The sequence below is a fragment of the Rana temporaria genome, chromosome 2, assembly GCF_905171775.1.
Source record: "Rana temporaria chromosome 2, aRanTem1.1, whole genome shotgun sequence".
In the NCBI taxonomy this organism is placed as follows: Eukaryota; Metazoa; Chordata; class Amphibia; order Anura; family Ranidae; genus Rana; species Rana temporaria.
Window position 1 is genome coordinate 74486904 of NC_053490.1, and position 134126 is coordinate 74621029.

Consider the following 134126-nt stretch of genomic DNA (forward strand, 5'->3'; position numbering starts at 1 on the left):
AGCGCCGGCCATCTGAATAACAGCAGTTGGTTGGTTTTTGGAAGTGTCTATCAGAGCCTGTTGGCTCTAATTGGCTTCCAAATAGTCAACCAAGGGATGCACGGGGTGTGCGTTCCCTGGTTAACACTGACAAGCGTCTCAACCAATCAGGTTCACCGGGTCTGGTTACCGGTAACCTGATTGACTGAAGCGACATCGAGGGCGGGAGAAGACATCGAGGGATCGTGGAGGGAAAATGGCTGACCCGAGAAAGGTAAGCGCTGGGCAGGGGAGGGGGGCAGTCTGGTGGTATTTGAGGGGGCAATCTGGCAGCATTTTACGGGACAAACTGGCGGTTTTTGAGGGGGCAAACTGGCAGCAATTGATGGGCACAGTGGCGACAATTAATGGCATGGCACAGTGTAGACAATTGATGGGCACAGTGGTGACAATTGATGGCACAGTGGCTGCGTTTTATGGCATGGCACAGTGGCGACAATTGATGGGCACAGTGGCGACAATTGATGGCATGGCACAGTGACGACAATTGATGGGCACAGTGGCGACAATTTCTGACACAGTGGCTGCGTTTGATGGCATGGCACAGTGGCGACAATTGATGGGCACAGTGGTGACAATTGATGGGCACAGTGGCTGCGTTTGATGGCATGGCACAGTGGCGACAATTGGTGGGCACAGTAGCTGTGTTTAATGGCATGACACAGTGGTGACAATTGATGGCATATTGGCAACAATTGATGGCATGACACAGTGGTGACAATTGATGGCATAGTGGCAACAATTGATGGCATGACACAGTGGTGACAATTGATGGCATAGTGGCAACAATTGATGGCATGACACAGTGGTGACAATTGATGGCATAGTGGCAACAATTGATGGCATGACACAGTGGTGACAATTGATGGCATAGTGGAAACACTTGATGGCATGGCACAGTGGTGACAATTGATGGCATAGTGGCAACAATTGATGGCATGACACAGTGGTGACAATTGATGGCATAGTGGCAACAATTGATGGCATGGCACAGTGGTGACAATTGATGGCATAGTGGCAACAATTGATGGCATGACACAGTGGTGACAATTGATGGCATAGTGGCAACAATTGATGGCATGACACAGTGGTGACAATTGATGGCATAGTGGCAACAATGGATGGCATGACAGTGGTGACAATTGATGGCATAGTGGCAACAATTGATGGCATGACACAGTGGTGACAATTGATGGCATAGTGGAAACAATTGATGGCATGGCACAGTGGCGACAATTGATGGCATAGTGGCAACAATTGATGGCATGACACAGTGGTGAGAATTGATGGCATAGTGGAAACAATTGATGGCACAGTGGCTGCGTTTTATGGGCACAGTGAGGCTGCAATTGATGTGTTATTTTTTTTCGTTTATTTGCGCCCCCCCCCCAAAAAAAAAATGTTGAGCACCAGCCGCCACTGGTGACAACTGTGCATAAAAACAATTTATTCTGTAGGCGATTATTTTAGACTCTGAGATGAAGAATTGCCCTTTTCCCCCTGGTCTTAGGCTGGCCATAGCGGCATAGACGGATTAAAATTTGACCAAACATCCTCTGGATGCAGAGAACTTGGTGTTTGACGGAGTGGCCTGGGATTATATCAGCGTGGTTCTTGCAGCTATTGAAATACCAAAAGTAATGCACTTTTCTTCACCCACTGCGAGGGTCCGCGCCAACGGCCACCTGTCAGGTGCCTTCTATCTTCACAATGGTACTAGACAGCTCTATTTGTGGGCGAAAAAGGACGTCAATTTTATTTGGGTACAGCGTCGCACGACCGCGCAGTTGTCGGTTAAAGCGACAAAGTGCCGTATGGCAAAAAATGTCCTGGTCATTAGGGGAGGGGGGGGGGACCTTCCAGTCCTTAAGAGGTTAAAACTGCCTTGTATTGATGTACAATGTACCTGAACTGTCTCCCTGTGTTTTGTAAAGTGCTATGCAGACTGTTGGCACGATACAAATCCAATTTAATGATAGAAACTGGCACACAGTGCCTGGCATAAGAAGGTTCTATGGTTTTGGTATCAGGATGAGAAGTCCTTGTAGTTCTGTCCTCATCCAGGACAGGGAAGGTGCCCACACTCTGTCCTCCTCCTATGATAATGACACCCTGCTGTGCCATCCTCCCATTCCTAGACTGTGTGACCTCCATCACCTCCAACCTCTGCCCCCCCACCCATCATTCTCTACCCCCCCCTCCCCTCCCCCCTCCTGTCCAGGACTGGCTGGCTGGGAGAGGAGGAAGACGTGTCCTGGGTCAGTTCCAGCTCTGCGCAGTAATACTCAGTGACAGAGCAGCCGGAGAGGCTCCAGCCTGACTGACGCCTGACTGTGTGCCTCCTCCTCCTCCTCCTCCTCCTCCTCCAGACACAGCCGCCTCACTCCTCCGTACCCCACCGGACACCACACACAGGTAAGGGGACACCTTCTATTCCATCATAGCGCTGCCCTGGGTGAGGGCGGTGTACACCGGGCAACGGGACACTCTCCTTCCATCACACTGCATTGGATTCCTCATTCTACATCGCTTTATACATCGCAACATGGATCGCCTTTCATTCATTATTACATTACGGGACCGCTCTCCTCAATAGTATACATCCACACCGCACTCCTCCTCTGTCACCTCTATACCACGCACTTTACTCCATACTATCACTATGATACACCCCTCTTTATTATACTATACACCCCACAATTTATTATTATACTATACATCCACACCGCACTCCTCCTCTGTCACCTCTATACCACGCACTTTACTCCTCTTATACTATCACTATGATACACCCCACTTTATTATTATACTATACACCCCCCTCTTTATTATTATACTATACACCCCACTCTTTATTATTATACTATACACCCCGCTCTTTATTATTATACTATACACCCCTCTTTATTATTATACTATACACCCCACTCTTTATTATTATACTATACACCCCTCTTTATTATTATACTATACACCCCACTCTTTATTATACTATACACCCCACTCTTTATTATTATACTATACACCCCACTCTTTATTATTATACTATACACCCCACTCTTTATTATTATACTATACACCCCTCTTTATTATTATACTATACACCCCACTCTTTATTATTATACTATACACCCCTCTTTATTATTATACTATACACCCCACTCTTTATTATACTATACACCCCACTCTTTATTATTATACTATACACCCCACTCTTTATTATTATACTATACACCCCACTCTTTATTATTATACTATACACCCCACTCTTTATTATACTATACACCCCACTCTTTATTATTATACTATACACCCCACTCTTTATTATTATACTATACACCCCACTCTTTATTATTATACTATACACCCCACTCTTTATTATACTATACACCCCACTCTTTATTATACTATACACCCCACTCTTTATTATACTACACACCCCACTCTTTATTATACTACACACCCCACTCTTTATTATTATACTATACACCCACTCTTTATTATTATTATACTATACACCCCACTCTTTATTATACTATACACCCCACTCTTTATTATACTATACACCCCACTCTTTATTATTATACTATACACCCCACTCTTTATTATTATACTATACACCCCACTCTTTATTATTATACTATACACCCCACTCTTTATTATACTATACACCCCACTCTTTATTATACTATACACCCCACTCTTTATTATTATACTATACACCCCACTCTTTATTATTATACTATACACCCCACTCTTTATTATTATACTATACACCCCACTCTTTATTATTATTCTATACACCCCACTCTTTATTATTATACTATACACCCCACTATTTATTATACTACACACACCACTCGTTATTATACTATACACCCCACTATTTATTATACTATACACCCAACACTTTATTATTATACTACACACCCCACTCTTTATTATTATACTCTATAGGGCACTCTTTATTATACTATACACCCCACTCTTTATTATTATACTATATACCCCACTCTTTATTATTATACTATACACCCCACTCTTTATTATTATACTCTATACGGCACTCTTTATTAAACTATACACCCACTATTTATTATTATACTATACACCCCACTATTTATTATTATACTCTAGTCTATAGGACACTCTTTATAGTCTTTACTCCTCTTATAGTCTATATGACTGTTTATTATATAGTCTATATGATGCCTTTTACTCTTCTTATACTCTGTAAGAGTATATAGCACTTTTTACTTCTCTTATAGGACGCTCATTATTTTATAGCTGTATAATATTTGTCACTCCTCTTATAGTCTATAGGACACTCGTTTTTTATAGATACAATATTTGTTACTCCTTTCATAGTCTATAGGATTATCTTTCCTTTTTTCATAGTCTGTAGGACAGTCATTACTCTTCTTATAATCTATAAGGTAATGGGACACTCTCATTACTCTAATCCAGGGGTCTCCAAACTTTTTACTTCGAGGGCCACATTCTATATTATACACATATTCGCGGGCCGGAAAAATCATTCATAAATAAATCCACAGTAAAAGAGTGAAATATAATTTGACTTACTGCTGACAGCAGGACTGCATGGTGCTCCTGTATCCTTTGCTGGCACCTAAACGCTGGAGCATCATGCAGTGGGGCTAAACTTCCAGTGTGCATGAGGCTTTACATGCGTTTCCCCATCGTGTTCCCCTTACATCTGTGTCGCCATCATTTTCTCCAAACATCCATGTCCCCATCATGTTCCCCTTTAAATCCGTGTCCCCATCATGTTCCCCCTAAATCCGTGTCCCCATCATGTTCCCCCTAAATCCGTGTCCCCATCATGTTCCCCCTAAATCCGTGTCCCCATCATGTTCCCCCTAAATCCGTGTCCCCATCATGTTCCCCCTAAATCCGTGACCCCATCATGTTCCCCCTAAATCCGTGTCCCCATCATGTTCCCCCTAAATCCGTGTCCCCATCATGTTCCCCTTAAATCCGTGTCCCCATCATGTTCCCCTTAAATCCGTGTCCCCATCATGTTCCCCTTAAATCCGTGTCCCCATCATGTTCCCCAAACATCTGTGTCCCCATCATGTTCCCCAAACATCTGTGTCCCCATCATGTTTCCCAAACATCTGTGTCCCCATCATGTTTCCCAAACATCTGTGTCCCCATCATGTTTCCCAAACATCTGTGTCCCCATCATGTTTCCCAAACATCTGTGTCCCCATCATGTTTCCCAAACATCTGTGTCCCCATCATGTTTCCCAAACATCTGTGTCCCCATCATGTTCCCCAAACATCTGTGTCCCCATCATGTTCCCCTTAAATCCGTGTCCCCATCATGTTCCCCAAACATCTGTGTCCCCATCATGTTCCCCAAACATCTGTGTCCCCATCATGTTCCCCAAACATCTGTGTCCCCATCATGTTCCCCAAACATCTGTGTCCCCATCATGTTCCCCAAACATCTGTGTCCCCATCATGTTTCCCAAACATCTGTGTCCCCATCATGTTCCCCTTAAATCCGTGTCCCCATCATGTTCCCCAAACATCTGTGTCCCCATCATGTTTCCCAAACATCTGTGTCCCCATCATGTTCCCCAAAAATCCGTGTCCCCATCATGTTCCCCTTAAATCCGTGTCCCCATCATGTTTCCCAAACATCTGTGTCCCCATCATGTTCCCCAAACATCTGTGTCCCCATCATGTTCCCCAAACATCTGTGTCCCCATCATGTTCCCCAAACATCTGTGTCCCCATCATGTTCCCCAAACATCTGTGTCCCCATCATGTTCCCCAAACATCTGTGTCCCCATCATGTTTCCCAAACATCTGTGTCCCCATCATGTTCCCCAAACATCTGTGTCCCCATCATGTTCCCCTTAAATCCGTGTCCCCATCATGTTGCCCAAACATCTGTGTCCCCATCATGTTCCCCAAACATCTGTGTCCCCATCATGTTCCCCAAACATCTGTGTCCCCATCATGTTCCCCAAACATCTGTGTCCCCATCATGTTCCCCAAACATCTGTGTCCCCATCATGTTTCCCAAACATCTGTGTCCCCATCATGTTCCCCTTAAATCCGTGTCCCCATCATGTTCCCCAAACATCTGTGTCCCCATCATGTTTCCCAAACATCTGTGTCCCCATCATGTTCCCCAAAAATCCGTGTCCCCATCATGTTCCCCTTAAATCCGTGTCCCCATCATGTTTCCCAAACATCTGTGTCCCCATCATGTTCCCCAAACATCTGTGTCCCCATCATGTTCCCCAAACATCTGTGTCCCCATCATGTTCCCCAAACATCTGTGTCCCCATCATGTTCCCCAAACATCTGTGTCCCCATCATGTTTCCCAAACATCTGTGTCCCCATCATGTTCCCCAAACATCTGTGTCCCCATCATGTTCCCCAAACATCTGTGTCCCCATCATGTTCCCCTTTAATCCGTGTCCCCATCATGTTCCCCTTTAATCTGTGTCCCCATCATGTTCCCCTTAAATCCGTGTCCCCATCATGTTCCCCTTAAATCCGTGTCCCCATCATGTTCCCCTTAAATCCGTGTCCCCATCATGTTCCCCTTAAATCCGTGTCCCCATCATGTTCCCCAAACATCTGTGTCCCCATCATTTTCCCCAAACATCCGTGTTCCCCTTACATCAGTATCCCCAACATTTTCCCCATCATTTTGTGTTCCCATCATTCATCAGTCTCCCTGCATCCCCCATCAGCCCCCACATTTGAGTCTCCATCAGAGCCATCAGGCCCCCCCCCCCCCCCTCACCACACACACGTTTGTCTCCCAATCAGCCCTCCCCCAGATGTCTGTGTCCTCATAAGAGCCATTAGCTCCCCCCTTCCAATTTCTGTGTCCCCATCCAGAGCCATTCAACTCACCCCCCACATGTGTAACCATCACAGCCCCCCTCCTTGCATGTGTACTTGATTCATACCAGCGCGTCTCGGACGTTACACTGGCTGTGCTGACCTGCTGCACCTCCCGACCCCCACCCCTCTGGTATTACACGCTGGTTAACAGCGAGGCAGGAGGCGGGACCCGGGAGGTGGCAACAGGTCTGCATTAAAGCACCTCATTGGCTGCTAGGATGCCGGGGTCCCAGCAGCCAAGACAGAGAGACGCCGGGAGAGATTGCGGGACCTGCGCTGCATATTGCCGGGGTGAATATGCAGCGCAGGTTCCACAACTGACAGGAGGACTAAGGACTCCAGCTGCGGGCCGTAATAAATGGCCTGGCGGGCCGGATGTGGCCCGCGGGCCGTACTTTGGAGACCCCTGCTCTAATCTATAGAGCAGTCTTTACTCTTCTTATAGTCCATAGGGCAGTCTTTACTTCTCTTCTAGTCTATAGGATGCTCTTTACTCTTCTTATAGCTTATAAGATAGCCTGTATGCTTTATTTTTAGTATATAGGATAGTCTATATTCTTTTTATAGTTTATACGACAACCTTTATGCTTTTTATAATCAATAGGATAGTATTTACTCTTTCTATAGTCTAGAATAGTCTTTACACTTTTTATAGTCTATTGGACAATCTTTATTATTTTTAAAGTTGCGCATGAAACCATATCTGCTGCTGAACTCTAATTATTGAGATCTAATTCCTCTATTGATATTAGATCAATTATACACCAAACTCTTCTAGTGGTTATAATGATATTACAGTCTATAGCTCTGTGTGACTTTTATTCTAAGATCCAAATTACACCAAACTCTTCTATAGTATATAAGATAATCTTTGACCTTTGTATAGTCTATAGGACAATATTTATCCTTTTTATTTATTTTACACGTGACATTACAGCTGCTGCTGAACTGTAATTATAGAGATCTGATCCCCTCTTTAGGTATTGGATCCATATTACACGAAGCTGGTATATAGGTTACTGCTGTCTATAGCTACATGTGTTTATAGGCATAGGGGCAGATCCACAGAGATCTGCACCGGCGCAGCGTATGGGAGATACGCTACGCCGCTGTAACTTACTTTTTTAAACTTCGAATCCTCAATTCGCGCCGTAAGTTAACCTCCCTGGCGGTCTTCCCGAGACTGACTCGGGGTTTGATTTTCCTGCTACGATCGGTAACCCCGAGTCAGTCTCGGGCTCGCCTCGCTGAATCCACAGGCACTTTTTACTTACCTTGTCCCTGGATCCAGCGATGCCACCGCGCTGTGTGAGCGAGCGGGACCTCGCTCGATTCACATAGTGCTTCCGTGTGACGCCGATCTCCGTTCCCTGCGACGTTACGACGCACGGGGACGGAGAACGGCGCCAAATTTAAAAACGTAAACAAACACTTTACATACAGTATACTGTAATCTTATAGATTACAGTACTGTATGTAAAAAAAACACACACCCCCTGTCCCTAGTGGTCTGTCCTGTGTCATGCATGTCATTTTATATAATAAAAACGTTTCTTTCTCCCTGCAAACTGTAGATTGTCCATAGCAACCAAAAGTGTCCCTTTATGTCAAAAATAGTTTTAGATCAGCTAAAAAACAGCGATAATAAATTATAATCACTTGCAGAATTGTGCGATAGCGATTTGTGGGGAAATTCGTCATAAAAAAAAAAAAATAATGACAGCAACAATTCTGCAACTGCAAATTTCAGTGATTTTAATTTGATTACATTATTGAATAATTTTTATTATAATTATATTATTATTTGTTATAATTATTTATAATTATTTATTATATTATAATTTATAATTTTGTTTTTAAAAAAATGTCATACCCGGGATGCCTATTAGAATCTTGTTTGGTCAGATTTAAGTGAGTTATTTCTAAAAATTACAGGCCTACAATATAAAACACCAAATTTCCTTGCAAATAATGGTACCGCTTTCAGCACCTTTTTTCTGACAGAATCATACCGCCAGGGAGGTTAAGGCGGCGTTGTCTATCTCTCGCGCCGTAAGGGAGCCTAATTCAAATCGGCGAGTAGGGGGCGTGTTTCAATTAAATGAAGCGCGTCCCCGCGCCCAATGAACTGCGCATGCGCCGTCCCTAAATTTCCCGCCGTGCATTTCGCTAAATGACGTCGCAAGGACGCCATATTTTTTAACATAGACGTGAATTACATCCATCCCGATTCACGGACGACTTACGCAAAAAAAAAAAAAATTCTAAATAAACGCGGGAACGACGACCATACTTAACATGGCAAGTCTAACTATATGCCGCAAAACACCAGCTTTAACTATACGCCGGAAAAAGTCGACTAGAGACGACGTAAGAGAATGCGACGGCCGCGCGTACATTCGTGGATCGTCGGAAATAGTAGATACGCCGGCGTAGTCGCTCTGTGGATCTGCCCCATTAGATCCGCACTACACCAAACTCTTCTATAGGTCATAATACTGCATATTTATATTATCTATATTGTATATCAATGGAAATTAGATACAAACTCTTCTATAGGTCATAATACTGCATATTTATGTATTCTATATCAATAGAAATTAGATCCAAACTACAACAAACTCTTCTATAGGCAGGGGTCAAGTCCTGGGGAAAAAGTGTGGAAACTCCCACCCAAGATCCCCCACCAAAAAAAAAAATGATACGCTCATTAGCATAATTACTAAACCACATGTTTTTTTTTTTCACTGTACCTTAGTAAACCTTTATGTTACTGCCCGCTTCCTGTATATGGATTCATCGGGTAGTGTGCGGGTATTCCGTCACTTCCTCAATGCCGCAATGATTTTCTAAATCCTGCGATAACTCGCGGCAGACCTCCGCAATGTCTCCTGGGAACAATAACAAAAGCTCCCAGGAGACATTGCCGCATCGAGGAAATGACGGAATACCCGCACACTACCTGATGAATCCATATACAGGAAGCAGCCAGTAACATAAAGGATTACTAAGGTTCGCCTGTTCCTGACAGTGACTCGAGCTGGGCATCGCCGCTTAGTGAAGGATTGGCTCGGGCGGCTCGGCTGCTCTAGTCCTGCAAAGGGAACTGAGTTCCTGCTGTGAAAAAAGTGCAGGGACTCCGTTCCCACGCGTTCCCGCAGGACTTGAGCCCTGGTTATAGGTCATAATACTTTAGCTGTGACTTTCCCTTTATAGGTATTAGGTCTATACTACACCAAACTCTTTCTCTAGGTCTTTTCATATCTATCTATCTATCTATCTATCTATCTATCTATCTATCTGTCTATCTGTCTGTCTGTCTGTCTGTCTGTCTGTCTGTCTGTCTGTCTGTCTATCTATCTATTTCTTTGTGTGACTTTCTAGCAACTGTTGAGTTCTCTTTCTAGGTAGTAGATCCATAACACACCAGACTCTTCTATAGGTTGAAGTACTGCAGTCTATAGCTACATGTGACTTTCCAGCTAGAGCTGAACTGTGATTGTTTATAAATATTACATCCAAAATAAGCAAAACATACAAACATGCCTTTCTTATGCTGGCCACACACAGAATTTCTGCCGTTTGTAGACTCACCGATTATTCGCCGGTCGAAAGTGAACTGGCCACTAACTGACAGAACAAACTCGTTTACATGATCGTTTCCGTGATCGTTGGATAACAATAAAAACATAGATAAATTATACAAAAAATTATATTCTTTTTGTTTCGATTACAACATACACGTGTACACTTTCGTTGACACAGTAAAAGTTTTCGCTTCGGATCCATCGACATTAGCCGGACCCACGGTTGAAATCGTTGGTAAAGTTGGGTCTACTAATGGAACGATTGTTGAATGATCTTTCAAGAAACTCGGCTGAAAGCCTGTGCGCGAATGGATAGCATTAGGCTATAACCAGTGGCGGCCGGTGTTTTTTATTGTGGGGGGCGGCAAACAACCCCTCTGCATTGATTGGTGGCATCTCAGTTAGCAAAGACCCCCCTCCCCCCCCGAACTTACTCAAGCAGACCCTGACGGGCAGGTTGTGGGCTCTGGCAGGCAGCGGCGGGCAACGGGCTCCAGTGGCAGCGGCGGGCTTCGGCAGCAGCTGTGTCTTCTGTGTGGCTCCTCCCTTCTTCTCCTAGGCATCCAATAGGATTGCCTGTCCTTTCAGCCAACCAGGTGACGTGTATCAGACGTGCTTCCCGATTGGCCGGGAGGAGGATTGGTGTTGCAACAGCGAATATTCATTTGCTATTGCAACACAACTGGGTGGGCTCCAGACGCAGTTCTCTGAGTCCCAAGCCCACCCTATTTTGAAGCCTATTAGAGCCTCTGGCTCTAATCAGGTGCTTCTAAAAACACCCCCCCCCCCCTCCACCCTGCGATAGGATTTCATGCTCCTGGCATCCTGAAAGAGTCTGGGAGGATAGGGAGGGCAGCGGGGCATGGATAGGGGGCAGCGCCCAAAGTGAACCGCACCACCCCTAGCTATAACATTGGTTATAACATTGGTAGGTGAGGGGCACTTCTCAGTATACAAGTTGTATTATACACTTTATCTTAACTTAGTAAATAATGAATCTTTACCTTGAACTGGTTATTTTAAAAGACATTGGGGGAGATTTACTAATATTGGAGCCTGCAAAATCTAGTGCAGCTTTGCATAGAAACCAATCAGCTTCCAGGTTCTATCATCAAAGCTTTATTGAACAAGCTGAAGTTAGAAGCTGATTGGCTACCATGGATAGCTGCACCGGATTCTGCTCCAGTTTTAGAAAAATCTCCCCCATTATTTGAAAAGCACAGATACACATTTGGAGGGAACATGTCCGAGCTGTGTATGATTACTTGAGATAAAAATGCTTAAAGCGGATTTCCACCCACTTTTACAAAGGTGGTCTTAAACTAAAGACCACCCCTCCACCCCTTGTTTTTGCATATCAATTTTTTTCCTTTTCTTTTTTTTCTTTCTTACCTTTTTAGAAGTACATAGTACATAGTGTACTTCCGTCCTAGCCTGGCTGTGGCACAGTATGTCATGTCCTCTTCTACGGCGAGCCCTCCTCCTTCTCCCCATGCCTTGTGGGACCTGTGTGTGTCCCCGAAGACAACAAGGCCATTCAGAAAGTGCTGCGCGACTCGCGCATGCGCAGTAGGAAACCAGCTGTAAAGCCTGAAGGCTCCACTGCCGGTTTCCCTTAGTTACAATGGCGATAGAAGGATCGGTCGGGGGGGGGGGGGGGGCACATCGCGGGCTTCCTGGACAGGTAAGTGTCCTTATTAAAAGTCAGCAGCTATGGTGTTTTTAGCTGCGGCCTTTAAAAAAAAAACTTTTTTGAGGGTGGAACTCCGCTTTAAAGCGCTGCATAAACCGGCGGCACTATATAAATCCTGTAGAATAATAATAAATAAATGTGTACACACCAGGGGTGTCATAACACAGGGGTATGTAATAAAATAAAGACATTGGCCCGGATTCAGATACAATGGTGTATCTATCGGCGGGCGTAACGTATCTCAGATACGTTACGCCGCCGTAAATTAGGGCGCAAGTTCCGCATTCAGAAAGAACTTGCGCCCTAAGTTAAGGCAGGGTAGCGTATGTGGTCCGGCGTAAGCCTGCCTAATTCAAATGTGGATGATGTGGGCGTGTTTTATTTAAATTACATGTGACCCTACGTATTTGACGTTTTTTACGAACGGCGCATGCGCCGTCCATGAACGTATGCCAGTGCGCATGCTCCAAATTAACCCGAAAAAAAGCCAATGCTTTCGACGTGAACGTAAATTACGCCCAGCCTATTCGCGAACGACTTACGCAAACGGCGTAATCAACGGAAAATACGACGCTGGCCCGACGTCCATACTTAACATAGGATACCCCTTATATAGCAGGGGTAACTTTACGCCGGAAAAAGCCTAACGTAAACGACGTAAAAAAAAGGGGCCGGGCGGACGTACGTTTCTGAATCGGCGTATCTACCTAATTTGCATATTCCTTGCGTAAATCTACGGAAGCGCCACCTAGCGGCCAGCGTAAATATGCAGCCTAAGATACGACGGTGTAAGAGACTTACGCCGGTCGGATCTTAGGGAAATCAATGCGTAACTGATTCTATGAATCAGGCGCATAGATACGACCCCGCAACTCAGAGTTACGACGGCGTATCCGTATGTCTTATCTCATATAATAAAGTATATATATATATATATATAAAAAAAAGACTCCGTCTGATCTCATATAATGAAGTACAGTAAAACCTTGGTTTGAGAGTAACTTGGTTTGAGAGCGTTTTGCAAGACAAGCAAAATGTTTTAATAAATGTTGCCTTGATATACAAGCAATGTCTTGATAAAAGAGTAGCGTCACGTCCCAACTGAGTATAAAAAAGAGAGGAGCCTCTAAGTGTAGCAATATGGTTACATTTAGAGCCCATTCACACAGAGGAGACTCGTCAGGGGCGACAGTCGCCTGACAAGTTGCGTCCTGCTCTGTTCAATAGAACTGTTCTAATAGGAGCGACGCAAGTCGCTCCAACTTAGAAAAAGGTTCTTGTATGACTTTGGGGGCGACTTGCATTGACTTCTATACAGAAGTCATTTTGCAAGTCGCCTCTGAAGTCGCCTTGCCGAGTCACCCCCAAAGTCGTGCCGCCCCTGTGTGAATGGGCTCTAAATGAAGGTACAACATTTAGCAACTTATTGCTACACTTAGAGGTGCCTCTCTTCTCTTTTATACCCTGTAAAAAAAATGCTTTGATATACAAGTGCTTTGGATTACAAGCATGTTTCTGGAACGAACCAAGGTTTTACTGTATATATATATATATATATATATATATATATATATATATATATAATAAAGTCTCCGTCTGATCTGGGCATCCTGGAGATTATGGTGCCACCAGCGATGATGAGTTTGCTTTGATCACCCTGACATTATACAGCCATTCCCACAAGCATGCAGATCCCTGTATTTTCCCCGTGCGTGAGATGAAACCTTTGTTTCACTTTTCTTTCCTGCAGTCTTCATACTTCAGTTCCTGTTGTGTATACACTAAAGCCAACCCAGAGCAAAATAAAAAAAAAAGACGTTGCCGTTACCCATAGCAGATTCTGTGTTTTTAAAAAGTGACAGTTACATCTGATTATTTGGACAAACATCCTGTTTTCTGTTATTTTTTCCTAAATAAAAAAAAAAATTTAAAATTGTAAAAAAAAAAAATGTAAATCATCCTTTTTTTTCAGTTTATTAAAGTTATGAGAAGAGTATATATGATGATGGCGGGGCGGGTGGTGGCGGTGAGTGCATGCCCATAGTGATCCATGGGATGAATCCAGCCATGTATGTATCTTGGAGATGCCATGACATATTGGCAGTGTTATAGTGTGATCAGGGGAGGAGGGAGAGACAGGAGAGAGAGAGGAGACACACTGACGCCAGTATTGTGATCAGGAGAGAGAAGGGAAGGAGGAGTTTTCTCTCCCAAGACTGCATCATTTCTCCCTATACAAATAACACCATGGATGACGCAGGAGGTGAGACTGTTCTTTGCTCTGGTGACAAGTCCCCCCCCCACCCCCCTAATGTTATATGGAAAGTGTGTTAACCCCTCCTATCCCAACGGAAAGATAACGAACACACGTGTGCTCTCTGCGACGAGATCGATACACTTATCCACTGAGCACACATGTAATATTGTTGCAAACATTTTACTTCTAACTTCCAAAAAAGAAAAAAAAACTTGCATACAATAAAGCCGCGTACACACGACCATTTTTAATGTCCTAGAAAAAAACAATGGGCTAGATTCACGTAGAATCGCGGCAGCGTAACGTATCTTAGATACGTTACACCGCCGCAAGTTTTCATCGCAAGTGCCTGATTCACAAAGCACTTGCGATGAAAACTACGCCCGCGGCCTCCGGCGCAAGGCAGGCCAATTCAAATGGGCGTGAGCCATTTAAATTAGGCGCGCTCCCGCGCCGGACCAACTGCGCGTGCTCCGTTTCCTAATTCCCGTTGTGCTTTGCGCGCCGTGACGTCATTTTTTCGAACGGCGACGCGCATATCGTAATTCCGTATTCCCGGACGGCCTACGCAAACGACGTTAATTTTAAAATTTCGACGCGGGAACGACGCCCATACTTTAGACAGCAATACGCTTGCTGACTAAAGTTAGGGCACCTAAAACGATGACTAACTTTGCGATGGGAAACTAGACTAGCGGCGACGTAGCGAACGCGAAAATCCGTCGTGGATCGCCGTAACTCCGAATTTGCATACCCGACGCTGGTTTACGACGCAAACTCCCCCCAGCGGCGGCCGCGGTATTGCATCCTAAGATCCTACAGTGTAAAACAATTACACCTGTCGGATCTTCTGGCTATCTATGCGTAACTGATTCTATGAATCAGTCGCATAGATAGAAACAGAGATACGACGGCGTATCAGCAGATACGCCGTTGTATCTCTTTTGTGAATCTGGCCCCATGTTTTTTTCGACGTGATTGTCAAGCCTGCCTTGCCTACACACGATCGTGAAAAAAAAAATGCTCTAGCAAAGCGCGGTGACGTACAACACATACAACGACACTATAAAGGGGAAGTTCCATTCGGATGGCGCCACCCTTTGGGCTGCTTTTGCTGATTTTGTGTTAGTAAAAGTTTGGTGAGAGACGATTCGCGCATTTCAGTCTTCGTGCTTTTCAGTCTGTTACAGCGTGACAAATGTGCTATCTCCATTACAAATGCTAGTTTTACCAGAACAAGCGCTCCAGTCTCATAACTTGCTTCTGAGCATGCACGTTTTTTTCACGTTGTTAAAGCCTACACACGACGTTTTTCACGACGTGAAAAACGACGAGAAAAATGAAAGCATGTTCTAAATTTTTAATGCCCATTTTTCACGTCGCGAAAAATGCTCTGGAGCCTACACACGATCGTTTTTAATGACCATTTTAAAAAATTCAATTTTTCACGTCATGAAAAACGGTTGTGTGTACGCGGCTTAATAGCACAAAGATAAAATCATTAGGGCTTATGCATACAGGCGTAATGAAATAGTGACATCTACACAGCGTAGAATGATTCTGCATGAAAAACGCACGTATTGGTCGATAAAGTGCGTCATAAAATGTTCACCCCCGTATCATTTTTCTTCCATTGCTTTGGCACATGTTCAATCCCAGCATTTACATGTATTTATATGTGTACTGATGAAGAAATTTGTTGTTTTTATTTTTTTTTATTTTATTATAGCAAAAAGTAAAAGATTTTGGGGCAGATAAACATACATCTGCGCTGGGCGCAGCGTATCTAAGATACGCTACGCCGCTGTAACTTACTTTTAGTTGGTTTGAATCCTCAACGAATCCGCGCCATAAGTTACGGCGGTGTAGCGTATCTCTCGCTGCGTAAGGGCACGGAATTCAAATTCGGCAGTGTAGGGGGCGTGTTTCATTTAAATGAAGCGCGTCCCCGCGCCGAACGAACTGCGCATGCGCCGTCCGTAAAAACTCCCAGGGTGCATTGCTCCAAATGACGTCGCAAGAACGTAAATGGCGTCCAGCCCCATTCACGGACTACTTACGCAAACGACGTAAAATTTTCAAAATTATACGCGGGAACGACGGCCATACTTAACATTGAGTACGCCACCATGTAGCAGCTTTAACTATACGCCGGAAAAAGCCGAACGGAAACGACGTAAAAAAATGCGACGGCCGGTCATACATTCGTGGATAGTTGGAAATAGCTAATTTACATACTCGACGCTGATTATGACGGGAACGCCACCTAGCGAACGCCGAAAAATTGCATCTTAGATCCGACGGCGTAGGAAGACGTACGCCTGTCGGATCTAGCTGAGATGCCGTCGTATCTTGTTTTGAGGATTCAAAGCAGGAATTTTGATACGATACGACGCAGGAATTTTGAAATTACGCCAGCGTATCAGTAGATACGCCGGCGTAATTTCTTTGTGGATCTACCCCTTTGTGTTTTTTTCAAAATTGTCACTATTCTTTTGTTTATAGCGCAAAAAGTAAACACCGTAGAGGTGATCAAATACCACCAAAAGAAAGCTCTATTTGTGGGGGAAAAAAATACATCAATTTTGTCTGGGTACATTTGTCAGGTAAAGCAACGCAGTGCCGTATCGCAAAAAATGGCTTGGTCGGGAAGGGGGGTAAATCTATTCGGGGCTGAAGTGGTTAAAGAAAAAAAAAACAGACTTTAGTATCACTTTAAGGGCTGGGTTCACACTAGTGCGATGCGGGAACCCTGCAAATCCCGCATCGCACCCGACTCGCACGGCAGTTCACACTGCCATATGCACGCAGAATCACGCAGAAATACTGATCGCGGCCGCAGAATTTTCTACTTTCGTTTTACGCATTGGTGTGTATGGATCTATAAAGTACAATACTGCTGTGTTCCGACTTGTAAAAAAAAATATACATTGTATGGATCTGAAGGCATCATTTTTTATGCCTGTGTGTAAGAGCCATTACAGACAATATGCAGCGCCTTACATATATACTGTGCGTTCACATCAAAAGCTTACAATCAATGATACTACATACCAAAATAATTGTACAGCCCACATACTGTCAGTCACCCCATGTGACAGTGGGGGAGATTTACTAAAACTGATGCACTTAGAATCTGGTGAAGCGGTGCATGAAAGCCAATCAGCTTCTAACTTCAGTTTGTTCAGTTCAGGCCGGTTCACACTGCCGCGTGGTGCAAAATCGCATGTGATTCACACCGCACTGCAGAGCAAATCACATGCGATGTCCGTCGGATGCGATTTCAGCTATACAGATAGTATGGCTGGAATCGCATTTGGACTAAACTCGCACAGGGCCTTTTTTTTGGTTCGGTTTGGTTGTTTCTGCGATCCGATTCATGTCCGAACTAACAGTTTGCAGTGCGATATGCAGGCTGAAATGGGGGTGTCATTAACAATGTATTGACACTCCCAGCAGTTCGCATATGGCAGTGTGAACTGCTGTGCGAGTCGGGTGCGATGCGGGAAGCCGCAGTGGATTTGAAGGGTTCCCTCATCGCACCAGTGTGAACCCAGCCTTAGGCCCCTTTCACACGTGTACGACTTGTCCCACGATTTAGGACTGCAAAGTAGCATTACAAGTCATTCCCCATGATTTCCAATGGCAACCATTCATATTAGTACGACTTCAAGTCGTGCCGACTTCAAAGTAGTCCCTGCACTACTTTGGCCCGACTTTGATGCGAGTTACACAGACATTCCCTGAAATCACATCAAAATCTCGTCGAAATCGCGGCCCAGAAATCGTGCTAAAATCGCACAACTTTGAAGTCGCAGTAGTGTGAAAGGGGCCTTAAAGTGATACTAAAGTCTGTTTTTTTTTTCTTTAACCACTTCAGCCCCGAAAGGATTTACCCCCTTCCTGACTAAGCCATTGTTTGCGACACAGCACTGCATCGCTTTACCTGACAATTACGCGGTCGCGCCACATTATACCCACACGAAATTGTCATCCTTTTTTCCCCACAAATAGATTGTTCTTTTGGTAGTATTCGATCACCTCTGAGGTTTTTACTTTCTGCGCTATAAACAAAAAAAAGCAATAATTTTGAAAAAAACACAATGGGCCAGATTCAGATAGATCAGCGGATCTTTTGATCCGGGTAATCTATCTGATTTAAGATCCGCCGCCGCAAGTTTTAGAGGCAAGTGGGTAATTCACAAAACACTTACCTCCAAACTTGCGGCGGCGGATCGTAATTCCTCCGGCGGAATTCAAATTCCGCGGCTAGGGAGAGTGTGCTATTCAAATCAGGCGCGTCCCCGCGCCGATCGAATAATGCATGCGCCGTCCGGAAATTTTCCCAGAGTGCATTGCTCCAAATGACGTCGCAACGACATCATTGGTTTCGCCGCTTACGTAAATGACGTCCATCCGTATTCGCGAACGACTTACGCAAACAACGTAAAAAATTCAAATTTCGTCATGGGAACGACGGCCATACTTAAAGCGGGGGTTCACCCTTAGAGGGCACTTTTTCCCCTTAGCTTCATGCTCGTTTTCTCTAGGGGAATCGGCTATTTGTTTTAAAATATGTGCAGTACTTATCCGTTTACGAGATGCATCTTCTCCGCCGCTTCCGGGTATGGGCTGCGGGAATGGGCGTTCCTTCTTGATTGACAGTCTTCCGAGAGGCTTCCGACGGTCGCATCCATCGCGTCACGATTTTCCGAAAGAAGCCGAACGTTGGTGCGCAGACGCAGTATAGAGCCGCACCGACGTTCGGCTTCTTTCGGCTACGAGTGACGCGATGGATGCGACCGTCGGAAGCCTCTCGGAAGACTGTCAATCAAGAAGGAACGCCCGCTCCCGAAGACCCATACCCGGAAGCGACGGAAGAAGATGCATCTCGAAAACGGGTAAGTACTGCTCATATTTTAATACAAATAGCCGATTCCCTTAGACCGAACGAGCAGGAATCTAAGGGGAGAAAAAAAAAAATTTAATAAATGGGTGAACTCCCGCTTTAACATTGGTTGCGCCTCATAGAAGCAGGGGTAACTATGCGCCAGGAAAACCCTTATGTAAACGTCATAAAAACACTTCGTCGGGCCCGCGTACGTTCGTGAATTGGCATATCTCGCTGATTTACATATTCTCTGCGTAAATCAGCGAGAACGCCCCCAGCAGCCATTTTTAAATTGCAGTTAAGATCTGACGGTGTAACACAGTTACACCTGTCGGATCTTAGGCATATCTATGCGTAACTGATTCTATGAATCAGTCGCATAGATACGACCGGCCTAACTCTGAGATACGACGGTGTATCAGGAGATACACCGTCGTATCTCTTTGAGAATCTGGCCCAATATTTTTTACTTTATGCTATAATAAATATCCCTAATTTTTCAAAAAAAATAAAACAATTCTTCATCAGTTGAGGCTGATATGTATTCTTCCACATAGTTTTGGTAAAAATAAATCGCAATAAGCGTATATTGATTGGTTTGCGCAAAAGTTGTAGCGTTTACAAAATAGGGGATATATTTATAGCATTTTTATTATTATAATTTTTTTTACTAGTAATGGCGGTTCCCACATCGCATGTAACTCGCAGGCAGTTCACACCGCCCTATGCAAACCGCTGCGGGTATCAATAGAAAGTTAATAAAGCCCCCAGATATCCCAGTGCAAACTGTATAATCAGACAGGAATCGGATCGTGTGGGTGCGATTCTGGAGTGGTCCAAAAAAAGGGTCCTGCACGATTTTGGTTGGAGTATGATGCAAATTCAGCCATTCAATCTGTATGGCTGAATTCGCATTGCACAGACATCGCATGTGATCTGCACAGCAATGCGGTGCGACTCACATGCGATGTCTGACATTGCACAAGTGTGAACCGGCACTCAGCAAATCTGTCAGTGCTGCTGCTGGGGTGTTATGCTTAAAGTGGTAATAAAGCTTTGTTTTTGTTTTGTTTTTTAAATAACAAACATGTTATACTTACCTTCTCTGTGCAGTGGTTTTGAAAAGAGCAGCTACAATTCTTCTGTTTTTGGGTCCCCCGCAAACGCTTCAGGCTCCTCCCCCTTGAGCAGTGCCCCCAGAGAAAGCTGCTTGCCCTGGGGGCACTTCTGCCTGCTCACACCTGAGCTGTTGCTCTATGCATCCATAAGATATAGAGCCGTGCCTCGGCCCTGCCCCCCACTCTCTCCTTATTGGCTCACTGGCTGTGAATGACAGCAGTGGGAGCCAATGGGCTCCTGCTGCTGCTATCTCAGCCAATGGAGAGCAAGAGTCCCAGGACAGCCGAGGCTATCTTGAACATTGCTTGATCGGAGGGAGCCCAGGTGGGGGGTTCAAGGGGAATGAGGGGGCGATACACGGACTCAAAAAATGTTTCCCCTTATGGATAGAATGCATGAAGGTAAAAAAAAACTTCAGCCCTAAGAACCACTTTTTTACCTTAAAGTGGAGGTCCACCCTAAAAAAAATACACCAATATCCTGCAAAAAAAGTTTTACTTACCAGAAATGGCAGTTGCTATGCATATCTTCCTAATCTGCCTCTTCCCATACCGCACAGGTCTTCTTCCTCTTCCTCCTCGTGTTGTCTTCTGGGGAATGGTGTGCGCTGCCTTCTGGGAACTGTGTGTATCCCAGAAAGCAGCCGCCCATTCATACGGCGCCACGAGATTCACGCATACGCAGTAGGAAATGGGCAATGAAGCTGCAAGGCTCCACTGCCTGTTTCCCTTAGTGAGGATGGCGGCGCCGGAGGCTGCCAGGATCGAGGGATCGGCCTCGGGGGCCAACATCGCGGGCGCCTAGGACAGGTAAGTGACCTTATTAAAAGTCAGCAGCTACAGTGTTTGTAGCTGCTGACTTAAAAAAAAAAAATCGCAGGTGGAACACTGCTTTAATGCATTTAATGTTTCAGTCGGTGTATCGCCCCCTCATACTTACCTGAGTCAGGCCTCAATCCAGAGTTGTTCCTGTCTGTATCAGCTCTCTCCTCTTCTCCCTGCTCTTATAGGCTTTGTGGAGTTCAGGTGGGGCTGAGCCTCTCTGTCTGTGTCTATAGAAGCAGGCAGCACAGCTTTGGGTCAAGCCCTCAGGTATGTCACAATAGGAAGCAGCGCCAAAAAGAGGAGCCAGGAGCCCTGGCGGGGACCCCAGAAGAGGAGTATTGGGACCACTCTGTGTAAAACAATTACACAGAGCAAGTATAACATGTTTATTATTTTAAAAGGAAAAAGAAAAGACTTTAGAAATGCTTTAATCAATGCTTTTAGACGGAGGTAGCAGGAGAAGTTGATTTACTAAAGGAAAATAGGTTGTGCGTCTTATTATAGGCTTACCTGTATTTAAACTATTTTTTCTGTAATGCCTTGTACACACGATCGGAATTTCCGATGGAAAAAGTCAGACGGAATTTTTTCATGGGATATTCCTATCGTGTGTGGGCCCCATCAGCCTTTTTTTCCGTTGAAGTTTAGAAATAGAACATGTTTTATTTTTTTCCGATGGAAAAAAATCCTATCAGGAAATTCCGATCGTCTGTGTGGAACTCAGACGGAGAAAAAATACGCAAGTCGACGCATGCTTGGAAGCATTGAACTTAATTTTTCTTGGCTGGTCGTAGTGTTTTACGTCACCGCGTTTTGGATGGTCTGAATTTGGTCTGACAGTGTGTATGCAAGGCATCTTGGATGTAAATCCGACGTAAAATTCCATCGGATTTTATCCCATCTGAAATTCCGATCGTGTGTACAGGGCATTAGGGTTTACAACCACTTTAAGATCAGTAGAGGTTTTCTAACCCGCTTGATTACCATATTTATCGCGGTATAACGCGCTCCCGCGTATACCGTGCACCCCTAAAGTTGCCCCGAATCCTGTGGAAAAAAAGTTTTTTTTTGTACTTACAGTTTTGGTGTCTTGCGCGGCGTCCATCGGCGGCCTCGTCGGGTCCGGCGTCCGTCTGCGGCTTCGGGTGTCCTCTTCGTCGGGTCCGGCGTCCGTCTGCGGCTTTCGAGTGTCCTCTTCGTCGGGTCCGGCGTCCTTCTGCGGCTTCTGGTGTCCTCTTCGTCGGGTCCGTCTGCGTCTTCGGGTGTCCTCTTCGTCGGGTCCGGCGTCCTTCTGTGGCGTCCTCGTGTCCTCCCCGCTCGTTTCCCGTGCAGAGTTTGAATACTGCACCGACATATACAGAGCGCAGTACACTCGTGTATTGTCGGCAATGCTCGGCAACTCTCGCTCTGACATCCTGTACGTCCAGGACGTGAGCGCGGAAGGAGCCGAGACTGCCCGACTATACCCGAGTGTACTGCGCTCGGTATATGTCGGCGCAGTATTCAAAACTCGGCGCGGGAAAGCGGGTATCGGCGTATACCGCGCACCCACGATTTTGCCCTTTTCAGGGCAAAAAAGTGCGCGGTATACGCCGATAAATACGGTACATGTCCTCTGAGAGAGAGTGGTTGGCTGGTGGTCATGTGTGGGGTCCATAGGCATAATGAAGTTGTCATTATCTGGGTAAGGACAGCTGGATCAAGCAACTGTCATTTCATGTCTGGGCCTAGTCTTAGAACAGTTTTTTTTTCCTTTCTAAAGTAATTTTAATTTTTTTATTTTATTTATATGTTTAAAGTTTATAGGTCACCAGACAAATGGTGACATATAAACAAGCCTCTGACCCTGATCACTTTTTCCAGACTGAACTCTTCTAGCGCAAAGCCTCATACACACGATCAGATTTCCATTGGATAACACGTAGGACTTTTGTCTGAAGGGCGTTGGACGTGAACTTGTATTGCATATAAACGGCAAAGAATTGTCGGCCAACAAACACGAAACTACATGTTTTTTCAGCTCTTTAGCCTCACCCTTTGACCAACTTCTGCTAATGTTGTGTTATGGTGAGCATTGCTTCTGAGCATGCGTGTTTGTACTTTGGATTTTTTTCCGATGGACTTGTGCACACGCATTTGTTGTCGGAAATTCCAATCTGGTGTACTTGGCAATAGTTGGCTAAGGCCCTGGCCCGGGTGTTCCTGTATGTTTTTTTAATGCTTACTAAAAGAAGAGTTTTTTTTTGTGTGTCCCTCTCTGAATAACACCGCACCACGTGTAATGATACGTCGCCATAGCAGAGAGGACCTTTCTTTAGCACCAGCTACCAAATCCAAGCCCACACACCAGGCAGGGACCTGTTATATCAGTGCATAGTTTTTTTTTAAGACTCCTTGCGGCATTTTTGCATGGGGTTGGGTGGTGGTAGGAAATGGTGCTTTAAAGGAATCCGTCACATACAAGCAGACATTTTATTAGCTTCAGTATTCTAAAGGTCTGACTACTGCCTATTGTTGACTATCACTGCTGGACTCTTTTATGCTTCATCAGTGCTTGGTTGCCCTCAGATCTAGGTCAATGATATATAAATGATTGATTTCAGATATGATCACTCTATACCAGTGGTGGTGCGTCCACAAAGGGCGCATGGGCGCCGCCGCCTCTCTGTCACCATACATAGATTCATGCGGCAGTTGATGGGCACACTGGCGGCAGTTGATGGGCACACTGGCAGCAATTGATGGGCACACTAGCAGCAGTTGATGGGCACACTGGCAGCAATTGATGGGCACAGTGTCAGCAATTGATGGGCACAGTGTCAGCAATTGATGGGTAAAGTAGCTGCGTTTGATGCCACAGTGACAGCAATTTATGGGTACAGTGGCTGCGTTTGATAAAAACAGTTTCTGCATTTGATGGCACAGTGGCGGCAATTGATGGCACAGTGGCTGCGTTTGATAGCACGATGGCTGCGTTTGATGGGCACAGGCGGCAATTGATGGGCACAGTAGCTGCGTTTGATGGGCACAGTGACGGCAATTGATGGGCACAATAGCTGCGTTTGATGGGCACAGTGGCTGCAATTGATGTTTTTTTTTCAGTTTGTGCATGGGCACATAGGCTAAAGCCTCATACACATGATCGGATTTTCTGCGGACAAAACGTAGGACTTTTGTCAGAAGGGCTTTGGTCAGGAACTTGTATTGCATACAAACGGCAAAAAAGTGTCAGCCAACAATCACAAAACTACGTGGTTTTTCAGCTCTTTAGCGCCACCTTTTGGGCAACTTCTGCTAACGTTGTGTTATGGTGAGCATTGCTTCTGAGCATGCGTGTTTGTACTTGTGTACACACGATCGGATAATCCGACAACACACATTTGTTGACAATTTTGAAGTATGCCATCCAACATTTGTCCGTGGAAAATCCGACAACAATTGTAAACATATAAACGTTTGGATTTTCCTGCCATCACACAATTACCATCGGATAATCCGATCGTGTGTACGAGGCTTTAACATGCAGGGGAGTTTAGAGGCAGGAAAAAAGCCAGATGCCCCTAGGAGCAGCTGTAAAAATGTCCGGTGTGCATGAGGCCTTACTTGATGACAAAGCAGTGTCTGAAGCTTTTTGAGATTTCGATAAGTAAAAGATCAATGTGATAACTGTATTTTCCCGCCAGGAGTGAGTTTACTTCTTCACCGAAATGGATCATTTGTTTCTCTAATGACTCGTACACACGGCTGGACTTTTGACCGTGCAAAAGTCCGCCGTGAGCCGGTCGTAAGTCCGACGGACAAAAAGAAAACAGATAGGTAGATTCAGAGAGAGTTACGCCGGCGTATCAGTAGATACGCCGTCGTAACTCTGAATCTGCGCCGTCGTAAATTTAAGTGTATTCTCAAATTGATATACACTTAAATCTAGCTAAGATACGACCACGTGCGCGGTCGTATCTTAGCTGTCTATTTAGGCCGGCCGCTAGGGGCGTTTACGCTGATTTACGCCTAGAATGAGTAAATCAGCGAGATACGCCTATTCACGAACGTACGCCCGGCCGTCGCAGTAAAGATACACCATTTACGTAAGGCGTTTTCAGGCCTAAAGTTATTCCACCAAAAAGATGGAGCAGCCAATGTTAAGTATGGACGTCGGACCCGCGTCAAATTTTTTTTTTTTTTACGTCGTTTGCGTAAGTCATCCGTGAATGGGGCTGGGCGTAATTTACGTTCACGTCGAAACCAATAAGTCTTTGCGGCGTAATTTGGAGCCTGCGCACTGGGATATGTCCACGGATGGTGCATGCGCCATTCGTAAAAAACGTCAATCACGTCGGGTCACGATTCATTAGCATAAAACACTCCCACCTCTTCACAATTTGAATTAGACGCGCTTAGGCCGGCACATTTACGATACGCCGCCGTAACTTAGGACGCAAGTGCTTTGTGAATACAGCACTTGCCTCTCTAACTTACGGTGGCATAGCGTATATGCGATACGCTACGCCTGCCTAACGTTAGGCCCATCTACATGAATCCAGCTAAGAATCTCTATCTAAGGTCCGTCGGACTTCCGTCCAAAAAAGTCTGATGGAGGCTACACATGGTTGGACTTTCTGAGAAAAAGATGCCGTCTGACTTTTTTCTTAGGAAAGTGCGGCCGTGTGTACGTGGCATTACCACCCATTTATTGCATGTTTACTTCCTTACCATTACACAGTGACGGCAAACATGTAATCAATGCACAACTTCAGAAATTACCTAGAAAATTCATATTCTCAATATAGGGCAACCTTTGTTCCAGGAATCCACGGCCATTAAAATATATGACAGTTTAACTGGTGTAATCACACAGCTCCCGCTTTGAAGATGGCTGCTCTGCGCATTATTATCATTATTATTATTCAGGATTCAGCGCCAACAGTTTATGCAGCACTTTACAATATAAAAGGGAGACAATACAGTTATAATACAATAAAATACAAGAGGATTAAAGGGGTTGTAAACCTTCATGTTTATTGGGTCACTAAAGGATTTTTTTTTACCTTACTGCAGTCCTGTTTTCATGTCCTCATTGTTCGTTTTTGCTATGATATTGCTGTAATCCTTCTCTGTTCTGAACACTTCCTGGTTGTCTGTTTCCTGATGAAAAAAGTCATGGGAGCTTTCTCTCTGTGGCCACTAATCAAGGAGGTGTGATTACTGTGTGTCTTAAACCCCTCAGAACCAATCACTTTCGTTTTACGAACCATCACTGCCCTCTATTGGCTCTGTGGCTCTGTACTTCACAGAAGCATGAAACTAGATGCATAAACAAAACTGAAACTACAGGTACATTATATGATTGATTTTTATCTATTTTTAATCATTTTAAAAAGGAATCAGTTAACTATTATGTCTCTATACCCTGTAAACAGTCATTTCAGCGAAAAATGTATTTTCTCCTTTAATGCATCCTCACCTGTCTCGCAGCGGGTAAGCAGCAGTCTCCCGCACGTCCTCCATGTCTTCTTCCTTTTTTTTTTTTGAAATGGGGATGTTTATTATAGCAAAATGTTCAAAATATTGTGGGCTAGATTCAGGTAGGGGCGCGCAATCTAACGGCGGCGCAGCGTATCGTATTTACGCTACGCCGCCGCAACTTACAGGAGCAAGTGCAGTATTCACAAAGCACTTGCTCCGTAAGTTGCGGCGGCATAGCGTAAATGGGGCCGGCGGAAGCGCGCGTAATTCAAATGTGTAAGGGGGGGGGCGTGTTTTATGTTAATGTGTGTTGACCTGACGTGATTGACGTTTTGTACGAATGGCGCATGCACCGTCCGTGTACATATCCCAGTGTGCATTGCTCCAAATGACGTCGCAAGGACGTCATTGGTTTCGACTTGAACGTAAATTACGTCCAGCCCTATTCGCGAACGACTTACGCAAACGACGTAAAAAATAAAAAAATTGAAGCGGGAACGACGTCCATAGTTAACATTGAGTGCGCCTCATAGAAGCAGACACAACGTTACGCCAAAAAAGCATTACGCAAACGACGTAAAAAACGAACGCCGGGCGCACGTATGTTTGTGAATCGATGTAACTAGGTAATTTGCATATTCTACGCCGAAAACAACGGAAGCGCCACCTAGCGGCCAGCGTGAGAATGCACCCTAAGATACGACGGCATAATAGAATTACGCCAGTCGGATCTTATGCCGCGTACACACGGTCGTTTTCTGCGATGTAAAAAAACGACGTTTTTAAAAACGTCAATTTAATTGATCGTGTGTGGGAGAAAACGACGTTTTATGTCTTCTGAAAAACGACCAAAAAAAATTGAAGCATGCTTCAATTTTATGTGTCGTTTTTCAAAACGTCGTTTTTTACTTCACAGAAATTGACCGTGTGTAGCAAAAACGACGTTTCAAACGAAGTTTTTACACCCGCGCATGCCCAGAAGCTAGTTGTGAAGCGAGCTTCAATGGAAAAACGTGGTGAACGTAACCTCGCTTTGCTAGAGCACTGTGAAAAAACGATGGTGTGTAGGCAACATCGTTTTTGAAAAGTGTCGTTTTAAAAACGTCGTTTTTTACTTCACAGAAAACGTCGTTTTTTTACATTGCAGAAAACGACCGTGTGTACGCGGCATTAGGCTAATGTCGGCGTATCTAGCTTTCTGAATACAGAAAGTAGATACGCCGGCGCAGCTTTGAATTTACGCGGCGTATCTATGGATACGCCGGCGTAATTCTTTGCTGAATCTAGCCCTGTGTTTTTTTTGGTTTTTTTTAATTGTTGCTATTTTTTTGTTTATAGCACAAAAAATAAAAATCGCAGAGATGATCAAATACCACCAAATGAAAGCTCTATTTGTGGGGAAAAAAGGATAGCAATTTTGTTTGGGTACAGCGTCGCACGACTGCGCAATTGTCAGTTAAAGCGACGCAAAAAATGGCCTGGTCATTGGGCAGCCAATTTTGGAGTGGTTAAAGGCATTTAAAGGCAAAAAAAACACCAAACACCTAAAAAAGCGGCATTTGTGAGGCCCAGAATGCATGCACCCTAAATGAAAGCTCCACAAATATAATAATTTCCCAATCAATCCCATGCACATCTGACCAGCCTTAGCTTACTAAATGTGGTATTTAACGTAATGTTTTATTTGGTGGAACGAGTCAGTTTCGGGATATTCTGCCACCTGACAGTTGCAGCCAGTTAGAATATCTCAATAACACCTAAGAGTCTTTTCCAGCAAGTGTTGCATTTTGCCATGTCTGTGCAAACACACATAATCCTATAGTATTTAAAGCGATTTATTTTGTCTTCAATGAACCTGCCCTCGATCAGTCAGCAGAACATGACGTATTCGCAACAGTCTGCTGCACAGATTTGTTTCCAAACATAAAATAGAACATGCGCTGTAAGGTGTGGGATAGGGAGTATGTAATGGACGGTAATATTTATGAGTGACTGGTGAAAATATTATTTAGTGAGAACAATATGATAAAACATATAACAGTGAGACCAATACAAGGACAGTCCTTAATGAACAAGTCTGCACTCCAAGAAGGTCCAGATCCAGTGCAGTCCTGCCGTGCATTAATGTGCTCCAAACGGAGATAAATCCTAATCTCCAGCGGTGCAGGTATTGTGTAAAAATAAAAATGCAATCAAAAAATGAAAATACGAAAAGTACACGGAAAACAGTCCTGAAGGAAATATATATGAGACCCTTAGATCCGTAATATAGGTGAAAATAGGATAGTTGAGCCAACACCAAAGTTATATGTAAACACCTTCGGTGAACCCAGCTGCTCACCTCGAGTTGACCACAATATGTCCAGGTCAAACTGGTCTAGATGGTTACAATCCACAAATAACACATGTAAATCTCCATCCGATGTTTAACATGAAAAAACAAAGTAAAAAGACAAAAAGAGGCTGATGGTGAAATACCGTCACAAAAGAGATATTAGCAAATGGGATCTTGGCGAATGGGAATGCACTCACATGTGAGTGAGAGATCTCAGACTCATATCCACGAGTACCGCACTCGTCGGTCCCTCTATCTTTCCTCTGCTTCTTTCCACTAGTTCTCAGGGTTCAAATGCTGGCTGTTTTGATCTCCCCAGGGTTTCTCAGTGTGTGACACATGTTTCTTTCACCCCTTTTCACACTGCAAACGCCACCTGAGCGCTCCATCTGAGCTAATGAGAGAGGGATAGGAGTTACCATAAGCCCACAGCAGCTGAGACAGTGTCACACACTGAGAAACCCTGGGGAGATCAAAACAGCCAGCATTTGAACCCTGAGAACTAGTGGAAAGAAGCAGAGGAAAGATAGAGGGACCGACGAGTGCGGTACTCGTGGATATGAGTCTGAGATCTCTCACTCACATGTGAGTGCATTCCCATTCGCCAAGATCCCATTTGCTAATATCTCTTTTGTGACGGTATTTCACCATCAGCCTCTTTTTGTCTTTTTACTTTGTTTTTTCATGTTAAACATCGGATGGAGATTTACATGTGTTATTTGTGGATTGTAACCATCTAGACCAGTTTGACCTGGACATATTGTGGTCAACTCGAGGTGAGCAGCTGGGTTCACCGAAGGTGTTTACATATAACTTTGGTGTTGGCTCAACTATCCTATTTTCACCTATATTACGGATCTAAGGGTCTCATATATATTTCCTTCAGGACTGTTTTCCGTGTACTTTTCGTATTTTCATTTTTTGATTGCATTTTTATTTTTACACAATACCTGCACCGCTGGAGATTAGGATTTATCTCCGTTTGGAGCACATTAATGCACGGCAGGACTGCACTGGATCTGGACCTTCTTGGAGTGCAGACTTGTTCATTAAGGACTGTCCTTGTATTGGTCTCACTGTTATATGTTTTATCATATTGTTCTCACTAAATAATATTTTCACCAGTCACTCATAAATATTACCGTCCATTACATACTCCCTATCCCACACCTTACAGCGCAAGTATTGCAATTTAATTTTTCTGTTTCACTTTAGTCTATCGAGGTAGACTTTTATATTTGCAGCAGTATTTTTAGTTTGTCCCCCTCCTTTCACTTTTCAGACAGCGCAGGAGTTTACTCTATCTACATAAAATAGAACATAGCAAGCATTCTTTTCTATGTACATCATTATCACTCACCCTACAACTCGTCACCAAATGCTCACTTTTCTGTGCCAGATTAAAGATAAGATGTCTGAATGTAAACTGCTCATCTTTACAAGTGAACAGAACATTTTGGAGCCTAATTATAGAGATAGCGTATACTTTTCCTTCTGCGTTTCTCTCAACTAAGCTCACTTCCAGCTTTTGTCTGCTAAATATAATGAATTACGCTTGGCTGAAGCTGTCCATACACCTAGCAATGGGAATGTCAGTCTTCTTTAGATCCTCCAAAGCTGTGTAGTAGAAGGCGGTTCACACTGCCGCGACTTGTCATGCGTCTTGAGAGTTTAACCACCCGGACCATTATGCAGGTTAAGGACCTTGCCCCTTTTTACGATTCGGCACTGCGTCGCTTTAACTGAAAATTGCGCGGTCGTGCAACATGGCTCCCAAACAAAATTGGCGTCCTTTTTTCCCCACAAATAGAGCTTTCTTTTGGTGGTATTTTATCACCTCTGCGGTTTTTATTTTTTGCGTTATAAACGAAAATAGAGCGACAATTTTGAAAAAAAATGCAATATTTTTTACTTTTTGCTATAATAAATATCCCCCAAAAATATCTAAAAAAACGTTTTTTTTCCTCAGTTTAGGCCGATACGTATTCTTCTACCTATTTTTGGTAAAAAAAATCGCAATAAGCGTTTATCGATTGGTTTGCGCAAAATTTATAGCGTTTACAAAATAGGGGATAGTTTTATTGCATTTTTATTAATATTTTTTTTTGTTTACTACTAATGGCGGCGATCAGCGTTTTTTCCATGACTGCGACATTATGGCGGACACATCGGACAATTTTGACACATTTTTGGGACATTTTCACAGCAAAAAGTGCATTGTTTACTGTAAAAATACAATTGCAGTTTATGAGTTAACCACTAGGGGGCACTGTAGGGGTTAAGTGTGACCTCATGTGTGTTTCTAACTGTAGGGGGGTGGGGCTGGACGTGTGACGTCATTGATCGTCTTTCCCTATATCAGGGAACAGACGATTAATGACACTGCCACAACGAAGAACAGGGAAGGTGTGTTTACACACACCTCTCCCCGTTCTTCAGCTCCGGTGACCGTTCGCGGGACACCGGCGGCAATTGGGTCCTGCGGGTGCGGTCACAGAGCTTCGGACTGGGTCGCGAGCACGCCGCCGGCTGTGCGCTCGCAACATCACGGCTGGGCTTAAGGAATCACGTACAGGTACGTGATTGTACCCAGCCGTGCCATTCTGCTGACGTATATCGGGGTGAAGGGGTCCTTAAGTGACGCATGACAAGTTGCACCTCAATTTCTTCTGAGAAATCCTCACTTCCTGTTCTTCTGTCTGTAACTACACACCGTAATGCAAGGCTTTCTTCCTGGTGTGGAGAAAGCCTCTTGAGGGGGGAGGGAGCGAGCAGGAGTGTCAGGACGCCCACTAACACACAGCTCCTTTCTCTATCTGCAAAGTAGAGAGTGTCCTGACACTCCTGCTCGCCCCCTCTCCCCATAAGAGGCTTTCTCCACACCAGGGAGAAAGCCTTGCATTACTGTGTGGAGTTACAGACAGAAGAACAGGAAGTGAGGATTTCTCAGAAGAAATAAGGAGATTTAAAAGCTAAATGGAAGGATGAGGTTAGTGAAGGAGGACTGCACTAAGGTAAAGGAAGCTATTTTGGGGAAAAAAAATACCTTTACAACCCCTTCAAGTCGCATCGACTAGTGTATTGTCAGTGTGTTTTTTTATTTTATTATTATTATTTACATTTTATTTTTTAAATTATTTATTGCAATTTTTTTTCTTTTTTTTAATCAGCCCTGTTAGGGGGGCTTTGGTGAGATATCAGGGGTCTTAACAGACCTCTGACATCTCCCCTCTGAGACAGGGAAAGGGACTAGGGACACAGATTCCCCAGTCCCTTTCTCAGCAGCCTCAGCTGCGCTGAAAATGAATGGACAGAAGACAGCCGCTTCTCTTCATTCATTAACTGAAACATTGTAAACACAGTTTATGATGTTTCAGTTATGTGAATGGACAGAGTCAGTTATCACTGACTCTGTCCATTCGGAACAGTAAGAAACCGGATTTACTAACTCCTACCCCGCTCTCCATCCTGACAGTTCCAGGGGGTGGAGGAGGAGTACAGAGGGAGAGAGAAACACGAAGGGGGACACGGAGGAGAAGGAAACACAGAGGGGGACACGGAGGAGAAGGAAACACAGAGGGGCACACAGAGGAGAAGGAAACACGGAGGGAGAAGGAAACACCGAGGGGGACACGGAGGGAGAAGGAAACACCGAGGGGGACACGGAGGGAGAAGGAAACACCAAGGGGGACACGGAGGGAGAAGGAAACACAGAGGGGGACACGGAGGGAGAAGGAAACACTGCGGGGGACACGGAGGGAGAAGGAAACACAGAGGGGGACACAGAGGGAGAAGGAAACACAGAGGGGGACATGGAGGGAGAAGGAAACACCGAGGGGGACACAGAGGGAAAAGGAAACACCGAGGGGGACACAGAGGGAGAAGGAAACACTGAGGGGGACACGGAGGGAGAAGGAAACACCGAGGGGGACACGGAGGGAGAAGGAAACACCGAGGGGGACACGGAGGGAGAAGGAAACACTGAGGGGGACTGTCATGGTCTTACCTCTCTCCTGTCTCCTTCGTTTGACATGTGCTGGCGGCCATCTTGGTTTCCAGGTCTCTTGTAGCCTCCCACCCTGCGGCTCCTCCTTCCCACTGGGAGGAGCTGGATGCCTGGCTCATATATATAGGAGTTCTGTGGCTTCAGTTCCTTGCTTGGTCCTCCTGTGTTCACATGCTTCTAAGACTGCTGCTGGTTCCTGATCCTGGCTTCGTCTGACTTCCCTGCTGGTTCCTGATCCTGGCTTCGTCTGACTTCCCTGCTGGTTCCTGATCCTGGCTTCGTCTGACATCCCTGCTGGTTCCTGATCCTGGCTTCGTCTGACTACCCTTCTGGTTCCTGACCTCTGGCTTCGCAAGACTCTGATTCGGGTTCACCATCTGTTTTGGACTTTTGCTTTAATGCTTAATATTCAATAAAGCCTTCTTATTTTTCACTTATCTCTTGTTGTACGTCTGGTTCATGGTTCCGTAACATTAGGACCAAGCCATGAATTTTGACGGTACAGAGCCATCCTTGCTACCCACGCTGGTTGCCAGACTTGATCAGCTGGAGTCCCTGATGGGTCAGTTCGCCGTGGCGTTGCAAACCCTGCTTGAACGCATGGCTCATTTCGCTCCCGTTGCCGATGGGTCGGTCGTCGCTCCTGGGCCCGCTCCTACGGCCGATCCGACTGTTGCGCCAGAGTCTACCTCGACACCTGTTGTTGCGCCTGCGGTGTTTCGGGGTATGTCCGGTTCTGCCCCCCTTCCACAGCGATTTGGGGGAGAGCCAACTCAGTGCCGAGGTTTCCTTAACCAAGTGGGCATTTATTTCGAGTTGCTGCCACATGCCTTTCCCACTGAGAGATCAAAGGTGGGGTTCTTGATCTCGCTGCTCTCGGACAAGGCCTTGGCCTGGGCCAGTCCTTTATGGGAGAACAACAATCCGGTGGTTGCCGAGTTTTCCGGTTTTGTTGCTTCTCTTCGGAAGGTATTCGATGTGCCGGCTCGCGCCGCCTCTGCTGCGAAGCTCCTTATGTCCGTCAGACAGGGTTCACGATCCGTAGCCGAATACGCCATTGAGTTTCGTACCCTGGCAGCAGAGGTAGGTTGGAATAATGAGGCCCTGGTCGCTGCTTTCTCTCATGGTCTCTCGGATGCCTTGAAGGATGAGGTTGCAGCTAAGGACCTACCAGTGGAGCTTGAGGCTCTTATTTCTTTCCTGATTTTGATTGACACCAGACTCAGGGAGAGACCTTCCTTTAAGGTGAGCCTGCGGAGGCCTCCTAACAGTTTGGCGCCTACGTTTGCTGTCCCACCCGTGCCTCCCTCTCCTCCCACGCCTCCTGGTGTTGACTTGTCTGGGGGTGAACCCTCGCAGCTGGGGTTTGCTCGCCTGTCCGAGGGGGAGAGGGTACTCCGGAGACGCGAGGGCCGATGCATGTACTGTGGTCTCGATGGGCATTTTCGGTTGGCATGTCCGAACCGTCCGGGAAACGCTCGCACCTGAGATCCTGTCGGGGGCAGATCTTGGGTGGAGTCTCCTCGTCCCCGGTTTCCCGTGTTGATAAACCACTGATCACTGTTTTCCTCTCCTGGGTCGGGGGCTCGGTGACGACCCAGGCGTTGGTGGACTCTGGTGCTGGTGGTTTTTTCATTGATAGTGAGTTCGCTGCCGCCAATTCCATTCCTCTACAGGCTCGAGGTTCCCCGCTGGCTCTAGAGGCGATAGACGGCAGACCCCTCCAACCGTCACACGTGACTCATGAGACCCTTCCAGTGGGGGTAGCCATTGGTGCCGCTCACAGAGAGTCGGTCTGCTTCCAAGTTATTTCGTCTCCACACTACTCGGTGGTCTTGGGGTACCCCTGGCTCCAGAAGCATAATCCGACTTTTGACTGGAGATCGGCCGAGATCCTCTCATGGTCACCACAGTGTGGGGCTAAGTGCATCCATGGGCCTGTCAAGTTGCTGTGTACTTCCTCGGACTCTCTGCTGCCTCCTGAATACGAGGAGTACCGGGATGTATTCGATAAGGTACGCGCAGTTGCCCTACCTCCGCACCGCCCATATGATTGTGCCATTGAGTTACAACCTGGTGCTGTTCCTCCTCGCGGCAAGGTCTATCCACTGTCGGTTGCGGAGAATGAGGCCATGGAGGAGTACGTGATGGAGGCGCTGTCCCGTGGTCACATTCGCAAATCCTTGTCCCCGGCAGGGGCTGGATTTTTCTTTGTGAAAAAGAAGGGCGGTGAGTTGAGGCCTTGCATCGATTACAGGGGTCTCAATCGCATCACGATCAAGAACGCTTACCCGATACCCTTGATTTCCGAGCTGTTCGATCGCCTTAAAGGGGCCACGGTCTTTACCAAACTCGACCTGAGGGCGGCATATAACCTGGTAAGGATCAAGGCGGGCGATGAGTGGAAGACCGCCTTTAACACCAGGACCGGTCATTATGAATCCTTGGTTATGCCCTTTGGGTTGTGCAATGCGCCCGCAGTCTTTCAGGAATTCATCAACGATGTTTTCCGTGACCTGTTGCAGCAGTGTGTGGTGGTCTATTTGGATGACATCTTGGTATATTCTGAATCCAGGGAGGCCCACATTCTGGATGTCAAACGAGTGTTGCAACGGTTACGAGAGAACAAGCTGTTCGGTAAGCTTGAGAAATGCGAATTTCACCGATCCCAGGTAACCTTCCTAGGTTACATCATTTCCGCTGAGGGGTTCTCCATGGATCCTGAGAAGGTTTCGGCTGTCTTACAGTGGCCTCAGCCCAGTGGTCTTCGTTCCTTGCAGCGTTTTTTGGGCTTCGCCAATTATTATCGGAAGTTCATCAGGGACTTCTCCATGCTGGCCAAGCCTCTCACGGATCTGACCAGGAAGGGCAGTAATTCCCAGGTCTGGCCGCTCGAGGCCATCCGGGCTTTTGAGGCCCTAAAATCCGCCTTTGTGTCAGCTCCGATTCTGTCTCATCCCAACCCTGGGTTGCCCTTTGTCCTCGAGGTGGACGCGTCCGAGACGGGAGTAGGCGCCCTTCTGTCTCAGCGTAGGACACCAGAGGGTCCGCTGCTTCCTTGTGGGTTTTACTCCCGGAAACTGTCACCCGCGGAGTGCAACTATCAGATTGGTGACAGGGAGTTATTGGCCATAGTGCAGGCTCTCAAAGAGTGGAGGCACTTGCTCGAGGGCTCGGTGGTTCCGGTTCTCATCCTGACGGACCACAAGAATCTGACCTACCTTTCTGAGGCCAAGAGATTGACACCACGTCAGGCCAGATGGGCTCTGTTCTTGTCACGTTTTAATTACGTGGTCTCCTACCTACCTGGTTCCAAGAACATCAGGGCGGATGCCTTATCACGGCAGTACTCCGAGCTGTCCAGGGAGGAATCTATACCGACTTCGGTCATACCTCCGAATCAGATCCTGGCCGCCATTCGCACCAGCCTGACCTCTCCCCTTGGTGAGCAGATTTTGGCGGCTCAGTCTGGTGCTCCCTCTGGGACACCCAACGGCAGATGTTTTGTGCCTGAGGAGTTGCGCACTCGGTTGTTGCGAACCTACCATAACTCCAAGACCGCGGGGCATCCTGGTAAGAATCAGCTGTCCTGGGCTGTTTCACGTCTGTTCTGGTGGCCTTCCCTACGTTCCGACATCGCCGCATATGTAGCGGCATGCTCCGTTTGTGCCCAAAGTAAGTCCCCTCGGCACCTTCCGTTGGGTCTGCTGCAACCCATAGCCACCGGGGAGCGCCCATGGTCACACCTGGGGATGGATTTCATTGTGGACCTCCCTGCATCCCGTGGCCATACGGTCATTCTCATGATTGTGGATCGGTTTTCCAAAATGTGCCACTGTGTTCCTCTCAAGAAGTTACCCTCTGCACAAGAGTTGGCCACGATTTTTGCCCGGGAGGTCTTCCGGTTGCACGGTTTGCCCAAAGAGATAGTGTCGGATCGGGGGAGTCAGTTTGTGTCCAGGTTCTGGCGCGCCTTTTGCTCCCAGTTGGGGATTCATCTCTCCTTCTCCTCGGCCTACCACCCTCAGTCCAATGGGGCCGCAGAACGATCCAATCAGGCCTTGGAGCAATTCCTTCGTTGCTATGTCTCCGATCACCAGGACAATTGGGTTGACCTCCTGCCTTGGGCCGAGTTTGCCAGGAACACGGCTGTGAACTCTTCCTCTGGGACGTCTCCCTTCATGGCCAATTATGGGTTCCAACCTGCCGTGTTACCGGAGGCATTCTCTCCCCAGGATATTCCGGCTGTGGAGGATCACCTTTCTGCTCTACGTGCTTCTTGGGTACAGATCCAGAGGTCCCTTGAGGTCTCTGCGCAGCGCCAGAAACTCCAGGCTGATCGCAGACGAGCGCCTGCTCCTTCCTACCAGGTCGGAGATCGTGTATGGTTGTCCACTCGCAACCTCAACCTTCGAGTGCCCACTCCCAAGCTGGCTCCTCGCTTTGTTGGTCCCTTCCGAGTTCTTCGCAGGGTAAACCCGGTAGCCTATGCCCTTGCGCTTCCTCCTGGCATGCGGATCTCCAACGTATTTCATGTCTCCCTGTTGAAGCCACTGGTGTGCAATCGCTTCACTTCCTCGGTTCCTCGGCCTCGTCCGGTCCAAGTGGGCAATCATGAGGAGTATGAAGTGAGCAATATCCTGGACTCACGCCTGGTCCACGGTCGGGTGCAGTTTTTGGTCCACTGGCGTGGTTATGGTCCAGAGGAGCGTTCCTGGGTTCCCTCCGCAGATGTCCATGCTCCTGCCTTGCTCCGAGCCTTCCACGCACGCTTCCCTCAGAAACCGTTTTTTGCACCGCGGAGGAGGGGCCCTTGAGGGGGAGGTACTGTCATGGTCTTACCTCTCTCCTGTCTCCTTCGTTTGACATGTGCTGGCGGCCATCTTGGTTTCCAGGTCTCTTGTAGCCTCCCACCCTGCGGCTCCTCCTTCCCACTGGGAGGAGCTGGATGCCTGGCTCATATATATAGGAGTTCTGTGGCTTCAGTTCCTTGCTTGGTCCTCCTGTGTTCACATGCTTCTAAGACTGCTGCTGGTTCCTGATCCTGGCTTCGTCTGACTTCCCTGCTGGTTCCTGATCCTGGCTTCGTCTGACTTCCCTGCTGGTTCCTGATCCTGGCTTCGTCTGACATCCCTGCTGGTTCCTGATCCTGGCTTCGTCTGACTACCCTTCTGGTTCCTGACCTCTGGCTTCGCAAGACTCTGATTCGGGTTCACCATCTGTTTTGGACTTTTGCTTTAATGCTTAATATTCAATAAAGCCTTCTTATTTTTCACTTATCTCTTGTTGTACGTCTGGTTCATGGTTCCGTAACAGGGACACGGAGGGAGAAGGAAACACCGAGGGGGACACGGAGGGAGAAGGAAACACAGAGGGGGACACGGAGGGAGAAGGAAACACCGAGGGGGACACAGAGGGAGAAGGAAACACAGAGGGGGACACGGAGGGAGAAGGAAACACCGAGGGGGACACAGAGGGAGAAGGAAACACTGAGGGGGACACAATACAAAAGAAACAAAAAAACTGCGCTGCAACACAATAGTATCAGGGCAGCAGCTATCGTGCGAAGTACACAATCAACATAAATAAACAAAAAACCGCGCCCAATAGGTGGAAATAAAAAACTTTTTCTAAAGGAGAAAAGTTAGCAAAAAGTCCAATAAAGAGTCCTTATATTGATAAGCAAAGCTCCCAATATGACAATCAATGGGTGTATTCTTGAAATATTGCTTGTATTATATTTGGATCTTTCAATCACCCAGTGACATATCATACAAATCGTGAGATCCCTCCACCGAGAGTAATGAGCCTCTTACCAGATGGCAAGTAATCAGAGCAGTTGGCTATAGACCCGCCACGGCCTTTAGATTCCCAGACGCCCCAGGACAGGACCAATAGTAACCCGACTTTGGCTAAATCATTCGCTCCAATAACGGGAGTATAAAAAAGAAAAGACGCATATAGCGTAATTCCGCTGGGTAACAAAATATTTATTTAAAAAGTAATGTACTTACTACAATCAGTAGTAAAAACAGCGTGTGTTTTAAAATGCCGGCCGGCATGCAGGAGCCCTCCTCCCGAGCGTGGTGACGTCACTGGCGTAGCCTCCCAAACGCGTTTCGTCACAAGGGGACGTTCTCAATGGGGGTGGGGCTTTCGGCAGTGAGACACCTTTATATACCTGCCACTCAATATGAAAAGCAGCTCAGTGGATGCAGAAAACGCCATTTGCAATGTGGGTATTTGCCCAAACCGGGAAGCGCGGCGCAACGCTTCCGGTAAACTTTATTAATAACAATAGAAAAGGAAAACAAAGAGGCCAATGGTATTAAAAACTTGGCAGTTAGAGTCCATTGGTTATCCATTTATCTGCCGATCGGAATCATCAGATTCGATCAAGGCAGGAAAAGCTTAAATTATTAGAGGGGAGGGAATATCTCTGGCACTAGACATCTCCTCACCCTCCTTAGGACATGTAATCAGCTATAACGATAGACAATCGCGGTAAGCTGATATGTCCCCATGGGTAATAGTCTGTCCTGCAAAAATGTGTCGAAGGTGCAAAGGGACAATAGATTAACCAATCGTAATTGGCAATCTGTCCTGCAAAAATGTGTCGAAGGTGCAAAGGGACAATAGATTAACCAATCGTAATTGGCAATCCTCTCAAAGAACGATAAATTAATATGTGCAGTGAAAAAATAAGTGAATAATATGACCCAATGTGTAACTATAATACTAGTCACACAATTCTAAGGTCTCCCTAATCTGAGTGTGGTGCATAGAGAACCAGTGGGACCCTGTTTAAGAGCCACTGTGCTTAAATATAAGAAATAATAAAAATTATGTTTTCATAAACTTTACGTAAAAATAACCATACTACGTGACGGGAGAAAAAGACTTCTCTTATAAAAATTATACATATAATAATTAACCCCATAATGGGTGTGAACACACCAATAAATTTACCTTTAATGTAAAAAGGTGTAAATAGGTGAAATGACCACTTAGGTCTTGTATAAAAGAACCCTAAACAGTGATAGAGGGGATTGCTCAACTATACTGACCATTTCCCCTCAATTCAAAATAATTTTTAAAAAAATATATTTTTATGTTATTTATAAAATATTTAGGTAATAAATTTACCCATATGTGAATTGTACCCATGTGTTTATTCTTCAGTGAAATTTTTTTTTTTAAATTAAATATGAAAAGAACAAAACGAAAAAAAGGAGGATATGCCTCTACCTCCAGTGGTGCCTTTCACAGAGAGTACACATTTATGCATTATTAATAAAAGCGTTGACATCCGTGTCAATATTTAAACCAAAGGGGGTGTATGTCTTCAACCGATGTATCCATCCCATCTCCATCTGGGATATATCCCTCACTAGGTTACTTCCCCTCCAGTGGGGTTTAAATTTATCAATTCCCAGAAATAGAGTATTGGCAGGATCTCGGTTGTGTTTAAGTCTATAGTGGTTCGACACCGAATGGTCTTTAAAACCAGCCAGTATGTTTGTAATATGCTCGTTTACTCTAATCTGAAAGGACCTTTTAGTCCGGCCCACATATTGTAGGCCGCACGGGCATTGAACTAAATAGACCACTCCTGTTGACGCACAGGTTATACATGGAACAATTTTGTATTCCCTGTTCGTAACAGTAGAGGTGAACGTAGTAACACACCTCCTCTTGTTAGTGCTCAAAGAACAGACTCTACATCTCTTACATTTGTAGTACCCCTTCAATTGGTCAAAAAAACCTCTAGCACCCATAGGGGGATCAATCACATTGAGGGAGATTTTATTCCTCAAGGACTGAACACCCCTAAAAATTACTTTTGGCCTAACGGGCAAGATATCCTTTAATACAGGGTCATTGGTTGCTATGTGCCAGTGTTTATGGATTAATTGGGAGATGGACCTGTGCTGAACAGAGTATGATGTGATGAAGGGTGCGCAATTTAAAAATTCACCACCCTCATCTTTCTTTGTGTCAACTAACAGGTCCTTCCTGTCCATAGCAGAGACCTGACCCAAGCATTGTTCCAATTCTTCCTGACCATAGCCCTTCTCTAGAAATCTATCAGTAAGTGTCCCTGCTTGGATTACAAAATCCTCAGGGTTGGGACACGGAGGGAGAAGGAAACACCGAGGGGGACACGGAGGGAGAGAGACTGCAGCAAAATGGAGGGGGGCTGGAGGAGGACAAGGGACAGTCAGCGGTGATCGTGTGTGGGGGAGTTACAAGCACCGATCACCGCTGATTTTAAAGCAGCTGAAAACCGCGAGGGGGGGGGGGGGCGAAGAGAGAAGCAGAAATGAATGGACAGAAGACAGCCGCTTCTCTTCATTCATAAACTGAAACATTGTAAACACAGTTTATGATGTTTCAGTTATGTGAATGAACAGAGTCAGTAATCACTGACTCTGTCCATTTGGAACAGTAAGAAACCGAAGTATCGGTATTGGGACAACCCTAGTTATAGCCAGACATTTAGCATTTTCAGAATGAGATTAGCAATGGCAGCCCTTTCCTGACATGTTTACTTGAAAGTATTTAACGAACACTTCGGGGGAAAATTAATTATGGGTGGCTCTAGGTATCTTACAGATAAAGGAATCCGTTGATTGCTGAGATTTGTTTTCTGCTGGAATAAAAGGGCAGAAATGTTGGTACATGTGCAGTGAACTGTACATATAAATCTAATGTAGAAAACGTCTTCCCATAATGCAGAATTGTTCTAGACAAAACAGGATTGGTTTTGATTCATCCTTCAGGAATGTTCACTCTTCAAAGATCCATCTCTGTGCCCCAACCCATAAAACAACACTTTTATTAAGCTCCTCCATATCTGTAGGAACAGTCCAAGGCTCTTTCCAATCTATATACAGTATTTTATTATTAGAGAGTGGATGGCCTATAAGCACAAAGCCAAATGTGCAGAAAAGATTAAAGGTAAAAATAATTCAATCCAGAGATCATGTTGAAGTCAAACGAGTTTTGCAACATTTTGTACATTGTTATTTTTTCATCCAATCACGTTCTTTGTGACGTAAGTGTAGAAATATTTGTCTGGTATTGTAAACTGTCCAGATTTAAGCAATAATGTGGTGTAATATTCTGTATGGATCGTAATACAACGCTATTTTTTTTTATTGATAAGGTTATAGATACATACAAGGGCCCTAATTCAGATACAATTGTGTATCTATCCGCGGGCGTAGCGTATCTCAGATACGTTGCACCGCCGTAACTTAGGGCGCAAGTTCCGTATTCATAAAGAACTTGCGCCCGAAGTTACGGCGGTGTAGCGTATGTGGTCCGGCCTAAGCCCGCCTAATTCAAATGTGGATGATGTGGGCGTGTTTTATTCAAATTTATTGTGACCCCACGTATTTGACGTTTTTTTTACGAACGACGCATGCGCCGTTCGTGAACGTTTCCAAGTGCGCATGCTCCAAATTACGCTGCAAACTGTCAATGCTTTCGACGTGAACGTAACTTACGTACAGCCGTATTCGCGAACGACTTACGTAAACGACGTAAAATACGATGCTGTTCGGTCGTTTTCGACGTCCATACTTAACATGACTTACCCCTGCTTTATGAGGGGTAACTTTACGCCGGAAAAAGCGTTACGCAAACGACGTAAAAAAATTATTATTATTTTTTTTTTTCTTTACTCACCAACACAATGCACATCACAGGGACTTATACTGCTGCTCAGTGGTTTTACACATTAAGGGATTGATTTCCTAGACAAACACACTGCTTCAGGATTTACTTTTTTACCCATGGTCTCTATGTCTGCTCCATTATTGGATCAGCTGATATCTATCAAGTCGCATACTGAGACAATTAGGACCATTCACCTTTACCCATGCCATGTCTGCCGCTTGACGTCCTCCCTGGGGGTATCTGTGTCTGCTTTCTCCCCCTCAGCTCCCGTGCCACACTTTGGCTGCTGCCGTCCATTTGGGGGTTCAGCAATGGAGACACTGGCTTCGTTCATTGATACATTCAATCTGCATCCACCCCTGAGGAGCGAGCAATGATCTCGCGAAACGTGCGTCGGGTTCTCTGATGCGTGCATTTGTATATACTGCATTGTATAACGTTTGTATCAATTTTAATTACCTTTTATTATGTGCAAATCCATTGGCTGAGCTACCATGCTGTATTATTCATGTATGTACATCTATTTTAATAAAAAATGTATACTGTTACCATTTTTGTTACTCAGTGGCAAACTGTGACCACCTCATTTAAAGTCCCAAGGGCGACTCTTTTTCTGCATTGATGGCACAGTGGCTGCGTTTGATGGCATGGCACAGTGGTGAAAATTGATGGCACATTGGCTGCATTTGATGGCATGGCACAGTGACTGCATTTGATGGCATGGCACAGTGGTGACAATTGATGGCACAGTGGCTGCGTTTGATGGCATGGCACAGTGACTGCATTTGATGGCATGGCACAGTGGTGACAATTGATGGCACAGTGGCTGCATTTGATGGCATGGCACAGTGACTGCATTTGATGGCATGGCACAGTGGTGACAATTGATGGCACAGTGGCTTTGTTTGATGGCATGGCACAGTGGCTGCGTTTAATGGCATGGCACAGTGGTGACAGTTGATGGCACAGTGGCTGCATTTGATGGGCCCAGTGAGGCTGCAATTGTTTTTTTGTTTTTTTCGTTTGCGCCCCCCAAAAATTTTGAGCACCAGCTGCCACTGCCCCCATAGATCCCTCCCAGCAGCAACTGCCCCTCAGCAGCATAAGACCCACCTCCAGCAACAGTATATTCCCCACCAGTAATAATAGCGCTCCTTAGCAATAACAGACCCCCCTGTAAAAATAGTTCCCCTCCAGTAATAATAAATCCCCCCAGCAGCTAGCATCAATAAACCCGGAACCTCTTGCCATTACATACATTCAGTGCTGGAGGTGCTGAAAGTGCCAGAACTGCTTTCCCACTGAAAAATAGCGCTGCAGATAGCTAACAAATCAATGGTGTCAGTGGGAACGTATATGAACGGCCGGCATTGCTCATTGCTCAAGTATTCCATAGAACTGTTGTTGAGAAATCAACATTTGTTTTTGAACTGATTCAGTCAATGAAATATTTTTTATTTGTTTTGTCTTGATGCTGGTTTTGATCTGTGGTGTATGCATATGAGGTCTAGAACGCTTCATGCGACTTTATATATATTTATATATTGTGTGCAGCTTTATCACACCTGTATCACCTGTATGCCTTCATGCTGACAGTTCTCCTTTTTTTCTTGTTACTTTAGTATATATTTGGATTGTGTTGCTAATGTTTTGATACTTTGACCAAACAAACAGTTGGCAAAAGAAAATTGTCAGTTTTCCATCAAGGTTGTATTTCATGGAATACGTGTTTTGTGTTCATCCCTATTGTGCCTATATTACTATATAGCAATACTGGATAATCACAAAATAGCACTGAGCAGAATTACTTGGCATTAAAAAGGTCAGCAGTGATATGACATAGTGTGCGTACTATGGCTCTGTCTTTAATTGACAATCTTGGCTTGGCTCCCATTGACAAGAATGGTGTTCTAGTTCACGCTGATGTCACCGGCTAGTAATTTCATTTGACTCAAAAGGGATCAGTGTTCTTCTCCAAGCCCTCTATAAAGAAAAACATTTGTACAATATAAACAGCAATGCTCACTGATCTGCTGTCACATCTTCTCTTTTTCGCAAGGCTAAACAAATAAAGCTTATAGAGCTGCCATTAATGCCTACTATAACATGGCTCATGTGGCTGGCTGCGGGTGGAGACGGGTGAAGAGCAAACAGTTGTTGATATTCTGTAAATGCTTCTTGGATTTGGAAGGCAATCACAGACTTGTACATTTATTTTAAAGACTACAAAGTATCTTCTATAACACTACATTTATTTTTATAAGATTTACAGTCACCTGTTTGAAATTGTTAGGAGCTTAGTTGAGCTGAATATCCAAAATCAAATTAATAAAGAGAAGCACAATACAGTAAAACCTTGGATTGAGAGTAACTTGGTTTGAGAGCGTTTTGCAAGACAAGCAACATTTTTTAATACATTTTGACTTGATATACAAGCGATGTCTTGATATACAAGTAGCGTAATTTCACAACTGAGTTTAACCACTTCACTTCCCGCCCATAGACATATGACATCCACAGATGGGATCTCCCATCCTGGGTGGACGTCATATGACGTCCTGGGCTTCCCGGCCGTCTAGGGGGGCACTCACGCGCGGCTGCGGCATCGCGCGGGACCCGGTGCGCATGCCTGGCGGCCGTGATGTCCGCCGGGCACCCGCAATTGCCCGCAATCACGGCAGGACTGTGGATCTGTGTGTGTAAACACACAGGGCCAGATTCACAAAAGAGATACGACGGCGTATCTCCTGATACGCCGTCCTATCTCTGAGATACGAAGGTCGTATCTATGCGCCTGATTCATAGAATCAGGTTACGCATAGATAGCCCTAAGATCCGACAGGTGTAACTGTGTTACACCGTCGGATCTTAGGCTGCAATTCTAGGCCGGCCGCTAGGTGGCGATTCCATTGCGGCCGGCGTAGAATATGCAAATGACTAGTTATGGCGATTCACGAACGTCCGCTTTGCCCGTCGATCTAAATTTACGTCGTTTCCGTAGAGATGCGTCGCGTAAATCTAAGCATGCCCTCTAGGTGGTCTAAGCAATGTTAAGTATGGCTGTCGTTCCCACGTCGAAATTTTTAATTTCACGTCGTTTGCGTAAGTCGTCCGTGAATGGCGCTGGACGCCATTTACGTTAACGTTGAAACCAATGACGTCCTTGCGACGTCATTTAGCGCAATGCACGTTGGGTAATTTGACGGACGGTGCATGCGCAGTACGCTCGGCGCGGGAACGCGCCTAATTTAAATGGTGCCCGCCCCATTTGAATAAGGCGGGCTTGCACCGAGCGGATTTACGTTACACCGCCGCAAGTTTACAGGTAAGTGCTTTGTGAATCAGGCACTTACGCTGTAAACTTGCGGCGGTGTAACGTAAATGGGATTTGACTGTGAATCTGGCCCACAGATCCACGGTCCTGTCAGGTGAGGAGACTGATGTGTGTTCCAAGTACAGAGGAACACAGATTGGTCTCCTCCCCTTGTGAGTCCCCACCCACTACAGTTAGAATCACACATTAGGGAACATATTAACTCTTTCAGCGCCCCCTAGTGTTAACCCCTTCCCTGCCAGTCACATTTACACAGTAATCAGTGCAGTTTTATAGCACTAATCGCTGTATAAATGTGAATGGTCCCAAAAATGTGTCGAAAGTGTCCGATATGTCCGTCGCAATTTCTCGGTCACAATAAAAATCGAAGATCACGGCCAGTAAAAAATTTAAATAAATAAAAATGCAATAAAACTATCCCCTATTTTGTAGACGCTATAACTTTTGTACAAACCAATCAATATACGCTTATTGCGATTTTTTGCCCCAAAATATGTAGAAGAATACATATCGGTCTAAACGGAGGAAAAAAATTGTTTTTTAATAGATTTTTTGGGGGATATTTTTTATAGCAAAAAGTAAAAAATATTGAATTTTTTCAAAATTGTCGCTCTATTTTTGTTTATAGCGCAAAAAATAAAAACCGCAGAGGTGATCAAATACCACCAAAAGAAAGCTCTATTTGTGGGAAAAAAAGAACGTACATTTTTTTACGGAGCCACGTCGCACGACCGCGCAATTGTCAGTTAAAGCGACGCAGTGCCGAATCACAAAAAGTGCTCTGGTAAGGAAGGGGGTAAATTCTTCCGGGGATGAAGTGGTTAAATAACCCCCATTGTGTTGCTTTAAACATTCTTATTTGTTGCATGTGGCTACTTTAAAGCAAACCCTATCAAAAGAGATTTCTTACTTTTGGATGTAATGGGTATTGTTCAAGTATCAAGTGAGTTATTATAGTGATCGGCTACAAGTTGGATGAAAGAAGAGCTATTGTCTTTGGCATGACCAAGTTCTCCTTGTATGCCTGTGGAGAATTCACAACATAGGGCAGGGTAAAGAAATGTTACCTATTACGTTTTTTCATAGGGATTCATAAAAGACTCACACATAGGTGACAGCTGTACTTCGAGGTTGCCATGTCCATGTGGGGTGGATGACGGCATTGGGAAACCAGTGGGAGACTGAACATTGCCTACTCACTCTAAAATAGAGAAGTACATTTTGGGTGTAGTTACATTATTTATCTGTTGGTATAGGCAGAATGTTTTTTTTTAAATCCCCTCCACATTATTTTTTCAATAATTTCTCCTTTGCTTCGGTTCTCATGGCCATTCACGCAACACCCTATGACAGGAGTATCCAAACTATGGCCCTCCAGTTGTTCAGGAACTACAATTCCCATCATGCCTAGTCATGTCAGGCCCCGTACACACCATAGAATCCATCCGCAGATAAATCCCAGCAAATGGGTTTCAGCGGATAGATCCTATGGTGTGTACACGCCAGCGGATCTGTTTCCGCGGATATATCTCCCCTGGGATGGATCCCAGCAGATGGAATATTCGCTGACATGCAGAACATATCCATCTGCCGGAGTCCATCCCAACGGATGGATCCGCTCGTCTGTATAGACTCACCGGATCCATCCGTCCGAAGGGATCCCCCGCATGCGTCGTAATGATTCGACGCATGCGTGGAATTGCTTATATGACAGCGTCGCGCACGTCGCCGCGTCATAATCGCGGCGACGGCGCGACACGTCATCGCCAGAGGATTTTGGCGCGGATTTCAATGCGATGGTGTGTACACGCCATCGCATAGAAATCCGCGGAAATCCTCGAGAGGATTTATCCGTGGAAACGGTCCGCTGGACCGTATCCGCGGATAAATTCTATCGTGTGTATGGGGCCTCAGAGTTTTACAATGCCTCATGGGATGTGTAGTTCTGCAACAGCTGGAGTGCCATCGTTTGGAGATCCCTGCCCTATGAGTTTTCTACCTTGGGCAGCATTGAGCAGTCCTCAAGCATGCCGTAATGTACTGTGAGTCCCTGTGAATATTGTGACACCACTAGGGGTTATGCCCATGACTGCCTGGGTTTACATGAAGTGGGTTGAAGGACAGTGGCTTCCACGGGGAAGACTGGCAGCTGGAGTGGTTTTTTTTAGATACGAAAAAGTGAATTTTATAGCGAGAGCTTCTTTTAAAATGACTAGGCAAGCTATTTAGGAAATAATAGAAACTTTTAAATAATATTTGAAGTCGTTACAATTAACTTATTTTTACAAAACTTTGACTGCAACTATTGTTTCTTTCTCAGAATACTTGAATCTGATGTTGAACAACCGGGTTTGAAAGAGTCATTTCAAAAAGAAAAATCAGAAGGTTAAGCCGCCTGGTCTTTTCAGAAGTCTACCAAGTGACCCCCAACAAGTCTTATGCACACCAGCACTCCTATCAGTTCCTTGTTCTCCTTCACAAGCCCGGCAGTAAAACGGCTGCTGGGCTGGAAGCAAGGAGACGAAGAGGAAAAATGGGCAGAGAAGGCTGTGGATTCTCTGGTGAAGAAGCTAAAGAAAAAGAAGGGTGCCATGGAGGAGCTGGAGAGGGCACTCAGTACACCGGGACAGTCCAGTAAATGTGTCACCATCCCAAGGTCACTGGATGGGAGGCTACAAGTGTCACATCGTAAGGGTCTGCCACATGTCATCTATTGTAGGGTCTGGAGGTGGCCAGATCTGCAGTCACATCATGAGTTGAAACCACTTGAATGCTGCGAGTTCCCATTTGGATCAAAGCAGAAAGATGTGTGCATCAATCCTTATCATTACCGCCGGGTAGAAACGCCAGGTAACTATTACTTCCACAGCAAGGTTTCAACAACTTTTGTCAGAAGGTCTTAAGAACCAATAAGATAAAATGTATTCTGATAACGGAATTCAGATAATACCAGTGATGATAATATTCGGTATATAATTTGCTTTTGTATTGCACATACCTGTATTTATATTTCTAATACATTTATATGAAGGCCAAGCTTTCCACCACATGTGAATGACGGTGACAGTGATGTGTTGGGATGATACATAAAACACTGCCAGAGGGGTCCTTACAACCCTTACACATTAGTCCTAGTATTTCTAGTTGTCCCAACCCTGCAACTGTCAGTTTTTCTGGACATATTGATCTGCAAGCAAATCTCGAAAAAAAATATAAATTAAAGTGGTAGTAAAATCTGTTACATCACTTATACCTACAGGAAAGCCTTTTAGACTTTAAGATGGCCATAGAGATGGTTTGAATCTCGGCCGGTTCAGCAGGGACTGGCCAAGATTCGATCCATGCATAGGCAGGCTGATTGTACCCAACTCGATCAACTTGATTACAACAAGCATGTCAGATTTCTAGCTCGCAATTAGAGCCAGCGGCTACAGCCACTAGCAATAATCACTGGCCCAGATTCAGCATAGCTTGCGCTATATTTGCGCGGGCACAGGGCAACGATTTTGCCCTGCGCCCACGCAAATATTTTGCGCTGCCCTCGATTCACGGAGCAGTAGCTCCGTAAATTGCGAGGGCGTGCCGGCAAACTTGCCCGGCGTATGCGCGCGCAATTTAAATGATCCCGCGGGGGGCGGGAATCATTTAAATTAGGCGCGCTCCCGCGCCGAGCGTAGAGCGCATGCTCCGTCGGGAAACTTTCCCGACGTGCATTGCGGCAAATGACGTCGCAAGGACGTCATTTGCTTCTAAGTGAACGTGAATGGCGTCCAGCGCCATTCACGTTTCACTTACGCAAACGCCGTGAAATTCAAATTTCACGGCGCGGGAAGGCCGGCTATACTTTAGCATTGGCTGCCCCTACTATTAGAAGGGGCAGCCTTGCGCTAAAGTAGCCGTAAGGAAACTCCGTACCTGGCTTGCGCGGGGCCCGCGCAAGCTTGTGAATCAGTGGTAGTATGCAATTTGCATACTACACGCTGATACACAATGGGAGCGGCCCCCACAAGAATGCAGCCTAAAATCTGCGAGGCATAAGAGCCTTATGCCGCGCAGATTTTAGGCTGCAGCCGGTGTAACGAGGTTCCTGAATCAGGAGCACTCGTTACACCGGAGCAAGTCAGCAATTGCGCTGTGTAACCTATGGTTACACGGGCGCAATTGGTTTCTGAATCTGGGCCACTGTGTTCTTCACAAAGTTTTTCTCAATGTGATTTGTCCTGATTCTTCTCAAGAATGCCTTGCATACACACGTTCGTGAAAAAAAATGCTTGAGCAAAGCGCGGTGACGTACAACGCGTACGACGGCACTATAAAGGGGGAGTTCCATTTGAATGGCACCACCCTTTGGGCTGCTTTTGCTAATTTCCTGTTACCGCGTGTTAGTAAAAGTTTGGTGAGAGATGATTAGCTTTTCAGTCTTTGTGCTTTTCAGTCTATCACAGCGTGACGAATGTGATATCTCCATTACAAACGCTAGTTTTACCAGAACAAGCGCTCCCGTCTCATAACTTGCTTCTGAGCATGCGTGTTTTTTTCCCCCTCGTAAAAGCGTACACACGACCATTTGACCGAATAGAGCGGGTTCTAAAAAAAAATCGGGCATTTTTCTCGTTGAGAAATATGCTCTGGAGCATACACACGACCGTTTTTCACGACCAATTTAAAAAAAAAAAATTCTCGTCATGAAAAATGGTCGTGTGTACGCTGCATTATAGTTGCTCTCCTACTACCCCAGATGAGCACATCTTACAGATAAACTTCAGACTCGAATGTTTAAGAGAATTCGGAAGGACCTGCATGGTATAAAACATTTTTTGGAAAGCTACCATTTAATTAAAGGGGTTGTAAAAGTATTTATTAATTTTTTTTAAAATAACAAACATACCATACTTACCTCCACTGTGCAGTTAGTTTTGCACAGAGTGGCCCCGGTCCTCGTCTTATATCCCGGATCCTCCCCGCAACAGCTAACCCCCTTCTGGGAAGCGCCATAGCCACATCATTGATTTGATTGACAGCAGCAGGAGCCAATGGCTGTGCTGCTATCAATCTCAAATGAAGATCCACCTCAAGCTGGGGGAAACCATTGCGGGATCGCGCCCACGGAGATCCGTGGCTCAGGTCAGTAAAACGGGAGGGCTGGGGGGCCTGACAGTGCAAGGTGTTTTTTTGCCCTAATGCATATGATGCATTAAGGTAAAAAAACACAAAGCTTTACCACCCCTTTAAGCTGACCCTACCCATTTAGGAGATGTGACCAAATAGTGAGAGTAGTTTTAGGTGAGCAAAATAGAGGAGAGATATTGGTACTGTATAGAATGGGCCAGATTCTTGTAGACCGGCGTATCTTTGTTCCAGCGTAGCGTATCCTATTTACGCTACGCCTCCGCAACTTAGACGGGCAAGTGCTGTATTGTCAAAGCATTTGTTCCGTAAGTTGCGGTGGCGTAGTGTAAATAGGCCGGCGTAAGCCCGCCTAATTCAAATGTGGAACAGGGGGGCGTGTTTTATGTAAATGTTATGTGACCCGACGTGATTGACGTTTTTCACAAACGGCGCATGCGCCGTCCATGGAATATCCCAGTGTGCATTGCTCCAAAGTACGCCGCAAGGACGTATTGGTTTCGACGTGAACGTAAATGACGTCCAGCCTCATTCACGGACGACTTACGCAAACAACGTAAAATATTCAAAACGACGGGAACGACGTCTATACTTAACATTGGTGTACGCCGCATGTACGCCACCATATAGCAGGGGTAACTTTACGCCGGGAAAAGCCTAACATAAACGGCGTATCTGTACTGCGTCGGCCGGGGCTTACGTTCGTGAATTCGCGTATCCAGCTGATTTACATATTTCTAGGCGTAAATCAGCGTACACGCCCCTAGCGGCCAGCGGAAATATGCAGTTAAGATCCGACGGTGTAAGAGACTTACGCCGGTCGGATCTAATAGGAATCTATGCAAAACTGATTCTATGAATTAGGCGCATAGATACGACCACGCAACTCAGAGTTACGACGATGTATCCGAAGATACGTCGTCGTAACTCCGTTGTGAATCCGGGCCAATATGTTTATTTTAGGAATTGACACCCCACTATAAGATATTATGTCTTTACACCCAGTGCCGGCCCAAGAAATTGTGCTGCCTGGGACCAAGAATGAAATGCTGCCCCCCCCCCCCCCCAGAAAAAAAATCATGCCAACCAAAAGGCCCCCACATTCATTATTTTATATCATGATAACTAACGGGGAACCTGTCATGTATAAAGGAGTATAAAGAGGACCTGTCATTGCTCTATACATGTATAGGCGTATAAAGAGGACCTGTCATGGCTCTATACATGTATATAGAGGACCTGTCATTACTCTTTAAATGTAAAGGAATATCAAGAGGACTTGTCATGGCTCTATAAATGTATATAGGACTATAAAGAGTACTTAACATGGCTCTATACATGTATAAAGGAGTATAACGTTGGCCTGTCATGGCTCTATAGATGTATAAAGAGAACCTGTCATGGCTCTATACATGTATAAAGAAGTATAAAGAGGACCTGTCATGGCTCTATACATGTATATAGAGGACCTGTAGAGACTCTTTACATGTAAAGGAATATAAAGAGGACCTGCCATGGCTCTATAAATGTATATAGGACTATAAAGAGGACCTGTCATGGCTCTATACATGTATAAAGGAGTATAATGAGGGCCTGTCATGGCTCTATAGATGTATAAAGAGGGCCTATCATGGCTCTATACATGCATATAGGCGTATAAAAGGACCTGCCATGGCTCTATACATGTATCCAGGAGTATAAAGGGACCTGTGAATTGCCGGCGGCCACAATGTCTTTTGCGCAAACTAACCAATGTACGCTAATTGTGTTTTTTTTTGGTACAAAAAATATGTAGAAGAATACATATTGACCTAAACTGAAGAAAATAGTTTATTTTTCTAAATTTTGGGGATATTTATTATAGCAAAAAGTTAAAAAATATATATATTTATAGCACAAAAAATAAAAACCGCAGAGGTGATCAAATATCACCAAAAGAAAGCTCTATTTGTGGGAAAAAAAGGACATCAATTTTATTTGGGTAGCGGAGCTGGCGGAACGGGCTGGGGGGCATCAGTATGCTGCCCCCCTAAAAGTGCTGCCTGGTACCCATGGTACCACCCGGTCCCATCATAGGGCCTGCCCTGTTTACACCAGATAAAATGATAGAGCTACCTACAGGGATATTTGGGATATTTGGTAAGGTAAAGTGCCTTTTATTTGTTATAATTAATAGCGTAACCAGAAATCTGACCAAATGTGGTAATAAGAAACAGTATGTGAGGGAGGCATGACTGTATAAAAGAAGGTTATCTGCAACAGCAGTAAGTTTAATGGTTTTGTGACTTGTAGGTATGGCCTGAAAAGTGGTTTGTAATTTTAAGAGTCGAAAAAGGGGGTCCAGTGCAAAGTTAAAGAGCATGGGAGGAAGGGGGCATCCTTGTCTGGTGCCTCGAAATATTGGTATGGAATAGGCGAGATATTAGCAGCCTTTTGTGGGGATTATGATAGATATATTTGCTATAGGAGGAAAATACAGGGACAAGTATTTAATTGTATTCATTTATTTATTTCTAGTCCTTCCACCGGTCCTAGTTCCAAGACACAGCGAGTTTAATCCACAGCTCAGCCTGCTTGCCAAGTTTCGTAACACCTCTCTCAATAATGACCCACTAATGCCACACAATGCAACCTTCCCCGAGTCCTTCCAGCAACCATCCTGTACTCCATTCTCTACTTCACCCAGCAACATCTACCACCATTCTCCAAACACTATAGGCTACCCTGATTCCCCCAGAAGTTCTTCTGATCCAGGAAGCCCATATCAAATCACAGGTAAACTATACTGATTACTTCTGAGACCGCTTTCTGTCTTAATTGTGTATACTCACACAGTAACTTTCTTCCTTATGCCCTCAGATACCCCTCCACCACCATACAACCCACCAGAAATACTTGGGAACCAAAACAGACATTCTGGTGACGCCAATGATTGCCAGTTTATTTTGTCAGCATCAAACAGAGGTATGTATTTGTCTTAATCAATAAATGCCATGTTGGTAGGATATAATATGAAAATGAAAGAACAAATTTGTCTCAGAGCTGTCTGTAAAAGGAGATCGACACCCCTCAAAATGTCGATTTCTGAAGACTCTTTAGGCAGCAACTTCTCTTCATTGAAGTGACATTGGCGGCAGTGGAAACAAGAAATATTAGCAGTTACTGTGTTCTTTGCAGAAAACTCTCGTTTATAGTTTTGTTCCATCTGAATTTGAAAAAGTGGGGCCACCAACCTAGCTATGTCACTTTAACTGCAGAGTTGCTTTAAGCAGTGCAGCTTATTCAAGGACCCTCCGCAGGTTGTGGCCGGACAGTCAAAGCAGCCAATCATGTCAGCAAGCTTCCAGGGTCAGATTGACACCACTGTGTAATGTATTAATACTTGATTGGTTGTTCAATTGACAACTGTCTGAACCACCAATCCTTAAATTTAGAGAATCCCTTTTAAGCCTACAGGGCAAGAAGTGAAGAGAAACCTCCCCAAAGGGGTAGAGAAGGCAAAAACTCTGTATCCAAACTAAAAAGAAGTATTGGTTTCATATATATATATATATTTTTTTTTTTTCAAAAATATTTTTTTTAAGCTATCTTAAAAAAAAATTCTAAGTTTTAAGAGGCATTGGTGACAAAGTCAGTGCCTCCCGGCTGCCCCTCGGGAAGGCTGAGTCATCAGTGCCTTCAAAAGAGCTTGCATCTGTAAAGAATTCAGAAAAAAAAAAAAAAATGTCTGCACAGAACAAACAAAACACACTCAATATCTCAAAAACAGCATACTTTACTTCACATATGTCAAACACAAGGCCCACGGGCTGAATCTGGCCTTCCAGACCTTGTCATGTTGCCCTTGCACCCGGTTTTGCAGCTGTAAAGTGGCGGAACTCCATTCTGCCAGCTCTGTCTCTCACCCTCCGCTCCCGTTGTCACTTATAAACAAAGAAGTCATTTGTTTTTACAAGGGACAGCTTTCCTTTCATTGGCTCCCAAATCTATCAGATCCCTGCACACAGTCTTGGTGGGACACGGTGGGGACAGACCTCCAGAATCACAGAAAGAGAGTGATCTCCCTGCAAGGTGAGGCAAAACCGATTACACGGGCAGCAGAGCCACCTACATAAGGAGGTACTAGAGTTGATTACATGGGTAAAAAAACACCTACACAGGGGGGTACTAGAGCCGATTACACGGGGAGCATAGTCACCTACATAAGGAGTTACTAGAGCTGCCTACACAGGGAGATACTAAAACCAAGCTTGGTAGGAGTGAGTAGAGATGCAAGGACTTTTTGGGGCTTGGGTTGGGGTTGGGCTTGCACACTGAGCATAGTGCACCGATGAACTCTGTACATAGCATACCTCTGAACCCTGCACACTTTACATAGCACTCCCCAGACACAAGTAGCCTTTTGAAGGCAACGATACTGCCGATGCAACAAGCGATAAATTTGCGTTTTACACCCCTGCTTTATTTGGTGCAGATGTCATCAATGGGCCAGCTCAGAGAATGAGGAAGAAGAAGCCAGCTGCAGCTGACATAAATATTTAAAATGGCGGCATGAGTTTTACAGCATGAGATGGACAGAGCCATGGAAATGTGAAATTCATACCTAACTGAGACAAGTAACCATCCAAGCTTGTGTGTGTTTGCTCGAGAGAGTTTATGGATGGTTAAAAATAATGACAGGGATGCGGAGGGGGAGTCTACGTTCAATTGAATACTATCAATATACAGTAAAACCTTGGATTGCGAGCATACTTCGTTCCGGAAACATGCTTGTAATCCAAAGCACTCGTATATCAAAGCAAATTTCCCCATAAGAAATAATGGAAACTCAGATGATTCATTCCACAACCATTTATCCATATAACAATGATCTAACAGGGGTTGTTTCTGTTGAAAAGTACTAATCAGGTGACCCAAAGAACAAAAAGAGCTGCGCCATCTAAGTGTACTGTAGTATGATTACAGTTTTAATGTAAAAAAAATTAAATGACACAACGTTAAAAACAAAATTCCAGCATTAAGGAGTCTGGTGCTCATGGGCGTAAATCTGCTGGTGTATACAGTACGTGGCCTGAGGTCCAGGGGCCCTGGTGGCTCCCAGTGCTTCCGGGTGAACTTGGACACACTAGGGAACTGTTGACGTCACTTCTGGATGCTCCGAACGCGCATTACGACCGCCCTACCCAGCTTGGAGTGTCTCCGAGTTCTCCAGGAAGCACTGGGAGCCACCAGCACCCCTGGACCTCAGGCCGCGTACTGTATACACCAGCGGCTTTACACGGATGAGCACCAGACTCCTTAACACTGGATATTATTTTTAACCTTGTGATTGTAATTCCACTTTCTTTACATTAAAACGGTGATACTACTCAGCGCTACTCGTTTTGCTCATCTTGCAAAAACTCGTAGACAACGTTACTCGCAATCCATGGTTTTACTGTATGTTAAAGATCTTTGTATTATCTTAGTACCAATATTAACTTGTCAGAATACATTTATTCTGCTTTTTCACAGATTTCCGCCCAGTTTGTTACGAGGAACCATTACACTGGTGTTCGGTTGCTTATTATGAACTGAACAATCGGGTGGGAGAAACATTTCAGGCATCGTCTCGCAGTATTCTCATTGACGGTTTTACGGATCCCACCAACAACAAGAACAGATTCTGCTTAGGCCTTCTCTCTAATGTCAATCGTAACTCAACTATTGAAAACACCCGTCGGCACATTGGGAAAGGTAATTTAATACGGTTCCTTCATCAACAGTTCATTCTAGAATGGTTTTCTAATGCGTAAACATCAAACGGCGAGTATATTGGTATCAAACTAATCTGCAGTTGAATGGAAGAGAGAAGGGATACACAAGTAATATTCATCAATCTAAGGGCTCATTTACATGGACACTGTATAAGGGCCCTTTGTTGAGGCATCTTCCTGGCATTTAGAACCTCTTAAAGGGTCGGGAGGTGGAGGTGGGCATTCCGATCATGTGACTGCTGTAATTGTCTGTCACATGATCGGAAAGCTCCCAATTGGAAGTAGCATCAGGAGCTTTGTGGTATCCACCGATTACTGTGCTGGGAACGCACAGAAATGTTTACATTTGTGACGCATATATACGGCTGGAAAAGGTTAAAGTATATCCAAACCCACCCAAGAACCAAAAATGTAATATATTGTAACTTACTAGTCCTTAGATGTGGTGACAGAATTAGATTTTCATCTGGTGATCCTACTAATAACAATTCCTGTCCTAGGGTGACATTGCTCACTGTATCGTGGAGGAGTGTTTTGTCAACCTAGGACAGGACTTTAGAACTGCTTCCCATCTCATCATCCCCATAACATTGGGTGAGGGGTCTGTAGTCCTGAGCAATAGCTGGGAATAGTGTGAGACTGGGTATACATGGTCCAAATATTGGCCAGTTAAGTAGTACAAGTACCGATACTTTTTTCCAAGTACTCGCCGATACCGAATACCAATACTTTTTTTTCAATGTCATGTGGCAGTTTGACAGATGGGAACTGATAGGTGGCACTGACAGGTGGCTGGCACTGATAGGCGGCACTTATGGGCACTGACTGGTGACTGGCGCTGATGGGCACTAATAGGTGGCACTGACAGGTGGCTGGCACTGATAGGTGGCAATTGTGGGCACTGATTGCACTGATAGATGGCACCGATTGCACTGATAGGTGGCACTTGTGGGCACTGATAGATGGCACTTATGAGCACTGATAGGTGGCACTTGTGGGCACTGATAGATGGCACTGATTGCACTGATAGGTGGCACTTGTGCGCACTGATAGATGGCACTGATTGCACTGATAGGTGGCACTTGTGGGCACTGACAGGTGGCTGCCACTGAAATGCTGCAAAAAATGACACTGAATTTATAAAAAAAAAAAAATATGCTGCAACGCCCATCTTGGTACACCCTGCACTCGGCTGCAGTAAGAAGCAGCAGACATCTTGTTACACCCAGCCCATATAGCTCAGGCTGGGTGTAACAAGATGTCTGCTGCTGCTTACTGCAGCCGAGTGCAGGGTGTACCAAGATGAGTGTAGGGACGTTCAGACGCTAACGGCGACCGAATGTGCCAGCACCGGTCACCGATCCTGATGCGGCTGCGCCCTACACCCCTGCCAGCTTACCAAGTTTAACTGCAGGTGAGGACTCGCTCTCCTTCCGCCGACTCCGTCCACCAACTGTGACCGCCCTCTCCAGCCAGACTCCGCCCGCATTTCCTTCCACAGACTCTGTCTGCCCCCTCCCCAGCCACTGACTCCTCCCGACCACTCTACAATAAAAAAAAAAAGTATCAGGTGAAGCATCGGGAGTATTTGCGAGTACAATTACTTGCGCAAATGCTCGGTCCCGATACTAATACTAGTATCGGTATCGGGACAACCCTAATGTGTACCACTGACTGTTCAACAGAAGCTTGCTTTTGTCTAACGACCCTGCTGGAAAGCCATCTATTGATCAGCTCTTTTAGCCAATGACTGCAGCACTGATCACTATATTCATGGCGGGTTGGAGTCCCCCCTGTTAGAATACAATGACTCCGCAGGAGAATAAAATATGTGTGATGCAGGGATCTGTCAGGAAATGCTGCTCAATCACGTGTTTTTATTGCCCACCAACTGCAAATGTAAACAAGCATGGGATGTAGGGAAGTGTTATGTATGCATCGCTGGGTGCATCACTCACTGTGCACTCCCACCACAGAGACCGAGCTGTGGCATCAGTGAAGCCAGAGGTGCAGGAGCATTTTCCCAGAAAGTCTGAAAAAAGCCCAGTAAATGGAAAGTGCCCCAATATGCAGTAATATTATGATAGCTTTAATGAGCAGATTTGATAAAAATAGTCCACTTACAAGGAAGAATACACTCCAGAAACCACCGGTGCTGCTTGTGATGTCATAGTGTGAATTCAATATCCACACTTGTGGCCAATTAAAATAGAATAAATTGTGGACCGTCAGATTGAGAAAGGGGGCTGCCGCTGTAAGCCGGTCAAAACGTGTGCACTGACAGCGCTGGAAGTGGCTTCAATCCGCTTCTCTTAGATCTCCCGCTTCCCCAGTCGCATCAGCTTCAGGATTGGCGGCATCTGAGATGACGGATGATGTCACCAGGGGGTCCCGCTCTTGCTCATCTTCTTCTCTTCTCCGGCAGTAATGTGTTTTTCTCAGTGGGTGCCCATCTGCCCCACAAAAGTGCTGCTCGAGGGAGGTGAGAGTAGAATACTCCCTCCAGCAGCTGTTGCAGTTCCTGCTGAGTTCCCGCAGCATCGCTCCTGTCATTTAGGCAGATGGAGTATTGACATTCTCCCAGAGGCCCTTCCTCTGCAGGACAACACTGTGCCCAGGGCAGTTTCCCCTTCTCCCCCCGTCTCCGGGGGTCTCCCTTGCCCCAGCCCTAGTTGTCACCCTAGGACAGGAACTATTACTGGCAAGATCACCAGGTGTAAATAAAGGACAAGAAGCCTGAGAAAAGAAAACAAATGCAGCCACCACAGTTAAGGAAGGTGCAGTCTATTAAAAAAATGTCTTCGGTTTATATACATTTTAACCAATCAAAACAGGTGAAAATGATCAGATACCTATCTTATGCCATGTTACCAGTGTTTACAAAGTGTCATGTTAAGACAGTGGCCACTTAAAGTGTTACTAAACCCAGGACTCTGCATTCACTATATCTGAACTGCCACAGTACACAGAACATGAAAATGCAATTGTTTTAGTAAATAATGCTAAATACCTTTTCTCATCAGCAGTTAGAGCAGTCTTGTGACTTCTATCAGTGTCTGGTTAAAGCTTGTAGAAGGAATTTTCATTCTCTCCTGATTGTCCTATGAGTCTGCAGGACTTCTGACCCTATGTCTGGACAGTGTTGATTGGCCCTGTGCTGATCACACGCACCCTCCCAAGAAAAAAAACAACTCTATAGCAATACACACCAAACTGAGCATGTGCAGCTTGCCCCCAAGGCTCTGTTCGATCAGGAGATGGTTTGGGGACTGTGGAAGAAGGGGAGGATCAAAGAAGGCAGGATAAAACTGCCTTTTTGCACAATGCAAATGATTAACCCCCTAGGTTCCACAGTGAGTATAACAAGCATGTTTTACTGCATATTATTATTATTATACAGGATTTATATAGCGCCAGCAGTTTGCGCAGCACATATACAGACTGATTTTACTGTTGTGGGTTTAGTAACACTATAAGACCAGAGCTGGGTACCCATACAGAGCAGATGGCATGCTGGCCAGCTATTGGCAAGAGTAACTAGATGTAATATTTATTGAACAAACCTGTTCGTTCTCTTTCCTTGGAAATGTTTGCAAAGAATTTATGACACTGTAAAGATGGTACTATGTGATATTTTTTTAATAGAGGAAAGCTGGACGGGAACTGTTTATCAAGAGGGTTTTATTTGCTGTATATTTTCAGTTTTTCTTCCTTTTCAGTAGAAAATCTATTTTTAACGATATATCTGTACACCACTTTGGCTTCACAACTTTCCATGTAAATTTTTTTTAAAACTGGGAGGACCGTGAGCCTGCAGACAGAAATGCAAGGCTACACACCACTGCCAACCACATCTCTTTTGGCCATGCTTCTTTTGTGGGTCACAGGAGTGCCCTTACTTGAGCTCTCCTGTGACCCAGAATGAGCCACTCCAGGCCCCAGAGGGGACGGGATCCACCCACTTGCCTGATTGACAGCTTTCTTAGCCTCTCACCTTGCTGCTAAAAGCATGAACCAGCCTTCTGCCCCTCCCTAGCTTGGCGCTCCAGTGAGTGCTGGAGGGGCAGAGCAGAGAGAGGTGACTGACAGGCACCGCTCTCTGCTCAGAGCGGACCAAGACCTGAGCAATCAGCGGTCATGTGATCACTCAGTTCTCAGGCTTAGAGCTAGTGGGGGGAGCTCATCAAACGCTCCCCATGCATCTCAATGAACCCTTTCACACTGAGTACTGCAGGCAGCATCTTTCGAGCAGCTTTTGGGCGCTGAAAAAAAAACACTCCAAAAACGCCCCTCTCCATTGAAATGAATTGAAAGCGCTGTAAAAACGGCTTGCCCTTTCACACTGAGGCACTGCAAAAACGCCCTAAAACGTTAGGGTCTTAGCGGTGCTTTACCAGCATTTTTCGGGCGCTGGCAGTGTGAAAGGGCTCTGAAAGCACTCGTCTTTCACATTGGGATTGCAGATGAGGCTTCTTTCAGGCTCCTTACAGTTTTTTTTTTAACGCCAAAGCGCCTGAAAAATGCTTGAATAACGCCCGAAAAACGTTTCCAGTGTGAAAGGGGCCTTAGTGATCTGGCCAGTAAAGCTCATATTTTTTAACTTCCTAAACCAGACCAACCTGTCCACAAAAGGAAATTATGTTTCTGGGGGGCGTTCTGTATACATTCTGTGCACAGAACACCTCCGGGTAGCCATATTGCATTTTTTTTATGTCACAATGTAGAGAATACGATTTCCTATCATCTGTGCCCAGTCTTGCCACACAGAGTTAATCCAGCTCTGAGCAATCCTCTTTTTATTGTTCAGTGAAATAAAACAGACTTCCAGATAAAGACCAAAGTCCTTGCTTGAGTGACAGGTTATTTACATATGTCGTGCACTAGCTTGCAGACAAGCACAGCTTCTGTAAAGTGCACAATTCACACCCCCCTCCCCTCTCCTCTCCCGTCCAGCTCTCCCAGGATTGGCTGTCTTTCCTGTGTTTTCATTAAATGTTTTCAAAATATGGGGTGATCCACAGTTCAGTGTAAACAGCCATCAGAATATACATTGACAAGAAGATGTGCTTGTCTGCAAGCTAGTGCACGAGATATGTAAATAACCTGTCACTCAAGCAAGGACTTCACTGAACAATAAAAAGATGATTTCTCAGCACTGGATTAACTCTGTGTGGCAAGACTGGGCACAGATAATAGGAAATCTTATTCTTTACATTGTGACATTGGGAAAAAATGCAATATGGCTACCTGGAGGTGTTCTGTGCACAGAATGTATACATAACGCCCCCCAGAAACATAATTTCCTGCTGGTGTGATTGGCTCACCCATTTTCCCAGAAGTCTACACTAAGATACAACTCAGATTTCAGGCATCCCCTGCCACAAAAATGTCATTTTTGGTGCGATACTCCCAAAAGAAAATCACATCTAAAGGGATGCAGACCTAGCAATTTTCCTCATTAGAGCCCTACAGGTGCAGCAGCTGATTGAGAATTATGAAACCACTCCCATTAAAGTCATTTTTCCACATGGACACAAACAAAAGGTGGGAATCTGCAACAAAGTTTGTTAAAATCCTTGTAATATACATATATCACCCAGAGTGAAGTTACACTTACAGTTTAGCACCACTTTGCTATACTCTTGCCTTTTTTTAGTCAGCATGGTGTGTGCTAATAATAATGGGCAAGAAGTATAAAGCCAATCCTGGTAAACATCCAAAGTGCGTACATGTACATCACTCTAAAGCACTTTTTTCTTACCCTGCTGCTCCAAAAAGCCTCTATTTAGGGCCATCTTTAATATTGATTGGACCCTGGGCAAAAAAAATTCTTCTAGACATAAAATCAGTTTACTATATCAGATCAACCAGGGATTGTGATTGGTTGCCAGAGGTTACTGCATATCATTACCACTTACTGACTGGTTGCTAGAGGTTTTAGCACACGTTACGGCTCACTGATTAGTTGAGGTTACAGCACATGATTTCTTCTTGTTGATTGGTTGCTAGAGATTACTGTACAGTAATACAGCTCACTGATTGGTTGCTAGAGATTACAGCACATCATCTCTTCACTGCAGAGGGGCATGATATACATATGAATGCCACCTTTCTTTACATATGAATGTTGCCAGCCCCAGTTATTTACATATAAATGTCACCGCTATTTACATATGAATGCTTCCATTATTTACATATGAATGACGATTATTTACATGTAAACACAGGGTCTGTAGGTGAGTCATCTGTACACATTAGGGCAAAGCTGGGCAGCATTAGTAGCAGCACTTCACACTGAGATATCAGGACACAGCACAGGACTAAAACTTCAAGGGACAAGGCAATTTATACTGGGATAGTTGGCAAGTATGAGGCAGCTGCTTTGGTCCCCACAACAATGACAGGGCCCAGGGCAGCTTCCCCTTTTGTCCTGCCTTAAAGACAGCCCTGCCTCTACCCCACATTTAGGGTGAAAGCCCTGTATGCAAACAGATACTTAGAAGAAAAGAAAGCTGGACGGCCGCACTCCTGTGCAATTTTTTTATTCAAGTGCCGGATACAAAGATGAACTACAGGTATCAGCTTACATGTTTCACACCAAGGATAGGTGCTTACTCATGTATCAGCTTACATGTTTCACACCAAGGATAGGTGCTTACTCATGTGTCACACCAAGGTCGGGTTCTTACTCGTAGCTCCGAGCTATGAGCTATGAGTAAGCACCCGACCTTGGTGTGAAACATGTAAGCTGATACCTGTAGTTCACCTTTGTATCCGACACTTGAATATAGAAATTGCACAGGAGTGCGGCCGTCCAGCCTTCTTTTCTTCTAAACATCCAAAAGTGAGTATAATATTGAAAGGAGAGGGCGTGGCTTAGTTTTCTTTTTTTTTTTATGGGGAATTCTGGTCACAGAAGAGGTTGCTTATAACAAAATAATTAAAAGGAAGGGTTACATTTGTTATATTTAATAGAGGGGTTGCAGGTGAGGTAAAACATTCCTCTAAAACAACATTCTGTTATTGCACCCAGGAGTTCACCTGTATTATGTCGGTGGAGAGGTATATGCAGAGTGCGTCAGTGACAGCAGTATTTTTGTACAAAGTCGCAACTGTAACTACCAGCATGGCTTCCACCCAGCAACCGTGTGCAAGATCCCAAGTGGCTGCAGCCTAAAGATATTCAATAACCAGCTGTTTGCCCAGCTTCTGTCACAGTCCGTTAACCAAGGGTTCGAGGTGGTGTACGAGCTGACCAAGATGTGCACGATCCGGATGAGTTTTGTAAAAGTAAGCACTATTTATTTTTTAATGCAATTATTACTTACTGTATACAAATAGTCACCCTAATCCTTGTATTAAACCTCCCTATAACCCTACCCTAAGTTCTCACTAACACTAGGCCTTCCCTACTCCAGGGCTCTATAACTTTTTAGACCAAGGGTTACATATATTTTACAAATATTTGTGGGTTGGAAAAAAAACTGTTTTATAAATGAACAAATCAAATTTAATAGCTCAGTTCACCTTTTTTCTTAAATTCCAGCTCCCCTGTGTACCAATATACCATTAAAGTACAGTGGATCCTTGGATTACGAGCATAATCCGTTCCAGGAGAATGCTTGTAATTCCAAAGCACTCGTATATCAAAGCGAGTTTTCCCATAGAAGTCAATGGAAACAAAGATAATTTGTTCCACAAATTAGAATAGAGCCGAGCCGACACCCGAGCTTCCTTCGGGAAGTCGTGACGCGCTGTGTGCGCCGTCGTTTAGCATGCCAATTGATTGGCATGTCAATAGGAACGCCCACTCCCGCGGGATTCCCTACCCGGAAGCCGCAGTAAATTCCACGGCTAAACGATGTCTACGGGGAAAAAAAAATAATGGTCATTTTATTTTATATGCAGCACAGTGCTGGATGTAGTAATTTTTTATAGGGTGAACCTCCACTTTAAGAATTCCCTTCACTGGAACTAAGGGGCCAAGCCCAACCCCTGAAAAACAACCCCGCACTATAATCCCCCCTCCACCAAATGATTTGGAGGGGTGGCCCAATACTTTTGGCAATCTATAGCCAGATTCAGGTAGAGCCGCCTATCTTTAGGTCGGCGTAGCGCATCCCATTTGCACTACGCCGACGTAAGATAGTGAGGCAAGTACTGTATTCACAAAGCACTTGCCTCCTAAGTTACGTCGGCGTAGCGCAAATGGCCCCGCGTAACCGCGCCTAATTCAAAATAGGCAGGTAGGGGGCGTGTTGTATGGTAATGAATTCACGATTCTTTACCATACATGTAAATGAAGCGTCGATCATATGGCGCATGTGCGTGCATGTTCAGTATCACGTCGCAAATACTCCTTGCTTTCGACGTGAACGCCCAGCCCCATTCTGAATCGGCTTACGCAAATGACGTAAACAACGTGAAATTCGACGGCTGTCCCGACGTCCATACTTAACATTGGCTGCGCCATCTTTTTGGTGGTTTATCTTTACGCCTGAAAACGCCTTACGTAAACGGCGTATCTTACTGCGACGTGCTAATGTTCGTGAATAGGCGTATCTTGCTCATTTGCATATTCTCGGCGTAAATCGCCGTACATGCCCCAAGCGGCCAGCGTAAATATGCAGCTAAGATATGACGGCGTAGGAGACTTACGCCAGTCCTATCTTAGCAACAGAGAAGCGTATCTCAATTTGAGCATACGCTTAAAGATACGACAGCGCAGATTCGGACTTACAACGGCGTATCTACTGATACGCCGTCGTAAGTCTTTGTGAATCGAGCTATTTGTGTCCAACTTTGTGGGAATAGTTTGGGGATGGCCCCTTCCTGTTCCAACAAGACTGCGCACCAGTGTACAAAACAAGGTCCATAAAGACATGGATAAGCGAGTTTGGGGTGGAGGAACTTGACTGGCCTGCACAGAGTCTTGACTTCAATCCGATAGAACACCTTTGGGATGAATTAGAGTGGAGACTGCAAGCCAGGCCTATTGTTCAACATCAGTGCCTGACCTCACAAATGCGCTTCTGGAAGAATGGTCATACATTCCCATAGACACTCCTAAACCTTGTGGACAGCCTTCCCAAAAGAGTTGAAGCTGTTATAGCTGCAAAGGGTGGGCCAACTCAATATTGAACCCTACGGACTAAGACTGGGATGCCATTAAAATTCATACGAGTGTAAAGGCAGGTGTCCCAATACTTTTGACAATATAGTGTATTTTCAGTATATATGCTATTGATGACTCAATAGCAGAAATGTCATATATTACTGTGGTTCATAAGGGGTATACACATGCAAGAACTGAACTGGTTAAAACTGTGCCTTTTTGTTTTATTTTTCAGGGTTGGGGAGCGGAATATCACCGCCAAGACGTCACCAGCACTCCATGTTGGATTGAGATCCATCTTCACGGTCCTCTACAATGGCTGGACAAGGTTCTGACCCAGATGGGCTCCCCACACAATCCCATCTCCTCTGTATCATAATACAAATCTCCGGAGTGCTATTGCAGGCAGTGGCTTAAAGATGATCTTTTCTTTCTTTCTTTTTAATAACTTAGTGATTAGTCCTGTAAATACCTAAATTTCAGTTTATGTCCCGTGGCTTTTCTGTGTAACATTGAGAAAACTGTGCTAAAAAAAAACGTTCTGTGTTTTTGATATTCTAAACCATATTTCTATGGAGATAGCACTTCACTGATATGCAGCAGATCTTAAAAAAAAAAAAGAAAAAAAATTCAATTTATTTCAAACTACTTTTGGTTCTTTGAATGTAAAATGATTCCGTTTTGATGCACTTAAACACGGTACACCACATAAAGATTTTATCTTGTTTTCTTATTTTTTTTTATATACATTTTCTTTATTGATAATTTCACACAGATGTGGATTAAATAAGATTTTTTTATATGTTTATTTTATATTTAATTCGAGAAAAGCATTTAAAATTTTTTTTTTTTTTATCTTGCAAAATGTTTAATTTTTCAGCAATTACCACTCCAAAAGGCTAAAGTTTATGCAGTAATAAAACAACAGTCATTCAAAGCTTGGTAAAACAAGCCGGAAAGAGAGAGATTAGTGCCAGCTCTTAAAGCACTTGGAAAGTCATTTTTTTTTATCCGTTCCAGGAGTATGCTCGCAGTCCAAAGTACTCGCATATCAAAGCAAGTTTTCCCATTGAAGTCAATAGAAACGAAAATAATTAGTTCCGCATTGACTTTAATGGGATGCAATACCGAATGCAGCCAGAGGTGGGGTGGCGCCAGAGAGCGCCAAAAACGGCCGAAAAGGCCCGAAGACACTTCGGCTCGTTTCCTGTGCCCCCGTACCTCAGGCCAAATGAGGTACTGCAGGCCAGTGTTCGGCTTTTCTCGGCTCCTGAGCCCCCGTACCTCAGGCCAAATGAGGTACTGCAGGCCTATTTTCGGCTCTGTTCGGCTTCTGCATCCCCGTACCTCAGGCCAAATGAGGTACTGCAGGCCTATTTAGCTTGAATTCTGCTTGCAAACCAAGTCAGAATTAAAAAAAAAGTTGCTTGCTAATCAAAACGCTCTCAACCCAAGTTACTCTTAAATCGAGGTTCCACTGTACAGTGGAACCTTGGTTTACGAGTATCACAGTTAACGAGAGTTTTGAAAGACGAGCAACTTTTTTTTCAAATCCTGAGATCAGCTGAGTATTTACGAGGGTCTCCAGCGCCCCTCCACCTCTGGCCACATGCTGTGTTGCATGCCATAGAAGTCAATGCGGAACAAATTACCTTAGTTTCCATTGACTTTTATGGGGAAACACGCTTTGATATGCGAGTGCTTTGGATTACAAGCATTCTCCAGGAACGGATTATGCTTGTAATCCAAGGTTTCACTGTATACCTAACTAATCTTAAAAATTCCCCTCCACTCTAAGACCTGTGCTGGCTAACCTGTGTAAGAAAGATGTATATACTGTACTTACCTTTTTTCAGGCTGCTCTGGTCCGGCCACGATATCCAGCTCCCATTTGTTAGCCAGCGATGGCTGCAGGGGAGAGGAGGGAGTGCCAACAACGGATGGGCCATAGTAAGCCTATGGGTGAAGTAACCAGTTCCAGGCATTTCAACCGTTGTCAATCGCTAAAATTAAAATTTGTCACTCCTAAGCCACATCTGTATAAATTGTTTTGAACAAGAAAAAGGAAAAACCACTAAGTCGGACTTTGAAGGCAGATTGGACCAACGATATTAGTTAAAAAAATCACATATTGACAATTAGCTATTCATTATCTATCCAGGGCTCCTCCCCCTCCCTATCCCTTTCCCCTTCCCCTTCCCTACCCTTTTGCCTCCCCTTCCCTACCCTTTGGCCTTGCCTTCCCTACCTTTTTGCCTCCCCTTCCCTACCATTTTCCCTCCCCTTCCCTACCCTTTTGCCTCCCCTTCCCTACCATTTTCCCTCCCCTTCTTCCTCCCCTTCCCTACCCTTTTTCCTCCCCTTCCCTACCCTTTTTCCTCCCCTTCCCTACCCTTTTTCCTCCCCTTCCCTACCCTTTTGCCTCCCCTTCCCTACCATTTTCCCTCCCCTTCCCTACCCTTTTTCCTCCCCTTCCCTACCCTTTTTCCTCCCCTTCCCTACCCTTTTGCCTCCCCCCCTTTTTTTTGTTTTAGTTTTTGTCATTTAGAAAATATCGGTGTTAATTCTCACTGGATGTATATTGAGGATGCTATGAATGATCGGATTTGTATTTTTGGACTATTGTTCTATTTCCTTAAATATATCTGATAAAATTATTGTGTATATATGACTGTTGTGAGAACCTAGACTCGCCTTTGATGGTTAAGAAATAAAATATTTTAAAAAAAATCACATATTTTATTTATGCATAAAGGTAAAAAAAACAACAACATATATACATACAGTCATGGCCAAAATTGGTGGCACCCCTTTTCTTTTTTCCAGAACAAGTATTTCTCACAGAAAAGTATTGCAATAACACATGTTTTGCTATACACACATTTATTCCCTTTGTGTGTATTGGAACAAAACAAAAAAAGGGAAAAAAAAAAGCAAATTGGATATAATGTCACAAAAAACTCCAAAAATGGGCTGGTCAAAATTCTTGGCACTCTTAACTTAATGTTTGGTTGCACACCCTTTAGGAAAAATAACTGAAATCAGTCGCTTCCTATAACCATCAATAAGCTTCTTACACCTCTCACCCAGAATTTTGGACCACTCTTCCTTTGCAAACTGCTCCAGGTCTCTCTTATTGGAAGGGCACCTTTTCCCAACAGCAATTTTAAGATCTCTCCACAGGTGTTCAATGGGATTTAGATCTGGACTCATTGCTGGTCACTTTAGAACTCTCCAGCGCTTTGTTGCCATCCATTTCTGGGTGCTTTTTGACGTATGTTTGGGGTCATTGTCCTGCTGGAAGACCCAAGATCTCGGACGCAAACCCAGCTTTCTGACACTGGGCTCTACAGTGCGACCCAAAATCCTTTGGTAATCCTCAGATTTCATGATGCTTTTTACACATTCAAGGCACCCAGTGCCAGAGGCAGCAAAACAACCCCAAAACATCATTGAACCTCCACCATATTTCACTGTAGGTACTGTGTTCTTTTCTTTGTAGGCCTCATTCCGTTTTCGGTAAACAGTAGAATGATGTGCTTTACCAAAAAGCTCTATCTTGGTCTCATTTGTCCACAAGACATTTTCTCAGAAGGGTTTTAGCTTACTCAAGTACATTTTGGCAAACTGTAGTCTTTCTTTTTTATATATCTGTGTCAGCAGTGGGGTCCTCCTGGGTCTCCTGCCATAGCGTTTCATTTAATTTAAATGTCGACAGATAGTTGGCGCTGACACTGATGCTCCCTGAGCCTGCAGGACAGCTTGAATTTCTTTGGAACTTGTTTGGGGCTGTTTATCCACCATCCGGACTATCCTGCGTTGCAACCTTTCATCAATTTTTCTCTTCCGTCCACGCCCAGAGAGATTAGCTACAGTGCCATGGGTTGCAAACTTCTTGATAATGTTGCGCACTGTGGACAAAGGCAAATCTAGATCTCTGGAGATGGACTTGTAACCTTGAGATTGTTGATATTTTTCCACAATTTTGGTTCTCAGACCGTTCTCTTCTCCTCTTTCTGTTGTCCATGTTTAGTGTGGCACACACAGACACCCAATGCAAAGACTAAGTGAACTTCTCTTCTTTTTATCTGCTTTCTGGTGTGATTTTATATTGCCCACACCTGTTACTTGCCCCAGGTGAGTTTAAAGGAGCATCACATGCTTGAAAAAATCTTATGTATCCACAATTTTGAAAGGCTGCCAAGAATTTTGACCAGCCCATTTTTGGAGTTTTGTGTGACATTATGTCCAATTTGCTTTTGTCCTCCCTTTTTTGGTTTTGTTTCAATACACACAAAGGGAATACGCATGTGTATAGCAAAACATGTGTTACTGCAATACTTTTCTGTGAGAAATACTTGATTTTCTGGAAATATTTCTGGGGTGCCAACAATTTCGGCCATGACTGTATACAGTTTATAGTTAAAAAGGCATATATAGACAATTGGCCGAAAAATGGGCAGTATGTACAATTGACCACAGAAAGGGTCACATATACCCAAATGGTGTTCAATAGTGTAACAGCACAAATGAAAAGAACCATATAGAGCGGACTGCATGAAGAACCCTATCAACAGAATAGCTGCACAAACAGCAGCCAGATCATACTGGCAGGATCCCTATTGCTTGATTTTAACACAGGGATTAGATAAAGAATACATTCCCAGCAGTTCCACCACACATATCCCCAGGAGAGCCAGAGCTTGCTCCTGCAACCACATGGTGACCCAGGGAGTCATGGTTTCCCCTCAAACAGCAACCCTCTGATTATATCAGACAACTTGGGACCTAAATTGCTCGGCTATCCTTGTTGCTCTGGTGATTTTCTGTGCAGGAATTTTCACACACCCAGGCCAGTTAGACCTATTTCTATACCCCCATCATGTGTGTCCTGAGGAAGCGAAACGCGTAGACGCACAGGGGCTCACCCATTTGTGATGTTACATTATTGAATGCCATTTGGGTATATGTGACCCTTTCTGTGGTCAATTGTACATACTGGACATTTTTCGGCTGATTGTTTATATATACCTTTTTAACTATTATCTGTATATGTATACAGTAATACCTTGGATTGCAAGTAACGCCGTTTACGAGAGTTTGGCAATACAAGCAATTTTTTTTTAAAACCTGACTCGGTTTGCAAGTGTTATCTCGCAAGACGAGCAGGATTCAAGCCAATGGGGTGTGCAGTACCGCATTTGGCCAGAGGTGCGGGGGTGCCGGTGAAACTCGGAGCTCCGTTCCAGAGTGTCTCCGAGCAGCTCTGAGTGGCTTCCAAGTGTCTTCGGACCCCCCCACCTCTGACCACATGCGGAACTGAATAGCAGTGACTGTGGAACTAATTATCTGAGTTTTCATTGACTCCTATGGGGAAACTCGCTTTGGATTACAAGCATTCTTCTGGATCTAATTATGCTCGTAATCCAAGGTACCACTGTATATGTATTTTTTACCTATATGTATAAATAAAATATGTGATTTTTTTAAACTAACATCATTGGTTTAATCTGCCTTCAAAGTCCAACTTAGTGGTCTTTCCTTTTTCTTGTTCAAACGTTGTCAATTGCTCTCTCCTCTCCCCTGCAGCCAGCAATGGCTGACACGGGGAGATCATGTGACTGAAAATAGGCATGTATACAGATCTTTCTTACACAGGTCAGTCAGAATAGGTGTTAGAAGGGGGGAGGGGACATTTGTAAGCTTAGGTATATTCTACTTTAAGTTATTGTTAGGTTAAAGATTGAAGCTTGTGTAGATGGGAAAGTGTGGTATGCTTTCAGGTGCATTCAGAATGTGTCTCAGACACTTTACAGGTGCTTCTGACTTAAACTACTAGTACCTTCCCATTGGGATAAAGGCAGTTCTGAAGCCAACAAAAAAATGTATCCACAAACCCTAAGGATTCTTTTACACTGGGGATTCTTTCAGGTCCAACTGTCAGTTTTTTAGGGGGACCTGATCGGGTGGTCCATGTATTCCTATGGACCAGCGGTGTTAACAGACTTGTGTCCATTTACACCCACCTACCTCTGGGTCCTAACAGGCCTGCTAAAAAAATGAAGGGGGACTGCGTCCTCTTTCATTTGGGCGGAACAGATCGGCGCCCATAGAGCAGAGCCTGTGTCTGCTCTGCGGAAATTGAGTGGCTCCGACATGTTATCCGCCCCGCTCTGCTCTGATCAGCAGGGGATCTGTGAGCGGATCCTATGCTCATCGGAAAACACAACCCCCCCCGTGTTAAAGGTCCCTAAGTATTCTTTCTTAACATACAGCACATAAAAATGAACTGAAAGTACATGTGTAGTACCCAGCATCTGCATGCATCTTTATGTGCATTGTGTTGCAATAATGTGCTTTGCCACGTGAACGAGGCTCATAGAAAGCCATTGTTTTCTATGTGCCATTGCAGTGACCAGTGTAGGAAAATGGCCCACCTGAGTGTTTTGTAGCTTGAAACCTGAAGCTACAAAACGCTGGAGGGGAAAAGAATCTATTATTCTCTATGGAGATGGATCTCAACTCCAAACGCCTGAAGCTAAAAGCTCCAAAAAGCCTGAAGCTCAAACAAGTTCTGGAGCCTCTTTATAGGCAGATTACAGGCGTTTTTCTTCTTTTTACCATTTGACCAGTACAAAAACACGACAAAATCGCAGTAAAAACGCTATGAAATACTCAGGTGTGAATGCAGCCTAAGGGCTGCATGTGCATTTTCAGTGCATTTTTCTATGCAGTATGGTGCAAAAGGACCCCAAAGCGCAGGAAATTAAAAAGACCCTATCTCCACATTAAAACATTAGCGGTCATTTTTTTTTATATTTTAATAGCTTACTTGCATTGTATTTCCTTTCCATAAATTAGGTCTTTTTGACTGGACATGTGTCTCCAAACTTGCTAGGGAATTGACATTCCAGTAAGTGACAGTTCCTTAGCAAATCTGTATCCCCCTTCTTGTACGTCATAGCCCTCTTCTCATCTGGAAGTGTCTATATGCATGCTGCCTGTGCTGGCACAGCTACCATCCCTTCCTTCTGCTCCCTACATAAACCTTCATGTAGCTGTCAGGGGAGGAATGAGTAAGGGTTGAGTAAGAGCTCTGAGTCAGGTGGGGCTGCTGACATTACATCTAAGATGGCAGCACCCAGCAACAGTCTCTGGGTTTTTGGATGCCCATACAAGGAAGGAAAATAACATGCCTAAAAATTTAGGGCTTTGGTAGTTAAAGTGATACTAAAGGTAAACTAAAAAAAAAAAAAAAAAATACTAACCAACCAATGGTTTTGCTCAGAGCAGCCTCAATCCTCCTCTGCTGATGCTCCTGGCTCCTCCTCTCTGCTGAGTGCCCCCATAGCAAGCCACATGCTATATGGGCACTCCAGAGCCCCGCTCCCCACTTCCTCCTCATTGGCTGTGATTGACAGCAGCAACAGCCAATGGCAGAGAGCTGAGAGAGCAGCTTCTCCCGTGCACATTGCTGGATAGAGATCAGGCACAGGTAAGTATTTCTAGGGGGGAGGACAACATTTTTTTTCCGTTTTGGTTAGCGTGAAGAGGAATTAGAACACCTGTCAGGTTTTTACTGCTGTCTGTGTCCCCATTAGGGAGATTCACCCTCTCTATTTGTCCTGTTTACTATTACATTGAAAGTAAAAGTTAAAGAAAATCCCAAATTTTGGGTTGCCCCCAAAAAATGAATGGAGGGAAAATCTTCAAATGGGGGCACTGGTTCTAATGGCCTGGGCTCCCCAAGAGATTCCCCTAATTTGCAGGGATTTTCTTTCAATTTATGTTTTGGCTTTGGGATGGGAAGTGAGGTTCTAACCCTCCCTTACTCTATTGAAAGTGGAAAAAGTATTGCCTATACTTTAAAGGATAAGTTCACCATTGGAAACATGTTACATGTTCCACCCGTTTTCAGGGTGGAACATGTAACATGTTCCCATTGCTGCAGCCCCTGTGCAAACCAACGCCCCCCTCCCTGTGACAGCAGTATAGGGAGAAGTTCCCTGTACTAGCTGTCACATTTTTAAATTGGGCTCCGCCCACACGGCCATGTCATTCACAAAGCTGTGTGTGTGAATGAACTACAAGCCCCAACACCCCTTGTGCTGTCGGCTTGTAGTTCTCAATGAACTACCACGGCGCTATAGTTCATTGATTCTTCCAATCAGATTGTATCTGCCTGCCTGTATGGGCACACAGATACTCTGACAGATCTGCAGGAGACCGGCATGGCACCAGCGATCTGTTGATAGCTGGTGCAATGCTTTACAGCAGTGGTCTCCAAACTGCGGCCTGGGGGCCAGATGTGACCCTTTGCCTGCTTTTATCCAGCCTTTGGGGCACTATTTCATCCACTGATATCAACAATGGGGCATAATTCCATTCGCTGACACCGATGATAGGACACAATTCCTCTCAAGGACACCAGCGATGAGACACAATTCCTCCTAGTGACATGACATCAATAATGGGACACAATAACTCACCATGACACCAACAATGGGGCACAATGACACCAACGATGGGGCACAATGCCTCCCAATGACACCAACGATGGGGCACAATGCCTCCCAATTACACCAATGATGGGGCACAATTACTCCCACTGAAACAAACAATGGAGCATTTTTTTTTCCCACCGATGTCGGGATCTTTTTTTTTTTACTCCCACTAACCACTCCGTAAAGTCTAAAGGACAGTAAACCGACCAATCTTTCTGATTGTAAAGTTCCAAACTTCCTCTAAAAATGTACTTACCTGACTATTGCACCTGTGGCCTCCTGTATTGTTTATATCCTTTAGCTGTAATCTTCTTTACCGAGTGTTGCGGTTGTGTCGAGAATCCCTATAGACATCTATAGGGTCATCTAAATCTGCAAGGGAAGCTCTCATATTTCTATCCTGACAGGTTCCTTTTATATTTTAGGATTTGTATGTGTATGGAGGTCAGCTGAAGGGTTAGGGCTCATGGCATATGGGACATGTTTTTTTACTTGTTTTCGGGGCTGAGTTTAAAACTTACGGAGCAAGGTTCTTGCCACCAGAGACCAGCATACTGACCCTAGTTATATTTTGCTTCCAAGTACGTTCATTTTTATTTGCTGATGATGAAGGTTAAAAACATAATGATCACATCAGACCATCCCTTTGTCAGGCTAGGATTGCTCAATTAGAATATTCTTAGGACGTGTGATAATAGTAATGTCCTAGAACTAGGGAGAATAGTTACTGCACTAAAAAGATACACAGATTATGAGAAAACAGTAACAGTAAGTTGACGTTGAGATGTGTTTAAGTAGAAACAGAGATTTAGTAATAAATCCGTTCTTTTGGATAAAAAGTAATTTAGAAATCTTTATTCATTGTTGTATGCACTGTACCAATAAATGAAGTATTGAAAAGACTGGGTCAGTTCTTTGTTTTGATCACTATAGATAATCAGGACAGTTTGACTATTACCGTGTTTCCCTGAAAATAAGACCTAGCGTTATTTTCCAGGAGGGCTGCAATATAAGCCCTACCCCGAAAATAAGCCCTAGTTTAAGATGCTTGTAAAATCCTACAACCCACTCTATTACAGTACTATAAAATGTGTGTGTTTCTGTAATAAATAATAAATGTGAGGAAGAGAGCTCCAGCTCCACGGCCCAGACGTTTCGTCCCTATCGGACTTCCTCTGAGGGCGTGGCCTCGTCACGCTCCACGCTGGAATAAATATGCTGCAGTCTGTCCCACCTCCTGGTCTATAACCAATCACAGGAGATAGCTCGACATATGTTACACACCCACTCCTCAGCAGATGACAAACGTATCAAGCACAGGGACAAACGCACCATACATAGTCAGCAACGAGCAAACACGGGAGTATTACTCCATCGGACAGAGGGCGGCTAACTCGGCTCACGGTCCAACCAACCATTAGTAGTCCTATGCGCCGCGAAAAAGCACACAGTAACACCCTCTGCAGATAGTCTGCAGTAATTAATAGATAACTCATTAGTACGATGTGTGTATACCAAAGAAAGAATAAATAATCTAATATGCATAACGACAAATAAAACATTGTTCATACGATAAAACATTTAAAACTTAAGTAAATGCTTTGTACTCATCACATCTGATTATACGTATATAGAAATATATATATATATATATATATATATATATATATATATATATATATATATATATATATATATATATATATATAAAAATGATATAGATAAAAATAAAGATAAAAAATAGAGAAATCTTATACAATACTCTATTCTTAATTGGGTCAGGTAGATAAAATTCATGCTATGTTCACAACCAAACCATGAGTAAGATGGTATTAGTCTACACCACAATAATATTTAAAAGCACTGATTAGCATACAGAATTACTACTGTTGATTAAATAATCGACCTTTCAGTGTAGAGGCTTCCAAAATGGACAGATATAATCAGGTAAGTTCTAAAATGCAGATTAACTCATATGCACATCAGAGCAAGCTAATGCAAAATACACCAAAAAGTTAATGATAATGACAAAATTACATTAGAACGTGTAAATGATAATAATAATACACATATATTCATAAAAGATCAAAGAAGGATCAGGGAGATCAATTAGTCAATTACTTAAGTATCACTTATGAAACAATTAATATCTAGTTCAACGTTTAGGCCTTTAGGTGTTAGAACATCTGTCAGAAAGATCCATTGGGTCTCGCGCTTCGATAGCTCACGTACAAGGTGAGAGCCCCTCCAATGGGGTTCCAAATGCTCAACCCCCCAGAATTCGAGACCTGATGGGTCCTGGTTATGTTTCAATATAAAATATAAGGACACATTATGATCTTTATATCCGATCCTAATATTAGGGATATGTTCGGCTATCCGCACCCTCAACATTCTTTTGGTCCGTCCTATATATAATAACCCACAAGGGCATTTTAAAGCATAAACCACATGCGTGCTATTACAGGTGATGAATTGTTTGATGGCAAAATTCTTATTATTAGAGGTGGAAATAAAATTTTCCACTCCTCTGAGGGGTTTTGATACTACCCTGCAGGCCTTACACCTCCTGCAAGCGAAGAAACCATTTTAATTCCAGAAAGATACTGAACGACAAGGAGGGTCCAAAACCTTTTTTACCACACGGTCTCCATAATTGGTGGCTTTTCTGTATATAAATTGGGGAGCTGATGGTAAAACAGGTCCCAATTTCTTATCCAACAGCAGGACATGCCAGTGCTGTTTAAAGATGGATTCAACCTCCTTATACTGCGTGTGGAATCCGGAGATGAACCCCCATTCTCTTGTGTTATTGACCATTGGGGGATTGGTCGAATCTTTTTCTTTTAAACATATATCCCTAGGTAGGGCTCCAACTTCCGTGACAATATTCTCCAAAATTTGGGGGTTGTAACCTTTGGCTACAAATCTATCAGTCAGGATTTTGGACTGGGATCTGAAATTCTCAATACTAGAGCAATTACGTTTGACTCTCATAATTTGGCCATTAGGGATATTTTTTAACCAGAGAGGGTGGTGTCCACTGGTAACAGGTAAGTAACTGCTTCTATCTGTCTTTTTGAAAAACACTTTAGTTTCGAGTTTGTTATTCTGTCGAAATACACACACATCCAGAAAATTAATCTCTCCATGGTGCCATTGAGACGTGAGTTTGATATTATTCGTATTATCGTTCAACGTCTCTAAGAATACAGTTGGGGACTCAGTGGATCCTGCCTAAATAAAGAAGAGATCGTCGATGAAACGTTTATAAAATATTAGTTCTTCTTTCCGGTCTTTAAAAATCACCTTGTCCTCCCACTCCGCCATAAATAAATTCGCAATACTAGGCGCAAATTTAGCGCCCATTGCCACACCTCTTTGTTGGGTGTAGAATTTATTTGCGTACGAAAAATAGTTGTGGGAGAGACAGTAATCAAGGGCGTGTCCAATAAAGACCTTTTGATCATGGGGGAGGTCCTCTCTTTGACGGAGAGCCCAATTCAATGCTAAAAGAGCATCCTCATGTTGGATTATAGAGTAAAGAGAGGACACATCCGCTGTGACTAATAAAACGTCCTGATTTCCTGTCAGATCGATTTGTTCAAGGAAATTTAGAAATCTTTTAGTATCCCTTTAAATAAGCTTTAGTCTGAGTCACACTTTTTTGCAGGAACAAATCCAGGTATTGTCCTAGTCTAGACGGAATGGACCCTATGCTATTCACTATAGGTCTTGCTGGAGGATTGACCATGTCCTTATGAACCTTCGATAAGGTGTATATTGCAGGTATCCTACTGCTTAGGGGCAGGAGATATACCTGCTCCTTTTTAGAAAGCACTGCCGATCTTTTTCCCAGGTTAATAAGGATACCCAGTTGTTTCCTATAGGCCTTAGTGGGGTCACCACCCAAAACTTACATACAGTTGTAAAATCTGATTGTGATAGAACTCTTTAGACAATACCACTACACCTCCCCCTTTGTCCGCTGGTCTTATAATGATGTCTTTCCGTTTCTCAAGCATATCAATCCCTTCTTGTATATGTGTGAAATTAACCTCCTTTTTAGGTTGTAATAAATCCAAATATCTTAATATCAGGCCTTTAACCACTTAAGCACCTTTAGGCAGCTAAATGCCCAGGCCAGGTTTTGCGATTCGGCACTGCGTCGCTTTAACAGACAATTGCGCGGTCCTGCGACGTGGCTCCCAAACAAAATTGGCGTCCTTTTTTCCCCACAAATAGAGCTTTCTTTTGGTGGTATTTGATCACCTCTGCGGTTTTTATTTTTTGCGCTATAAACAAAAATAGAGCGACAATTTTGAAACAAAATCAATATTTTTTTGCTATAATAAATATCCCCCAAAAGCATATATAATTTTTGTTTTCCTCAGTTTAGGCCGATACGTATTCTTCTACATATTTTTGGTAAAAAAAAAATCGCAATAAGCGTTTATCGATTGGTTTGCGCAAAATTTATAGCGTTTACAAAATAGAGGATAGTTTTATTTATTTTTACTACTAATGACGGCGATCAGTGATTTTTTTCGTGACTGCGACATTATGGCGGACACTTCGGACAATTTTGACACATTTTTGGGACCATTGTCATTTTCACACCAGAAAATGCATTTAAATTGCATTGTTTATTGTGAAAATGACAGTTGCAGTTTGGGAGTTAACCACAGGGGGCGCTGAAGGAGTTATGTTTCACCTAGTGTGTGTTTACAACTGTAGGGGGTCTGACGTCATCGATCGTGTCTCCCTATAAAAGGGATCACACGATTGATGCAGCCGCCACAGTGAAGCACGGGGAAGCCGTGTTTACATATGGCTCTCCCCGCTCTTCAGCTCCGGGGAGCGATCGCGAGAGGGCAGCTATAAAAAATTAGCCGCGCCCTCGTCCCGGATCGCTCCCCGAGGGTTACCAACCGCCGCATGTACCGGGGGGGGTCCCGATCGGACCCGTGGAAAGGCGGGGACGTACATGTACGCCCATATGCCTGTACGTGCCATTCTGTGGACGTATATGTACATGCGGCGGGCGTTAACCGGTTAAATGCCTCCACTGGGTGGTTCGCAGTATTTGCGGGGTTGAACAAAGATTTGTTTCTCAACCCACTATTCACAGTTGTCGCAGATTGCGTATTCGGCAATGGTGCTTTAAATTTAACCGATGGATTCCTAACCAATAGGTCAAAACCGATCATTAGTAGGCACAACCATCGGTTAAAAATCCATGCATGCTCAGAATCAAGTCGACGCATGCTCGGAAGCATTGAACTTCGTTTTTTTAACCAATGGTGTGTAGGCGCGACGGACCATCAGTCAGCTTCATCGGTTAACCGATGAAAACGGTCCTTCAGACCGCTCTCATCGGATGGACTGATCGCGTGTACGCGGCTTTACCCCAATGGATGATGGGGGCAAGCGTACTGAGGAGGAACAGGAAGTGAGAAATTCAAAGAAAAAAAACATTTAGAAGGGAAATCGAAGGAAAAGGTAAGTGAACCAACAATGCACTAGCTTAAAGGAAATAAAAAACAAACCTTTACAACCCCTTTAATTGTAATTCATCTGATCTCTCTTCATAACATTCTGGAGTATATGCAAATTGCCATCATAAAAACTAAGGCAGTAGAGTTTGTGAAAATGTATATTTGTGTAATTCTCAAAACTTTTGGCCAGGGCTGAATATGCTTCCATTGCCACCCTCTCCTCTTGGAAATGCATTTTGCCTGGCTGTTATATTGAAGCTTTGGCTTTAAAACACTTGCTAACCTGGAACAAGTATAGCGATAAAGAATTCTGACTTTCCATGGATTTCATTTGGTTTATACTTGTTCGATGTCCGTTACATTGATATAAGCTTAGACCAAACCGTCATACCTGCATATAAACCCCTCCAATTGACTGAGATCATGTGTTTCCAGTGGAGGCTACTTTTGATTCTACAGCATACATAATCATTTTAGACAATTGTGTTTTTCTAACCTTGTTGCAACAGTATAGGAAAGGCCCTTTTCTGTTCCAGCATGACAGTGCCGCTGTGCTGAAAACATTTATATAAATGGTTGTGGAAGGGAATCAGAGTTATTACCCATGAGTCATCAACCCAAAACGAGAAACAAAGTAACAAAACCGGGTGGTCTAGGATGACTCATTGGTACTGAAAGAACCACAGTTACTAAAATCATCATTTATTAACCACTTCCCGACGGCCGTATATAGTCGACTATATACGGCCGCAGGGTGGCTCTACTTCTCTGGGACGCCGTCTTTTTACGGCCGCCCCTTTCCTCGTACCCCGCGCGCGCTCCCGAGCGCGCAGCGGGGAACTTCTGTGCTGGCCATGTCCCTTGGACACAGCCAATCACAGATCGCCGTGAACAGCCAATCGGAGTGGCCGTTTGGTAGGCGATCTGTGCGGCCAATGAGAGATGATCTCATATGTAAACATACAAGATCATTTCTCATTGCCGGCTCTCACAATGACAGCAGTGCTGTCAGGGAGAGAGGAGACCGATCTGTGTCTCTTGTACATAGGGACACAGATCGGTCACCTCCCCCAGTCACCCCCCTTCCTCCACAGTTACAACACTATATAGGGTACACATTTAACCCCTTCCTCACCCCCTAGTGTTAACCCCTTCAATGCCAGTCACATTTATACAGTAATTAGTGCATATTTATAGCACTGATTGCAGTATAAATGTGAATGGTGCCAAAAATGTGTCAAAAGTGTCCGATGTGTCCGCCATAATGTCGCAGTCCCAATAAAAATCGCAGATCGCCGCCATTACTAGTAAAAAAAAAAATAATAAAAAAAAATTATTCTGTCCCCTATTTTGTAGGCGCTATAACTTTTGCGCAAACCAGTCGCTTATTGCGATTTTTTTTTTTTACCAAAAATATGTAGAAGAATACGTATCGGCCTAGACTGAAATTTTTTATTTTTTTTAATTGGGCTATTTATTATAGCAACAAGTAAAAGATATTGTATTTTTTTTCAAAATTGTCGTTCTTTTTTGTTTATAGCGCAAAAAATAAAAACCGCAGAGGTGATCAAATACCACCAAAAGAAAGCTCTAGTTGTGGGGAAAAAAGGACGTCAATTTTGTTTGGGAGCCACGTCGCACGACCGCGCAATTGTCAGTTAAAGCGACGCAGTGCCGGAAGCTGAAATTTCACCTGGGCAGGACTGGGGTATATGTGCCCGGTAAGCAAGTGGTTAAACATAGCAATAGTGTGAACCCAGCCTTAGGAGTGTGTCTATGGCAATGTTTGACCATTCTTTCAGAAGCGCATTTGTTCAGGCACTGATGTGGACGAGAAGGCCTGGCTCGCAGTCTCTGCTCTAATTCATCACAAAGGTGTTCTATCCGGTTGAGGTCTGGACCAGTCAAGTTCCTTCACCCCCAAACTCGGTCATCCACACTACATTGCCAAAATCGTTTGGTGGAGGAGGGATTATGGTGTGGAGTTGTTTTTCAGAGGTTGGGCTTGGCCAATTAGTTCCAGGGAAGGGAAGGCTTATGGCGTCAGCATACCAAGACATTTTGAACAAATTCATGCTCCCAACTTTGTGAGAACAGTTTGGGGATGGCCTCTTCCTGTTCCAATATGACTGCGCACCAGTGCACAAAGCAAGGTCAATAAAGACATTGGTGAGCAAATTTGGGATGGAGGAACTTGACTGGCCTGTACAGAGTCCTGACCTCAACCTGATAGAACACCTTTGGGATGAATTAGAGCAGAGACTGCGAGCCAGGCCTTCTTGTCCAACATCAGTGCCTGACCTCACTAATGTGGTTCTAGAAGATTGGTCAAAAAGTCCCATAGACACACTTTTAAACCTTGTGGACAGCCTTCCCAGAGGATTTGAAGCTGTAAATAGCTGCAAATGGTGGGCCAACTCAATACTGAACCCTACGGACTTAGGGGCAGATCCTCGTAGAATTGCATGGGCGCAGCGTATGGGAGATACGCTACGCCACTGTAACTTACTTTGTGAAGCTTCGAATCCACAAAGAATTTGCGCCGTAAGTTACGGCGGCATAGTCTTTCTCTCGCGTCGTAATGGCGTGCAATTCAAATGCGGCGAGTAGGGGGCATGTTTCATTTAAATGAAGCGCGTCCCCGCGCCAAACGAACTGCGCATGCGCCGTCCCTAAATTTCCCGCCGTGCATTGCGCTAAATGACGTCATTGTTTTGACGTGGACGTAAATTACGTCCAGCCCGATTAACGGACGACTTACGCAAACAAATATTTTTTTTTCAAATTATACGCGGGAACGACGGCCATACTTAACATTGCGTACGCCACCAGATAGCAGCTTTAACTATACGCCGAAAAAAGCCGACTAGAGACGACGTAAAAGAAGGCGACGGCCGCTCATACGTTCGTGGATCGTCGGAAATACCTAATTTGCATAATCGACACGGAAAACGACGGGAACGCCACCCAGCGGACGCCGAAGAATTGCATCTTAGATCCGAAGGCGTACGAAGACGTACGCCTGTCGGATCTAACTCAGATGCCGCTGTATCTTGTTTTGAGGATTCAAAACAAAGATATGACGCAGGAAATTTGAAAGTACGCCGCCGTATCAGTAGATACGCCGGCGTACTCGCTTTGTGTATCTGCCCCTAAGACTTTGATGTCATTAAAGCAGAGGTCCAGCTGTGTAAAAAAAAAAGCTGTAGCTGCTGACTTTTAATAAGCACACTTACCTGTCCAGGGTGCGCGCAATGTCAGCCGACCAAGGGAAACAGGCAGTGGAGCCTTGCAGCTTCACTGCCCGTTTCCTGCTGCGCATCCGCGAGTAGTGCGGCGCTTTGTGAATGGGCGGCTGCCTTCTGGGACACACACAGGTCCCAGAAGACAGCGCACCCCATTTCCCAGGAGCAAACGCGAGGGGGAGAAGAGAGAAAATCACAGCGGAATAGGAAGTGGCAGATTAGGACAATCTGCCTAGCAACAGCCATTTCTGGTAAGTATAAAAAATATATATATATATTTTTTCAACGTTTTTGTAGCCTTTTTGGCTGTGTTTTTTTTTTTAAGGGTGGACCTCCACTTTAACCACCTAAGACCCGGACCAAAATGCAGGTAAAGGACCCGGACAGTTTTTGTGATTCGGCACTGCGTCGCTTTAACTGACAATTGCGCGTCCTTTTTCCCCCACAAATAGAGCTTTCTTTTGGTGGTATTTGATCACCTCTGCGTTTTTTTTATTTTTTGCTCTATAAACAAAATAGAGCAACAATTTTGAAAAAAAATGCAATATTTTTTCCTATAATAAATATCCCCCCAAAAATATATATAAAAAAAAAAAAATGCCTCAGTTTAGGCCGATACGTATTCTTCTACCTATTTTTGGTAAAAAAAAAAACGCAATAAGCGTTTATCGATTGGTTTGCGCAAAATTTATAGTGTTTACAAAATAGGGGATAGTTTTATTGCATTTTTATTAAAAAAAAAATTTTTTTACTACTAATGGCAGCGATCAGCGATTTTTTTCATGACCGCGACATTATGGCGGACACATCGGACAATTTTGACATACTTTTGGGACAATTGTCATTTTCACAGCAAAAAATGCTATAAAAATGCATTGTTTACTGTGAAAATGACAATTGCGGTTTGGGAGTTAACCACTAGGGGGCGCTGAAGGGGTTAAGTGTGACCTCATTTGTGTTTCTAACTGTAGGGGGGCGGGGCTGGACGTGTGACGTCATTGATCGCGTTTCCCTATATCAGGGAACAGACGATCAATGACCGCGCCACAGTGAAGAACGGGGAAGGTGTGTTTACACACAGCTCTCCTGGTTCTTCAGCTCCGGGGACCGATCGCGGGACTCCAGCATCGATCGGGTCCTGCGGCCACGGAGCTTCGGACCAGAGCCCGCGACCCACGGCTGGGCACTTAAAGAGGACGTACAGGTACGTGCTTGTGCCCAGCCGTGCCATTCTGCCGACGTATATGTGCAGGAGGCGGTCCTTAAGTGGTTAAACTTCATGTGCGTGTAAAAGGCAGGTGTCCCAATACTTTTGGTAATAGAATGTATATATACAGATGAGTACAGCTGAGACTTGTGCTTCTTCAATTGTAAGCAGGAGGATTCAGTTAGTTCCCCTTAAGGCTGTGTGATGTTCGCACTGTTCCAACATGACTTCTGATCTGACTTCAATGGACGGGATATCACTTGAAGTTTGGTATGGATCTTGAGGGGGAACGCCATGCAAAAAAAAAAAAACGGCGTGCCCCCACCCCCCAAAATCCATAGCAAACCCTTATGGGAGTACACAGCCCAGCAGGTCAGGAAGGATAGGGGGGAGGCGTACCCCCCCGGACTATACCAGGCCACATGCCATCAACATGGGGACAAGGTGCTTTGGGGTGGGGGGCCCAGAGCAGGAGTGGGTCATATGTGTGCCCCAGACATGGAAATGCAGGATCATGTACTAAGTTGCCACCATATGAGTTATATGTGTGTACAAGGACTTTGAGGCCATGGACCTATCAAATCTAAGGACTAGGGGCCAGATTCACAGCTGAGATATGACGGAGTATCTCAGATACTCCGTCGTATCTCTCAGAGTATCTATGCGACTGATTCATAGAATCAGTTACGCATAGATAGCCATAAGATCCGACAGGTGTAATTGTTTTACACTGTCGGATCTTAGGATGCAGTACCGCGGCCGCAGCCTGGGGGAGTTTGCGTCGTAAACCAGCGTCGGGTATGCAAATTAGGAGTTACGGCGATCCACGACGAATTTTCGCGTTCGCTACGTCGCCGCTAGTCTAGTTTCCCGTCGCAAAGTTAGTCGTCGTTTTTGGTTGCCTTAACTTTACACAGCAATCGTATTGCTGTCTAAAGTATGGCCGTCGTTCCCGCGTCGAAATTTAAAAATTCACGTCGTTTGCGTAAGCCGTCCGGGAATACGGAATTACGCTACGCGCGTCGCCGTTCGAAAAAATGACATCACTGCGCGCAAAGCACGGCGGGAATTTCGAAACGGAGCATGCGCAGTAGGTCCGCCGCGGGAGCGCGCCTAATTTAAATGGCACACGCCCATTTAAATTACGCGGGCTTACGCCGGAGGCCGCCGGCGTAGTTTTCATCGCAAGTGCTTTGTGAATCAGGCACTTGCGGCGGTGTAACGTATCTAGGATACGTTACGCCGCCGCACTTCTACCTGAATCTGGCCCTAGGTCCCTATATGTGTGATGAACAGATCTAGATCATCCATCTTTAACTCATGGATAATAATATGTATGTGCTTTTTCTTCCCTACTTGTATTGGTATTCATATCTCTGAAGAAGAAAAAACAAAACCCAAGTCCAGGGATGCATGGCTCTGTATTTCAATGTAAAAAACATAGAAAATGTACAAAATACATAAACTGTACAATTATCACAAAATGTCAAAACTGCATTTGACTTCACATCACGGGCCCCTGCCAGTTTCCATGATCGTCCAGAACAACGTTATTTGGTCTCCAGTGAATTAGTTGCAGAAAAGGACATTAGTGAATAGTAACAAATGTTTCAACATAACACACAATACTAATGACACATAAATACTTTAACAGTTACCAAACAATCACTTTACTTGCAACATATGCCAAATACAACAATGTACAGCATTCGGAGAAAAAGGCGATGGCTTTGGGTAAATGGTTAGGCTTCATTTAGACGTGTGGTTGGGGGTGACAAAAAATGGGCAGTTGAGCCACATTTTTACCCCCTGCAGCTGCAATAGGCAGCGGATGGGGGTGTTTACCAAACATGTAGAGATCGGCAAGCCCGCCAAATGCTACACGCTCACGCAAACGGGGAAGCACCACAAACACCCCGCAACTGCGTGAGGGAATTTGCTGCCAAAAATGGTGTTAAAGTGCGGCGGCATCGGATCCCTTCCACACTGCTTGTCAGTAGCCCCCCGAAACGCAATCTCAATGCGGAGCGGGTTCAGGGAGATTTAGACAAATGTAATGTAAAGCAAGAATTCTTAGAGAAGAAATGTAGTTTTCATTTGTATTAGGATTTGGTAAAAACGATTTTTTAGGGCTTCACACCAGAGGAGCGCAATCCTGTGCGGCATGATTTTCAGCCCATTCATTTAAATGGGTTGAAATTGCAGAAAAAGTAGTGCATGCACAGTACACCACAAGGTAATGCCGTACCATGCGATCCTGTGCAAGAAAACATGCTGCATTTGGGGTGTCATTAGAAATATACAGACACCTGCAAAGGATCGCACACCCAGTGCGTGAGAAAACACGCACGGAACGTAATTTTCCCGCACCGCGTTCTGGTGTGAACAAGCACTTAAAAGAGTTGTTAAAGTGGATGTAAACCCGCTCTCATCGTTTCTGAACTACTGCCATAGTGCTGATCTGTAAGGATATAGATGCCTCCTGCATGTATCCTTACCTGTCAAATGTCTCCCCTCTGTCTGTTATAAGAACTGAAAAACTGCAGATTCTGTTGTCCGGAGCTTTGTGGGTGGAGTCGTGAAGTCAGTAGACTCCCCACCCTCCTCTACACTCCCCTTGTCAGCATGCATTTCCTTCTGTGTATTTCTTACACTAAATTCTGCTATGATCAGTAACATCCAGTCAAAATCCAGGAAAGTAACCACATGACTTCAGAAAAGGAGTGGGGGTGGTAATTAAAAAACAATGCCTGTCTCCAGGCTAGTGCATGAGATATGTAAATAACCTGTCACTCACAGCAAGGGGGAAGAACGGACAAAAGTTTTCTATTTTTCCGTTTATCTCACTGAAAAAAGAAGAGGATTGCTCAGAGGTGGATTAACTCTTTGTGCCAAGACTGGGCACAGATGATAGGAAATCTTATACTCTACATTGTGACAGCAAAAAATAAATACAAAATTTGGGTTTACATCCACTTTAAGTCAGAAGGTTTTATATCTTGCAATGCATTCTATGCATGTGTGTAGCACCCGCCCCAGAACCCTTTAAATCACTTTAAAGCAGTCAGAGAATACACTACCGAGGAGCCAGTGTGGTTTCCTTTAGGCCGGGTTCACACTATTGTGAATTGGATGCGGGATCTCCGTATACAATTCACAATAGCAGGAGAATGTGAATGGCTCTCTATGGAGACGGTTCACATATCTCCGATGCGGCACCGGTGCAAATTTACAGGAGCCCTGTGCGTCTTTTGGTCTATTTTAGGTCCAAATTCAGCCCACAATTTGCGTGGAAATCGGACCTGAAATGGTGAACCAGGACGCACAGGACCCCTGCTGGGAGCCGCATTGGCATTAGATGTGAACAGAGCCTTAACCACTTGCCGACGGCGCACCGTCATTATACGTCCACAAGGTGGCTCTGCTGGGCGAGAGCACGTAATATGACGTCCTCTCTCCCAGCCGCCACTAGGGGCGCGCGCGCGCGCGCCCCCCCGACTCCCGTGCGTGTGCGTGTGCCCGGGGGGCGCGATCGCCGCCGGGCACACGCGATCGCTCGGTACAGAGCAGGGACCGGGAGCTGTGTGTGTAAACACACAGCTCCCGGTCCTGTCAGCAGGGGAAATGCTGATCTTCGGTTCATACAATGTATGAACCGAGGATCAGTGTTTCCCCTAGTGAGGCCACCCCCCCCCCACAGTAAGAACACACCCAGGCATACTTAACCCCTTCCCCGCCCCCTAGTGTTAACCCCTTCACTGCCAGTGGCATTTTTATAGTAATCCAATGCATTTTTATAGCACTGATCGCTATAAAAATGCCAATGGTCCCAAAAATGTGTCAAAAGTGTCCGAAGTGTCCGCCATAATGTCGCAGTACCGAAAAAAAAAAAACGCTGATCGCCGCCATTACTAGTAAAAAAAATATAATAAAAATGACATAAAAATACCCCCTATTTTGTAAACGCTATAACTTTTGCGCAAACCAATCAATAAACACCTATTGCGATTTTTTTTTTACGAAAAATATGTAGAAGAAAACGTATCGGCCTAAACCGAGGAAAAAAAATTTTTTTTTATATATTTTTGGGGGATATTTATTATAGCAAAATGTAAAAAATATTCATTTTTTTCAAAATTGTCGCTCTATTTTTGTTTATAGCGCAAAAACTAAAAACCGCAGAGGTGATCAAATACCACCAAAAGAAAGCTCTATTTGTGGGAAAAAAAGGACGCCAATTTTGTTTGGGAGCCACGTCGCACGACCGCGCAATTGTCTGTTAAAGCGACGCAGTCCCGAATCGCAAAAAGTACTCTGGTCTTTGGGCAGCAATATGGTCCGGGGGGTAAGTGGTTAAAGATGCTGACATACCTCAGAGAACATGTTTGATCGATTCGGCTGTTCATGTTCAGATTGAAGTCCATTTCCCTTCACCTCATGTTTCGGTGACAACAGAGTAAACTGAAATCTAATTGGCTGCTCTAGATTCATTCACTTTGCACAGGATCAGTCACTGCACACGTGCATAAGATCAGAAGAAATGAACCCTTTATGGACGCCTAGCATGTACACATTTCCTATCACAATAAGGGGAAGTATGGGCTCCAAAGCACAAAAGCTCCCTATGAGGAAAAGCACAATCATTTCATGGCAGAGGATTCCAAGATCTTCCCACATCTTCGCTCTTAGAAATAATGAAAATGTAAGTTTGTAATGTAATAAATTAAAACAAAAAACAGTCAAAATAAAATCCTTCTAATCCAAGACATGCAGAGATTTGGTCAAAGTGATGCCCCTTGAAAGGATTGTCTCTGTTCCAAAGCCTGGCGACTGAGAAGCTGCTGTTGGGTCTGAAGAAAGTTGACAACATCTGGACTTCTCAAAAGGGACTGGTGACAAAATCAAAATGCGTCATTAATGGTATCATAGGCACAGAAATCATTAAAGAGGAACTGCAGTCTGCTCACATAATTTGTAATAAAAACATCTTTGCCATTCTGAAGTTTCCCTCCAACCACTTTGCATATTATTTTATATATACTGTAATTCTGTACTTGCCAAATATGCTGCAGAAATTTCCTTCCACTGAGTCTGGCTGCAGCCATTGTAACTGTGGGCAGCTGAAGCTGCTGCCTGTTCACTTCCTGGATTTACACAGACACCCCTCCAGCTCTCATTGGCCCTCCTACGACTCATGCCCCCTCCCTTCCTGGCACACTCTCACAAGAGTGAGAGAGAGCAAGCTGTGCATGATCAAGAAAGAGCCTCCGCGCTACTATAGACTCCTAAACGGTGATAACCCAAAACAGATACGGTGCTGCAAAACCTAATAGTGTTTACAATACACAAATCAGAAATCATACATAAATGGGGTTCTGCGCGAACCAACACAGTGGTAAAAAAGTAGATACTTTAAATATAAATATATATAAATATGGTGAATGTGAACAAAAAATACAAATAAAAAGTGAAAGGTGGAATAGTGAGTAATCACACTATGCAAATGTAACCGCAAAAAGAAATAATAAAATATATTAATTAAGTGGTTAAGTAGTTGAGCAAAAAGTCCAAAAAATTGAGGTGATAAAAAATATATAAATACAATAAAATATGGAAAATGGGGTGAAAAAATGAGTAAAAAGTGTCCCAATGATGGTGTGCCAAGCTGTCAAGTGGTGGTCGCAGTGTAGCCGAGTATCCACTAGGCAGGTTGTTGACAGATATATAGTTCACTCCCTCACTAGGCTCCCAGAACTCTTACCTCAAACCATAAATAAATATGCATCCAATAGATATTGAATCACCATAGAGATCTTCTCTCCTATTAATATCAGCTGGGACGTCTCCTCGGTCACTTCCTAGTACAGCTCCAATAGAGGGAGGGAAAAGAAAGGAACACAAGGGCTCCAATAGTGTAATATTGTAAGACTCGGGGGAAATTTATTAGAGAAATAACCTGTGCTTACATCAAAACTTAAAAACGAGTGCAATGAATAAACATACGAGCGGCGTCTTCAGCGCCGGCTTACGTCACTCCAGGTGTACGCTCTGACCAATCCCTACGCGTTACGACACGGGATCACGTGTCTTCATCTGGGGAACCTGATTGGTAGTACGGCTAATGTTTATATATATCCAAAACCGGAAGTAGCGGAGCCGCCATTTTATTGTAGCCCGCTGTAAGTTATGAGCCAAGCTAATATTGTCAGCAAAGTGGCGTCAGATGTCATTCATATTGGCTGCATGTACACTAATGTATCCAAACACAGTTACATGAAAGCATCAGCCAAATGTCAGAGCTCGGCAGGGCAAATTACTGAATAAAGAACATTGTAATAAAACCATTAAGCGATAAGTAACTGACTATGGAACGGTATAGGGCATCACCCTAATATGTAAAAGCAATGGGCAGATCTATTCCAGGCCAGTACTCCTCGCATAAATCCAAAATTAGGTATATAATATATCTAAGAATATAAAAATATGTATATACAAATCCATATATCGGTATGTATATAACATATGTAAAAATGTACAAGATAAAATGCACAAATACGTATAAAATAGGAATAAAATGATAAAATAGAGATAAGAGGGTGGTAGACCCAAAATGTATATGGTGAACGAACACCTGGTTTAACGTTAATACAGCAATAGCTTACATAGCTTAAAAGTGTAAATAAATACAGTCCCATTATTAATAAAAATATAAATGAAAATAGACAAACCTAATTTATAATATGACCAAGGTAATTGAAATGACTATAAGATGTCAGGATCAGAAATTGCTGAGGAAGCAGTTGAGGTCGAATTCAACATTCATTCCTCCTGGTACAAGTGTACGCAAACAGTGAATCCATTTGGATTCACTTTGACTAATCATTCTGATCTTATGGCTACCCCTCCAAGATGGATTGTATTTTTCGATCCCCCAAAATTGCAATTGGGTCGGGTCTCGATTATGTATCTGATCGAAGTGCCTTGAGACATTGTGCTTCGGGAAACCTTTTATTATATTTTCGACGTGCTCTTTAATTCTGACTTTCAGAGCCCTCTTTGTCCTTCCCACATATTGAAGGTTGCAGCTACATTGTAGCACATATACAACACCCTCGGTATGGCACCCAATAAAGTCTTTAATGACATGAGTCTCGCCCGTATTTGTTGCTACAAATTCTGTTTTTTTCTTTTGAAATCTGTGTGACTTGCGGCATGCATAGCACCCCTTACAAGGATAAAAACCTTTCCCAGAAAAGAAGGTATATCCAGGTTTCGGTGGGGGTTCGACTACTGTTTTCACAACTAGATTTCTCAGGGTAGGTGCTCTCTTATACAGAATTCTTGGTTTGTCAGGGAGGATTTGTTTTAGGTCTTTATCATTTTTCAAGATGTGCCAGTGTCTCTTTATCAACTTGGCGACATCCTTATGTTGAGAGTTGTAGTTCAAAATTAGACCCGGCGCTGCTTGTTGATAGGTGGCTTTTTCTTTATCCTCTAACATCATTTTTCTATCCATTCTTCCCACAGTGTCTATTTGATTTTTTATCCAAGTTTCCTCATAGCCTTTTTCTCTGAACCTTGAACCAATAATCTCTGCTTGCACTCTATAGTCACTCTCTCTGGAACAGTTTCTCCTCATTCTTACAAGTTGTCCCCTAGGGATGTTAAAAAGCCATGGTTTAAAATGGCAACTGTCCATCGAGAGGTAACTATTCGTATCTACATTTTTGAAGTGTGTTTTGGTTATTATCTTGTCCTTTTCTACACTAATAGTTAGATCTAAAAAGTCAATAGATTTCTCATCAATCTTCCATACCAGGGTAATGTTCTTATCATTCCTGTTGAGTGATTCTAGGAAGTTTTCCAGGCTTTCTCGAGTGCCAGTCCACAGAATGATAATATCATCTATATATCTCTTATAGAGTGATAGTTCCGTGGGGGTATTTTCATAAATGGCGGTTTCCTCCCATAGTGCCATAAAGGCATTTGCCACACTGGGTGCAAATTTTGCCCCCATGGCTATACCGATAGCCTGTTTAAAATATGTCTGATCGTACCAGAAATAATTACATTTGAGGCAGAAGTCAAGACATTTGATGAGAAATTTCCTCTGTTTACAGATAAGGTTGCTATATTTGCGTAGAAGCCATTTTGTGGCCAGACAGGCATCGTGATGTTGCACAATAGTATACAATGAAGATACATCTGCCGTTGCAAGTAGTGTTCTCCCTTCGCATACCGGCACTGTGTCTAAGAGTTGCAGAATGTGTTTGGTATCTTTAAGGTAGGCTGGTGTGGTTTGAACCACAGGCTGTATAAAATAATCAATATATTGTCCCATCCTTGAGGACAGGGAGTCTATCCCATTAACTATGGGCCTCCCTGGGGGATTGTCTTTTGATTTATGGATCTTTGGGATAGTGTATATTACTGGTATTCTGCATGCTTCTGGTATTAGGTATTTCGATTCTTTTTTATTAAGGATTCCTTTCTTACTTCCCAGATGTACAAGCAGTCCCAACTCTTTTTTATATTTCGCGGTCGGGTTACCAAGTAGTTTAACATAGGTGTTTCCATCCTGCAGCTGTCTATTTAATTCATTATGATACTGTTCTTTTGATTGTATCACAACTGCTCCTCCCTTATCCGCGGGGCGGATGACAATATCTTTCCTTTGTGTTGGCAATTTAATACCCTTCTTTATATGTATCGGGTCGTTCCTCTTTTTCAGTTTCAGAGACTCCAGGTCTTGTAAAACTAGCCGTTTGAAGACTTCAATATGTTGGTTCTTAGTTAGCTGTGGGTTATAGACTGAGTTGTTTCTCAAAGTACTATGTAAGGGTGCATTCTCCTCACTGGGTGGAGCATTCCGAGGAATGAAGGAATTATTCAGAATGGCTTTTTTGATAGTGAGTTTTCTCACATACTTCTGTATTCCAATATAGGTTTCGAATTTATTAAGGTTTTTTGTGGGGGCATGCTTCAAACCTTTATCCAAAACTGACAGTTCTTCTGCAGTAATGGATTTCCCACTAAGGTTTACAACATTTTCTCCAACTATTCTCTTTTGCGCTTGGAATCTCTTTCCCGCTCTATTGCCTCTCTTTGTTCGGGACTTAGCCTGTTTTCTTGAGGTCTTCTTGGAGGGTAGTACGGGTCTTGTCTTCGAGGAGAGTAGTCCCTCCTCTCCCTGTCTAAAAAAGCCCTTTGTGCATTATAGTCATATTGGCTCTGGTAAGGTCGTTGGTCATAATACGACTCTTGATGGTTCCTAATAGGTTCAAATCTATTATGGGTATGTATGGGAGTTCTATCATATCCTCCATGATAGTCATAATGTTGTGGTGGTCCTCTATAATCTCTTTGATTGGTTTGATTGTTTTGCCCATTATTCTGGGGTTTCTTAAATGGTTTTTTGAAGGGTTTCTTCCCTGTTTTCTTTGGTGTACGTTGTCCCTGATTCCCATTATATGGCTGATCATAATAGGGTCTACCATAATGGGGGGGTTCATAGTACGGTCTATTAACCTCAGGTTGAACATCCCTCTCTTCTGTTCTGGATTCAGCACGACTAGCTATAAGTGTTGGATCAAGTATCCTCACTTCTCTCTCTGGTGTTGAGTATGTCGAGTTAGGCTGTATTTGTTCGACCTTCTGTTGCCACTTGAACACAAGGTCTGACTTATAATCACCGACATCACGTTGGTACTTTTTCATCTTCTGTTGTTGCACTTCTTGATCCTTAGCCATAAGATCTTTATTCAATTGTGTAGCTAGTTTTTTGAAATCCTCTGAGTCTTTCTGTGGTTCTATTTTGGATTTCAGCTCCTCAATTTGTTTATCTAGACTCCGTACTTTCCGTTGCTTACGTTTTTAAGTTTTGATGTAAGCACAGGTTATTTCTCTAATAAATTTCCCCTGAGTCTTACAATATTACACTATTGGAGCCCTTGTGTTCCTTTCTTTTCCCTCCCTCTATTGGAGCTGTACTAGGAAGTGACCGAGGAGACGTCCCAGCTGATATTAATAGGAGAGAAGATCTCTATGGTGATTCAATATCTATTGGATGCATATTTATTTATGGTTTGAGGTAAGAGTTCTGGGAGCCTAGTGAGGGAGTGAACTATATATCCGTCAACAACCTGCCTAGTGGATACTCAGCTACACTGCGACCACCACTTGACAGCTTGGCACACCATCATTGGGACACTTTTTACTCATTTTTTCACCCCATTTTCCATATTTTATTGTATTTATATATTTTTTATCACCTCAATTTTTTGGACTTTTTGCTCAACTACTTAACCACTTAATTAATATATTTTATTATTTCTTTTTGCGGTTACATTTGCATAGTGTGATTACTCACTATTCCACCTTTCACTTTTTATTTGTATTTTTTGTTCACATTCACCATATTTATATATATTTATATTTAAAGTATCTACTTTTTTACCACTGTGTTGGTTCGCGCAGAACCCCATTTATGTATGATTTCTGATTTGTGTATTGTAAACACTATTAGGTTTTGCAGCACCGTATCTGTTTTGGGTTATCACCGTTTAGGAGTCTATAGTAGCGCAGAGGCTCTTTCTTGATTATTGTCACTATTTATTTACATATTCACCTGTGCTGCCACTATGGATGTCTTTTCATTTGTTGAGAATAGAAAAGTGAACCTTGATGATGTGTTCAACCCTCAGAACAGAACACGTAATATGGACCTTGAAAGCTTAGTTAGGAAGCTAGGTCACCATATGGAGAAAAAGGTCAGTCTTTGGTGGGATATTAACACCTTTGACAGATACATAAGAGAAAATATTGTCCCCCGGCGACTCCGATGGGAACTCCCCCCAAATGATGGTCTGATTGACAAAGAGTCTATGGACGAATGGTTTGAATTTTTTAATAGTAAAAGTGTGGAAGGCTTGAAGTTTCTGTTGAAACGTAAGCAACGGAAAGTACGGAGTCTAGATAAACAAATTGAGGAGCTGAAATCCAAAATAGAACCACAGAAAGACTCAGAGGATTTCAAAAAACTAGCTACACAATTGAATAAAGATCTTATGGCTAAGGATCAAGAAGTGCAACAACGGAAGATGAAAAAGTACCAACGTGATGTCGGTGATTATAAGTCAGACCTTGTGTTCAAGTGGCAACAGAAGGTCGAACAAATACAGCCTAACTCGACATACTCAACACCAGAGAGAGAAGTGAGGATACTTGATCCAACACTTATAGCTAGTCGTGCTGAATCCAGAACAGAAGAGAGGGATGTTCAACCTGAGGTTAATAGACCGTACTATGAACCCCCCCATTATGGTAGACCCTATTATGATCAGCCATATAATGGGAATCAGGGACAACGTACACCAAAGAAAACAGGGAAGAAACCCTTCAAAAAACCATTTAAGAAACCCCAGAATAATGGGCAAAACAATCAAACCAATCAAAGAGATTATAGAGGACCACCACAACATTATGACTATCATGGAGGATATGATAGAACTCCCATACATACCCATAATAGATTTGAACCTATTAGGAACCATCAAGAGTCGTATTATGACCAACGACCTTACCAGAGCCAATATGACTATAATGCACAAAGGGCTTTTTTAGACAGGGAGAGGAGGGACTACTCTCCTCGAAGACAAGACCCGTACTACTCTCCAAGAAGACTTCAAGAAAACAGGCTAAGTCCCGAACAAAGAGAGGCAATAGAGCGGGAAAGAGATTCCAAGCGCAAAAGAGAATAGTTGGAGAAAATGTTGTAAACCTTAGTGGGAAATCCATTACTGCAGAAGAACTGTCAGTTTTGGATAAAGGTTTGAAGCATGCCCCCACAAAAAACCTTAATAAATTCGAAACCTATATTGGAATACAGAAGTATGTGAGAAAACTCACTATCAAAAAAGCCATTCTGAATAATTCCTTCATTCCTCGGAATGCTCCACCCAGTGAGGAGAATGCACCCTTACATAGTACTTTAAGAAACAACTCAGTCTATAACCCACAGCTAACTAAGAACCAACATATTGAAGTCTTCAAACGGCTAGTTTTACAAGACCTGGAGTCTCTGAAACTGAAAAAGAGGAACGACCCGATACATATAAAGAAGGGTATTAAATTGCCAACACAAAGGAAAGATATTGTCATCCGCCCCGCGGATAAGGGAGGAGCAGTTGTGATACAATCAAAAGAACAGTATCATAATGAATTAAATAGACAGCTGCAGGATGGAAACACCTATGTTAAACTACTTGGTAACCCGACCGCGAAATATAAAAAAGAGTTGGGACTGCTTGTACATCTGGGAAGTAAGAAAGGAATCCTTAATAAAAAAGAATCGAAATACCTAATACCAGAAGCATGCAGAATACCAGTAATATACACTATCCCAAAGATCCATAAATCAAAAGACAATCCCCCAGGGAGGCCCATAGTTAATGGGATAGACTCCCTGTCCTCAAGGATGGGACAATATATTGATTATTTTATACAGCCTGTGGTTCAAACCACACCAGCCTACCTTAAAGATACCAAACACATTCTGCAACTCTTAGACACAGTGCCGGTATGCGAAGGGAGAACACTACTTGCAACGGCAGATGTATCTTCATTGTATACTATTGTGCAACATCACGATGCCTGTCTGGCCACAAAATGGCTTCTACGCAAATATAGCAACCTTATCTGTAAACAGAGGAAATTTCTCATCAAATGTCTTGACTTCTGCCTCAAATGTAATTATTTCTGGTACGATCAGACATATTTTAAACAGGCTATCGGTATAGCCATGGGGGCAAAATTTGCACCCAGTGTGGCAAATGCCTTTATGGCACTATGGGAGGAAACCGCCATTTATGAAAATACCCCCACGGAACTATCACTCTATAAGAGATATATAGATGATATTATCATTCTGTGGACTAGCACTCGAGAAAGCCTGGAAAACTTCCTAGAATCACTCAACAGGAATGATAAGAACATTACCCTGGTATGGAAGATTGATGAGAAATCTATTGACTTTTTAGATCTAACTATTAGTGTAGAAAAGGACAAGATAATAACCAAAACACACTTCAAAAATGTAGATACGAATAGTTACCTCTCGATGGACAGTTGCCATTTTAAACCATGGCTTTTTAACATCCCTAGGGGACAACTTGTAAGAATGAGGAGAAACTGTTCCAGAGAGAGTGACTATAGAGTGCAAGCAGAGATTATTGGTTCAAGGTTCAGAGAAAAAGGCTATGAGGAAACTTGGATAAAAAATCAAATCCCACACTGTGGGAAGAATGGATAGAAAAATGATGTTAGAGGATAAAGAAAAAGCCACCTATCAACAAGCAGCGCCGGGTCTAATTTTGAACTACAACTCTCAACATAAGGATGTCGCCAAGTTGATAAAGAGACACTGGCACATCTTGAAAAATGATAAAGACCTGAAACAAATCCTCCCTGACAAACCAAGAATTCTGTATAAGAGAGCACCTACCCTGAGAAATCTAGTTGTGAAAACAGTAGTCGAACCCCCACCGAAACCTGGATATACCTTCTTTTCTGGGAAAGGTTTTTATCCTTGTAAGGGGTGCTATGCATGCCGCAAGTCACACAGATTTCAAAAGAAAAAAACAGAATTTGTAGCAACAAATACGGGCGAGACTCATGTCATTAAAGACTTTATTGGGTGCCATACCGAGGGTGTTGTATATGTGCTACAATGTAGCTGCAACCTTCAATATGTGGGAAGGACAAAGAGGGCTCTGAAAGTCAGAATGCTGTATTAACGTTAAACCAGGTGTTCGTTCACCATATACATTTTGGGTCTACCACCCTCTTATCTCTATATTTTAACATTTTATTCCTATTTTATACGTATTTGTGCATTTTATCTTGTACATTTTTACATATGTTATATACATACCGATATATGGATTTGTATATACATATTTTTATATTCTTAGATATATTATATATTTAATCTTGGATTTATGCGAGGAGCACTGGCCTGGAATAGATCTGCCCATTGCTTTTACATATTAGGGTGATGCCCTATACCGTTCCATAGTCAGTTACTTATCGCTTAATGGTTTTATTACAATGTTCTTTATTCAGTAATTTGCCCTGCCGGGCTCTGACATTTGGCTGATGCTTTCATGTAACTGTGTTTGGATACATTAGTGTACATGCAGCCAATATGAATGACATCTGACGCCACTTTGCTGACAATATTAGCTTGGCTCATAACTTACAGCGGGCTACAATAAAATGGCGGCTCCGCTACTTCCGGTTTTGGATATATATAAACATTAGCCGTACTACCAATCAGGTTCCCCAGATGAAGACACGTGATCCCGTGTCGTAACGCATAGGGATTGGTCAGAGCGTACACCTGGAGTGACGTAAGCCGGCGCTGAAGACGCCGCTCGTATGTTTATTCATTGCACTCGTTTTTAAGTTTTGATGTAAGCACAGGTTATTTCTCTAATAAATTTCCCCTGAGTCTTACAATATTACACTATTGGAGCCCTTGTGTTCCTTTCTTTTCCCTCCCTCTATTGGAGCTGTACTAGGAAGTGACCGAGGAGACGTCCCAGCTGATATTAATAGGAGAGAAGATCTCTATGGTGATTCAATATCTATTGGATGCATATTTATTTATGGTTTGAGGTAAGAGTTCTGGGAGCCTAGTGAGGGAGTGAACTATATATCTGTCAACAACCTGCCTAGTGGATACTCAGCTACACTGCGACCACCACTTGACAGCTTGGCACACCATCATTGGGACACTTTTTACTCATTTTTTCACCCCATTTTCCATATTTTATTGTATTTATATATTTTTTATCACCTCAATTTTTTGGACTTTTTGCTCAACTACTTAACCACTTAATTAATATATTTTATTATTTCTTTTTGCGGTTACATTTGCATAGTGTGATTACTCACTATTCCACCTTTCACTTTTTATTTGTATTTTTTGTTCACATTCACCATATTTATATATATTTATATTTAAAGCGGGGGTTCACCCTATCGACGGGAAAAAAAATAATTTTTTCTTTTACCTTTAAATCAGGCATTGTAGCGCGAGCTACAGTATGCCTGTCCCGAATTTTTTCCCCCCATACTCACCTTGTAGTCGTCCATCGAAGATACCGGGGAATGGGCGTGCCTCTGGAGACGGAGGATGATTGACGGCCGGCTCTGGCGCGTCACGCTTCTCCGGAAATAGCCGAAATAGGCTTGGTCTTCACGACGCGTGCGCATAGCCTGTGCGCACGCGCCGTGAAGAGCCGAGACCTACTCCGGCTGTCTTCGGGGAGAGTGACGTGCCAGGGCCGGCCGTCAATCATCCTCCCTCTCCATAGGCACGCCCATTCCCCGCGGGAGCCGGAATCTACGATGGACGACTACGAGGTGAGTACGGGGTTAAAAAAATCGGGACAGGCATACTGTAGCTCGCGCTACAATGCCTGTCTCGATGGTAAAATCAAGTACGAGAGGGTGAACTACCGCTTTAAAGTATCTACTTTTTTACCACTGTGTTGGTTCGCGCAGAACCCCATTTATGTATGAAGCTGTGCATGATGTCATAAGCCTTACCAGACAAGAAACAGGAAGGGGGCCGTATAAGGAATTTACTGTCAGAAAAAAAAAATGTTTTACCATCCAAAGTTAAAGCACAGATGCTTTAATAGATGGAAAGTTGAAAAAAATAAATAAAAAAAAGGCTGAAGGTCCACTTTAAGATTTTAAAATGAAAAAACAGAACATCAGTTCTAATTAAAAAAAAAAAAAAAAAAAACGCAGTACGTTTTCACCACTAGATGTCATCATTCTTCAGGGAAGAACAGGAGCCAAAGTCACACAACCCACTTTCTCTAAGCCTAGGTCAGGGATATGCAATTAGTGGACCTCCAGCTGTCCCATCATGCCTCTGGGTTCATGCTTGTGGCTGTCAGAGTCTTGCTATGCCTCATGGGACTTGTAATTCTGCAACAGCTGGAGGTCCGCTAATTGCATATCCCTGGCCTAGGTGGTCATGGACTCATCCCCAGCCTGTGATTGGACCGTGAAGGAGACGCAGCACAGTGATTAGCTGATCTCTGTCACTCTGCTTTCACCTCCTGTCAGCATGCTTCAGAATCAATTGACTCCTTGTGCTGCTTTTCGTTAAACTCTGCTACAAAAACTGCAACCAGCTGATACCAAGTTAAATTTGTGTATGTGCACTGCTTTTAATTAGAAAATACATTTTTAATGATGTATTATGAACCACTTGAGGCTCAGAGGACGTCCTGGACTTTGTGGGGCTATATCTGTCCAGTAGAATGCATGTGCCTCCATTGTGGGGACACTCATTGTTTAGTGTTAGGACCACAGATTACAGGGTGCCTTGGCGCGGCCCTGTGGCTCACGCATGCGTTTGCAAATGCGTGCGGACAAAACCCCTGTTTTTAACGCATACTGTTAGACAGGTTAATTGGTTGTTCTGCAAGCTGGTCAGTAAGTCGGCTTGGTTTCTCCCTGGGCATTCCCCAGCCTTTGTTGCTATATCTGGATGATGCCTGCAGCTTTCAGACAGCGATTCCCTTCACCATAGAACGATCATAGCGGCTGTTCCGCTGCTTGATCGTTCCTACGGGCAGCGAAAGGGGATGCCCCCCTCCTTCCGGTGCTTCTACCGACTCACCTGTGCGCGATGTTATGACGTCACGCCCGGCCTCTGCATTCAAAAAACGGTGCCGATTCGGCTGTGATCGTTTTTTTTTTTTAGGCTCCCTAAGCCTAGAGATGAGATGTGGGGTCTTATTAACCCCCCATATCTCACTGTAAAGAGGACCTGTCATGCCATATTTCTATTACAACAATAAACCTGACAGAGGTTCTAATCCTTCCCCACCTAAATCTGAAAATTATTTATTTATATATTATTATATAGCAGTCAATTTACACAGCGCTTTACATATATTGTACATCCAAATCAGTCCCTGAACTCAAGGTGCTTACAATCTAAAGGTCCCTTATTCACATTCATTTATACCAGGGGTCTCAAACTGGTGGCCCTCCAGCTGTTGCAAAACTACAAGTCCCATGAGGCATTGCAAGGTTGACCGTTACAAACATGACTCCCTCAGGCAGAGGCATGATAGACTTGTAGCTCTGCAACAGCTGGAGGGCCACCAGTTTGAGACCCCTGATTTATACACATACTGGGGCCAATCTAGACCAGAGCCAAACTGAGTGAAACTCATATTATATAGATTCATTACACACAGAAGCCAGACCTTCAGAGCGCATGTGCAGGTAACATCGTCGGCTACATGCACTCTGCAAGTTCAGGAGATATTCATAGTACCTACAGGTAAGCCTTACGATAGGCTTGCCTGTAGGTACAAGTGGTAGAATAGAATTTTAAAGTTTAACCATTTAAAATCCATACCAGACCCGAAGGGACTGACATGGATTAGGGAAGAGGGGGACGGGGGAGGGATTACTTTTAGCGTGTGAAAGGGTCCTAAACCCTAGAAGCTGATTGGTTACCAGGGCCGCTGATAAAAGGCAGTACAGCCAGCCAGGGCCGTTTGAAGGAATTTGGGGGCCCCAAGCAAAATGGGAGCCCCCAAGCACCCCCCCTACCACCCAAGCTTCGCTAATTTTTTACACCCATGTTCTTACTCCCCCCCCCCCTATGTTTTTCCATTCTCACCTCCCCTTCTTCCCTGTAAGCAGCCGCTGTATCGTGGCCAAGCTTCTCTGCCTCCTGTCAGTCCGGTGTTCTATCATGATGGGTCCCCAGTCCCCTATCAGATAGTGCCCGGGCACCGCATGGTACAGGAGATTCAGTTTCCTGTGTTCCCAGCCGAACTGAAAGGAAGTGTGTACTTCCTGTCAGACCGCCAGGAACAGGAAACTGAATCTCCTGTACCGCGCGCGGTTCCTGGCCGGACTCCAGGAGGAAGGAAGAGGAGCTTGGCCACGCTAAAGCCTGGGAAGGGGAAGTTGGGGGCCCCAGGCCAGCTCAGGGGCCCCAAGCAATTGTTTGTTTTGCCTGTCCTGTAGCGACGGGCCTGCAGCCAGCCCTCCTCATCAGTTTAAAAAGGGGGCCCAGCAATGCTGCCTTATTGCTTACACTTGTGACTCTTGTGCTAGTTTCTACCTTTCTTGCTGCACTGCTGGATCAGTTCTAGTATCTGCACCCCCTTCTCCCTGCTGTCTGGGATCCCTGTGTGCCCCCTTCCCCCAAAGTGCTGCCATTTCCCTCTCCTGCCGGTAGCTGCTGGGGGCACACAGGTGGGTTATTTTCAGAATGAGCATGGGGGGGAACACACCACCCTGAATGAACACAGTAAGAAATTAGGTGCAGATATTGCCTTCATCCTTCTATTCACTTGAATGGGTCTTGTTCAACGGGGGTAGAATTTCTGGCATGGCTGCAAAGCTTAGCATCGCGAGCGTTGCATTTTGGCAAAAATATAGGTTGATTTTTTTGTGATGTGATATCTATCGGCACCCCTGTTGGTTATTAAGCACTGCTGCACTGAATTCTGTGTGCTCCAGTTTTGGTAAATCTCCCCCAATGTATATCTGTGAAGCCAGCCTAAGGGAAAATTGCAATAACAGTGACAGGTGGCTACATATAGAAAGTCATGTCCTGCTCCTGGGTGACTGAACCCGAAAAGTGCCAATTTAATCCATGAACATTTTAACAATCTCCAGGATTAACCAATGAAAACACTTACAAGTCGTTTCTGGTTTAACACTTGTTCCAGCAATGTAGGGCGAGGAGGACGATCCCCAACAGATCCAGTTCTTTGTTTTGCAAGAGTAATCGAGCACTCTGCAGTATCCTGGATAAAAAACAAACATAGGATAAATAATCTTGTATATATATATATATATATATATATATATATATATATATATATATATATATATCTGCAATGTATAGCAAGTCTCAGAACTGATCTGAAGAGCTTCGCTCTTAGCAAATATTCAACTCATTCAAAACCTCTGAACAGCTTTTTTGAAACTTTAAAAAACATCCTTCAGCTCCATTCTTGGAGAATAGAACACCGATCTTAATATGAATGTAAGCCGTGGTTTAGGGGTCTCCAAACTTTCTAAACAAAAGGTCCGTTTACTGTGCTTTAGATTTTAAGGGGGCCAGACTGTGGCCATTGGGAGTAGAAGTCACAGCATCAGCGGAAGTAAACAATGTCCCATCTTTGCTTTTAGGGAAAGTATTAAGGCCCCATCATTGGCGTCGACGGGACGAATAGCGGCCCCATCGCTGGCGTCGACGGGACGAATAGCGGCCCCATTGTTGGCATAGACGGGACGAATAGCGGCCCCATCGCTGGTGTCGACGGGACGATTAGCGGCCCCATCGCTGGTTTCGACGGGACGATTAGCGGCCCCATCGCTGGCGTCGACGGGATGAACAGCTGCCCCATCGCTGGCGTCGACGGGACGAATAGCGGCCCTATCGCTGGCATCGACAGGACGAATAGCGGCCCTATCGCTGGCGTCGACGGGACGAATAGCGGCCCCATTGTTGGCATAGACGGGACGAATAGCGGCCCCATCGCTGGTGTCGACGGGACGATTAGCGGCCCCATCGCTGGCGTCGACGGGAGGAATAGCGGCCCCATCGCTGGCGTCGACGGGACGAATAGCGGCCCCATCACTGGCGTCGACGGGACGAATAGCGGCCCCATCACTGGCGTCGACGGGACGAATAGCGGCCCCATTGTTGGCATAGACGGGACGAATAGCGGCCCCATCACTGGCGTCGACGGGACGATTAGCGGCCCCATCGCTGGCGTTGACGGGACGATTAGCGGCCCCATCGCTGGCGTTGACGGGACAAATAGCTGCCCCATCGTTGCCGTCAGTAATAATAAAGCTGTGTCATTAGAAGGAATAGTTCCCCCACTGTTGGTGTCATTAGGAGGAATAGTACACCATCACTGGTGGCAGTGGGAAGAATAGTGCCCCACTGTTGCTATCAGTGTAGGAACTGTTGCCAGCAAACAAAGGGCTGCATCATGCCTCCCAGGCTGCAGTTTGGAGACAACTGCTTGAAAGCATGTTTTTAGCAAAGCTTAAAGCAGAACTTTGGCCTAACCAATAATTGGACATATGCACTGGAAAAATAAATGCGCACTAATGACGTGTGTGACGTGTCCGGTGTGTAGTCTGCAGCATTCTGTAAACTTTTTATTCATTCCATACAGTATAGTTAACCCACGAGTGCCAAGCGCTGAGACTTACACTTCTGACTGGAGTACGGCTCTGATGGGTAGTTGCTCACTCTCCACTGGGATAATGTCTTGCATTCCTTTTATAGAATGAAAGGCCTTCTGCAATTGGAAGGGAGATCACTATGCACTTCCTCCAATCAGAACGTATTGTGTTCTGTAAAAAGAATGCAGGATGTTTTCTGAATGGACCAAGTGCAGAGCAAGCAAACCGCTATCAGAGCCGTGCCCCAAACGAAAGTGTAAGTCTCGGTGGTGGATGTTCGGCGCTCACTATATTGTACGGGGTGAATAAAAGCAAAATGCTACAATGTTGCTGCCTCCACATATGGCATTAGTGCCAGTCTACTTTTACAGTGCACATGCCCAAATATTGTTTTTAGCCAAAGTTTAAATTTAATCTGACAAACGCTTGCTGAAATCTTGTTTAGCCCAGGTTCAGTGACTGCGGGAATAAAATCATGCGCGTTCAGCAGAACTCGCATGATTACATTTGCGCATGTCAGTCCCGACTTCGGGGACGATTTCAGGGATAGATAGATATATATATATATGTGTGTGTGTTATTTCAATCCTGTATAATATGCCAGTTCTAGGCTTTCTAGAATAGTCACAAGCCCTGTCCTGCCAGTAGATACTAATCCTGACATGGCACCAGCTAGCTGATGGATTTTCTCTCCTGATCAATGCTGGGAGTTGTAGTCCCACAAGGACAAGTTACTATGGGCCAGATTCTCATAGATCCCGGCGTAGCGTAAGCCATTTACACTACGCCGCCGCAATTTACTGAAGCAAGTGCCGTATTCTCCAAGCACTTGCTCCGTAATTTGCGGCGGCGTGGTGCAAATGGCCCGGCATATCCCCGCGTAATTCAAAGAGGGCGGCTCGTATTTAAATTAAGCGCGCCCCCGTGCCGAACGAATTGCGCATGCGCCAGCCTTAAACGTAGGCCACTGCGCATGCTCCGTAGTACGCCGCAAATACATTGCTTGCGACGTGAACGTAATGAACGCACAGCCCTATTCGCGACGAGTTACGTAAACGACGAAAAAACCCGATGGCCATACTTAACATGGCATACGGCGGACCGACGTAAGGTTACCCCTCATATAGCAGGGGTAACCTTACGCTTCCAGAAACAACGTAAACTACGGCGAAGCGGCGCAAAAAAACGTTCGGGAATCGGCGTATTCGGCTCATTTGCATATGCGACGCTGAAATCGACGTAAAAGCCACCTAGTGGCCAGCGTCGTATTGCATTTAGGATCCGACGGTGTAAGTGACTTACACCAGTCGGATCCTAGCCTAATTCCGGCGTATCTTGTTTTGAGAATACAAAACAATGATACGCCGGCGGGATTTTCGAATTACGCCGGTGTATCTGTAGATACACCGGCGTAACTCTTTTGAGAATCTGGCCCTATGGGTGTATATAATGTAGTGCCATGACTCTTCTAGACTTTCTGGAGTCACAAGACCTGAGCCTGACATAACGCCAGATGTTAGACCTTTAGCTTGCTGGTGGACCTGATCTCCTGTTCATTGCTGGGAGTTGTAGTCCCACAACAAGACCAGGTTACTATGAGTGTATATGATTGGGGTGTGATGACAGTTCTAGGCTTTCTGGAATAGTGTCAACACCTGCAGCCTGACATAAATGCCACATGTTAGACCTCCAGCTGGCTGATGGATTTGCTGGGAGTTGTAGTCCCCCAACAAGCACTGATGGGAGTTCTAGGCCCGCCCCGTGTCCCCGATGCTGACCTCCAGCTTGTTGGGGGTGGTGGTGACCCCATGGTCGCTCTTCTTCTTGTTCTTGTACTTGTCTTTGTACATCTTGTTGCGGTGTTTCTTGCACATCCAGGGTTTCCTCTGCTTGGCCACCTGACTGGTGGTCTCCTGGCAGGACGGGTAGGTACACGTCTTGTTCACCACGCTGTCATTGTCGCCGGAGTTGTCATCGTCCTCCAGCTCCTCGGGGCTGGCCGTGCTGTCTCTGGGGTCCGAAGTGTCCAGCAGGTCGGCGCAATCATCATCAGCGGGCATCATGGTGTAATAGATGAGCGGGGCCTCCGAGTACTGACCGACATCATTCTCCTCTTCTTCCTCCTCCTCCCGGGAAGACGAGGCCTCCGCCGGCTCCTGCATGATGGAGACACCCAGAGCCGCTCTGTGTACGGAACTGTCTGCACTCCTCTAACGGGGATGTGGCTGCAGACTGCACCTCCACGTTTCACAGGAAACACGTGACCTCCACTACACTTCTACTTTTGTTTTTTTTAAATCAACTTTAATGTAACAAACATTCAATAGACACAACTCTAGAAGTGGAGGTTACATTTTTCCTGTCACATCTGCATTAATAAAGAACCACATTAGCCAAGGGGCTTAAAGCAGAGTTCCACCCATATAAAAGTGTAACTGCTGACTTTTAATAATCGGACACTCGCCTGTCCCATGGTCCAGCAATGCAGGCGAACAAAGTCTCGCTCCTCTCCACAGCGCCGGTGTAATGTCCATTCTGCTGCCTATCGTAGAATGCTGCGGAAGTCACGTGGCGGCCAACTGCGCATGCGTTCCAAACACAAGTGCGATGCGTTCCAATAGATTTACGACAGTACACACCAGCGAACCCGGCATTCAGGGCGACGTGGAATTAGAGGAAAGTGGCCAGTCGGCCTCACGTCCTCGCTTCGCTCGGGCGGCTCGCTCCGCTCGCTCAGCCTCCTGGCTCTTTTTTTAACATCCTCCAATCCACGGGGATGTTAAGGAAAGAGCCTGGATGCCGACCGAGGTTTCACTGGTGTGTACTGTCGTGAATCCATTGGAACGCATCGCACTTGCGTTAGGAACGCATCGCACTTGCGTTTGGAACGCATCGCGCATGCGCAGTTGGCCGCCACGTGACTTCCGCAGCATTCTACGATAGGCAGCAGAATGTGACACTACACCGGCATTCTGACTGTAGGCGCTAGGGTGACCACATTTCCAAACTGCCATTCAGGGACACCCCCCCCCATTTTTTTGCAGATTTTTGGGGCAGGGGCGTATGAAATCAGCGGGCCCATGTGCGCGATCAAAAGTGGGCCCTAGGCATCAAGAAAAACAACTGAGTGGTCGGGGCACAGAGTAGTCAGAGGGGCAGTGGGATGGATAGAGGCACACCTCCCAACTTTCTGAGATGGGAATGAAGGACACCTATTAGCAAAAATATGTAGGAGAATTATAAACAAAGAAAAACTGGTTAAACCCACAGGTGCTTTTTTACCACTACTATTCTTTTATATTGGCTCCTTGAGGGACAAACAAGGAGGAAAGAGGAACAGAGGGGCAGAGGGACAATGCTCTAAATGAGGGACAGTTCCTCCAAATCAGGAACAGTACAGGAGGGGGGGGATGAAGAACAGCACAGGTGGGACCAGAGGACAGCACAGGAGGGGGGGACTGATGAACTGCACCGGGTGGGGGACTGGAGAACAGCACAGGAGGAGGGACTGAAGAACAGCACAGGGTGGGACTGAAGAACAGCACAGGGTGGGAGCAGAGGACAGCACAGGAGGGGGGACTGAAGAACAGCACAGGAGGAGGGGGGACTGAAGAACAGCACAGGTGGGACCAGAGGACAGCACAGGAGGGGGGGACTGATGAACTGCACGGGGTGGGGGACTGGAGAACAGCACAGGTGGGGGACTGGAGAACAGCACAGGTGGGGGACTGGAGAACAGCACAGGTGGGGGACTGGAGAACAGCACAGGTGGGGGACTGGAGAACAGCACAGGTGGGGGACTGAAGAAAAGCACAGGTGGGGGACTGGAGAACAGCACAGGTGGGGGACTGGAGAACAGCACAGGTGGGGGACTGGAGAACAGCACAGGTGGGGGACTGGAGAACAGCACAGGTGGGGGACTGGAGAACAGCACAGGTGGGGGACTGGAGAACAGCACAGGTGGGGGACTGGAGAACAGCACAGGTGGGGGACTGGAGAACAGCACAGGTGGGGGACTGGAGAACAGCACAGGTGGGGGACCGGAGGACTGCACAGGTGGGACCAGAGGACTGCACAGGTGGGACCAGAGGACAGCACAGGAGGAGGGACTGAAGAACAGCACAGGGTGGGACTGAAGAACAGCACAGGGTGGGAGCAGAGGACAGCACAGGAGGGGGGGGACTGATGAACAGCACAGGAGGAGGGGGGACTGAAGAACAGCACAGGGTGGGACCAGAGGACAGCACAGGAGGGGGGGACTGAAGAACAGCACAGGGTGGGACCAGAGGACAGCAGGGGGTTGGCGAATGGGGGGTGAGGTGGGAGAGAGCAGAGAAGTTACTGGGGAAGATCAGCCAGGAGAGTGTTGAGGGACCTGTGGGCAGCAGAAGGAAACTGGATAGGAGGAACTGATGCCCCCCATGTTCTTCTTGCAGTCACTGAATGCCCGCTTTTCCTCCTTTACCTCATGCAGGCATTCAGTGGCTGCAAGAAGAACATGGGGGGCATCAGTTCCTCTATATGCCGCCTCTCCTATCCAGGTTTAGAGGGAAGCTGCATGGACCCCCTGGAGTATGAGGCTGGGTTGCAATGGCGCCCCCTGTAGTTACACCGCTGCAGTGGAGTAACTAAAACATTTCTGTCAGGTTGAAGGAGCAATAAATGGAATGCTGGCAGGATTCTGAGGTTGTGATAGTCGCTGATGAGCCACTCCTGAGAGGATTGCTTGGTATACAGAGGGGGTAACAAGACTAGTGGGTGAAGAGGTGGCAGAACATGAAAGGCTGAGGGTGAGGGGGGGCAGTGAGAGGCAAACAAGTAGTGGGAGAGAAGAGACATTGAGCAGATGGACAGGACTGGGTGTGAGGAGTTATCATGTGTGCAGGAAACATCTTCAGCTCTGAGGGGTTCATGCTGGCACCTGTAGTTCTTCACTTTTGGGGGGGAAGTCACATCCCCAAAAGTGAAGGATTACAAGTCCCAGCATGAACCCTGCCCTGATATCTAAGGATGTTTCCTCCTTCCATCCAGGGTGTCATGTGTAATCTGTTCTCTCCTGCCGACCCTTATCTGCCTTATCTTACTCAGCCTGGAGCAAGCCTCTGAGTGTCCTGTGCAGACACTCCAGCTTCTTACAAGTGCTGAACTCTGACTGCTGAGGGAGAGCCGACAGGATTATAACACGGATGGATCTGCTGGTCAGAGCTTTGCAATGTTACTTGCCTTAGTTTGTACCATCTCTCATCTGTACACTGCAGTCTGTCTCACAGTCCGATGTTTCTTCTGACTGCCGGCTGGACTCCAGAACATACAGAAGGAGGTGGGTGGAGCTGAACAGAAGGCGCGGAGGAGGAAGTTAAACTCTCCTCCGCTGTGATAGGTCTCTGCCTCTCTCCTGCTCTGACGTCACTGGTTGCTACACGCCAAGCGGGAGGCAGCCAGGTAGCAACCAGTTTGGGCACTGAGCCAGGGGTAGAAATAAAGTAAAAAGGGGTCTCACTCTCTGTCAGCTAGGGGTCCACCATAGGCTGAGACAGAGATGATGTATACAAAGGCTATTTTAGGGGGCATTAGATCTGCCCAGGCCAATTCCGGGACTCTGTATTGTCCCGTAATGAGTGTGTCCGGGACACGGGACACAAGCATTAATTAAGGGACAGTCCCGGGCAATCCGGGACACGTGGTCACCCTAGTAGGCGCCCGCCTGTGGCTTCACAGCCGGGCACGCACTGTGCATACACAAGCCCAAAAAAATTATAATTAAAGGTCAGCAGCTACAAATACTCCAGCTGCTGACTTTTAAAATAGGGACACTTACCTGTCCAGGGCTCCCACAATGTCTTCATCCAAAGTCGATCCGTCCCTCAGCTCTAGGTGGAGGCGCCAGTATCTTCAGTAAGGGAATCAGGAAGTGAAGCCTTGCGACCTCACAGCCTGGTCCCCTACTGCGCATGCGTGAGTAGCGCTGTGCGTCCTCACTGGTCTCTGCTGTCTTCTGGGACCTGTGTGTCTCCCAGTGGAACTCAGCTTTAAGAGTTTCAATCGTATGTAATCAGGCAGGCCCTTGCACTACATGGTTTTGGTAAATCCAAAGACAAAAATCTAATAGCGTGTATGGGGTTTCAGGCATGGTAATTAGGAGTTTTAGCGATAGGATTAAGCCTTGTACACACAATAGGATTTTCCGCAGAAAAAGGATTTGTGTCCGAAGGCCGTTGGCCGTGAACTTGTATTGCATACAAACTGCAAAGAATTGTCGGCCAACAAACACGAAACGACGTGTTTTTTCAGCTCTTTAGCGCCACCCTTGGGCAACTTCTGCTAATGTCGTGTTATGGTGAGCATTGCTTCTCAGAAAGCGTGTTTGTACTTTGGAGTTTCGTTCGATGGACTTGTGTACACACGATCAGATAATCCGACAACACTCAGGGGTTAATTCCGTTGAATACACCGCTCCTAAAGCCCCCTTCCCATTGAGGTAGCTTTTTTAACGCAAAAGCGCCTGAAAAACGCCCAAGGGGTCTTAGCGATGCTTTACCAGCGATTTTCGGGTGCTGGCAGTGTAAAAAGGGCTCTGAAAGCACTCAGGCTTTCACATTGGGATTGCAGATGAGGCTTCTTTCAGGCGCTTTACAGGCTTTTTTTTATGCCAAAGCGCCTGAAAAACGCCCGAAAAATGCCCCAGTGTGAAAGGGGTCTTAGTGGTTAAGATGTTACCTGGAGTAGGTTAATGCTGGAATTTTGAAATATTTATTGCTCACTCAGCCTTCCTGTAGGAGGATGCAGACAACAGTAAAAAAAAAACAAAACAAAAAAACAAAACAGCAATAATACTAATCTTTTTCCACCTCTAAAAAAGAGACCTAGCAAAGTGTGGAATAGGCTTATGTGTCCCCCTCTAAGCCCACACAGGCTGAAGGATGAGAAGTAGGTGACGCCCACAATTGTGTTACTCATGTTCCTGTGAACTTTCTGACTTTCGCAATGTCTATTTTAATTTACTATTAGCCACAAGCTAAGGGCCAGATCCACAAAGAAGTTACGGCGGCGTATCTATTGATACGCCGCGTAACTTCTAGGCTGCTCTGGCGTATCTTTGTTTTGTATCCACAAAACAAGATACGCCTGAAAGGGGGCTAGATCCAACTGACGTACGTCTTAGTACGCCGTCGGATCTTAGGTGCATATTTACGCTGGCCGCTAGGTGGCGCTTCCGTTGATTTCCGCGTAGAGTATGCAAATTAGCTAGATACGCCGATTCACAGAACGTACGTCCGGCCGGCGCATTTTTTTACGTCGTTTACGTAAGGCTTTTCTCGGCGTAACGTTACCCCTGCTCTATGAGGCGTACGCAATGTTAAGTATGGACGTCGGGCCAGCGTAGAATTTTCCGTCGTGTACGTCGTTTGCGTAAAACGTTCGCGATTATTTGCGACGTGATTTGGAGCATGCGCACTGGAAAACCCCCACGGACGGCGCATGCGCCGTTAAAAAAAAACGTCATTTACGCGGGGTCAAGTAGAATTAACATAAAACACGCCCACATCTTTGTCATTTGAATTCCGCGCCCTTACGCCGACACATTTACGCTACGCCGCCGTAACTTTAGACGCAAGTGCTTTGTGAATACAGCACTTGCCTCTCAAAGTAGCGGTGGCGTAGCGTAACTACGATATGCTACGCCTGCTTAAAATTACGCAGAGCTACGTGGATCTGGCCCTAAGGCCCCGTACACACCATAGAATCTATCCGCAGATAAATCCCATCGAATGGGTTTCAGCGGATAGATTCTATGGTGTGTACACTCCGGCGGATATTTATCCGCGGATATTTCCGAATTTCAGCAGATAGATATTTGTCGACATGCACAGAATATCTATCCGCTGGAATCGGATCCCACGGATGGATCCGCTCGTCTGTACAGACTCACCGGATCCATCCGTCCAAAGGGATTCCCCGCACGCGTCGTAATGATTTGACGCATGCGTGGAATTCCTTATATGACAGCGTCGCGCCCGTCGCCGCGTCATAATCGCGGCGACGGCGCGACACGTCATCGCCAGAGGATTTCAGCGCGGATTTCTATGCGATGGTGTGTAAACTCCATCGCATGAAAATCCGCCGAAATCCTCGAGAGGATTTATCCGCGGAAACGGTCCGCTGGACCGTATCCGCGGATAGATTCTCTCGTGTGTATGGGGCCTCAGTGTCTCATTCCTTTAAGGTGAAAGCAATGTGCCTGAGATTTGCAGTGATGAATGTTGAACTCTAGGTGTCAGGCTCATGTAGCAAACATTTCTGCGTTCAACCGCTAACTAAAAAAAAAAAAAAGATCACCATTATGTGTGATTCATTTTATATTCTGCTTTTCATTTCACAATAATTTGTACATATAACTCATTTTAGCAGCACAATAACATCCAGAAAACTACACATACAATGATTTTTCTAAATGATGTTTTAATATCATAATATTATGCAATTAAATGAGAGCATAAAATATTAATATACTATAAAGATAGCAGTATAGTAACAATTTCTCATTGTGTGCGAAGAATATCATTTTATAATTTCTTTCTCTCTTAAAGCGGAGCTCCACTCTAAAGTGGAACTCACGCTGTTCGGAACCCTCCCCCCCTCCGGTGTCACATTTGACACCTTTCAGGGGGGAGGGCAGGGATGGACTGACCATTGGGACTACAGGTAGTTTCCCGGTGGGCCGATGGCTCAGTGGGCTGGCTTCAGTGACAGCGGACCACCGCCCCCTTCCGCTCCTCTGTCTATCCCTTCCTGCAGCGCTCACCTCCTCTCCCTCCCGCAGCGCTCACCTGGGGGGAACAAAGAAGCAGGGGGAGGACCAGAGGAGCAGGGGGGGGGACAGAGGAGCATGGGGGGAGGGGACAGACAGCTGACTCAACAGCTGTGGCCTTGGAGTTTCTCATTTCTGCCTAATCTTTTCCCATAAGGGGGGGCACCAAACTGATTCTTTGCCCCGGGTGAAATAATGTCTAGCTTCCCCACTGGTACTGCCTATAAGATTACTAGTACCAGCCGTTCTACTCTAATAAAGTCGAACGGTTAGTGGCTAGTGAAGTGGGAGAGGGGGCTTGTGTGGCCGGGGAGGGAGCGGGAATTGTCCGGCCGCCATGGGAGAGACCTGTCAAAGTGGGCCAGTCTGGATGAAGTCCAGGGCCAAATTTTTGTCCCAGTCCAGCCCTGGGGAAGGGGGGTGCAGATACCTGTCTAAAGACAGGTATTTGCACCCACTTCTGGGCACACAGTTTCGGGTATACTGCGGGCAGAACGTCACCTCCTGTCCAGCCCCCTGGGAGCGGGAGCCAATCAGCCGTGCAGCGCAACTGCTGGCTTTTAATATATTTTTTTCATGGCACATCCGCTTTAAAGTGAAAATTCAGACAAAATTCTTACCATTAATTACATTTTTATGTTGAACTTTTGTGGCCAAAAATATTTGTAGTATCTCACAAAAGTGAGTACACCCCTCACATTTTTGTAAATATTTTATTATATATTTTCAAGTGACAACACTGAAGAAATTATAGTTTGCTACAATGTAAAGTAGTGAGTGTACAGATAAACTCAACACACAGCCATTAATGTCTAAACCGCTGGCAACAAAAGTGAGTACACCCCTAAGTGAAAATGTCCAAATTGTGTCCAATTAGTAATTTTTCCCTCCCCAATGTCTTGTGACTCATTAGTGTTACAAGGTCTCAGGTGTGAATAGGGAGCAGGTGTGTTAAATTTGGTGTTATCGTGTTCATTCTCTCATACATGGCACCGCATGGCAAAGAACTCTGAGGATCTGAAAAAAAAAGAAAAGAATCATTGCTCTACATAAAGGTGGCCTAGGCTATAAGAAGATTGACAAGACCCTGAAAATGAGATGCATACCATACAGCGGTTTAACAGGACAAGTTCCACTTAGAACAGGCCTTGCCATGGTCGACAAAAGAACTGCACGTGCTCAGCGTCATAACCAGAGTTTGTCTCAGGGAAATAGACGTATGAGTGCTGCCAGCATTGCTGCAGAGGTTGAAGGGGTGGGGTCAGCCTTTCAGTGCTCAGACCATACGCCTCACACTGCATCAAATTGGTCTGCATGGCTGTTGTCCCAGAAGGAAGCCTCTTCTAAAGATGATGCACAAGAAAGCCCCTAAACAGTTTGCTGAAGACAAGCAGACTAAGGAGATGGATTACTGGAACCATGTGGCCTGATGAGACCAAGATAAACTTATTGGGTTCAGATGGTGTCAAACGTGTGGTGTGACAACCAGGTGAGGAGTACAAAGACAAGTGTGTCTTTCTTATAGTCAAGCATGGTTGTAAGGGTGTCATGGTCTGGGGTTGCATAAGTTCTGCCGGCACTGCGGAGCTACAGATCATTGAGGAAACCATGAATGCCAACATGCACTGTGACATACTGAAGCAGAGCATGATCCCCTCCCTTCAGAGACTGGGCCGCAGGGCAGTATTCCAACATGATAACGATGCCAAACACACCTCCAAGATGACCACTGCCTTGCTAAAGAAGCTGAGGGGAAAGGTGACGGAATGGCCAAGCATGTCTCTAGACCTAAACCCTATTGAGCGTCTGCGGGGCATCCTCAAATGGAAGGTGGAGGAGCGCAAGGTCTGTAACATCCACCAGCTCCGCGACGACTCTGTGTAATGTTATTCTTCATTATCTTATCCATATAAGGCTCAGTTCACATTGGTGTGATGCGGGAAACCTTGCGAATCCTTCAAGTTCCCGCATCGTACCTGACTCGCAGGCAGTTCACACTGCCTAATGCGAACTGCTGGGAGTGTCAATACAAAGTTAATGACACCCCCAGATCGGTTCGCATAATGCAGTGCAAACTGTGTTTTCTTCTCCTTTTCCTCTAAGGCCCCTTTCGCACTGCAGCACATATGCGGTTTGGAAAACACATTGCGTGTTTTTAGCACGCTATGCTACATTTTAATGCAGCGCATATTTCTTTTTTAATGGGTTTTTGATGCATTCCATGAATATTCATCACGTCACTTCCTGTTACTATTTTGCGGGTTGTACATAAACAAGTCCAAACTGCAATAACGCAGTGCAGTGTGGTTTAGATGCATTTTACCAGCATGTTTAGTGAAATGCCATTCATTTCTATGGTACCCGTATTTTTGTTGTGCTTGAAAATCAGCGCACAAAAGATGCTGCTTGAAGAACTTTTTACATTGCATCGCCAACACAGTGCAATGATGTGAATGTGAATACATAGGCTTTTATGAGAAATATCCTCTATGGTGCTACTGTCAAGTTGGCAATGTGCTTTACAGCTCAGCTAAACCGCAGTAGTGTGAAACTGGCCTAAATCGGACAAAATATGAATAGTTTATTGCCAGTTTATTTGGATGTAGGAATTATCATCAGGGAGGATCATTTGAGGACACATTATTAACCCAGAACGACAGCTCTCGCATGGCACGACCCTGATGGTATAAACTGGGGGGGCTCACGCTGTTTTTTTCGTGAATTTAACTGTGTCCAATCATAGTTAGTCACAAGTAAATGCGGAAGTGCCACCAATGAGTGCCAATCAGTGCCTATTATGCCAGTCAGTGCAGCCTTTTAGTGCCTGCTCATTGTGCCTCCAATAAGTGCCCACCAGTCCCGCCAATCAGTGCCCATCAGTGCTGCCTATCTGTGCTGTCTATCAGTGCCCACAGTGCCACCTATCAGTGCCCATCCGTGTTGCCTATCAGTGCCGCAAATCAGTGCCACCAATTAGTGCCCATCAGCGCTGCATATTAGTGCCTCCTTATCAGTGCCACCTAATCAGTGCCCATAAGTGCCGCTCATCAGTGCCCATCAGTGCAGCCTATTACTGCCCATCAGTTCAGCCTCATCAGCAAAAATTACTTATTTATAAAATCTACTGACAGAAACTAAGAAAAACTTTTTTTATTTTCAAAATTATCAGCATTTTTTTTTTTATTAAAAAAACCCAGCAGTGATTAAATACTACCAAATAAAGCTCTATTTGTGTGAAGAATTACAAATTTAAATTAAAAATTAATTTGGGTACAGTGTTGCCTGAGCATCCAATAGTAATGCGACAGCGCTTAAAGCTGAAAAATGGCCTGGGCAGAAAGGGGGTGAAAGTGCCCTGTATTGAAGAGGTTAATCTTACGTTTGGTAAGGTATATAGGGTGATTGATGCTCATATATTTGCACAGCGGACCTGACACTGGGTTCTAAAGGGATACACACACATATAAACACACTTTTGTGGGTAATATGGTTTTAGAATTGGGGGATCAAGCTGTGTATGTTGCTTTTGAGCATTTCTGCAGTGCTTTTTGCTGTGCTTTCTGTGTTTTTGTAACCACTGTAAATAGCTGGTTGCTAAGGTGCGGGTCGGGAAGCCAGCTACTGTGTCTTTAGCAATGAATGGGTCATCAGCTGTCAGCAGGCTTCCCCACTGACATCTGAATGTAAAAAAAAAAATGCTGGTTAAAAAAATGTATGGAAAAAACGGTGTGAGGCCCCCCTCCAGTCCATACCGGCCCTTCGGTCTGGTATGGATTTGAAGGGGACACCCCCTCGACAATTTTTTTTTTAAATTGCAGACCCTTGCAGCCCGGCAGGTCAGGAAAGGGAGGGGAGGAGTGAGCGCCCCCCCCCCTCCTGAACCATACCAAATCACATGCCCTCAACATGGGAGGGGGGGTGCATTGATGTTACAAGGGGGTGGGCTCTCTGTGTGATGTCATCGGCTCGGGGAGAAAACGATACTGGGAAAGACAGCAGCAGGAGAAGAGGGCTCAGCGAGAAGACAGAGCTATTTTTTTTTAATAAAGGACGTTTCAAAAACTGGCTCTTGTTTTTTTTTTTTTACATTTCAATGCTTTTTTGGTGAATGGGTACAATATACCGATACCCACTAACATAGGGGGGTGCTCCCTTATTAAAGGGGGCTTCCAGATTCCGATAAGCCCCCCCCCCCCCGCAGACCCAGACAAAACTGGCCAGGGTTGTCGGGAAGAGGCCCTTGTCCCCATCAAGCGCCCCCCAAACCATACTAGAGTGCATACCCTCAACATGGGGGCAAGGTGCTTTGGGGTGGGGGGGCGCAGAGTCCCCCCTGCCCCAAAGCACCCACTCCCCCATGTTGAGGGTATGAACTCTGGTATGGTTCGGGGGGCGCTTGCTAGTTACCTCCCTTTTCTGACCTGCCTGGCTGCATGCTCGGGTAAGGGTCTGGTATGGATTTTGGGGTGGACCCCCCTTTTTTTTTCATTTTGGCGTGTGGTTGTCCCCTCCAGATCCATACCAGACCGAAAGACCTGGTATGAACTGGGGAGGGGCCTCACGATGTTTTTTTCGTGAATTTGTTTAGCCTGCAATTTCCTTTTTTTACATTCAGCTGTCATCGGGATAGCCCGCTGACAGCTGATGACTCATATGTTGCTAAGGATGCGGCGGCTGGCTTCCCAACCCGCTCCTTAGCAACCAGCTATATACAGTGAATGAAACAAAAAGACACAAAATGCAAATCGCGGTAAAAACTTAGGGCCAGATTCACAAAGCACTTACGCCGACTTATCTCGAGATGCGCAGCGTAATTGAAAAATGCGCCGCGGGTATCTTTGCGCCTGATCCTCAAAACGAGATACGCATGAAATCCATTTTTTTCCATCCTACCTAAAAGAATTACACCGGCGCTTCTTCGAGCGCAAAATACGCTAGACACACCACTGTTTTGATAGGCAAAGATGCAAATGAGGGAGATAAGGCGATCCACAAAATTAAGTGTGTGCGGCGTAGGCTACGCCCTGTGCGCATCTGCTAGTTTCATGGTGTAAAATTACACTTTATAAAAGGTGCCCTAACTTTGCACCAGCCGTGTAAATGTCAGGTAAAGCAACACCATTATGGAAGAGCTGAGCACACACACTTGCAGGACAACAATCTGTATGCCAACATGCCAGGGGCATCCATGCTCATAACTATACTAGTGACTTTAGTAACCAAGGGTACCCCCTCTTCTGAGGGAACAGCAGTCAGGAGACGCCTCGCAGAATGCATCTTTGCACAGTAAACACACACCTTAATCATGTCACAATGAGAATGCATGCATGCACACCCACTGTGGTCCCTAGCACAGACACATCACATGCACATCTAATTGGATTAGATCCAAGTACCCCCAATGGTACTTGGGAGCAGTAACGCCACGCCACGGCTCCAATTATGTCACTGTGCATTCATACACCATTGACATGGACCTGGGATCACTTCTCCCTGGTCCTGGGGATCCCTAATCCACCAAAACTGAGGGTGACACCCTTATTTAATCAGGAATGCCACCCCCACATTCATACATCATTCACACACATAAAACAAATCATAAGCACAGTATAATAAATATAATCAAAAGTACCCCCAAACTTAACGGCGGCGGCGTGAGCTACGCCTGGGCCGGCCACGGCCACGGCCAACCAGGGGAGACTCCTGGGGGGGGGAAGCAGGGGAAGGAGGAGCCTCCCCTGGTGACTGTCCTCCTGCTGGCCTGCCCTCCAAGGCCACTGCTATCCTGTTCAGACTCAGTGTGAGGGCTGCTGTATTGGCCTGGACAGCCCGGGTGTTGTCGTGGACAGCCTGGGTCAGGGCACTCACCTCCTGGGCCACGCCTGTTGTTGCGGTCTGCAGGTCACAAAAGCATGTGATGACCGCCAAGGAGTTTGTGGCCACATCAGTGAGTGATTCCTTAATTGAGCCCAGGCTGTCCTCCATCTGGGTCAAAGTCCGGTTGATCTGACCCAGATGGCGGGTCTGAAGGGCATGGTCCCTCCGCAAACTGGCCGGCAGAACCTCGGCCACCCCCCTGGTCTTATGGGTAGTCTTCCTGCCTGCAGCTGAGTCTTGTGGCCTGGGAGGAGGGGAGAGAGAGAGACCCTTGTGGGGGGAGGCCTGTTGGGGGAGGAGTGGGAGGGGCTACCCCTGATGGTGGCCTGACTGCTGCCAGCCTCAGGGGTAGCCTCAGGGGGAACCACATCCGAAGCCAAAAGGATTTCCCTGGCAATGTCCATATCTTCATCCTCATCCCCCCCCCTCATACTCCTCCCCCTCAACCTCCTCATGATGTGAGGTGTGGCCACTCCCCTCCCCTGGGGACTCCTGCCCTTCTTGGGGCTCTTCTGCAGGCTGTTGTCCTGGGGGTGGTGCAGCCTGGCCTGATGGCCCAGCAATCTCCTGGCCTGATGGCCCAGCAATCTCCTGGCCATCTGTGGAGGACACAAAACATTCACAGGTTGGAGGATCCACACACTTGGCACATATTCCCTTCCCCCACCCACACATGCTACTCACCAGATAGAAAAACCCCAAAATTACCTGTCCTCACAGAATCATCAGATTCAAAGCCAGGCAGGCCCACCACCTGCTGTCTGTGGAAGCACCGGGCCACTGCCCATTCCTCCTCAGTCAGCCTGACGGAGCAGGGTGGTCCTCCCCCAGTGCCCCAGGCATGGGCACTTATCTTGGCCGTCTTCTCCCAAGACCAGGCTCCTAAGATCGTTGATCTTCTTCTGAATCCCACTGGGGGTCCTCGTCTCCCCCCCCCCGCATTGATCTCGTCAGTAATTCGCTGAAGGATCTCCTTCCTCCTGGCCGGGGTGGTGTCCTGGCTCTCAGGGCCATGCAAATAACGCCTGAAACGGGTGATGGCCCTAGCAAGTATCTGCTTTTCTCTCACAGAAAAATTTAACTTCCTGCGCTTCGGTGCCATAACACCCAACACTCAGCACCAAACACAAAAAACAAACACAACAAACAAACACAAATACTCACAGAACAAACACACACAAAAAGACACAGAACAAACACACACAAAAATCAAACCACACAAGCAGACAGCTAATACAAATTCAAAAACAAACACCGAAAAAACAATCAGAAAAAACAAACAGAAAAAACACTCAGAAAAAAAACACAGCTACTACAATCTACTACTCCTCCAAATCTTTTATCTAACACTACACTCACCAACACACACCAACAGACGACAGAGCAAAAGCAACTTGCTTTAGGAAGGGGAAAACAGGGATGTACTTTTGCAAGGGAAGTGTGTTTGTCTGGGGCTATTTATACACAGGGCGATTCTCAAACTAAGTACGCTTGGCCTTTTACCTATCTCACTGATTGCGCCGAGCCGAGTTCTGAGCATGCCCAGTGAGGTGCATATTCGTGCGGGCATGCGCAGTACGGCCGGCCCTTCATTTGCATGGGGTCACGGCTCATTACAATGGAGCACGCCCACTTCCTTCCCACTTGCAATAACCCCGCTTTACGCCTCGGGATTTAAGTTACGCTGGCGCAAATTTGGGCGCAAATGCGCTGTGTATACGGCACTTACGACACAAAATTAAGGCGCCGTAACTTAAATGACATACGTTTGGAGTAACTTAATTTGCGCCGCTCTACGTGAATCTGGCCCTTAGTACTTACGTTTTGTCTGCAGGTCCTTATAAGTCTATTACATACAAAACACTGCATTTTGTGGGAAAAAAGTCCTCGACGCAGAGGCACAAAAATACATTGACGTTAACGTGTTCCATAGAAACCAATGTTGAAAAAAATTCCTGCATTTCTGCAAAATGCAAAAAGCATCAAAAAACACATTACTGTGAGAGTTTATTTCATTTTTCGGGGGGCTTCCAAATATCGAATTGATGAGAAGAGAGGAGGAAACCTTTTGGAGGTAAGATTGAGATACAGAGTGACAGCCACATGGGAATATTATGGAAGGCTCTATTTGAGATATATGAGGGTAAGGGTATATAATAGAGGTATATAATATATAAACTCATTTGGATTCAGTGGAGATTTGTTTGATGTATAGCATAGTATAAACACATTTTTCACATTAACTGGTTTAGACATACCCTAGTATATGGCATTTTTTTTTTACTGTCTTGAGGGAAACACTACAAACCAGAACTACAACCAGAGGGGACATTACCGGAGTCCTGGTCTACATTGGACTTGGAAAAGTTTGAGAGAAAAATTATTTGGAAGGACATTTTTGGAGTATATTAATTATGATAATAGTGAGTGCTGATTTTTTTTTGTATGCAGGTCCATTGAAGTCTATTACAGGCAAAACGCTGCATTTTGTGGGAAAAAAGTCCCCGACGCCTTGTCCCCATGTTGATGGGGACAAGGGCCTCTTCCCGTCAACCCTGGCCGGTGGTTGTCTGGGTCTGCGGGCGGGGGCTTATCGGAATCTGGAAGCCCCCTTTAATAAGAGAGCACCCCCCTATGTTAGTGGGTATCGGGTATATCGTACCCCTACCCATTCACCAAAATATTAGCAGCTTAACTGGGCAAAAAGATATAAACTTTAGAAAAAATTATAATAATAATAGGAATAACCCAAATCCATTATAGTTTCCCCATTAAATAGGGCAGCCTTGGAACTCGCACCTTGACGAATGAATCAGCAACTGCAGTTCCTATCTTCTATTTCTTTCCTGACAGGTGTCTTTTAAGTGATGACTATGTCTAAAAGTAAAGCGTTAATTTGTCTTCTAATTATAAATGTGCCGTCATTGATGACTCTGCGAACACTTTCATTAAAATGTGTGACCACACACCTCTATTATCCAGCCACCTGAAGAAAATCATGAGGCTACACAGAACAAGGCTGTGATATGTGCCACGGGGTTACAGTGCTGGGATTAGAGTGAGCTAAGTGCTGAGCACACATTGTAAGCTCATTAGCGGGTACCTTGTCATAATGCCTGCAGAACACAGAGAAGTCAAGAGGTAGGAACTCAGACATAATTTTCTATATCCCCACTGTCTGCCATATTGTGTTTCAGACAAATGTCAGTGGATTAGAGGTAAAGAAATTTAATAGGTCAGATCTGGCTCAATCCAAATGACTTATGTTTGTATCTAGATCTCAACAAATAACAATGGGGTAGATTCAGGTAGGGCTTGCGCACTCTTACGGAGGCGCAGCGTACCGTTTTAACGCTACGCCTCCGTAAATTACTTGCGCTATGCTTCATTCACGAAGCAGTAGCTCCGTAATTTGTGCGGACGCTCTGTAAAACTGGCCGGCGTAAGCGCGCGTAATTTAAATGATCCCGTAGGGGGGTGTGGATCATTTAAATTAGGCGCGTTCCCACGCCGAACGTAGTGCGCATGCTCCGTCGGGAAACTTTCCCGACGTGCATTTCGGTAAATGACGTCGCAAGGACGTCATTTGCTTCAACGTGAACGTAAATGGCGTCCAGTGCCATTCACGATTCACTTACGCAAACGACGTAATATTCAAAAATCGCGACGCGGGAACGACGGGTATACTTAGCATTGGCTGCCCCTGCTAATAGCATGAGCAGCCTTACGCAGAAACCGACGAACGCAAACGACGTAAAATGCAAACGCCGGGCGCACGTACGGTTGTGAATCGGCGTGAGTATGCAATTTGCATACTCTACGCTGACCACTACGGGAAAGCCACCTAGCGGCCAGCGTAAGAATGCAGCCTACGATATGACGGCATAAGAGCCTTATGCCAGTCATATCTTAGGCTACAGTCGGCGTATCGAGCTTTCTGAATACAGAAAAGTCGATACGCCGGCGCAAATTAGCAATTACGCTGCGTATCTATGGATACGCAGGCGTAATTGCTACCTGAATCTACCCCACTGATCCAAAGTCTGAATAATTCATATCCAATAACCACTCATTTAAAATTTCCCCTTGCCTGGTAAAACCATGATTCTTCCCCTCGAGCCCTATAATGTAAAGTCAAATGAGGGGTTAATGCAGTACTTGCCTGGCAGCCTACCTGATAACAAGGGCCCTCTCCCAATTACCCAACCAGCTGGGACCAATGTAGCTATGAATGTGCCATACCGGGCTGGTCCCCATATAAGGTGGAAGTCACCGTAGTAAGCATCACTACTATAGTGATTGCTGCTAGCTTCTGGGTTCTGTGCTGAGCGTCTGCCCTGCTACTTAGTGAGCACAGGAGGTTTCTTGCTTGGCGCAGGCACCTTTCTCAATTAATACAAATCATTCTTTGATTGGGCGGGGTAGAGATCATGATGTCACTGCCCTGCTTCTCCACTTTGAACTCCACAGAGAACTCTTTGCATTCATTGAGAACGTGTTTGTAGCACCCTCCTAGTTTGGAATAAGCTGCTAGGAACATTTAGTTTGGCTCTTCTGTAAACAGCGGAGCAGGGGTGGATTGCTCAGGGCTGCTCAGTGTTTTACAGGCTGTTGTTCTGCTATTTCTCCATCTTCTAGAGGCTTCTAGAAGCGTAGTAGGAGGGAAAGCAGGCCAGGCAGCCTGAATATTTATGGGACTCCAACCAATTCCTGGGTGGTGTGCCCAGAAGGTGGAGGAAGAACCCATAAGTAGTCTGAGGCCTGGGCAGCATGGTTCAGTGTTCCTGGGTCAAGTTTTGCAAGAGGAAACCCCTGTGCAGGGGCTCTGGCCTGGGGCAGGAATTTAGGAGAGCTAGAGAAGCCAGAGTGAAGACATCAAGATCCCATTTATGCTTAGCTGGGGGGCCTACCAAAGATCCTTAGTCCATTGATTGAGCTGGGTCAGGAGAAGGCTCACTGGAGAGAGCCAGGAGGAAGTTGGTGGGAAGAAGTCCAACTGTCCTGCGGTGGTGTGAGTCTACATCTCCCTCACTAGGAAGAGCCTGTGGATATCAGCAGGAGGCAACCAGTGATCCTGTGGTCATAAGTGAGTAAATTACCTCTAATACTGAGGAGACAGTGTGTAGCCTTTACCTCCTGAGGGAGTGTAGGCCACTATGAGTATTGGGAATCCTGTGGGAAATTGAGGGCAGCCAGAAGTGTGTGGAGAGCAGTCACCAGAGTGTAAAGCACAGCCAGAAGTTGAGGTGCCCTCATGTTGTTAAAGTTGCAAGTTCACCAGGGATATTCTATGCTCCCTATCCCATCCAAGTCCCTGCTTCAATAAAAACCCTAAAAAGAACACCTAGATTGTTTTCTGAACCAATGAAAGAATGAAGAAAATGTAGTGTGCCTGGCAGTGTGAACTACAAAAGGGGACATAGGACCCAATTCACCAGGGGCTCTCCAGGGGGTTTGCTATGGCGTCTGTGCTGGGCAAGCAACCTTCTGTCTTCACAATGGGCCGCTTGGCAAGGGGCCCAGAGGCCAGTGGCAATCCATGGTGCCTATTACAGTGAATTACGGCTCCCATAGGAATCGGTTAGGTATGACACCTACATATTTAAATTGGTGCAAGCTGGACTAATGTAACTATGCAGAACTAGACATAACTGGAATTCAGCTTTAAAGTCAAACTTCAGGCAAATAGCTAAGTACAGCGTTAAACTTGTGATAAAAATTGCTGCCAGGAAAGGTGATCAAGTGAAATCCAATTCTGGTGATTAAAATAGATCTTCACACCACACACATGAATTAAGACTGCTTGCTTACCAGAGGGAGAGACTGTTTTGCATCAGTCTCATAGAGCATAGGGAAGTCAGGTCTCCCTGGAACCAATCCGTGTACTGATCAGAAGACACTCAGCAATGGGTCCAGGATAATAAAACAATAAAAAAGAAAGGACTCACATAGCGTATTATGTATGTCGAATGCGGGGGTTTAATAAGTAATGCACTTACAATTAAGTTGATAGGGTAAAGCAAATAGTTGTGCTGAAGAGCCGTAGTCTCTCCACTCCAATGCCTCTCGCTACTCAGACGAAAATCACCACCAACGTGCAGGACGGAACGCGATGACGTCACGGCACCCTACGATCGTTTCGTCTCGACAGGACTTCAACGCGGGATCAGCCGGATACTGACGCCAGCGCGTGTGGTGTTTACATAGGCACGGGCTCCATTTTGAAAGCTGGAAAGCCAGGAAAAGCTCCATATTGACTAAGGGCTAATCCAATATGGTAGTAAGTAGCGAGAGAACTTAAAACAAAATATATAGGAAGGATTCAATATATTGAAAAAAAGGGGGGCAGACAAATTAGAATTAAAATTGGGATAAAATTTAAATAAAATAAGTACGCAGGGGTGTTTAACGCTGGTAGGGAGGCATCGGAATATAGAAACAATTAATCAATTAATCAGAGACATACGCAATACAAATCAGACATGATAACCCATACACATTATATTATATTTATCTTAAAAGATCATAAAAATCAGTGATATTTAGTAAAAAATCTGATTAAAGATATAAAAATAGATTTAAGAATTATTTAAAAAACAATTAATATCCCAGTCGACATTGAGCCCAAAAGGAATAAAAGATTTCATACAAAAGATCCAACATGTTCACTTAGACGGATATGCAATTCTCTTTTCGTACGGCCAATATATTGTTTTGAACATGGGCACTGTATCATGTAAACAACATACTTGGTTGAACAAGTAATAAATGACTCGATCTCATAGGTTTTACCCGTAACTGAGGATTGAAAATTAGTGCATTTTCGTTCCTTGAAGGAATTAATCTTGCAAATGCTACACTTACGGCACGGGAAAAAACCCTTAAGGGATTGGAAAAATACCAAGGGTTTTGGTGGATCAATTACATTTGGTGCTATACTATGCCTTAAGGCCGATGCGCCTTTGAAAATTAAAACAGGATTTTCAGGGATATGAGCTCCTAGAACTTTATCACTTCTAAGGATATCCCAATGTTTCTTCAAAATCTTTTTAATTGAGAAATGTTGATTGGAGTACCTTGTGGTCATAGACCAACTGAATTTGTCTGAAGAGATAGCATTCGTTTTACTGCCTTTTGTCAGTAAGGACTCTCTGTCTATCTGTGCCACCTTAGTGATCGTCTCATTGATCGTACATTCATGATACCCTTTATTCAAGAATCTTTGTTTGAGGGTATTAGATTGCTCATTGAAATCCGTAATCTCAGTACAATTACGTCTAATACGCTGGAACTGACCTTTCGGTACAGCCGCCAGCCAAGAACTGTGGTGACAACTTGTGACAGGAATAAAAGCATTGCGATCCGTATCTTTAAAAAAAGTATTGGTGATCAATCGCCCTTCTTTAACAAAAATATTTAAATCTAGAAAATGAATATGGGAGGTGCTCATCTCGTATTGTAGAGAAATGCCTCTGGTGTTAGTACTCAGTTTAGAAAAAAACGCTTCTAGTGATGTCGGGTCACCCTCCCATATAAGTATCACGTCATCAATATAACGTTTCCAGAGGCGCAGTTGGGTAGGTGTCTCAGCATCAATTACTTCACGCTCCCAGTAGGCCATAAATAGATTGGCTAAACTGGGGGCAAATTTAGCCCCCATAGCCACACCACAGATTTGTAAAAAAAAGGACCCGCCAAACCAAAAATAGTTGTGCATGGTTGCGAACCTTAATAATTCCAAAATAAATTCTCTTTGTAGAGGTGGAATGTTGAATTCTTGTTGAAGGTAGAATTTAACCGCTTCTAATCCATGCTGATGGGAAATAACAGTGTAGAGGGAGGCCACATCAGCAGTAGCAAGAATATAACCCTCCCCCCACTGGAAATCTTTTAATAGGTTCAAGATCTCAGTGGTATCCCGTAAATAGGCGGGAGTGGATGAAACCAACGGCTGCAAAAAACTGTCCACATATTTGCCAATCCTGGCAGTAACGGAATCAATTCTGCTAATAATCGGACGGCCAAGTGGCTTAATCAGACTTTTGTATAATTTTAGGTAAGTTGTAAATCACAGGTACCCGTGGTGTAATGGGTATAAGATGGGCCTGCTCTTTTTTATTTAGTATACCTTTTTGAAAGCCTTGATCAATCAAATTGGAAAGTAACTTCCTATATTTGACTGTAGGGTTAGAGGACAAGACAGTGTAGGTTGACTGATCTGACAGTTGTCGATTCATTTCTTCCACATACTGAGATTTATCTAGAATAACTACCCCCCCCCCCCTTATCTGCTGGTCTAATTACTATCTCATTCCGCTGGCAAATCGATTTAACATTACTTTGAATTGGAAAGCAGCCTCTGGGTTTGTGGATTTTTAAAGATAAAAGATCTTTGGTGACCAGTTCCTTAAATACCTGTATAGCAGGGGCTACAAACCCCGGAGGGTTGAATAAAGATGCATTCCTAAGGCTGGTATGTTGAATAGGGGCAGTATTTGTAGATGGGCCGTCGTCTGAATTGACTCCAGACCGGCGGATGGACGATGAAGGGATCCTATGTATAATCTGGGTACCATTACTGATTGGATTTAAAATAAAATGTCGCTTAATATTCATCTTACGGATGAATTTATTAACGTCAATAAAAGTCTCAAATTTATTGAGTTTATGTGGAGGGGCAAACTTAAGGCCGTGACTCAAAATGTTCTGTTCACCAACTGTTAAAGAGACTGAACTAAGATTAAAGATACCTATTAAATCCGCTGTTTTGTTAACTTTGGCCCTAACTCGCCTCCCCCTCTGGTGCCTCTCTGTCGTCGTGGTCTCTCTTGCTTCTGCTCCGTGTCATGGGAAAAAAACGTGGTGGGCTAATGTTGCTAAAATCGCATTGCAATTCTAAGTAATAATCTCTCTGAGATGGTATATCGTTTTGATAATTAGGATGCTGTGCAATGACATAGCTATCCTCATAGGTGTCCGTTTGGTAATTGGACAACGGAGCAAAACGATTTTGAAGGGGGATACGCCCCGGAGTTTGATTTCTTAGATCTCCTCTTCGGTCCCAATAACCCTGTGTAGTTGGTTTGAGGTTCCAACGATCACGTGGGTCATTGCGTGGATCCCTATGGTCATTAGCATGATTAGTGGAATTATGGGGATGAGGTCTAAAATGCCAAGTGCCAACTCATGAGTGGCTGTGCTTCTCTAGGGATATAATATCCATTAATGTCCATAATGGCATAGTATAGCACCAAATGTCATTGATCCACCAAAACCCTTGGTATTTATCCAATCCCTTAAGGATTTTTTCACGTGCCGTAAGTGTAGCATTTGCAAGATTAATTCCTTCAAGGAACGAAAATGCACTAATTTTCAATCCTCAGTTACGGGTAAAACCTATGAGATCGAGTCATTTATTACTTGTTCAACCAAGTATGTTGTTTACATGATACAGTGCCCATGTTCAAAACAATATATTGGCCGTACGAAAAGAGAATTGCATATCCGTCTAAGTGAACATGTTGGAAAAATAAAGAGTGGGTTCCCCAAACACAACTTTTCTAGGCATTATGACAAATACCATGCTAGACAATTAAAGGGGACTAGTTTTTTTGCCATAGACAACATTCGTCCGCACTGGCGAGGTACCAACATGGTTCGGGCCATATCTAGGCTCGAAACTCATTGGATCTTTTGTATGAAATCTTTTATTCCTTTTGGGCTCAATGTCGACTGGGATATTAATTGTTTTTTAAATAATTCTTAAATCTATTTTTAAATCTTTAATCAGATTTTTTACTAAATATCACTGATTTTTCTGATCTTTTAAGATAAATATTTTTACATTAATAATAAAATATTTTCTATGTATGAATATATATATATATTTTTTATACATGATTGTAATGTGTATGGGTTATCGTGTCTGATTTGTATTGCGTATGTCTCTGATTAATTGATTAATTGTTTCTATATTCCGATGCCTCGCTACCAGCGTTAAACACCCCTGCGTACTTATTTTATTTTAATTTTATCCCAATTTTAATTCTAATTTTTCTGCCCCCCTTTTTTTCAATATATTGAATCCTTCCTATATATTTTTTTTGAAGTTCTCTCGCTACTTACTACCATATTGGATTAGCCCTTAGTCAATATGGAGCTTTTCCTGGCTTTCCAGCTTTCAAAATGGAGCCCGTGCCTATGTAAACACCACACACGCTGGCGTCAGTATCCGGCTGATCCCCCGTTGAAGTCCTGTCGAGACGAAACGATCGTAGGGTGCCGTGACGTCATCGCGTTCCGTCCTGCACGTTGGTGGTGATTTTCGTCTGAGTAGCGAGAGGCATTGGAGTGGAGAGACTACGGCTCTTCAGCACAACTATTTGCTTTACCCTATCAACTTAATTGTAAGTGCATTACTTATTAAACCCCCGCATTCGACATACATAATACGCTATGTGAGTCCTTTCTTTTTTATTGTTTTATTATCCTGGACCCATTGCTGAGTGTCTTCTGATCAGTACACGGATTGGTTCCAGGGAGACCTGACTTCCATATGCTCTATGAGACTGATGCAAAACAGTCTCTCTCTCTGGTAAGCAGGCAGTCTTAATTCACGTGTGTGGTATGAAGATCTATTTTAATCACCAAAATTGGATTTCACTTGATCACCTTTCCTGGCAGCAATTTTTATCACAAGTTTAACGCTGGACTTTCATCATTTAACCCTTAATCACTGAGTGGCTTTTTGGAAACTTGTTTCTTCTTTATCACATTGAACTTTTCCTGTTTTCTTGCTCTCTTGATTTAATTAGGAGAGAGCTTGCATTTACATTTATTTATATATTCTCATGTACTATATAGCATTTATCATTCACTAGCGCTGCATTTCCTTTTTGTTTTTCTTATGTTTTATTGAGTTTTTTTTAGTGCTAGCAGCTTACCATTTTATTTTCATTGTCACTAATTCAATATTCACGCTAGCGCAACGTCAGCCTTTTGGTTTTTTGTTTAGATAGCTAAGTACATGAAATACTGTACATACAGTATATGGGAGCTGTTTTGCCTGCCAAAGGTTTTGTATTACTGTCCATCCAGTTCTGAGAGTTACACAGCTCTGCCACAAAGCACAGCCCTGTCTAGCACGGCAGAAGATCTGAGTTTTCTATGTTGTAATTAAAGAAGAGCTTCAGTTTTGTTTATAAAAATTAAAAGTCAGCACCTACAAAAACTGTAACTGCTGAATTTTAATAAATTTTAATAAACAGACACTTACCTGTCCTAGGATCCAGCACTGTGCTCACCTGTGGGGGCGCCAGGGACCGGGGGACCGGCCTGTTAACTGTGGGCAGGGGTACCGGCTGTGCATGCATGGGCCATGCTGCACACTGTAAATGGTCTTGCAGTCTTGGAGGACCTGTGACAGGGAGGAAATGGGGAGGAGAGCTTTTGCTTTGATAGCCTAGGCAATGCCAGTGGAAGTGGGAACGGGTACCTGTCTTAACCAGGCACCCCCCCCCAAAAAAATAATAATAATTGCCTAATGGCAAAGAAGAGTGGAGGAGGAGGCCTTAAAGTGGAACTTTCCCTTTTGAGTGACGTTCTCCCCGGTTTCTTTGCTGATACTATCCAGCGATGTAATGTCCAGGTTCAAGGACTCCTTGAACCTTTTTTTTTGTTTGTGTTTTTTGTTCCACTTTTAATGTTTGTTTTTATTTTTTTTTGCCCTGTTGATTGTGCTGGGACTTAGCAGATTGCATTCTCGGTATTGGGCCGCTGTGAGTGGCCCAGATACCACACGATTGCTGTGTGCGCACATGATATGCAGTAAACAACAGTCATGAATTTAATCCATTTATAACATCATGGTTTACTACTGTATGTGTTCTGTGATTGGTCACCAGTGATCACATGGTACCTGGGCCAATTATAGCACCCTGTACCATGTGATAGCTGTGATAGCTGTGGGCCAATCACAGCACCACTATGGTTATACTGAACTACTCTGATGAGTATGTAAAAAAAAAATTCATCTGCTTCTCATCTTTCTCGTCCTATTCTCTGTCCTGCTCCTATTTTCTCTCTTCCAAGTTCCTCCCCAATCAGCTACTTTTCTCTCTCGTCCTTTTCTATGTCCTCCTCATTTCTCTCCTCCTCTCTTATCTGCTCATTTTCTCTTCTCCTATGTGATCCTGTTATTTCTCATCCTCTTCTATCTCCTCCTCTTCTCTCTCCTCCTCTCTTATCTGCTCCTCTACTCTCTTCTATCTGCTCCTCTGTTCTCTCATCCTTTCCTTGTTTTTCTCATGCTTCTATATCTGCTCCTCCTTTCTCTCCTCTTCTCTCATTTGCTCCTCTTTTTTCTTCTCTTATTCTGTCTGCTCCTCTTCTCTCTCCTGTCTGCTTCTCTTCTCTCTCCTCATTTTTTTCTCCTCCTCCGTCTATTTCCTCTTTTTCTCTCTCCTCTTCTCCTATGTGGTCCTCTTTTCTCTCCTGCTCTTCTAGCTGCTCCTCTTCTCTCTCCATCTCTCCCATCTGTTTATCTCTCTCTTTTAATTCTATCTAATGCTGTACCCTGTTCTCTTCCCTTATCTGCTCCTCTTCTCTCGCCTCATCCTCTATCTGCTCCTCTTTTCTTGCCCACTACTCTATCTGCTCCTCTTCTCTTTCATCCCCTCTCATCTCCTCCTCTTCTGTCTCCTCCTCCCTTATCTGCTAATTTCTCCTCTCCTCAGTCCTCACTTATCTGCTCATCTTCTCTCTCTTCCTCTTTTTTTTTTTGCCTAATACAGGCAGTCCCCGACTTTCGAATGCCCGACTTACGAACGACTCCTACTTACGAACAGCCTCAATCCCTTCTGCTTGTGCTACACGCTGGTCCTGCATGCCCCCGAGCAGCTATCTTGCCACATTCCAAACAGCAGTACTTCATGTACTGCATGGCCAGAAGAGCCCCAGAAGCGCCCGGAACATGCCACATTCCTGCACATGCGGAAGCCGGAACATCCCACATCCTTGCACAGGCGGAAGTTACACTTACAAGCAGTGTTCTGACTTGCCAACACATTCCACTTACAAACAAACCTACAGTCCCTAATGTGTTCGTAACTCAGGGACTGCTTGTAATGCCTCCAAAGTCTTACAATTCTCTTTTTTTTTTGCAAAGAGGACCCTTGCTCACTGTGTGGAAACTGTTGTCTCTCTGCCAACGTCATGTACACCCTCTAACGAATCAGGGTCTATAGGATGGGACAGGCTTTATTACTCTGTGGCTTTATAAGGAAAGCAAACTGTTAGGCCGCGTACACACGATCGGTCCAAACCGATGAAAACGGACCGAAGTTCAGTTTCATCGGTCCAAACTGTCCGTGTGTACGCCCCATCGGTCTTTAGTCCTTCGGACAAAAGTTAGAGAACTTGCTTTTAAATCGAACCGATGGACCGCTGACCGATAGGTCCAAACCGATGGTTAGTACACAAAAGCATCGGTTCAAAACCCGTGCATGCTCAGAATCAAGTCGACGAATGCTTGGAAGCATTGAACTTCGTTTTTTTCAGCACGTCGTTGTGTTTTACATCACCGCGTTCTGACCCGATCGGATTTTGAACTGATGGTGTGTACGCACATCAGACCATCAGGCCGCTTCAGCGGTGAACCGATGAAAACGGTCCGTCGGACTATTCTCATCGGATGGACCGGTCGTGTGTACGCGGCCTTAGACTTTACACAGCTCATGTCTTGATGATCCTGGAATGTATTTATCTGATTTATGTAAGTATGCACATATATAAAAGATGAGATTTTGTCAAGTAAATAGATACCAAACACATCAAGCCTTAATATTGCCAAGCCCTTGAAATGCCAATAAACTTCACACCCCAAAATTCTCCATAGGTGATGCTTTAAAAGCTTTTACAGGTCTTAAATTTAGAGTTATAAGTGAATGTTGGCCTTGGATCTTACTGCAACCAACATTTTCATATGTGGGTGCATCTGACACACGTTTCTATGCACATGTGCATGGGGGGGGGGGGGGGGGGGTTATGTAATGTCATTATTAAAATGACAGGTCCTCTTCAAAGAGACAATTTTAAGACTCTGAATGAAAGGAATCATCACCATAGTTTCTATGCTTGATCTTAGCACTAATGGGCGTTGCCAGTTATGTATAGAGAGCAGAGGCAGAAGGGTCCATTCACACCGGTTTGTTTTACTAATGCACATAATATCTCAGGCTACATTCACACCTTTGCGATGCGCCACAGTTTTTTTTTTTGCGTGTTTTTTATTTTTGGTGGTTTTGTCAAGTAACAGCTTCGGGCAGCCTATATATAGTATTTTGAGATTGGCTCTGCATCTTTAGCTTTACACAACATTATAGATCTGGAAAGGCTGTTACCCCAGTCCATTCCCAGTTGTAGTGAGTCACTAGATGTTATTCTATAACAAGATTTTATGTGAGGACAAATCAATCCTGGTTAGATATTTATTTATAGCATCGCTCTGTAAACTGATCTTGGTTTGGGGTCTGGTCTATATCTGAGTCATTAAAAGCCTTTAAAGTGAATGACTGTTCTCTTTTGTTGATCAATTTTGACTTCA

The 134126-nt window shown here is 44.7% G+C and overlaps 2 protein-coding genes across 2 annotated transcripts; one reads left to right on the forward strand and one right to left on the reverse strand.

The window, feature by feature from the left end:
* The first annotated feature begins 2317 nt into the window (after window positions 1-2317).
* Window positions 2318-66960, forward strand: SMAD9 (SMAD family member 9). Its single transcript, XM_040340392.1, has 7 exons — window positions 2318-2454; window positions 48448-48977; window positions 53772-54029; window positions 54114-54218; window positions 56769-56990; window positions 64044-64300; window positions 66361-66960. Exons 2-7 carry the CDS (start codon window positions 48566-48568, stop codon window positions 66502-66504), a joined length of 1398 nt encoding a protein of 465 aa, XP_040196326.1. The 5' UTR covers window positions 2318-2454; window positions 48448-48565; the 3' UTR covers window positions 66505-66960.
* A 22358-nt stretch (window positions 66961-89318) lies between these two features.
* LOC120929140 (regulatory factor X associated protein) lies at window positions 89319-107101 on the reverse strand. Its single transcript, XM_040340393.1, has 3 exons — window positions 106617-107101; window positions 103332-103439; window positions 89319-89468 (listed from the first exon to the last, which is right to left on the reverse strand). The coding sequence occupies exons 1-3, from the start codon at window positions 106998-107000 to the stop codon at window positions 89361-89363; spliced, it is 600 nt and encodes a 199-aa protein (XP_040196327.1). The 5' UTR covers window positions 107001-107101; the 3' UTR covers window positions 89319-89360.
* Between the last annotated feature and the right edge of the window lie 27025 nt (window positions 107102-134126).

What these genes read in the sequence shown, in the direction of transcription:
- SMAD9 (XM_040340392.1), top strand. Translation starts at nt 48,566, where the DNA reads ATGCACACCAGCACTCCTATCAGTTCCTTGTTCTCCTTCACAAGCCCG. An exon ending in AAGCCCATATCAAATCACAG is followed by an intron (nt 54,030 to 54,113) that starts GTAAACTATACT and finishes TTATGCCCTCAG; the next exon opens with ATACCCCTCCACCACCATAC. An exon ending in TTTGTCAGCATCAAACAGAG is followed by an intron (nt 54,219 to 56,768) that starts GTATGTATTTGT and finishes GCTTTTTCACAG; the next exon opens with ATTTCCGCCCAGTTTGTTAC.
- LOC120929140 (XM_040340393.1), bottom strand. Translation starts at nt 107,000, where the DNA reads ATGCAGGAGCCGGCGGAGGCCTCGTCTTCCCGGGAGGAGGAGGAAGAA. An exon ending in CCACCCCCAACAAGCTGGAG is followed by an intron (nt 103,440 to 106,616) that starts GTCAGCATCGGG and finishes TTTTTTATCCAG; the next exon opens with GATACTGCAGAGTGCTCGAT. An exon ending in TGTTAAACCAGAAACGACTT is followed by an intron (nt 89,469 to 103,331) that starts GTAAGTGTTTTC and finishes TTTTGTCACCAG; the next exon opens with TCCCTTTTGAGAAGTCCAGA.